This window comes from Chiroxiphia lanceolata, chromosome 1 (genome assembly GCF_009829145.1).
Source record: "Chiroxiphia lanceolata isolate bChiLan1 chromosome 1, bChiLan1.pri, whole genome shotgun sequence".
Classification (NCBI taxonomy): Eukaryota; Metazoa; Chordata; class Aves; order Passeriformes; family Pipridae; genus Chiroxiphia; species Chiroxiphia lanceolata.
Genome location: NC_045637.1, coordinates 61812503 through 61933822, shown reverse-complemented (window position 1 = coordinate 61933822; position 121320 = coordinate 61812503). Strand labels below are relative to the sequence as shown.

Genomic DNA, 121320 nt, shown 5'->3' with positions numbered 1-121320 from the left:
GGTGCCAAGGCAGGAAGCGGTTGCCCTGCGGGGTACAGGGGGAACAAGGAGGGAAGCTTCCAGGTGCTCACCTTCTCCCTGAGCCGAAGGAATGGTGATGGAGGCAGAAACACTGTCTCCTGCTCAGGAGATATGGCTGCTCCACTTCACACATCACAGGTGGGGAACCCATCCTAGTCAGCACCGAACAACATCTTCACTGCCTGGGTGTACTGCTTTTATAATCAGGCATTTTCTGTGTTTAGAAAAACAAACAAAAATACTGAAGTGTTCTCCTTTTAAGTTATTCTATGAATGAGATGCTCATCTTTTAGTGCACTTTATTTTTCTGGATTGCCAAAAATCTGCTGACGAGGAAAATTGCTGAGGGTTTATTTTGTGGCGAGAGGACACACAATGTAGAACACACCCTGGGATTTGCACAAGGTGACTGAGCAGCAGCTGCAGTAATTTGCAATTATTTTATTGTGTCATCTTTAACCATTTTTCCTGCTCTTTAAAGACTGACTTACTGTCAGGAGGAGTAAAGTGTTTTCCATGCAGCAGAGAACTTGCTGTCAGGCAGTGACCTCCTGGCAATGGCGCCACCATGCTCAGTTTCTGCCCTGAAAGGACATTTTGCAATGTAGCTTCAGCAAGAAATCACTCTCTTCCATTCACTGCCACAGATTTGTTTGATGATTGTGGGTAAATGTTTTCCTGGTCTGTGCCTGAGTTTTCTCAATTCTCAAATGTTCATGAGAAAGTTATGTGGTTGCTGAGTGTTTGCTGCTGAAACGGGATTTACCATGGCCACACAATTTTCAAATCAAGTGGAAATTATAATTGATGATCATTTCTGCCTTTAGAGTGTTGCTTAACTTCACTGAGATGGTTTTGTAAGGTTCAAAATGTCTTGTCAGAAAGTTACTGGGGATCTCCTCTGAGACAGGGATTTTCAACTTCAGGTTAACTTTCAGTTAGGGTTTCAGCATCTCTTTCTGTAAGGAAGTGTTTCTCTGAGGTCTCCTACACAGCTACTGAGGCTTATCTGGGCCAGGGACTTTATTTAGGTGATGCTACTTGACTTGTTCTCCAAACTCCTTCCTTCCCTGTTCCTTTTCTCCTTCTCCTTTCCTTCAGTGGAAAAATTTGGCACAGATGTACCCAGGTTTAGCTGGGGTACCCATGAGTCTGCCCCACTCTGCTTCTCTCCTTCTGTAGTCCCATCACTTATCTACAAATTAAAAATAGTCTGCTCGAGAGCTGTGTTTCCAGCCCATAACCAGATGAAGTGATTGCATAGCCAGTATGAACTGGTGTTTGGCTAACAGCGATTTCGTGGGATTTGTGTTTGCTCTGTTACTTGACCTTTTTTAAAGAAAAAATATGTCTTCTATGCCTAGATAAAAATATTAACTGTATACCAAAAAGTTGTACAGCTCTGTGTTCTCACCATGGGCATTTTGGGCATTCTTTTTTCTGTTCTTCCTCGTTAATTTTTTTGTTTGCATCCTTTCAAAGTATAGCAATTGAAAATTTGTCTTTGGAGCTCAATTCCTGCCACCAAAGTAAAAAAAAACCTCCCACTGTTTGATAGCAGGGGAGAGAATTTGTACCAGCAAAGATGTGCTCAGAAAGCAATAGCAATATATTTTTTTTCTCACATAGCTTGTAACTTCACTCCTTTTCGTAGGGCTGATCCCCCAGGTGTCAATTCCCAATTACTCTGGAGTGATTAAAGATACATGTAAGCCAACTCCTTCTGCTCTCCCTCATCCCTTCCCATCATATTGAAAGCCATAAGAGGAAAAGCTGTTTTTCCACCCACCTTCAGTCCATTGTTGATCACTAAGCTCTTTTGTACCCAGTGGTTGTGGATGCTGCTGTCAAGGTTGTGATGCTATAGCTTTCCACAAATTCCTCTGAAAGCAGCTGAGACGGATGGAGCTATCATGCCGGACTGCTCTGAGGAATGTCACTGAGACCTTGTTGAAAACCTCTGGCTGAGGGACTTGTTTGCTGGTTACATTTTGCAGTGTCTGCAAGTTCCAGGATGGGTTTGGGGCAAAAGCAGAGGGTGGGAGACTAGAACTGCTTCCTCATCCTGAAAAAAAACCAGGGGGGTAGCCCAAAACCAAAATGCTGACAAATGTGTGCATGGTGCACACTTGTCTTGGTGGGATTAGTGTTTACTCAAGTCTTGTTTCGATCTACAGTGTTTTGTGTCTGATGATTTTTTGGCTCGGGCATGGCTTGGTAGCAGAGGAAAGCCCCTAACTCCGGCAGCCCACATTGACTTTTGGTGCATCGAGCCATTAAAAGCAGGTCTTTTTGTGCAGCTTGGGATGCCAAGCTTTGATGCTTCCTAGCCTCCAGGGACAACTGAAAAAAGGGTATGTTCTACTCCTAGATCTTCCTGTTCCAGCCCTTTCCTCAGGACTAAGACACTCCACAAAAAAGCCATGCTAGTAGTATTTTGAGAAACAAAGTGCCATAATTAATTAAGGGGAACATTATGAACACGATCAGAAGTGAAACTATGCAAGCAAAGCAGAGAAAAGCTCCAGGCAAAAATTACTAATGCTGAGTTCTTGGGCCTGGGAGTGTGTTTCTTTCTGGGGCAGGTGACAGCAGAGCTATGGGGCCCAGGCAGAGAGGTGTGTGGAGCAGAGAAAGAGAGCCCAGAGCTGAGCATAGAAGGGCTGAGCCAGCAGTGAAGGCATTCAGGGCATTTTCTAGCCATGCTTTCAGCAATACATTCATATAGCCTTATGGCTCGGGACGCAGGTGTGTAACACCTCCAGTGCCTCCAAGTGCCACTGGGACTGACCACTGAATCACCATGAGTGCATCAGCCATCTCAAAGAGGATTGTCTTCTACCTGAGAGTGTTGTCATCTCTTGGCTATTTGGGCCATGCCCATCTGCCTTTTCCTCCCATCTCTGTGGTTTTGAACTACTGTGCAGGTCCTGGTGGTGCTCCGAGCAGCACCATTTTTTTTATCCTCTATTCCTTGTCCAGGCAAAGTCTTGGTACTGCTTGCAGGTACCTATAATCCTCCTTGCTGAAGAATACCAGTCCTATTATTGTGTGTCTGTCCCTGTGCAGTTCCTGAGTGCCATCCACCATGCTCACCTTTAGTAAGGGCTGGCTTTCTTTTCAAGTGGCTGGGGTTTGTGGGTTTTTGGTTTGGGGTCTCTTGTAGGAAGGGTGAGGTGAAAATGTAGGACTAGAAAGAAACCAAAATGACGTCTTCATTTATCCGCTTTTAAACCTGCGTGGAACCTCTGACCATTTCACCTGTTTGCTAAGGCCTGTACTTCTGTCACAGACAGAAACGAATCCCTGAGTGACAACATTTCTGAACCAGGAAACTTTGAACTCTGTACATAATATCTTCTAACACTTCATTTGAATTTGGGCAGCAGATAGTAGACAGGAAAACAAATACAGCTCTTTAAGGTAAAGCTCAGATTAAATCTTTCATTTTACACTCTGTGCAGATTTTATCTCCTAAATATTTGATGTTATCCCTCAAATGCCTACTTCCTGGCTCTTCGTTTTGCAAGTGATGAGAACAGATCTAGTCTAGCAACTCTGTATCTTCCGAACAGATCACAGTGTATACTTGTGCTGGCAGTCATTGTTTCCTTGATGGAGGAAATGAAAGGAATCAAGTTTTTCACTATCTTGGTGATAAGAGAAATTCAATACCTTCATTGCCTACGCAAGCAGAGAGTCTCTTTTTAATCACATAGTACTAAAAGCAAATGAGTTTACCTCTAGATTTCCTACCATGGATTCATAACACGGCCTACATTCATCACACAGAATAATGAATAAATAATGTATGAAAAATGCCTCCTAGCTATGAGTGGCATCGTTATTACAGGAACACATAGCATTTCAGACTCAAGAAATCTGAGGAAACTCACTGAAATGAGTTCTAAAATAGATACCATAAAAATTCACAGAAGGCTGGTATGAAATAGAGATGGCTTCTTCTCACCAGAAATATTGACAGGCTATTAGCAACTGGAAGAAACCAGAAAGAGCAGGAGTAAGAGCCAGAAGGTGCTGCAAAAGCACCTCACACCCAGTGCTGCCAGTGGGTTTGCTGGCTGATGGGTACGAGTTCGCCCAGTTTCCATAGGCACTTCAGTCCTTGCTGTGAGGCAGCAACCCAGCTGCTGGATAGCAGTCACACAGTAGTTAGGTCTTTATTACTACATTTTAATTACAGCATTCTCAGAAAAGGAGAACCTCCCCACCTCTAATATCCACACCCGCTGGATAAATCAGTGAGGGAACACCATGAAATGTCACATGAAATGTCCCTTTTTTTAACCTCAACAGTGGCACCAGGAGGTGGTGTGCCTGGCTTGTATTGCTATTTTGAGGTTGTGATCTGGTGCCTACATAGCCATTTTAGCTTTCTTGTGCCTCTCTTAGCCCCTTAGATGACAAGCAGGTCTGTCCCTTGAACTTACTGGTGGCAGCTGGTCCTGCGGCAGAGCCCAGGAAGGGTGGTGTAAGGAGCTGCTGCCTGTGCAAGGAAGGACTGCTGTGTGGGCTGCCCCTGTCAGCCTGCTGCTGAGCTGATGCCTTGGCAAGGCTTGCCAGGAATGACAGACAAAGTAACATAGTGGAAGTACTAAAAACCCCAGTCACAAAAGAAACTATATTAATGCACTGCATGGAGTTAGTAATTTGTCTGCTGCTGGGTTTTGAGCAGTAAAATGAATAAAGGCAATAAATAACCAGTGAAATTTAGTGTGTTTGTAAGTCATTCAATCAGAATCCTGTACACCTTTGTATGCAGGAAAGTACTCATAGTAAATAGCTTTGTAGCAGTTCCCTTGCTCACGAAGGTTTTGTGTGTCTTCAGCAAATCTCGTGTCTTTTGTTGGTTCTCTTAAACTAGCTGTGGCATGCAGACATCTTTCTGACACAAGCAGAGCTGCCTCACTGCCTTCTGCTCCCCAGAGTGCTGGTGAAAAGAGTTATTTGTCTCCAGCTAAGTTATTTGAGTCAGTTTTCCCAAGACACCGAATCCTTCACAAGCTTTTATTTGTATTTGGGTAATTAATCAAAGGAATTATTTAGCTGTTCCCAACACATACAAAGTATTAACAATATCATATGTCAACCATTCCTGCTTTAATACACTTTAAATACTCAATTTCCCAACTACCAGTTGACTGTATGTGAAAAGGAAGCAACACCATATATGAGCAGAGAGTTCACTTCCAGTGGAAACGAGTGTGATGATCCTCTGGGATGCTGCAATTCTGGCACTTTGAAAGACCTGGAAGACCATTCCTAGTTGCAAAATAAGAGGAAAGGACTGAAAAGGAATCTGATCCTTGGTGTATTTTGTACTTCTATTACTGACAAATAGCTCAGAAAATTGCATTGCTGCCAAATGGAGTCAGGGTGTCAATGCATGGGGATTGGGTCATGTTTTCTGAGCCTTTTTCACAACAGTCTTTGGATTGAATCCCTTCAGCTTTTCACTTACAGACTGTGAGATTCCAAAAGGCTTTTTATGTTGTTCTAGTTGAAATAAAATCTCCTCCTTGCTGAAAATTAATTATTGAGCATTCTGCCACTTTATAATATATTTATGTGCTCTTGGGAACCTCTCTCTGGTAGAGCACAGAAAGCATCATCTTAAACACAGCTCAAGCAAGACAAGTGCCCAGCTCTGCTTTGTGATGCCTTTCCTGCAAGTAGATCAGGAGGTACTGCAGTCCACAGGCAGTGGCTAGTGCCCACAGTGGGTATGTCCATTACTGGATCTTCTGAGCACTGGCTATGAAATGGAAGATAAAGAGAACCCTGATGTTCAGGATGGCTGCTACTTTTATGCAAAGTGCTTTGCTCAATGGGTTTTCCTCAAATTCAGGTTAAATGAGCACTGTGCAAGCCTGCAAGGATCTGTATTGCATTTTCTGCTGAGTTTCACAGCTGAGCTCATGCCCATGGCAAGTGTAGCTTCCAGGGGTGTGCCAGGCACCACAACTGGCATCTGCCATAGCCCACTTATTCTCCTGATCCCAAAGGGACAAATGTGCACAGTGAGGTATTTTAGTGACTTGTTTGCTTCTGGCTTGTGAGAGTTTTTTAAACAAATATAATTTTACTGTCACATATGTGTTAGGTAAGGCCAGCTAACAAAGAGCAGTCTGGGCTGGGGACTGGAAGCTCAACAGTTCTTGCAGTAGTCCTCTCCACCAGCATGAGCCAGCCACTGAGGGAGTGCATCTCTATCTCAGGTGGCTTTGCTCCTCTCATTGGGATGTGAAGCAAGAAACTGAGGGACGAGAACACACCCACAATCAGGTCTGACAAATGGAGGCTGTTCTGTGCAACACAGCTTTGCTCCACCTTCCCTGTTCTCAGAAAAGAGGGTTTGAGCAAACAGGGGTTCCTCACCCCTGCTTACTTGAGCTCACTAGTGCCAGGCAGAGTCATTTGGCTATGGGTGAAGGTGAGAAATGAAGAAATAGGAGAGCATGGACTGAAAGTTCAGTATATTGCTTCCCTGGTAGCTTTCTCTCTTTCTCTCTCAAAAAGCCATTAAGAAGGTAAAACCCCCAAACTCACAGGGTTGGGTCAGTCCTTCTGTTGCTGTTACGCCACTAACATATTTTGTGATCCTCCTACGCTGAGTTTCTATCTTCTTATACTTGACCTTGACCACTGGGGAAAAAAAAATATATCTGGCAGCTTCAAATTCAGAGATTCATTCCATAAGTTATTGTATCTTCTAAAATGCATTCTCCTCTAAAGTCTTAATTGCAGTCTTATTACCTGCCTCAAAAGTTTACTTTTGGCCTTGAAAACAGAAACAGCTGTATTCAGGCACACTTACAGGCACAGGGACACTTACAGGCACACTTCAGAGACCCACTGAGACCCACTTGGGCCTGCAAACACAGTGGTGGTGGATTACTTACCTAACTGCTAAAGTAACTGGAGACCAGAGAGGATTTCATTAAAACCTTGAAGATAAGACCATTTGCCTTGCTTTAATCAATCACAAGTCCCCAGACACGGTACAGGGACAAGTGGGCACACTGGGAAGTGGTGTTTGGATGAGCTGGTGTTCAGTAGTGTCCCAGCCTTTTGGAACAAGGAAAGAAGAAAAAGAGTCAGGCTATTAGTCAAACAAGGCACTCAAAGAGAAAATCTCAAAAAATGGGAAAAAAAATTAAGATTAAAACTTTATGGAAATTTCAGTTTCCTAAGCTCCTGTGTGAGGAGGCTTACAGGGGGTTCCTTCCCACCTCCAGCTTCCCTGCTGCCTGCAGTCACAGCCTCCCTGTACTGTGATGCCTCATTTTGTCTTCTCTGTTCATTGACTGCATGTTGGAACAGCAAACTTTTTGGGTGGAAATAACATTGCTTGAATGCTAAGAGGAAAAAAAAATCACGATTTGCTTTTAGAAAGAAAAACAGCAAAACCAAAGGGCTTAGATCCACTCAGTCCTTTATTCAAGATGCAAGCCCTGAATATCAGCTCAGGAGTGTAACCATATTTGGTTCATGGCCAGCTGCATAGGCCTGGCTTGGGGGGGCTTTGCCAGCTCACCCTGCATAAAGGAGGTATGAAGTGCTGGAGGAGATTCCCCCCACATTTTCCACAGCAGCCTCCATTTTTACAAACAGCTTCCCAGAGACTGCTGGCAACACCTGGAAACCCTAACATAAACTTGTCTGCCTAGCATCTTTCTTTAGTCTCTTCTAAGTCTTAAATTTACCAGAAAACTTGCCAGCAAGATTGAGAGACCAGATTGAGATTAATTTAAAATCTGGCTGATGAAAGAAGGCTCAGACGGAGCCAACGCTGCACTGAATATGTCACCAGCTGCCTTTCTTCTCTGCTCTCTGCTCCAAAAGACAGCCTATCTACTTCAAACAGGCAGCCTCCCTTTTCCACCTTTCTCAGATGTTTTTAAGCAACCTACTTTCACTGGAGAGCAGTGAAATGAAATGTGAGACCTTCTGGGCATCAGCTACCAGGAGAGTGCCAGTCACCAAAAGCAGGCGGTTTTGGACAGTTACCAAAGCTGCTGCAGAGGCAATTCTCCACGGGGAGGGGAAAGGTCCAGAAATTGTTCTCAAGCAGCTTTGTCCACACTGTGAAACCCTTGTGAAAAGGAAATGGTCTTCCTACGTGTCAGTTTTGACATTGCCATCCTGTTTCTTGCTTGTATTTCAGCATGCTAATTGCTTGGAAAGGTGGGGGGTAAAAGATCTTATACTTAGATCTTTGCGTAGGTGCTGTTGCTAAGATTTTATGACAGGAAAAAAGAAAAATCCTTTTTTCTTTTGACTTTGTATTTTATACCCATCCTGGCCAGACTATGAAGAGGAGCAGGAAGGAGGAGTACCATCCCCATTGCCCACTAACCTGGGATCCGGCAGGAGGAAAGGGTGCTGTGGCAGGGGGCAGACACCCAGTGAGAGGTGGAGAGAGGCTCTTCCCAGGGCTCTGCCTCAAACCATAGTGATGGCAAAGATGAGCTGCTATGCCCTGGGGAGGGTCCGCTGCTGCCCACCAAGCCAGCCCTTGCCTGGGCTCCTCCATCCCTGCCACCCTCCCTGGGCAGTATCATATCTCTCTGCACATCTCCAGGACTGGATGGACAACGTGAAGTCAAATTGAGATAAAATATACTTTACCACTCCCCCCCACCCCGAATTTTTTTCAGGGTTTTTTTGTAGCACTGTACAGAGAGCATGAAGTAGGGCATGCTGGTGTGTCTTTCACAATAGCTGCTTTGTCACTCATGGTAGATCACTACTTTGCTATCACCAATTTCTTGTAACTTCTGCAGTTTTGAAGCCTGTGTTAAGGCTGTTAGATCAACCATTACGCTGTTCTGTCCTAGAAGAGCCAGCCCTATCCTGCTTGGGATATGCTAGTTTGTTTCTAGTTTTCCTTTTGACCAGCTTATGTTATTTTCTACCAGCCATGAATATTATTTCTGAATTGCCTGTTGTGTAAAATACTAAAACTCATTAACACCAGACTGAGCCATTTTTTCTTAGAGAAACTAGCTCCATGGCCCACTGATGTTTAGGAGAGCTTCACACTAGCTTCAGTATGCCGTGTGTATCTGTGTGTGTTTGGTCTCTACATAAGAGTTAAACTTGCTAGAAAAAGAAAATTCAGGAGATGCAAACAGGAAGAAAAGTAATTGCATGAAGTGCCACATTTTGCAGAAACTCTTATTGCTATTTTTACTTTTCTGTGTTGTACCGCTCTCTCTGAAGTTGCTCTCTCAGCAAACAAGGCCAGGATGAAAGACAGGCTGATTAACAAAATCAAGGCTGCTGAAGTATCACTGATGCAGTGGGTGGTGATCTTTCCCTGAGCCAGCTAAGTATTAATGCGGCAATGCAGCAGGAGAGACCCAAAACCGTCTCTATGTACAGTCAGTGGAAGGATTTAGGTATGTTCTATGAGTAAAATTTGTTCAGGATACCATGGTCAACAGTAATCATTTAAAGGTGGAAAAGCTGCTCTCTCCATCTTAAACTACTTTATCTTTTGGGGGTAGAGATTGCAGATGCATCTAAATGTTTGCAGGGATTTCCTCATTCTAAGATACTCTACAAATACTGTCATTGTTTGCCCACCCAGTTGCCAGAATTTCTTCCTGAAAGACGGAAAGATGGATGTGACTTTTGACTACTTTCTTTTGAGGTGCCCTAAATCCAGATCCCTTCTATTGGGCACCTGTGCTTTGCAGGGAAAGGAGAAATGTTCCTCTTCAGTTAAAAGCAAACAAAATGACAAATGACAAATAGGTCTGCTATGGTCATTATACTGTTTCTGAGCTGCTAATCACTTCAACAAATTGCAAAAAGTGACACACTGTGCTAAAAAAAAAAAAGCTTAAAAATCCTCTTTTCTGTCCTGCTTCACAGGAGTAAAAATGAAGCAATCCCTTCAGGAGAGCTATTACCAGCCATGCACCCATCCAGCCCCCATGCATGCCCTGTACCACTTGCTCAAGGAGGAAGGCAAGCAGGGTGGGGATGCCTTGTGGTGAGATTTCCTTTACCACAGGTTCCGTTCTCAGCTATGCTTTTATTCTAGGGCTTCAAAAAATGGAGAAGTAAATCCTGCTGTTGCAATTATTCGGAGAACTCGATCCCAGAGTGGTACCAATGTACCAAGAGGTTGCAAATATGAAGTGGGGACATTTTTCAGAACAAGTTCTCAAAAAGTCACCTGAAATACAAAACAGAATAGGCTGATCTCAATTTAACCTTTTTTGTCCTTAACAAAACTGTTCTCCTCTGCTACCACATGCACAACAAGTAATATGAGAGCTTTTCCATCCTTTGGAACCTACTGTTTGTTTTTTCTAAGCCCAAGATGCTCCAGCTTTAAGACAACATTACTGACTGTGCCGTGGTCACCTGCAGTGCATGGGTTGGAACAAGTAACTGAGAAAGGATAAAAGCTTGAGTGCTGGCACTGCCACTAAGTTTAGGCTTAAATGATCAGATTCCTTGTGATGAGATGTCAGGGACAAATGGCCTGGGAGAGACCACCTAAGTCAGGACCAGCAAAGCTTTCACAGAAAACAGACTGGTCTAAAACTGAACTACCTCACTGGTGTCTCCAGCCTGGGGTGAAGCTGATGCCACACTGTCTTTGCTGTTACTAGTGTGAACTAAACTGAAGTGATGCCTTTCTATAAAACAGAGGAAGTTCAAGGTTTGGGGCTGTTCCAGCTCTTGAAGATATAAAGTCTGTGTTAATGAAACTTTCCCATTTGACCATTCAGATGCCACTCTGACAGTCACACTCTCATCACCTGAGACTTTAACTGCTGAGACCAAAGTCCCTTCACAGGGGTAAGTTCCAGTGAACCAAGGGATCCCCCATTTGACTCCTTACACACACCACACTCACACAGACAAGTTTCCCTTGCCTCTCAACCCTGGGTTTCCCATAGCAGAGTCCCAGATGTCTTTCTTCTTTAGGTAATTTAATTGCGGTGCGGTGACACACTAACAGCTCAAGCTGGCTAAGAGGGATCCCAAACAAAGGAATCCCTGGGCTTTTGTACTCTTACAGTCTATACACCTGCTCTTCAAGCACCTTTTGGCCCAATGGTGATTTGTGGTCTGGGGTCTTCTTACTGGGTTCTGCAGAGTCTTTGTGGGACTGGCCACCCCACAGCCAGCCAGTACCGCAGCTCTGGCTTGCCCTTTCTTAGGATTAAATGTCAATGCCTCTGACATTTTCCACCACCCAGGGCGCAATGTGCAGCTTGCACACCAAGCTACCTGCACTAAGTATATTCCCCAACATTTGGCAGAGAAAATCCTGCCAGAAATGACCTGTGGTTACCTTTCTGTAACACCATTTGGAAGCAAAGGCACTCCGTGAATTTCGTACTCCTGCCTGCAACATTATTTGCAGCAGCAATTCTTTATGTCCACCAGACCCTGCTAAGTGATGCTCTGCAAGAAAGCCACAGAATCTTGTTGAACAGTAATTTATAGCATTTTAGGAACTGATCAAAAGAATGCATTGTAGGTGAGGGGGAAATGCTGAGACTTGGCAGTGTCCTGGGAATGGAAGCAACTAAGTCAAACTGCCTTAGAGAAATGCGTGCATGCTCCTTTGGGAGCTGCCCAATTTGCCGGAATATGAGAGAATGTCTTCGAAAAATGCCTTGGGCAGAGGGAAAAAACCCACATTGTCTTTCAAAATATTTGGGATCAGTACTGTCAAGAGTCATCTCAGACCAACAGAAAAAAACACTGCTGATTGGAGGTGGAAGAAGCAGAGAAGACTAGGGGAGAAGGCCAACTCCTGAACTCCTTCCAGCAGCTGGAGAAGCTGGAAGCACGGTTTACACAGTGAAGATCACTAAAGTCCCCCAAACTGAATAGTCTACAAGCAGAATTATTAGTGTGAAGGAGTGGCATTTATCTACAGACATCATTTGTTTGACAGTGTGACCTGAGAGTCTAAAATAAATGACCCAGGGCTTTTACTCCATTTCTAATAGTCTACCTAAAGGGAAAAAAAGGGATTTCATATCTTTATGGAAATATTACTAAAATATTGTTGTGAATCATCTTGTGATATCCTTTGCCTGAGATGGAAGACATATAGATGAACAATGAGATGAGTTTCTTCCCTGTATTTCCTCCAACAGTTAAGAAAATTACTACTGGGGAAAAAATGCTTGATTAACAAGTGCTACTGTAGAGAAAATTGGAAAGGTCTTGTAACTTTGGCATAGGCATTAGAATGTTGTATACATCTATTTGATCAATCTTACAATTTGTTCACATTGATAAAAATATTATATAATTGATGTGTAACCTATAGTAAGACATAAGGTTTTGATCCTTAGCAGGATTGAGCATATTTGTTGGTTATGCTGGGGATAACATGAGATAGCTTCCATGTTATCATGGTATGCAGATTGCTTCTCTTTAACAATTTATGGTAACAATCTGAAATACTTCTGAGAGAAACCCATGGGATTTAATCATCCAAGGATGAAAAACCCATCATCTATTCTTTGCTGATGACAATGACCTCACTGGATCACAGAGGAATAGGTGTGAAAATAACTAGAAAGAAAGAATGAAGGCACAAGCAACCAGACATGAAGATTTCTTATAGAAGGAAAAAGATGGTAGGGATATTGAAATCAGTTGAAACTGCAAAAATATTCCCATCCCAGTCAAGAGCCGCTGGAATGTGCTGGACCCCTCAAGCAGTGGGAAAATTTAGCACTCAGCTGCGTGTCAGTGAGACATAAATCTAAAAAGTAGAAATCCAGCATTACTCAATAGCTGCTCCAGCAAAACAACATTGGAGTCTAACCTCAAGAGACCCCTACTCCCACTGCCCTCCCCTAAGGCAGAATCAACTATTCTTATATTATTCCCAATAGCTACTTGTCTACTCTGTTCTTCAAAAGATTTACATATGCTTTGTAAGTTAAAGCAGCACTCTAATTCACTCAGTGCTGACTCACCCAAGCACTCTTTCGCTACTTCATTGTCTTGACTGTTGCAAAGTGGGTTTTTCCTAACTTGCTTCTTCCTAGTTTCTGCTAGTTTGCTACCTAATCTGCTTCCTAATTTGCTTCCTCCATTCTACAGTCTAAATTCATGACACCTTGTGCACCACAAAGGTGGAGAAGAGGACTTGAGTACTGCTCTTACATATTCATCCTCTCCCTCAAATGAAGTAGTTCCAGTTTCTCCAATCTTTTCCTAATTTTCCTGTTTCCTAACCCTCAGAGCAGTTTGGTCACTCTCCTCAGGACTGTAACCGAACAGTCTCTATCCTCCTTGAACTGAGATGTCTGAAGGCCCTGTTCTCCCCTGGCAGAGGCCTTATTAACCTCAAACACAGTGCCTGAATTACTTTCTGTCTCTCCCTTTGATCACATCTGATGGCAAGCTGCCATCCAGCTGCCTCCAGCCTCCTTTCTGAAAATGTGATATTAAGCAGCCATTGCTCAGCCTGTCTTTGTGAGGATTATTCTTGCTAGAGCATAGAACTTCACATCTCACTCTCTTACATTTAATTGTTTCCAGACTGTTTCTCCAGTTTGTCACTATTAGCTTGAATTTTGATTCTGTCTTCCAGTGTATGTACACTCCTTGGAAGCCTGGCATCTACAATTGTAATGAGCGTGATCATATCCTTTGTAGGATATTAAATACTATCTAGGATATTAAAGTATATGTCGAATAATACCAGATCCAAGGCCAAGCCCTGCAAAATCATGTTTGACCATTTGGTTATCTTTTGATAACAAACCACTTGGGAACTACACAACTGAGCACAATTTTCAAAATTATATTCATTCTGTAGGAGTTTCATCCAGGATGGTTTGCTTCCTCCCTGCAAATTGAAATAATATTTTGCTATGAGAAGGTAACGATTTATTTTCATAGGCCAAGTATTACTGAAATGGAAAAAGGCTGTCTTAGGAGAGGCCAAAATCACCTTTGATAGGCTGGTGGGATGTGCTAAGTATTGTAGATTGCAGTGACACACCATAACGGACAAAGATACAGCTTACCTCTAGGGCATACAATGGATTCACTGCTCATAACTGTGGCAGGGAACATGAAAAGAGATCAGTAGGGCATCAACAACATGTGCTGTGGTTCCTGCAATGTGTGTGTGTGCTGGGGAATTGAGTACAATGCTGTGTGCAGAGCTCTCCCCAGGCCCCTAAACCAAGGTGTCCAAGATGGATGTGGACAAGAGCTGGGCTGGGGAAGCACCCTGTGGTTCTTTAGCCATCATGCCTTTTGAATAGCTCAGGTGTATCGAGCTACATCCCAAACTGGCACTGCAACCTGCCTGGCACAAGAGTGCAGTTTTCCCACAGGCCAGCTCCTACACTACTTCATCTCCACTGTCTAATGTAATACAGGGGTCCTCAGAAAATGCTGTCCTCTCTTTCCTTCTTTTTAGCTCTCCAAAATACATGGTGTGTATTTTATAGCCTTGTGAAGATTTGTGCACAGGGCTCCTAATGGCTGTGAAGCTGTGTGGAGTGAGTCATGTCTTCTACTGGCCTGGCCTGCTGACTCTCCTTCTGGACAGTAAAAGAGAGAATTTGTCCCAAGTTTTCTCTAGAACTGAATATCTCTATTAAAAAAAAAATCAACAACAAAACTGTTTAACTTTTTGGCAAAAGTTTCAAGAGTTGGAAAGAAAAAATTACACTAAGCTCAGTCAGAGACTGACACAGACTATCTAAACATAATCTAAGTCCCTGGAGTTTCTGTAACTTGCAAATGAGTTAACAACTAGAAGAGTTATTGTAATTCCATTCTCCAGGTTTCTGCGGAGCATGTTTTGCAGGAGGACTGAAACTGCAGCAATATCTAGAGCAAAACTTTTACAACTAGTCCAAATCCATGTGAACACTCACTTTCCCAAACTGATCAGCGTCAACCACCTTTTCCTAGGTTCTCTTTCATACTATCTCCACCTCAGGGTCATCTGCCCTTCCTTTACCTTTTTTTTTTTTTCCTTCTTGTTTTCCATGTAGATTATCCCCCCAAATGGAATCTCCACCATCAAAATAGCCCCAGAACAACGCAAGGGACTGACTACCCCCTCTGACACGCAACTTTCCGTATCTTGAGAATCCTTCTTGCACTGGAACAGAAGGAGATCTGAATAGGGCAAAACAGTTTCGGACATCTCCCTGATGCACCAGCACAGCAGGGCAGAAAATGGTCAGCTTGTCTCTCCTGCTGCTTGTGGAGATGATGGTAATTTAGGGTAGGGATGAATTAAAACAACCCCATCCAACATTTTGAAATGGCACAATTTTTTACACTTCTTTTTCATTAGGAATGCCCTGTATCTGAAGATAAAACATCAGAACACTTGACTTTTCTACTGGATCAGACATTCTAATAAAGTAAGTTGCAGGGGAAGAAGAGTAAGGTTAGAGTAATTTAAAGAAGCTGCTCTGAAAGTTATCTCCTCTTGCTTGATCCACCCTTGTTTTTAACATTTCCCCAGGCTACCCCACTTTTTGTTGACAGGTTATGAGAGGATGGGTGGTGGCTTTTTCCGAGAGCAGCATCAGATGTGGTTACATGAAAAATACGCACGTGAGAGCTCTGCAGTGGATGCAAAACTGATTAGGGGCTTTTTTTGCTCTGAAGTGGGGCTTCATTAGCCAACGGGCAAAAGGAAAAATTACTGTGTTTTAGAACAAAAAGCTCAATAAGAAAAAAAATACATTTTGATGCAAAAATATGGCTTTGTTTGTTTCACGGAACATTCTGAGTTGGAAGGAACACCCAAGGATCATCGAGTCCAACTCCTAAGTGAATGGCCTGTATGGGGATTAAACCCATGACCTTGATGGTATTAGCACCATGCTCTAACCAACTGAGCTAATGTCAGGGGCTTCTTCTGGAGACAGAGAAAAAAACCCCCAGAGATGCTACAAAACAAAGCAAGGAGGAAGGCACTTTGTTAGGCTGGATGGTTAAGATCAGTAAGCAGCAAAGGCATGGGCACACGGACTTCCAGGGCAAAATTATGCTGCCCCAAAGGCAAACATGGAGCAAGGAGAAGGGGGGCCTGGGTACCCATGTGAGGAGTGGTTTTGTCCATGTTAAATTATTGTCTTGAGGGAAAGAGCATCGTGCTCCCTGGGGGACAGGTTTCTGGAGGAACATCACATGCTGCGAGCAATGTAGGTAAGGCTGCCGTCAAGGGACGACGTGGCAAACAGGAACGAATCAAAGAGACTCCTCTTTGTGCATCTGCAATGGAGGCTGAGTCATTACCATTCATCACCAGCCTGACTGGTGTGTTCATTCTGGTGACAGTTGTTTTCGGGAGAGAGGACAGCTTTTGATGCCTTTTAATTCCTGAAAATAAAAGAAAAAGGGCTGTCAAGGTAACAGGCATCAGGAGAGGCTGACTGAAAACAGTGGGTAAGGAAATAACTTTAAGTCCCAGGGAAATGCAGCACAAAAGGGAGCTGCCACAATAACCAGGACAGTGTGGCTTGCTCCTTCACTTTTATGCAGGAAGCAGTAAATGGCTAAAACTTCCCATGCTCAGTTTGCAAATAAGCTTCAATCGCAGGACAGCACAAGAAAGTTAGCATTGCTGTTGCGGGGTATTTTCTCTGTGATTCTTCCTAATAGGCTGTCTGTCTGGTTTGAGTGCTCACATCTGTATTTGTAGCATCATTCATCTTGCAACTTATCCAAATCAAGCCCAAAAATCTTTCTCAGCAGACCAGGAGCCTCTTCTGGCTCACCCCAGTCCTCAGAGACTGACGTGCTCCACAGCACCCCAGAGCAGTTTAGCCCTTGATTTTACAGGGGCTCAAAATTTCTGCCAACCACCTCCTGCTGTTTCTAGGAAACCATACGGCAGTGGCTGCCCATTGCTGGGAGTGGCTTTTGCCGGGAAGCTTTAAGGCAAGATACACCCTGTGACTGTCTTTCCTTCAGCACTTCTCCTTTCCTTCACCCCCAGCATCCATTTCACGTGCTGGCCCCACAAGGCTTTGCAAGCTCAGCAGTTCCCAGCTCTGAACCTGGAAGGCAGCGTCTGGAGAGGTGCTGACCTCCTGTGCTGGCATCCCCTCCCTCTGGATTAATTCTTTTCCTCTGCAGCTTTCATGTCTCCATCTCTTCTCACGCCTCTCTCATTTTTTTCTGCTTCCCTTCATCAACCCATAATGCAGTTTCTCTCTTTTTATGACTGTCTCCATCTACTCAGCACCGTGGCAGGACGGCCTTACTGAGGCAGAGGGATACTCCCATGAGCACAATAGGGAGCAGCTCTAATTAGAGATGATCCTTACCTGAAGAAATCACTTCAAATAAGCAGAGCAGGAAAAAGAGTGAGGGGGGAAGTCTAGAAAGAAGAAGTGACTTCCCCAAGCCTGTCCAGTGGGACCAGAAACAAGACCTCTCCCTTACCTATTGGGCCAAACTGTCATCTTTACTCTGTGGGGAAATAGCCAAGGGTAATTTTAAAGCAAAGCAAAGACCACGGGGACCCTCCTAAAAACAGAGTTCCTCAAGAAGTCTTACTGATGAGGCAGAGAAACAACTGGGCAGTTAAACCATACTGCCCTACCAAACAGAAGCCCTAGGATGCTCTTGGCTTCTACCACATTCACCTAGGAAAATACAGCTTTCCTACCCTGGCAAGGCAGCAACTCCCAGGTTGTGCAGCCAAGGCACCTGATGTGACAGTGAGGGGGAGGCACAAGATCCATGGGTTGCAGCACCACTTTCCAGGGACCTTGCATCCAGAAGAAGGCTGTGCTTGAATTGGTAAGAGGATTTTCACTTTCCTGTGATGATCAAAGTGCTGCCACAGGATTTGCTAATGAACATGACCTGGGCTGAGGTTAGGTTAGGTGCTCCAAATGGACTTGTCCCATCTTTTCTCTTGTCTTCTCCATCAGGAGAAGTTCAACTTGTGCGCTGCCTTGCAGAAACCCACTGCTAGAGCTATGAAAAAACCCAATATAATAACTAGAGATGAGCTCATGATATCTGCTTGTGATTCATCATCCGGAAGCTGCAGTGAACATGACTGCTGTGCTGGGAGTCTCACTTCCAAGGGTGTGGCGACACATGCAATTACTAGACTGACTAATCACAGCTTAGTAGAGGTTTACTGTCATTACATTCTAACTTCTGGTAGCAGCAATATGAGGGGACTATTTGTGCTACGCTCCACAGCTATATGTGGACAGACATACACATGAAATATCCTTGAGTGGACTGATGGAGACAGCAGGGCTATGCAAGGCTCAGACATTACACCTGAAGGCCAAATGTATTTTTGTGAGAGTTTGGATTAAGTTTGTAGAGAAGGTCCTCTCATAAACTGAGAGACCTGACACAAAGGAGTCAACTTGATATATAAAGGTCAGGAAACACAGTAACTGAATGGACCAGTGTGATGACAAATTAGTAGTGACAGAGACACTCAAATTATATACCTATTATTGGCAGACAGTGAGTTTTACTTTGATGTTGTTCTGTTGTACACCTGATCAGGAAGGTCTCTTGGTTTGGTAATGCACCACAGACTGATAAGTCTAACTGCGAGAATCATGTCCCTGCTAAGGCATCTGCCCAAGGGACAATTGCCATCACCTTGGCTTTCCAGCTTGTCCAGATGTCCATTGCCCTGGGTCACCCCAGTGTGGGTGAGAACATGTTGTCACTGCTGCTGTGCTAAATAAAAAGTTAGTCCCCTGAACACATGGCACTGAGAAAGATGGGGGGTTTCCTGTTGTCACACTGTCCCTGGGGTGAAAACGAGTTGCTCTGCAGACCCAGCACGGTTAGTGGTTCCCTGGCTCTATCTCTACCACCAGAAAACATTCACATTCATATGCAAAACCCTTACACAGGCTGACAGGGCTTCACTGCTACAGCATTCAGCAACAGGGCAGGGTGCGTTTTAAGCCTGTCCTGCCTGTCACTGCTCTCAAAATCAACTTCTCTCTCAACAGTAAAGACACTCAACCTCAAAACTCATCTCTAAGGCTGGCTGTAAAAACAAGAGGCGTTGTTTGTATGAATGAGATTGTTTTCGTAAGTGCAGATGCGGAAGCTGTTACCACTAAAATGTTTAGGCAGCTGGTAAAAGGAAATAGTTGAGCTGCAGTGTAGGAACCAGTTCAAGCACTCAGCTCTGGCTACTCCCTGAGCTGTGTCCTTTCCACGATGCAGCACGCCCAAGATTTGACTGCACTCGGAGAAGAAGATGATGCCTTTGAGGAAGGTAAAGTCATCTTTTATTAAACTAATCCTTCTCCTACTCAGACTAGAGGCCGGTTTCTAGCCTGGGTGGTATTTCTTGAGTAAATCTGAAGTTGTCTACGGGCTCCAAGGTCACAGGGTGACCAGACTTTCTTTTTCTCCTGAGAGAATGGAGAACAAAGGGACTACAGATACAATAAAAATACTTTTCCTCAAAAAGGAAGTTACTGCAGAAGAAAGCTGGGGGGACACCCAGTGTGTTTTCTACAGTGGCTGCACTGTGCAAAGCAGCACGTTGGGCATTTGACACCACAGGTGCAGCTGTCATTAAAGTAGTAGGAGCTCTTTGCAGGGGCTAAAGGTGATTTGCTACTTAAATTATTTGAGCAGAATTAGTGTCCTCCTCTCCGACTGCCACAACCTGGGGTACTAAGCCAGTGTCATAATTTCTTATCCCTAAAACTGCTTCTACTGGTGCTCGATTCCTCACTGCTTGCATCCTGTGCCGCCATTTACATGTGTACTCAGTGCTACCAGGTCAAAATTGCAAGATGCAGGTAAGAGGACTCAAAGAAGGAGAAAGAATCTGGCCCACGGTGTCTAATTTCTGCCCCTGCTCACTGCTTTGCACTTGAGCAGGGGCCAGGAGGAGAACTTGCTCATGCAAATCTTCTCCCGGCCCCCAGCCCTCCACAGTTTCCAAGGGAGTTGAAGGCACAAAAAGCTGCCTGGATCCACTCCAAAGACTGTGAACCTTTAAACTCACTTTCAACACAGCTTCAGCAAGCCTCATTTAAACAAAGCTCAGCTGCGGTTGGTATGGAAAACTTAGCAGTGAATAGTGCCAAATCAAGTTATCTGAGCCCCAGTGAAAGGCACCAACTCTGAAAAGAAAGCAGTTTCAATGATGTACTGTCTGTACTCAAATACATTTCTCACGTCTATATGCCCCCACTCTTCACCCTGTGTCCCAGTCTGGGCTCAGAAGGGCAATGAATTTGCAAAAAGAAGAGGGCAGAGCATTTGCATTATGGAAAAAGTGCTGATAGTCCAGGGAACACCTGATGCCATTGGGCAAATCAGCTAGCACTGAAAGTACCCTGTTACATTCCCTGCATTCTGCACTCAACACAGGTGGATACTGCTTCCCAGGATAATCATCCACATGCTCTTACTTGATATGGACATTTTCAAGTGCTCTGAAGAGCCAGTGGGATTTAGGCTTCATTGCTGTTTCTGAAACCTTTAGCCTATGTTCTTAATTAGAAATGTAGGAAGGAAGGAGAGAAATGTGTTCAAGTTATTTGACACATATATTGTGTTATCTGAAGGGAATGATACACCATTTAAAAAATCCTTTCCAGCCTCTCAGCTAAGTTGTTTCTGGCAGGGCTGATCCTGCAATAGCTAGAGGCTGATCCTGCTTTTCAAAGGCAAGAACATTTTAAAAACCTCTCCATGACCCTGCTTGGAACAGAAGGTTGGAACAGATGACCTCCTGAGGTCCCTTCCCACCTGAGTTATCCTACGAGGCTATGAGTTGGTGACAGCCTCTTCAACTCACCTACATGTAACTGGGAAAAAATGTACCCCAGCTTCTCTCTCAGACAGAAGGTCTGTTGGCTCCCAAATCTGCCAGCCAGAGAGCCCAAACAACACAGGCACAGTGATGGCCTTCCCCTTCACCACCCTCTCCTTTTTTTTAAACAGGTTAGCAGGGAAACATTAACTTTTTGGCTCCTATTTCGGGAGCGCTGTTGACCCTGGACAACCCAGCTCTCTCCCCCGGGCTGGGTGGGATCCGAGCAGGGAGGAGCAATGCCTGTTTCACTCACAGGGCAGCCCTCGCCTGCTCATGCTGCAGAAACCCAGGCGCCAGCCAAAACTTAGTCACAGGTTTTCAGGCCAGATGGAGGCGTTTGTCAGATGTTGAACTCCCAGCTCAGTGCAGACCACAGCTCTTAGAGCATACGCTATTTTTTATTATTTTCCACATCCAGATTGGTTTGGAAAACGGTGATGGCAGATCTCTGTCCACCTTTTGAACTTGTCCCAATGCTTAGCTACTGTCACAGTTAAAGACAACTGCATCTTATTTCTTCTAGCACTGATTGGTCTAGTCTTTTGAAGTTAGTTTTCCTTCTTGTCTGGGGAGAGCTAAGATCGCACTGTTTTTTGTGAATATAAACATCTCATTTACTATCTACAGAATGTATTCAGACCACTCCTATCCTTTGCCGAGCAGACTGTTATCATGACAGTTTCCTTATAAAGTTTTAATCTTTTAAGCATTTTCATGTTCTTGAGATCAGTTCCTTGGTGGACACCAGCATGGAGCCTAGTGCTCCCAAACTGTTAGATCAGGGACAAATCCAGAATTTATGTGATCTGTTCACTCATACTTTATAAACATATATATCTCAGGATCAGTTCAAGGGTCTGCTTAAGTCTTTTCAGGTGCCAGCATCATGTGAGGGTCTGTTCTTCACCAGATTTTTCTCTATAATCTCCAAGTCTTTCAGAGTCAAATTTCTCAGGACATAGTCAATGCTATAACTATGGCTTATCTCCTTTACCCCCAGCTATGCCCATACTAGAGCCAGACGAATCATCTCACTTCCTTAAGTAGCCTGTTCTTGGAGTGATTTACCACTTCTCCAGACATCATGCCATCTACATATTCAGTCAATCACTGTTTAAAATTCCCTTTCAGGTCACTGAAGTGAAAAGAGTCAATCCCATAGGGAAGAACCAATCTCTGTATGTCCTCACTAGAAACTGGCATCCCTGATGGTTTCTCAGCCGTGTTACATCTATCAAGATCTCATGCAGTACCAAGTCTTATTTCTTACAGAAATCCAAATACACTATCAATGCAATTATTTTCTCGAAAATTTTAACTAGTGCAACTGATTGTATTCCATCTCCTTTAATTCTGCTTATATGACTCTTACATCAGGTACTCCATAAGAAGGCCAGGACCACTGCCAGGCTATCACATCATTAGTGACACAACATTAACTCATAGCTCTCTGGAATTCCTCTAGTGTTTCAAGTTTTTTGAGAAATCAACAAGAAGTTCCTTGAATAACTCTTCTCAAAACTACAGTTTAAAATTCTCCTTTGGGAAAGATAAAGGGGGAAATGTTTTCCCATTGATATAGACTGTAAGCTGGCACTGATATTTTCCCACATGCAAACCAAAACATTTGTTGAAAACTTCTGTATTTTCTTCAGCGTAATTGATAATTCCAACATTTTCATATACTTATGAGCCAGTAAGCATAATTTTTCCCTATTATACATTGAAATGGCAAGTCACAGGGCTGGGTGTGACCAAGTATTGTAGAACTATTTTCAGAAAAAATCAAGTTGACTCTTGCAACAGGTATTCAAGGCTTTGAAACATTTGTCCTCAAAGAAACTTTGTTAGCTAACTCTCTTGTTTTCTAATAACAGCCTTGCACTGACATTGTGCTCTCTCCTTCAAAGGGTCTGCAGAGGCTTTGCAAGTGACTGTGCTTAGGTTCAGTGAAGCACAACTCCCTCTCCTCTGCAACCAGGGCACAGCTGTAGTATGCAAAAGTTTTGAGAAGAAACTCTTTTAGCCTCTTGAAAGCACAGTCAGTGATAGGTGTTGTTTCTTTTAAGGCCTTACTCACTATGTTAATTCAAGACAAGTGTCTTCAGTTAGTCTTACATTTTTCTTAGGTCAAAACACCTACTCTGGGAAAAATGTTGTTTAAATTTTAGTGACTCTAAGTGCCTTTAGATTCTGAAGTTATATTTCATTAAAAAGAAATCCCTTTCTCTAGCAGGAGGTTTCCCCTCATCACTGTAGCCAAACAGGCATGGATTTTCCCTGGCTCTGTCTAAGATGAGGAGCCAGGAATGCTCCTGTGGCTCCCAGGCCCAGAGAGGGAGGGAGATTTGGGCACGAGTCAGCTCTCTTGGCAGATTCTGGTTTCCACAGGAGGAGAGCTGAGGACTCACACTGAGGCATGATGCCGTCACCCCAGCACAGCCTCTGACTGGGACTAGAGGCTTGGCACAGCAGGATCTCCTGGGTCAAGGAGCCACATTTATGCACAGAATTTGCAAACACTCAGCAAACACAGCAAGCATATGGGTCCAAGTATCTCGTTAGCAGTGATCAACATATTCAAACCGAGAATGAACAGGAAAAGTAGAAATTAGGCTATGTTTTATCACAGATCTTTTCATGCACCTGCTCTACACTGATCTCTCTTCACATCTCTACTTCTCACCTCCGTTATGTGCCCTCTGGTTGCAGCTGGGGTAACCATGACCGGCCTCGCAGACCATAGCTGATGCAAAATCCCATGCATGTTTTCAAGCTGTGGCAGAAAAACCCAAAACTGTCCTTTTCCTTGTGTTCAGTAAGAAGGCCCGTGCTCTAGTTCAGTAGACCTGAGCCCCACTTTAAATGATGTGCTGCACAGTCTCAGTCACAGGGCACTTTCCTTGCCCAGGACTGATGTGCTGTTATGGCATAGAGATACATTCCAGCACTGCTGTCCATCAAGGCTCCCAGCATAACAGTAACTGCATCAAACTTTTAAGGTGTGCTTTAAAAATGTGCCAGATGCCTTTACATCCTTGTAAAGCCTGCCTGCTCCTATAGGAGAGAAAGGAGTTCTAGCTCTGGGGTTTGGGATCAGCATTGAGGTTTAGCTGAAACGAAAGATAGCTGCTGTACATGGTTGTATGCACTGCCTGCACATAATGAGGTTAGAGGTATTGGAGAAAAATGAGGATAAAGCCTTGGATGTTGACTTAGAGTTGAGACATATTCTTTGTTCAGCAACAATTCAGGTTAAGCCACTTTTCCCCTAAAGCAATACAAGACACTATACTTCTCTTGGGCATACAACTGCAGTGACTTGTCAAAATGTCACGCAGGGACATCCATGTCACAGCTTGTCTGTGACCCATGGGACCAGGTTTCTTTCCATGCCTTATCTAGCTTTGCTTTCATGAGCCCCATCAGGCATGACCCCTCCCCACAGAGCACATCAAACTAGTGCAGCTATAAACGAATCATGTCTTCCAAGAATGTTCATGTGTGCATATCATTATGGGTATTCCAGCAGATGCCTACCTCAGAGATATACAGAGATACAGTTTTTCCTGTGTTTTCATCCCCAAAAGAGACTACTTTTTATCCAGCATACAAGTGCCTAATATCTCAGAAGGCTGTTGTAAGGATGAGCAACCTTGCAACGTATCAAGCATGGGAGCTTCTCCTTTCTGACTGCTGGGAGAAAGTGGATCAGTGTCCTGAAAACATTTACAGGTCCCACCAGCCCTACTTGTCCTTTCGGCTTATCTCACGTTCCTGAACATGGAGAACACGTGTGCTGTACTTGCTGCAGCTCAGAGGATAAGTCCCATCACCAAGGCAACAGTGTCTGCTTCATCCAGATAGATAGACTGTAGAGATATTTGGCCTATAAACTCAGATTGAAGCACCTTTCTCCAAGAGCATGATCAGACTTATTTAACACACAGTACAAGGCCATCAAGGAAAAGAAGGTGCTCATTTACAGAGCATTTTTTCTTATTCCTGTTTACACTGAATGCTCCGCTCACCTGCTCCTTGCAGCTGCTTCTTTTTGGTTGTGATCCATGAGTGGACACAGAGTTATGCGAACTGAGGAGAGAGCTTTTTTTGGTTGGAGGAGTCAGTGCAAGACACCCATCCCCACCCTAGGCACCCCCACACTGACCCACCCACAGTGCTCCGACCCGTCGGCACTTCCAGCTGTCCTGGGCAGCTGGAGGGCTATTTTTAACAGGGCATCCTGCTCCACATATGAAGCAGGAAATTTTGAGTCCATGAGGCCTGAAATAAAAAAAAAAAAAGATTGAAATGAGAGACACTTTCTGCTTTGTTCTCTCTCTATTTTTTAATTAAAGATCTTTGATCTTCTTGGTGTTTCCTTCTCTGTTTCTTGAAGACAATATTTTTGGTTCATATCTGTTGACAATATTTCTAGATCGCTAATAATAACAACAGTGAGGGGAAAAAACAGGTCAAATAAACAAGTGGCATTTAAGCAGCCCTCAGAGAAAAGAGGAAGGTATGTACAAGCCAGAGAGAAACCACTGATCAGGTGTGCTTGGGGCATCTTCTAAGCTTGCAAAACAAGTGTCTTACTAAAGTCTGAAGCAAAATTGCCTTCTTTTTCACCCATTTTTCCCCTCCTGTTTTTACATAGTGTATTTACAAAGCTCTGTGAAACACAAGCTTTTTGTCGCTCAGTCCCGTCATTAAATTCACAAAATAAATGTGGCTTGGCTAACATGAGCAGGTGGCGTAAACAACTTCACCCCTTTAATAATTCGAGGCACAGCTCAGCTGCCTGTGAAATGAGCTTCCGCCTGCCGGGATGCTAAAACCAAAGACTTGTGGTTGGTGTACCAAGGGTGTGACAGGCACTAACAACTGGGTCAGGAAGTGCAGAGTTAAAAGACAAGGAGTGAAAACAGTCTGAGAGCATATATTAGAGAGAAAGAGAGAGAAAAGAGCAGTCAAGCACTTGACAATGTCGCAGAGACACTAAAAAGTTAGTGGTGGGAAGATTTCCCAACAGTAGGGAAATATATATATTTCAGCGTTGCTTGTGAGGGTGAGGGGTGTTGTCAGGCCTCACAGAATTTTAAGCAGTATGTTCTTGATCTGGCATCCAAGAGTGGAGAAATAGTTTGAAGTAGGGGTTTATGCTGTGAAGAGTCACTGGTATTCCTGTGTCTTTGGCAACTGGAAAACAGGTGAAGAAAAACCACTATGTAAATCCTGAGCATAATAGGCTTAACTCTGCATAACTTCCAAAGGCTGACATTGGCTTACTCTGGTTTAATTGTGGGCAGTCTGGGAATTGGAAAGTTAAGAGACCCAGAGCTTGGAAATGATACCTAGAGTTCAAATGGTTGGTAAAAAGATAGAAAGATAAAAAGTGAGGTAGAAAGAAAGGAAGCCACAAAGAGTGAGAAAATAAAGGGGTATTTTGGGGAAACCCCTGGCCTTTACTGCCTATGTCACAGAATTGCATAAGCCTGCCTAAAATTAGTCACAACCCATCTTTCAGAGAGGAAAATACACTCAAAGTAGCCCATCCCAATAAATGCTTAATTTCATAATCCCAGGTGCAATGACCACCCTGGGAAGCAAAACCCAAAACTGCCCCCAAAACTCAAAGCTCTTTGAAGTGCCTATAGCACTGCACACGAGAGCTTGCAACAGCTCTCCTTTCATCACACCAGGCTGCTTCCCGGGCCAGCCCTGCCTTCCTGCCCACCCCGTGCCCAACCCCAGGGGAAGTCACACGCAATGATGAGCTTTTGTGCAATACCAGAGTGAAAAGCCCTCTGGTGTCCCCTGAGGAGTGTGCCTATGGTTCAGGTATGGCAGCAGCCAAGCAGCAATCCAGAGCTTTCCTGGAGAGGTGTCACAACCACCTGTGGCAGAGGAGAGAGGGATAGCCTTTCTTGGGGAGGTCAGTGGGATGGCTAAAAGCTCTGTGACTTTATTTTCATTGACATAGACATTAAGTTTTCGGGGACTCCTGCAGGACCTCAGGGAGATGAGCTTATAAAATCTCACATATTAGCCCTATGGCTCTCTGAAGTTTGTGATTAAGATGCCAGTGGCTAGCAAGGCTGACCAGTGTTCAGGCTCTACAGCATAAATGGAGCTTTGCTCACATCCTTCTCACTACATGGTAGCTCAGGGCAGTGGAAGGGCTCTGTTGTGAACGTGGATGTAACTTACTTGACACCGTGTTCATTTTAGCAGGGTGGTTGTGACTGTGTAGAAGTGCAGTTTGCCAATTGAGAGCTCCTGAAAGTTTTGAAGTCCCACTCACTGCATTTTCTCATGCAACCAGGAAGAAGAAAATGTAAGGACAGGGCCCAGGTAATGGCACAGAGCTAACAGAGATAGCACCGAGCAAATAAGACTTTTTTCTGCCTTGAACATCACCAGCAGACCAGAGGTCACTGTGGTTTCTTAATGCTGGTAATGTAAAGAGCAGAGCGAACATAGCCTGCTTCTTCTGGGGAACCTGTGAGTTCTGGAGTGTCATGTGCAGAATCTGTCCAATTTATAAATTGAATGATCCAGGAACTTAGGCTTACATGAGGAATGAAGGATTGGGCCTTCACACTGAACTAACATACTTGCTTTTCTTGAATGTCTTGGAGAAAAGAGAGATTTTATAGATGTAGATAGATTTGAAACTAGATAGCATTTCTGAGATCCTCCTACAAACACATGCAAGGAGTGCCACACTAGCACTTTTTTTTTTTTTTTGAGAGGGGTGGGAATGTTGAAAAGAATCCATATAAAAATATTCTCAAAGAAAAATGAAGCCACAGGAGGAGCAGAGCACTCCAGCACTGCTGAGCTCAGCTCTGGAGTTGGACGTCTGTAGCTTTTTTTTTAATTTCCCTGTTAAAAAGCAAGCAGCTCGGGAGGTCCTGATGTGCTCTGCCTCTTCTGGCACTCTGGGGAGCTTCCTGCCCACTCTATTCCTGATGCCTGTTGTGAGCCAAGGAAGAGTTAGCTTAATCAGCAACACCAGCCCCTGATTAGTGCCAAGTTTTTGTCATTAATCACTTCAAAAATCACTGCACCAAAAATAGTTCCCAGGGTCAGATGTTCAAAAACTGGCTAGCTTTCTCTGGTGTCATTTAACTTTAGCTGCAAAGCTAGACCACACCCCTAAAGAAACACTTCTTATTTGTTTTACATTACATATTGTTTGTAAATTCTTTTAATTCAAATCTACTCATAGCCCCAGTGACATGGTATGAAAAGCTGCTCTTCACCTTTTTTAGAGGAAAAGATTTCTCCAAGGGGTTAAACACCTCCAGGTGAAGGCAGGCTGAACCAACAAGCAACCTGTATTCCCTCAAGACATGAGTGGACGTACTGGTCTCAGGGTTTAGTCGTGAGCTTCTCCGTGTTGTGGACCACCCTCTCTCCTTTGGAATCTCAGTCCAAATACTTGGCAGATGCACTTGGGGCTCATTACATTACAGAGGCAGCATGTTCATTGCGCTCCCCCGAATGGCATTTTGTGTGTGCTGCACTTGTTTTATATTTGCTATATTTAAGCCACAGAAATATGTGCTGATGAGAAGAGGGAAGTGACAGTATCTTGGGGGCAGAAAGGGAATTAAAATCATTTCTCAGTGCTGCAATCCTCTGTGCAGAACCACGGACTAGGAGAAGGAAAGAGGAGCGTGGTCTCTGACTGCACCAAGGACCTCACTGGGTCACCCATGCTGCTGTGTATCTAGGAATGATTTCAGGGCAGGTCTGGTGTTACATTAGTGTAACTGAGGGTGGAAATTGCCTGGAGCTTGTGCCCCAGAGCCTCCTCCTGGGTGTCTATCGTGAAACTGCCATGTTAGGGACATACAGGAACACAGGTGCACAGCACTGCAGGATTCATGCACGGGACTTGATTTTTGTCTGGCATTATTTGTTCTTTTCCTCCACTCTCAGACGTTGCAGCCTTCTCCTACCTGACAACCATTTTCCCCAGACCATGCCCATCATCCCTGCAACTTCTCCCTTCTTAACCATGACCTGTGGAACAACTACTGGGCAGGAGGAAGGCAGTCCCTGTTTCTACACTGCTGCTGGAGGTCACAGCCAGGCAGGCCAAAGTCCTGAGTGCTCCTGACCTGCTTTTTCAGTCATGGATTGTTGTTGACATGTCCTGTAATGTCTTTTCCCTTATAATACAATCCTTCCAGGCCTGCTGTCTGCTTCATAGCATGGGGCTGACAAGTATGGGGCTGGAACAGCCATGTCTGAGACTACTAACCAGAATGTGCTTGGACATGTAAAAAGAAAGATTTTCTCCTCTTCTGTGCTTCAGAGCTTGCCCCAAATTTGCCTTGCAAGTACAGGTGAGGGTACAAGGAGAGTCTGGAGATTAACATGGGCTGGGGCCACATTTTAACTGCAGTCCTGATGTAACCAGCAGGTTTCAGCATTACTGCCTGGTAGCATGGGTAGAGATGGCTTCAGTTCCTAAGAACCCCAAACACAGGGGGGATCTCAGCCTGTTGTCATGTTGGAAGATGAAGGTTGTGGCAGGGAGCCAGGTCTGGGCACTTGAGAGCCAAGAAACAAGAAAGAGGCAAGAGATTACCTAGTGATTCAAGAAGATCCCAATGAGGAAGCTAGAAACATATTGACTTTCTGTCTACAAAGCCAAATCCATTCCTGGAGATGGCCTTCTTGATCATGTTGCTTATATTGGGACAGGCTGTCCTGAGCAGGTATCTCACATGCTGCAGACCCATGGAAAGCACTGGGTTCTACTCTCTGCTCTCCTCTGGGGGAGGTGGTTTTATGGCTATCCAGCAGCAGGACTTTAAGCCAGTCCATCACCAACCTTGTCTGACAGTCAGGCTCCCAAAAAGTAGGCTAACAGCGTCATACTTGTCTCTTCAGATCTCTGATCCCTCCTGTAGCTTTGATCATTGCATAGCATAGCTGACTTCCAGCTGTCCAGGAAAGCAAAAATTAGTTTCCAGCAGTTTTTTGTGTGCCTTAACTAGAAAACAAGGAATGCTCTTGAAAAACAAAAGAGGGAGAAAAAAATAAGGCTAGAGCTGCTGTACTAGACAAGCCATCCACACACTTGGTGTGCACTTAAGAGCGGCTCAGCCAGCTCTGGTTGCTAAGCAGTCTGAGAAACTGGAATGTGCTTCTCCCTCCAACCCTGCATGAACATTGGCACCCAAAATCTGCCCAGAAGAGGCATTGGGGATAATTTTGAAACAGGTTCTGGGGAAAAAAAATGCAACTGGCGGCTCATTTGTCCTGCTCCCTCAAGTTACATATGTGAGGGCAGGTAGGGGGTATGCTTGTGCATACTCCTTTGGAACTTCAAATGATGTGGGTGTGAAGTGTTTTTCATCTGAAGGCAGCTATCTCAGACCACCACAAATTCAGCAAGGTTGGACAAAGAAGGATTACTTGTGGGAAGGGTTATCTCATGTAGTATATCAAAAGATAAAGGTGACTCCCCTTTCTGTCCCCAGCCCTCTTTGTCTGCATCCATAGCTGTTCCTCAGTATACCAAGTGTGTCCTGACCACCATGCTACAGGACACAACCACTGCACTATTCATTGGTCATTCCCAAAAAGCATCTGGCCAGAACTCCCAGAAGACTGAATTTGTTGCTGAATTTGTTCCTGAATCATTGCAGAGGATCAGTGCTGGTAACTTTTTCCCACAAAGTATCCTGGAGCAGCAGGTGGAAATCTTTGCAAAAGCAACATCATGAGAAATTAGGAACTTGAGGGTGGAGCAGCAACACTGTGATGGGAAGTAAAAGGGGGGAAATGGTTGCACAGTGGTTAGAGGATGTCAGAAGTGAAAAACAACTGGGTATCAAACTCTTTTAGAAGGAGAGCAAGTGTTACAGGATGACAATGAATGCAAGCTAAATGTACTGGGCAAGCTCGGCTGACAAAGAAGGAATAAAAACTGGCACAGGGTCAATACAGAGAGCAGTAGGGGCAAGGTGTAGTAGAATTGTGGCAACACTTCAGTATGTTTAGTTGGAAAAAGTAATGGTGAACATGGTTATGATCAGCAATGATCAGCAACTTAAAGTTCACATCTTGTCCAGATTTCTCATGGCAGGCGTCAGACTCTTGTCTCTTACCTCTCCCCTAAAAGCTTTTCCAAGTGATGGCTCCAGTACCTGCCATGTTCCCCAACCTCAAATATGATCATTCACCTCTGGTTTTTGACCAAGGTCCCCAGGTGAGAGCAGTCAGGTTTGCACCCTGTGTTCCCACAGAAGGCTTGCCTGGGGACGATACCTGCTGGAGATGTCCTATGGGATGTCCGTCAGCATTATGAAGATGCCTTGTGCATCCCTTATGAGTGTGGGAGATACACAGAAACACAGCATAAAGGAGTTACAACAGAAAAATATATAAATTGTCTTCCTTAAAACCTTGATCAGGCCTGATCTACCTCAAACAACCAAAACACAAAGTTGTGGTCTGCCCCCCCATCCCCCCACTTCCTTTGGCCTCTTGATCGTCCAAACATGCTAATGAGAGACCTCCATGTGAATTCCTGTCTGCATGGTCTGCTGAGCATTGCCACCCACCACCAGCCCTTGCTTTCAGGTGAATGAAGTCACGCAGGACTGAGCTAAGTCTTTGTATCTGCATAATGGACATACATCCCCACAGCAAGCAGGAAAATTGCAACCATGTTGCACATTTTCGAGTGGGTCCGCACAGAGTCCTCCCACAGAGTATTTTATGGGGGAAAGAGAGTTTCCCGCAGACCTCTGTCCAGACTACTGGGTCCTGCTCCCCTTTCCAACTTTGTCTAGACACATCTGCAACAGATCTGAAAGCCTCCTGTTCTGTTGATTCACGGTATTCAGTGGGCTGGAGCCTGTGCCCCGTCGATGGGAAAAGTGAAGTACTTCTTGTTACATCCACCCCCCAGAGCGACGTGTAACTGATGCATATCAGCCAGAAAATCCTGCTCAGCCCCTTCAAGAAGCCTTCTGCGTGCCTGGGAGGGGCAGAGCATTTAGATGTCCCCTGACTATAATCTCTGATAATCCTGATTTACTATTCGACCTGGAAGCAAAGGCTAATAGAAAGCAAAGTGCTATGGCAAAGATCAATAGGTAATTTAGTAGCTCTGGCTTAGTTGTCTCAAGTATAATGTGGGGTTACTATCGCTGAGAATTAGTGTTTGTGAAGGTGCACTGGAGCTGGCAGGGAGATGGAAATGCAGCCTAATTGGCAATTATTGCTTTGCAAAGGTCACTGTTTTCTGGAAACAAAGCTAGAATCAGCTGTTGTCACTTAGAAATTTCACTGGGGACACTCATGATGACCTATTTTTAACATAACAGAAGATCACACTGCAATAGTGAATAATTTATAGGAGTAGTAGCATGATCACAGCCACAATACAATGGCAGCTTCAGTTCCTGCTTGATGATGGAGGGAGACAGAGCTCTCTGGCAATTTCCACTGAATTAGCAAAACAAGACACACGTGGAATGACTGACCCGAGCCTTTCAAAAGCATGTATGTCAGGATGAATATATGTCCAGAAGGCCTAAGTGGGGCAAAGATTTTATCTAGAGCATCCTTAAACCTACTCAGTCTCCCAACTGTTTCAACAAGCTACAGCACTGGGAGCAGGGAAGTGGGAATGTGTACAGGGTTTGGGGTGACGGAGAGGAGGAGATTAGCTTTCTGTGTTTGCCATGCAAAACTGTATTGAGAAAACAAGAGAAACAGCTCATACGTATTTGCATAGGATAGAGGATATTTCCTTGAAAGAAGATGCTGCAAAATGAATGAGGTATTTGCATCTGCAACCTTAAGTTCAAAGAACCTTCTGCGAGATAAGACAAAAGGGCCAGAGGGAATTAGTAACAATTGCCCTGAACTGTAGAAGCCTCAAGGTTAATGTAAGATGCTGCAATTTGTCTATGGCACAGAAAATCTTTAACAAATTAACCAGGCTTCCACAGTGAGAGCTGCCACCCCCTAAAAGGCTGAAATGGACTCAGGCGCATATTAAGTATGCATGATGAGACATTTATAGCTTTCAGCATTGCCACAAATATTTCCTCTCCTCTTCCCCTGGCATTCCATAGCCCAAAGCGCACAGCTGCTTTTTCCAGAAAGCAACTTCTCTGCCTTAGCCTCAGAGTTCACATCCAAAGTGACATATATGAAATGGGTGAATAGTTGATTCAGTCAGAGACATAGAAAGGTCACCCTTAAAATTTTGCCTTGGAGCTACAGCAATGGCACTGCGTTGGCAGAAGCCCCTACACTTTTTCTAGTGGAGAAGTGGGTGCCTCTGGAAATGCCACAGCCGTGATTGCTGTACAACACATTTGAACTCAGAAACCGTGGAAACAGCCTGTAGGCCCCAGGGGTCTGCACACCAGTGTGAAGAGCGTCCTTTTCTGCTTTTACTGAATCTGGAGTAATTTTCTTTCATTTCTGCTTTTTAAGGCTACAGGGTGCTGTTTATTTTCAGCATACAATATAAATAACTCATCTTCATTGTTACTGCTGAAAATCATTCAAGATGATAGGTCAGATTGGATTTTTTATTCAGGGACAGCCTTGGTTTGTTGTTTTGTTTTTGTTTTTTTTTTTCCCCATGCACAATGCTCTGTGAAAACCTAACTCTTTCTTGTAATTTCCTTAACTTCTCCATGCAGTATCATTCTCTGTGTGACAGGTCTGGGTACTCCATGAAAAACCTTTGCATTTGAAAGGGTAAGTCTGCCTATCCTGACCCAAATGGGGAAAGATACAGGCATGTAGGGAGGGCATCACTGCCTCCTCAAGCCACCTTCCAAATTGTGTCTGTTTACCAACCCATAGATCTGCCAGGGATTCCCTCTGTCCTCCAACCCCAAAAAAAAACCAAAACAAGAAAGACACTTTCAGCTATTCGAGAAGCACAAGGAAGAGCTTGTTGAAGGACCCTATAACAACCTTAAATGTTGGCAGAGGAACAGCAAATAGTATACAAAATACAACATGGGTGTTTGGTATTCTGTTGGTTGATGTAAAGTCTAGCGTGTAAAAAAGTTGCAAAAGAGAAATTAAGAAGTCCTAAGGACCGCAGTAAATACAGAATACTTACACCTATGGAGAGATGTATTTATAGTAAAAAGGACTATACATTTTGGAAGGACGACTAAATTTGAAGAAAATACCCCACAGTCTCTGGGGGAATGTGGTATTCCTGCCTCTTTTTTTCCTCGGGGTAACAGAGGAAAGATGTTCAAAGGAAGAAATGCCAGATCCATTCATTGCAACGTTTTTTCATTTATAGTCGCCTTTAACTGCTGTGTTCAGCCCGCCCAATATCCAGATTTAGAGCTCTCACACACACCCTGCTGAAGGCAACGGAGGATACAGTGAGTGGCCCACGGGCCACGAGGAAGGCAAGCGGCGGCAGCCCGTTCCCTGTACCATTCCACGGGGGAGAGGTATTTTGTGGATGTCCCACCTTTGGGACAAACCGCCCGAGAGGCCAGGCGCATGGAATGGAAAAACGGAAGAGCCCCACCACCACCGCCGCCGCTCCCAAAAAGGTGCGGAGCCACCAGCAGCGCCAGCTCCGCCACATCCCGCCGGGGCGAGCCCACAGCCGGCTCCGCACCCTCCGCCCCTCCCGCGGGGGCGGGCCGCGGCCGCGCAGCGCCGAGCAGCAGCAGCAGCACCGCCTCCGCCTCCTCCTCCTCCTTCTCCTCCCTCTCGCAGCTCCGCAAGGAAAAGCCGGCAGCGGCTGCACTGGCTGCCAAAGCGGCTGTGCGCGGCGACTGACGGCGGGCTGTCCTCCCCTCCTCCTCGGTTTTATTATTTTAAAACTTTAAGTTTTTGGGGGTATTTTTTTTTCTTTTAGAAATTATTATTCGCTGTTATTAATTTTGCGGCTGCGGACGCTGCCGCCCGGGATGGGGCACCGCGGTGCCCGAGGAGCGCTGGACGGCGGGCGAGCGGCGTCCCGAAGCGGGCTGTGAGCACCGCCGGCAGCAACAGGTACCCGGCAGGGCTCCGACACGGGTGGAGGTCGAGAAACCCGCGTGGGGAGGAGGGGGCGCTGCTTGTGCCGAGCATGGACGTGGCCGAGCGGAGCCCGAGGGCTGCGGGGCTGAAGAGCCGCTGTCACAGGAGCGGCTCCCGACCCCTCTCATCCGCCGGTGGCGGGGAGTCAGGCGGCGGCAGGGTTTTGAGGAGGACAGAGGGGCTTCTGGAGGGCTTCCCGTGCGTGGTTTTAGGCTGTGAATGTGAAGAAAACGTTGGTTGTGGGTGCTCGCTGAGGGACACGAAACTGGTTTCATGTTTTCTCACAGCGCGTGGAAGTGCTTAGCCCTGTTTCCATAAAAAAAAAATCTCAGCATTTCCTTAGGTCTTGTCTTTCTATTTCCAGTGAGGTTTTATGGTATTACTGGTTGGAGGAGAGCTTAGAACCTCTTAAGTTCCCCTTTCTGTCTCTGGCTCATTCCCAAGGACTGATGCAAACACATTACACACTGGCATTGCTCTTCAGTTTACCTTTGAATGCCCTGGTTACAAAAGGTCATCCTAATCCTGTGACTGGTCTTTCTATTGCTGTGTTAACCGGGAATTTTGCTGTCTCTCATTCAAAGTTTCAAAAAGCTTTCTGGAAACTGTGTGCTTGTGGCCATTCTGCCTCTGCACCCTTTCATCCATCTCCCCGGGAAGAGCTGAATGTATTACTAGTGTAGTTTCAGCATTCATTAGTCTGGCCGTGCATTCGGCCACGCTCATCTTAATTACCGTGTTTGAGCTGCTGTCATGCAGCTGGAGCCCGGGGCAGGGAACACGCTCTCCAACAGAAACATTATCTTCATCTTCTCCAGTGGCTAATTAGGTTTCACAAACATCCTTCTCCTGCATAAACAAAAGTAGGAACATACCCAAACAGGGAGCTTGAGGAAGGAGACATGAAAGGTATCTTTCCCGGAAGATTTCTGTGCTGGCTGCCCAGCTGTCTTCGAGGTCTTCACACACTGGGAAGAGATACAGTGGGATCGGGTTTATAGTGACCAGACTCAGGAAGGCATCCATTGGGATAGGTTAGGAGCTCTGCTTTATGAACATAATGGGCAAATGTGGCAGATTGTTCCGCATTTAAGTGTGGGTGGGTATATCTGTTACACAGTGGGAGCCTAAAGGCAACAAAGTTTATCTTTTTTACCGTAAATTCAACATTTCTCAGCTAGTAACTAAAAGCTCTAGTACACTCACTTAAGATGGTGTCTGTGCTGCTTGCAAGTACAGATAAGCACTTGTGCAGTGTGGACTTTTACAATCACAGCATCCATAACCTGATGCTGGTTTAACTTTTCGCATCCAAACAGCACTTGACACCTTGACAAGGTGTGAGCTTTGGGGGTTTTGTTTGTTTGTTTTTAAGAAGAAGCATATTGAATTTATTTCCAGGATCCTGCCTAAGAAACAGAGCACTTAGCTTTTTCATGTCTCTGTTCCTCTCTAGAGTGACAGTACAGTTGTATCTTAGAGGTTTTTCTCTATTCTGTTCCATTACTTCAGCAGAATTAATATTTCTTAAATGCTTGGGAATGTGTAAGGGGAGAAGTGTGTGGTTTGTGAAGAAGCATCTATAAGTGAGAAAGGTGCTTTGCTTCCCTTGAGCTCTCAAGGCACATGACAGTTTATTCACTTGTATCACAGAACAAACACTCGAGGTAAGACTGTTGGGAAGAATGGCCTCAAAACTCACAGCAGCATGTTTACAGGCTGAGCAGGGTTACCTTTTGCTCTTTGATATTTTTAAGCCTGAACAGGCAGAAAGATAACTTCCAGACAAAGCATACTGCTGAAAAAGGTCCGATTCTGGGGGAAGCTGCTTTGCTTCCCCACTGGGAAGAAGTGGGAGTGGGAACTAAAGGCAGCATTGGCTTTTTCCAAAAAAGGGATGACTGGTCTGACTTTTTTTTTTTCCTCATGCTGTACATGTGGCACTGACAAGCTGCTCCCAGACAACCACTTTACTGGGGTAGTTTTCATCAGGCAAGTTAAGCTGCAAGCAGCAGGGACATAGACAGCTTGTGTCTGTGGCCATTCAGCCAGCACAGAGCATCAGCTGAAAGCAGACGGGCAAGGAAGTGAGGAGAGTGAGTGATGCCCGAATGCACGCTCCTGGCACGGGCTTGTTAGAGAGGACCAGGGCATGAATTAGTATCAAATAGGGGCCTGTCACATCACTTTCAAGCTGTGTGGTTCCTGGACCACTCTATTAACAAAATGGGGAAAAAAATTGTTATTGTCTCACCTGGCAGGAGCTTGGAGGTCGTTTTTCTGTTCACTCAGCTTTCAGTACTCGTTGCTTTTCTGGCAGGGAGGTTGTTAAAAGAAGTTTCTTAGTAAGAGATTCTCAACATTAATCAGCAAGAACACACACTGACAATTTTTTTTGCCCGCCAGTTTTGCACAGTTCGTGCCACTGATTCCAAGATGTACTTACCCTTTTAAAAGGCAGAGAGAAAGAACTGGGCCCACTGAATTTAAGGTAAAATGTAAAGTCTTTTGACAGCTGAAGTGATTTTGCTCTGGAGGACTTTACAAACCATGGTGGCTGCATTTTGGAAGTGTAACAGTGTCAATGAGAATTTAAGTTGCCAACATCTTTGTTTCCTGTGCTGTCCTCCAGACAGTTTAGTTATATCAGAGCAAAGACAAGAGGGCAGTCTGTGAGCAGAGGAGCCAGGCAGCTGGAGGAGGAATGGCAAGATGGGCTTTGCCAACTCCCTGTGAGAGAGCTGGAAGGAGAGCGGCAGCCAACCCTGGATGCAATAAACTGGATCATATTATATCTCTCTGCCTAATGTCAGGAATGGCTTAGCTAAGGCTGGGCAGCCAGCTCACTTTGAGCCCCACGACCGTCTTTCCCTACATACCCCAAATCAAAGCAGAAACTCTACCTTTTCCTGGCCACAGCTGTTCTGCAGCTTTATTTCTGCTCCTCAGTGCAAATGCTGCTCATGCCCTTGCTTATCTGCACCCAAGTGGGCTGTGTGGCTAGCCAAGGGCTGGCTTAATCCTGTCCTGTCCCATTTCAAAAAGCTGGTGCTCTGGCTCTTGCTCCAGGCAGGTATTTCAAGGGCAAAGAAAGAAGTGGGTACCCGGTAATCCTCTGTGGGAGCTGCCTTTATCCCTGTTTGGCAACCTAGGGACAGCTGCTGTACCAAAACCTGGTCTGCTTCCTGGGACACCTTGAACTCGTTTTACAGCAAGTGGGCAGCAATTTTATTTCAACTTTCATAGAATCGTAGAATGGTTTAGGTTGGAAGGGACCTTTGAAGGTCATCTAGTCCAATACTCCTGCAAGAAGCTGGAACATCTTCAACTAGATCAGGTTGCTCAGAGATCTGTCTAGCCTGACCTTAAATGTTTCTAGGGATGGGACATCTACCAACTCTCTGGGCAACTTGTACCAGTGTTTCACCACCCTCAGTGTAAAAAAATTTCTTACATCTATCCTGAATCTACTTCCCCTATCACTACAGGTCTGCATCCAGGGGATATGGATTCAATTCCCTGAGTTTTTGCTCTCAGCTCTAGCTTTGAAGTGCCTTTGCTACTGGGTCTGGTGCTGTTGGGAAGAAAGAGGATCCCCCCCCACCCCCCAATCATATTCAGGTTAATTAGGGAGCTGCAGTGAGGCTCCAGGAACTGGATGTATCCCAGCCATGATCAAAAAGCTGGTCCCAGTACACACTGCCCCACAGGATCTGGAAGGTGTGAAGAAAGGCAGGTTCATCAGTGGTCTTGAATTGCTTTTTGTCAGCCACAAATACAGACCTTGCCTTGGTCTTTGCGTCCAGACTATGCACCCAGTGACCTTAAGAAGCAGTGAGTCCCCTAAGCATGACACAAGAGTAACTGGCTTTTTTTCCTAAAGTTATCTTTTTCTTATGTCTTTTTATGTTACAAGGGTATCCTGTAATTTTTACTTCCCAACCAGCACAAAAGAAATGACAGATTAGCACAGAAGTATGTGAGCATCTTTCTTCTTTTCAATGGGAGGAGCAAATTGAAGCTGACAGTTCCCTGGAACCAATGCAACACATGAAGTAGTGACAATAATACATTTTATCTTCCAGCCCTTTTAAAGCATCAGAAGCTCTCTGGTCCCTGATGCCTCCAGTAAGCTGACCTTGGCTAGCAGAGCCAGCTACCTCATTACTGCTGTCCCACTGCTTACAGCCTGCCCTCTCTCCTGGCCCTCCAACAGCCCTATTAGCTGCAGCAGCTATAGCTTCTGGGGTTGTGTGGCCTGCTGGTAACCCTTCAGTGACACCAGAACTGTTTCAAATAATCCCTTCTGCATTAAACTTTTGGGTTTTTTAACTAAAAAAAAAACATTTAACTGCAACACCCAGAGATTTGTCAGAGATGATTTTGTCCTGAAAAGTTCACCAACAGGAAAACTTCGCAGCAGAGAAAATCTATCTGATCATCACTTAGGTTCTGTTTTAGCTTGTGCCTTCACCTCTACAGAACACTAGGCTAGACTGACCCTATCTTTTACTATTTAGACCTTTCTTCTTGAGCTGACAAAAGGAAGGAACTAATTTACAGTGAAATCTCTCAGAGACAGGCAAATAAGCCCCTGTAAATAGCTGCAGAAGGTTCATGTTTCCACAGACAGGCAAGGTTGAACACCACAGCTTCCTTTCTTTTTCCCCAATTTCACATCTTGCTGTCTGAGCAGACAAAACAGATTGATTTTTTTTTTTCCTCAATGAGGTGTCTTTCTTTTTGTCAAATTTATGCTAGAAGACTGAAGCTAAACAGAAAAAAAAAAAATCTTGCTTGTAGCAAATGTACTCCTTGAAGATGCCTCAGAAGTTCTGGGAAGCAGGACTTTTGCTTGAGGTTGAGGTGGTGGCACTGGTCTGTGGTACTGCAGGTAGGTAGGGCGGACAGTGTAGCTCTATATTCAAAGCCTGATGGGCATTTTCTAGTTGTATAACATTAGGAAAAAGGCCTCTTCCATAATTAAGCAACTTGACATACTCTGTTGGTGTTTAACTTTAAAATGTTTGGGTTTAAAACTTTAATTGTGGTACAGAAGTAGGGTCGTATGTTACAGCTTTGTGTAATAACACCCCTGCAAGTAGCCTTTGGCAAGGAGTCCCCTTGGGTACAGACACACCTTTTTCTCCACTCATCCCTGCAGGCATCGCTGGATCATGGTATCGACAGCTATCCTTGTGCACTTTCCCGACCATACAGGCACATCAGTGGGTGATGATGCTGTTGAAAAGATGCCAATGCTCAATTAAGTGTATAATGTGTCGTCCTGCATGACTGACTGCCCTTTCCTTGTTGTTCAGTCCATCCGCAAAATAGTGTTAACTCAAAGGAGGACTTGGGTTTTCACACAGATTTGATTGTGGGATAGGAAGCAATTGGCTCTGAGGCGCTCTTTGATCCATGGGGCTTTTTTCCCCTGAATTCAGTGTGACATTTACAGGCCGCATCTACTTAGATATACACAAAATCCTATGAATAAGAATAGATGTCTGCTAAAGTAAACAGAAATGAATGATTAGGTTATTAGATGTTCACATTAATAAAGCCAAGAGCTGGAAATGCTCACTAAGTCATCTGTGCTTCACAAAATCAAACCAAAGTTATATTAAAAATGCTAAGACTCAGCTGAGGGTAGAGAATAATCAGCTTAAAATTCTGCCTGCATATACTAAGATTTGCTTTCTTTGAAATCAGAGGGAGACATTGGCATCATCTCCCCAGATGGCAGCTGGACCACAAAGCCTCGTTTCCATCATGCAGGTGCTGAATTGGAAGTGCTTGCAATACATTTGATTTCCATGCTCTATGCTGAAAACATAAGCTCCCTGAAGGGATGGCTCTTGATCTGCAGTTATCCAGCAAGAGGTTGCTTTCCCTCCTATTGTTTCCTAGCTCTACCCTTAAAAAGAAAATCTTCCTTACTGGTAGAGAAGGTGGCAGCAGTGGATCCAGTGTAATAGCTCCTATGTTAAACTGAACACTGTATGCAGGATTTCTCCAGCCACTGTATTTCTTGCAGACATGTCATGCTGCCACCAGGTGAGGAAGATAATTGGCAAAACAACAAAATAGTCTCCCATCCTCATGACAATCCATGATATCCTCCTTTTCCTGTAACCTGAACGTTGGTCCATTAGTGACTTGGAAAATGCAGAAATCTCAACAGAGAAGGAAACGAGAAAGGAAGGGCAATGGAGGCCAAGGGTCTCTCCTATAAGCTTGTCCTTAGCCTGCGATGGCCCTGATAAGTCTTTCTTTTAAATGGCAGACTGTGGATTAATAGGGATGTACCAAGATGTGCTGCCTTAATTTGTGCAATGAAAAATTACCCAAGATAATTACCTTGTAGTTCAGTGACAATTAATGCTGTCAGATCTGTTCAATTCATGCTCTGTTTGTTGGTAATGTCTCTGTGTCTAGAAGACTCAAATGGTGACTAATCCTGTAGCAAGGCTGGAGCATATGACATTTTAAACTCAAGATTTCTTTTTTTTAATGTCTGCTACAGATTAAATTTACCAGATTAACCTGACTAGATCTACGTGCCATAGATTTAAAAGTTTCATCAGTTTTTCATTGCCTTTGGCTGTGACAGTAAACAACAGGCATTTGGGAATGTTCTTGAGAAGTAATGGCAACAGGCAAAGACCAGCCTGTGTCCGTGGCATTAAAATCCCCTGTCCTTCAAAAGAGGAAAGCACACCAAGACTGCTTTGGGAATGGTCCTTGGTCCATGCTGCTTCCCAAAATATGCACAGTAGTTGTGTGAGAGAGCGTGAACTGGCCCAAGACAAATCTGTGCCAGTGACTGCTCAGTGTAACCTCCTTTGTCCCAAGGAGCAGAAAGCTCTTGCAGAGTCAGAAGAGAATAGTTTTTCTGTACTGAGAAACTTAGAGTCATAGAACGGTTTGGGTCAGAAGGAACCTTTAGAGGCCATCCCGTTCCAACCCCGCCCCTGTCATGGGTGGGGACACCTTCCAATAGACCAGGTTGCTCAAAGGCCAATCCAAGTCAACCTTCAGTGTTTCCAGTAATGGGGCACCTACAGCCTCTCTGTTGTAGATGTTCCAGTGTTTCAATACCCTCATTGTAAAAACTTTCTTCCTTGTATCTAGTCTAAATTTATCCTCTTTTAAAAACACTGCCTCTTGTCCTGTCACTACAGGCCCCGCTAAGAAGTTTGACCCCATCTTTCTTACAAGCCCCCTTCAAGTACAGAAAGGCTACAATCAAGTCTCCCTGTAGCCTTCTCTTCTTCAGCTGAACAATCCCAACTCTCTGAGCCTGATTTGTAGGAGAAGTACTCCATCCCTCTGATCATCTTTGTGGTTCTCCTCAGGACTTGTTCCAATAGATTCAGGACTTGTTCCAATAAGTTCATGTCTTTCCTGTGCTGAAGGCTCCTAGACACAGGCACAATACTTGATGTGGGGTCTCACCAGAGTGGAGTAGAGGAGCAGAACCGTGTCCCTTGACCTGTTGGCCACACTGCTTTTGATGCAGCCCAGGGTACAGTTGGCTTTCTGGGCTGCAAGTGCACATTGTCAAGTCATCTTGAGAGGTTCTGAAATGAAATGTGATTTCAGAAAGTGGTGGCAAGGAGAGCAATTCTCCCTAAATTCTAGATATTTTTTTCAAGTGGTTCCTGTAAACACTTGTGTGTCTGTAAAGCTGTCCTGCTTCTTTTGTGCTAGTAGGCTGCAACTGCTTGGTGTAAGAAAACAGTGGGAGATAGGGCTGGAATAGCTGTGTCTTTTAAACATCTGCACGTAGCAATCACCTTTTTGGTTTTGCTGAGCTGCCCCATTGGTCATCAAATCTCTTCTTCAGTACCAATGTCATTAACAAAGCTTTTTCAAGAGAGACTATCTCCCTAGCATAGATTTCCCTTATCCCTTTATCCTCTTTCAGATGCTTCTTACAGATCCTTTAATGATTCTGGCCTGAGAAGATGGTGTTTTGGGGGAAGTTTAGGTGGTTTGGTGGTATTAGATATGTACTCTTGTCTCCTGTACCTTCAAGAGTTTTTAAAGCTTAAAATGCTGTAGCCAAAAGAATAATAACCTCTGCCATAACTTTAAATAAATTTGCTAAAAGTCATATATGTAAGAAGAGTCAAGTTTTGAATTTAAATGAACTGAAGCCAAGAAAGAAGAGAGTTGCGTCAGAGCACACAGCCTCTCTGGGTTGAGCATGGACAGTGTTCAACCAGCTACTTGATGTACTAGAAGAGAGCTTCAGACGTATGCTATAGCCAAATATAAATTCAGTAACTCAGGACTTTTATGGCAATGTTCTTGAAATGGTCACACTTGTATGATGTAAAAAAGATTAAATGAATCTGTTTCTGCAATGCTTGTCCAGCTTTTGAGGTCTTCTGTCCTAAGACATGTAACGGTGTATCTTCAACAATGTTTTGTGAGCATTGTGCCATTATGACACACCTTGAAATAGAATGATCACATAAACATCCAGGGAGTTTTAAGTCACTCTAATCCCACATACTTAAGTAGGAGCAGCAAAGCATTTTTATCTCATTAGCGACTGAAAGGATTTGACAACAATGATGTTTTACTTTCCTTTCAGGGATGAAAAGCCTGTCTTACTTGTTTAATTTAGCTCACTCATGCTTATATTAGAGCGCACCTGGAGTGGATACCAAGTACAGCTACAGTTTCTCTGCCTTGGCTGAAGCAAAACAAATAATCTCTATAGCAGCCCCCTGGTTACCCAATTCATCCTGCATGCATTTACTTTGATGCATTTACTTTGCTGCAGATGCAAAGAGATGGTATCCTTAGCTTGCTGTCCTTGCCCATGCTGCTACAATCTGCGTTAAATGAGGTTGTAAGCAGCAAAAATATTGGTGCGAAGTAATTAAAGAAAGAAGCACTCTTAAGGATGATTTTCTGTTAAATGCTGCTGGGTCATTACTTTTCTCTCCTGCCATTGGGAAGATTTTATGTTCATTCCTTACACAGTCTGAGAAAGTGAAGCCACTCTGCTGCTTATGCTTGACATGCAAATTTAGGTCACTGCTCAGAATCATCATGGGTTTTGCCAAAGGACTCCCACAGGAGTTGCATCTGTTGGCATCAGGGCTGACTTACCCGCTTGTGCTCAGATGTTACTCACGAGCTTGCCCAAACATTATCATTGGTCAGTAAAGTACAAGGGAGACCACCAGCAGCACTCATGGGTTCCTAGTCATCTCCTAATGTTAAAGCTTGCAAAACTGGGCAATAGGTTGGCCGCTCTTTGTGACATGAGAAATTAAAATTCCACCCAATGTATGTGGTCGACCAGGCAGTGTTTAGTGGCATATGTCAAAAGAGGTAGAGAAGTAGCCACGCTATTGCTAGATGGACATGTTTCCACAGCCTGTTTTGCATCCTGCTAGTGTTTATACTGCTCACAAGATTGCTCCTTGTAGGTTATCTCCTAATATAGGGGTAGATAACAGAGCTGCACACCTTCCACCTTTACTACTGTGTAGCACTGCCGAAATGAGAGCATGATTAATTGTGTGCACAGGTCACTCGTGCTGAACTGCTTGTTAGAGATTTTGTGCAAGGTGGATTTAAAGCATGAGAAGATCATTGTCAGTTGGGTTTCAGAAGTGCTTTTTCTTTAGATTATTTGCCAGCACTTGAATGACAGTGGGACTTTGTTTTTAATTAAATCTTACACTGACATAAAGAGTTATCGATGATGAGTAGAATTAGAGATGACTTCTAACCAAAGATAATTCCACATACTGGGGTGGGTTTGAAATGAATGAATGTCAAATCTAATTAGATGGTCAGATTCTGATCCCTCAGCCACACTCATATGTACTGTTATAGACCAAAGTTTGCTTATTAACACTAATTCCAGCTGAATATGATTGCTCTGTGTCTCCAGTGCTCCGGTGTCTCCAGTACAGGAGCAGCATTAGTGAGGGTTCTACATGGGTTCCTGTGCACACTCGCCCCAGCCATCTGCATGAAACAAATCTTGAAACTGAAAAAAAAAAAAGGAGGTCAGCTGCCATGAACCCATCTGTCGTGTGCAGGAGCCATTTAGAATCAAATTTATTTTCCTTGGGTTTATTACAGCAAAATAACTCATTTGCATTTCCTTAGGTTTCCGGCACATGCCCTACCAAGGGGAAGGAGCGGTGTAGGTCTTTCTCTGAGGAGAGCTTAAGCGGAGGAAAAGGCAGTTTGTGGCTCCCCTGGCAACAAAAGTGGGGAAACGGGGCATGTACTGAGAGTTCTGGTAAAGGAGTAGCTGTAAAAAGGGGAGGAAAAAAGCTAACCATGGTATGAGACAAAAAGGGTGCTGCTTTCACCTTAGCTGCTGCCAGTCCTTATTTCTGCGTTCTAGTGAGGTGATGAGAATTGGAGCCAGAGGCATGTTTTGCAGTAAAAATAAAAGAGGAAGTTAAAAGTCCCCACACTGACTTTGGCACCTAGACTAGTGTGAAAGATGACTTACTGAATTTATGGAGCTATATTGTACTGGGAGCATAAGGTATCAGGCTCTGTAGATTTACAGCCTTGTATACTTTACCATTTTGTCTTGACCTGTATTGTTAGATTTTTTTCTTACTGTTGCTATTGGTTTTTGGTTTATGTACATCATCTAGTTTGGGTAGGAGGAGCAGAAGAAACAACACAAGCTATTCCAGATGGTAGACAACTTGTGTTTCTGCTCAGGATGTCTAGTGATGAGCTAGCAAATACTGTAGCATTTGAGTTGAAAATGTCCTTACCTGCAACATTTAAAATGTTCTTATGGAAATGAGATCATAAAGTACAAGTCTTGCTATTAGTATCAAGTTTCGGGAAAAATATTCTTTGAAACAAAAGCTAAAATTTGAAATACTAACATTTTCTAGCTAACATTTTCATTTATTAGAAACAGGTAATAGCACCTTGTGCTCACTGGCAGAGATTTCTGCATAAGAAACTAAAGCTCACAGCTTTGTGCTCAAGAAGAGCTTTAAAAGATGCATGAGTTGCATAAACATTTCTTTGTGAATTGTAAAAACTGAATCCACCCAAACTGAAGGTGTTAAAATATGGCTAATAAAACAATCACTGCAGGTGTCACTGGTGGAGATAAAGTCATCAGTGAAAAATGCACGCAAGCCTTCAGAGAGACCCTGCTGGATAGCCAGTGCCGAGACTTGGATGTCCATGATGGGGGACGAGACCTGCCTCAGCAAAGACAGAATGAGCTGCAGTGGGCTAAACTAAGATTCTTGTTGCTGCAAGAGGTAGGGCAGAAGTTTGCCTCCTTGTGCTGGGGCAGGAATACATGGCTGCCAATGGCTTTGATGCCCACCCAAGCATGTCCCAGGTGCTCCCACATCTCCCATTTGAAGGAGAGGGATCGGCTGTAGCTCCTCTGTGCAATACTGCTCTCCTCAGCCGTGCTGGTAAGCCCACGTGGCTCTTTCTGTACACTAAAATTAACATCTGAAGCTCACAGATCTGCTGGCCTTTCACCGGCTGATATAGACTTGGGAAGTGTTCTTGTCAGTATAGCCATATGCTACTATTTAGGAATATCTCTTAGCCTTGGACTTTGATGGAACAAATGCACATGATTTTATTCTGGTAACCAAGAATAGTTCTTCAGATGGAGCTCACGTGTTTGTACAACTCTGGCAAATGCTACCCTGCACAAAGAAGAAGCAGCCCAATCACTAGGAGAATAAAAAATGCCATGAAAGTTGTAATTTGTGTAATCAAATGACCAACAGAAAACACCTTTCTACAGGTGCTTCCAGGAGATCCCATCCCACGGAAATGTTCCTGACACATACAGAAATTATGAGCTCAGTCACTAATGCCTAAAAGCTTTTGTCCTGAAAGTGCAAAAACTCTTGTGCAAGAATTAAATTTCTTGTGAAAGTATTTATAACACTCCTGAGTGCCCTTACCCGCATATTGTCAAATTTTTATATTAAAAAACCTCCAAGAATGTCTACATTCTCATCCAAGATGCATACCTCTGTACCTTCTAGGAGCCTAGGGAACATGGAAACCATAAATTCCAGGTGGTTATTTGGGCTACTGGCCATGCTGGCCTCATATTGCCAAGGTGATTCAACCGAATCAGAAGGAAGGAGCTGGAAAATAAATAATAAAAATGATTAGACTACAAAAGCAAGCGACACCAGCTGAAGGTGCACTGAGCTGGCACAATTTTAGACTTGAATTGTGTTCTTTGGGTTTATGAGTGCAAAGCAGAAAGAATTGGTTGTCTGGGAGGAGGACATGACTTCTAGGGTATAATTGGTTTCTTCCCTTATTTAGGTTATTCTTTAGGAAATGCATGCTCCTAAATGTCATCTTATTGCATTTAAGAGTTATTACCTTTGTAGGCTGGCCAGTCAGCCCAATAAGCAGAAGCTAGACCTTGACATAAATGATGATATCTTCTTTTGTTAGTCAAGAAGATATCAGCTCATTTGTCAGACATACCCTGGGTTTGCAGATGAGAAATGTTCCTAGCATGCAAAACACCATCAGTTGACTTCTGCAGCCGTGTACTCACATTAATTAGCAGACCCTCTCAGTTTCCCTTAACCTAAATACTTATCACCCATTTTTTACAGACAGAAGAATCAACATACCATCTAACTGTAGGGATTACAGCTTCTTGGATACAGAATGGACCTTGAACCATGAAAATAGGAAAAAATTATTATCAAGGATCCTTTCAGTCATTGAGACCTACTCCATATTCTCATTTAATCAGGGATTATGTATAATCCCCAAGTGTCCTCGAAGCTTTTATTCCTTGAACCCTCAGCTGCAGACAGCTCCCTAACAACCTACAGCAAGCCCTAGACCCATAACTGTAGCTGGGGGGAGGGAGGGAGGGAGGAGGAAGAATCAAGAGCATCATCACCACTGGTATATTGCAGCTTTACATGGTTGCTAGTGCCTGTCTAGCAAAACCAACTTCCTCTCATTCATGTGGCGCACAAAAAATATCTTTGCTAGATTGGTCTTGGGAAAAAAGCAAATAGAAAGGACTGGACAGGAAGTCACTCTAGATTTAGTAAATGTGTTTCTGAAGGAATTTTCCTTCTCTCACCTTATTTCAAAGTCCACATTGTTTATCAAATATTTCAGCATTGTGGGAGGTAGAGTTCTGTGCTGAGGGTGATGAAGAGAGGGCAGCTCTGTGGAAGTGATGGGCCTGATGGTCCCATCCCCTCTAATTACCTCAGGCTCAGCTGTTTCCCTGCTTCCAGGCTGAAAGGAGAGCTGAGAGAGGGGACTTTTATTTCCTCAGGGACAGAGACATCATCAATTATCTGCCATTCCCTGCTGCAAGCTGTCAGTGAATAGGGCAGAAGAGAACTGATAGGATTTCACCTTATCCCTTGACTCACTGATGGGCTCATCATTCAACTGCCATGCACTTAGCACAAGCAGTCCTAATTACATTAATTATACTTTTACACAGGGCATGCTTATATTAGCAATAAGGAGACTGGTGTCTTTTTAAAATGTAGCATCACTGGTTCATTAGCTACATAGATTTAAAAGTGTAAGAATACTTATTGCATCCACTGCTGAAGTGGATCTCAAATCTCAAAAGCATTTAATACCATTTTAGATGTGCAACATGCTTTATATTGAGAGCAAAATTTATACTGTATCTAGAAAACAGTAGCATTATATCATGTAACTGCTAAATGTAGACTTAGAAACTTGATCTCTGCCTTGGCATACCACCAAAATCCCTTAGTAGTGTTCAGCTATGGGGATACCAGTCAAGTCAGTTCAGCTGTGGGTAAGTCCTCGTGGGCTGAGCATTACTGAAATTATACTAGCAACTACATCCATGCATGTAATCAGGATAAAACTATTATTAAATTCAGAGGTAGGTTTATTTAGTCAATAGCACAGAGCCCTGTGAATGGTTTAAGAGGCAGGAAAATAAATCTCCCTCAACAAAGTATATCACAACAATGTGACCAATACTCATCACTCAAAGCGTATTTGCTGAATGTAGGTATCATAAATAACTCATCAATGCTGTGCCCACATGCAGCCATTGTCTATGTGAATCTGGGCTGAGGGGCTGCTGCTGCATGGCAGAGTCAGTGCAATTTTGTGAGGTTGGTTGGAAATATCTGAAATGTCAGCAATATCAGTTTAAATCTTAAGAACAGATTGGTTTTGTACAATAGAGTTAATATCTAACCTGACCAATGGAAAATAACTGAACAGAACTGGGTGATTTCATCAGTTCTGACTCTGTTACCTCCTTTTATATCAGTTTTGTTCTGTACAGAAATTAAACATACATTATTCACCAAGATTATGTATAATATATAGGGAGAGGCCACAAGCCTATCTGGGCTCTTAGTTCTGACCATTTTATGCAAAAGCAAAGCAAAAGTAGCTCCAGGCAGGTCTTTAATTTGCATTTGAATTGCACTTCCTGAACATTTCTTTCTGGTATTTTGAGGAAAGTCTTAGCTACTAAAGCCTTGCAAAGCCATTTGAGTGCTTGAGCAAAATAAAGAAAATAAATAAGTGCATTCCTTTTCAAAAATTATTTATTTTTTAAGTTTTCCCAAAGGAAAAGAAAACTAAAACAGTTCAGTTGTGTATGCACACAGTCACACATGGACACTAAGATTTTGTTCAGAATGAAATACATACATCTTCTGTTCACTTTAATACAGAAAAGACTCATCCTGCACAAGATGTTAGAATTTTGACAACAGTTTTGAATCTAAAGTAATTATGTTTTATAGTTAATGCAGTCATGATTAGCACCCAACTTCAAGTTTTGTTTTATTCCTCTTATTTTTTAAGGAATGGATGATGTTCATGCAGTTAAATCTCCTCTGACTGTCAGTGTTGTTTAGCTTCTACCCTCATAGGTCTCCAGATGCTGTCAGGGTGCGTGTGTGTTAATCATCCTGTCAAGCCATGCAAGTGCTGAACACTTGCAAGGGATTTTCTGCTCCTTGGTTCTCTGGACCTGACTTTTAATGCAAATCCTTGTGTGTAAGTGGGAACATACAGATTGCAGCCTGACTATCTTAAGGTTATTTGCAAAACCAAAGGGAAATTGCTGCACAGACCCTCAGAGGACTGCGATCATGTTATTTCTGCTGTGTCTCTCAGGAGCTGGTTCTCAGTGGAGTTCGAGCTGTTAGGCATGAACTGGCACAGGGAGACCCTATGCCATCTACAGGGACATGAGGTTTGACCCTGGAAGCTGAAAAATGCCTTCTGGCAAGTGCTGTGCCAGATATCAACAAGCCTGAGCAGAGCTCAGTCCTGCAGAGGTGTGCTGAGAACCTTACAGAGCTAGGGCTGAGTGTAGGGCCAGATGTGGGCTCTCATTGACCAGACACAAGTATCTCCAGCTGTGGCTGCAGCATGTTTATCCCTGTGTGAGTCAGCCAAAGCACATCCTCACTGCGGTTTCTTCTGAACTTCTGAGGAGCAGCTGCTCCTGAGCTTTTCTGCCCCCCACTCTCTCCCTGGTCTCTCCTGCCTGTGAATTTCTGCCCAGTACATGTGCCTGTGGTCCTGGTCTGCCTGAGAGGGACTTCTCTGTCCCAAGGGTTTATCTCTGCTGTGATTAGACTGAGCACTGAGCTGGATGGGCTGTATCCAAGCTAGGCCGGTGACACGAATGGTGTAGTACTGTTATCTGCTGACCATAGTGGAGGAGAAAACTGCCCTTGACTGCACTTCCAGGTGATATCTCTGAGGCTGTCCGGGGTGGCAGCCCTCACTTCCGAAACAGAAGGATATGTGCTAGTTTAGCTGTGCAATAGAGAAAACACCTCAATAGCAGTAGCACTGGCAATGCTGAGACTGGAAGAAGTGTTCCTGGCAGAGCTCTTGCAGAAATATTCCTGACAAAGGCAATGCAGTCTCCTCCACAGAGAAGCAGTAGCTCTCCATGGCACATATTGCCACCTCAAAGAGTATTTGCCCAGCTCAACGCTGCATATTAAATATAACTCATCTGTGCACAATGTTTTCCCATGTATTTGCTTTCTGCAGTGAGTGTTTGCCATGCAAGCGCCACGTAGCTCTGGTGCTTATCTTTAATAAATATGTTCCGTTGTGAAGGCTTACATTGCAAATTTGTGGCCTTCACAAGTGGCTTCTTTTTCGGACACTCCTCTGTGAGGATGAGAGGGTGGTTTAGACTCACTGTCACCTCGTCAGCCCTGTAGGTCACAGTTTCACAGAGCATCAGCTCTGTCTAACCCCTGCCACACTCTACTGCTTTGGTACCAGCTGTTGGAGTGAAATGAACTGGGGCCATGGGGCAGGCTGGGTCCAGCTTTTAAAATAGATGGAAAAAAACTATAAAAAGCCCCCTTTTTCATTTTCTGTCAGGTTATTTTTAAGCTGTCCTAGTTTCTCAGTCCATTTCACTGCATAATGGCGTCAGCAGCCGTGCTGACATCCCAGGAAGGATGGAGACGGTGAGAAGATGGGTCATGTGGGATGGGGGAGCCAGTGTCTAGCAGCACCCGCTGACCAGTGTCCTCTTCTCCACCATCTCCCTTCCCCTCCTGTTTCCTACCCTGCTGCCTAGCCTCTGCTGGCCATGGTACTCCTCACACTGATCAGTGAGGCCATTCCTCTTGCCAGAGAAGCACAAAAACAAGTCAGCAGAAAAATCAACTTAATCGTCTACTGAGGGCAGAGACAAAAAAACCCAGTGCATTAAGGAGGAAAGGAAGAGGGAGGCATCCCCCTTCCCCTTGTGGTAGCTGATGGAGCTGCTGTGAGCCATAGCACTTTGCTATTTATTTGTGAGTGGATTGAAATCACCTTGCTTTGGTGCAGATGCCAAGCTGGGCATTGGAAATGAGCACATACGCAGTGCTTCCTCTCTGCTGAGGCTCCACTGGACACATGAAATGCAGAGCATACAGTGCCTGGAGCTTATTTACTCATCTCTCTTCCTAGTAGAGAGCATCCCTCTCTCATCACAGCACATCATGGCTGTGCATACAGCCACTGCATCTTCCTTCTCAGCAGCCAAATGGGAACAGCCATGGGGAAGACAAGCAAGGATCAAAAGGTAGCTGCAGGATTTGACTCATGCTGAATGAACCCTGGTTTTTTTATTATTATAAATTATCACACTTTGCAGTGATGTTGAGTGCCCCCTAAGAGCACTTCATGCTCCCAAAATAATTTCCAGGACATCCTGATGTAGCAAATGGAGACACTGGGGCTGGGGGTGAAGCATGCCAGGCATGGCAGAAATCAAGGGGTGGCATTTGGGTTATCACACTGAAGTTGTTTCTAGTGCCACATCCAGACCCTCTTTGTGTCTCTGGCACATTTTCAGTAGACACTGTGCTGTAAGTCAAAATTAAAATAGGACCAATTTGGTTTTGAGCAGGGATGATTTGGCGATTCAAAAAGATTCATGCCCTGGCTCGCAGAACTTCATGGGGTTCAGTTACCCCTTACCTTCACGGATGGACACCAGGCTATCCCACACTCACTGCCTATCTCTTACTCTCCATTGTTACTGACATGCTTTCTGTTGTTTTTCAGGAATATCTTCCAGGCTCCCTGAAATCATGTCAATAGGATCACATTCATTCTCCCCAGGAGGTCCTAATGGGATTATTAGAAGCCAGTCCTTTGCTGGCTTCAGTGGGCTTCAGGAAAGACGGTCCAGGCAAGTGCTCTTGTTCTCTAAGGGGAATTTCGAAATCAGACCCTAAGGGAGCCCTGAGGTTTAGGGGTTGAAGGTGGAAAAGAGGTGAGAGAGGACTTCTTTCTCTCTGACTTGCCAAATAAAGTGTCCTAGGCTTAAACGTCTCTATATATTGTTTGTATAACTAAGCTATTACCCTCTGCCTGAACTACCAAGCGCCTGTTTGCCTCTCCACCATTAATGCAGGGCTTCCTCACATGCCTCAGAGCTGTGAGAGAATTTTAGAGAATCATTTTAACTTAACTAACTTAGGCAGTGATCTTTTCAACATGTGAAATGTGCAGGAACATGAAACACTGCCCACTGCCCCCAGTTTAAGACCACTGCTACCTAAAAGACAGTTTTCTCCTTGCTGCATTGCTATGAATTCAAAACAATGCCATTTCCCTCAGCTTGGCTGTGGAGCCTTTACATGCACCACCCTTTAGTTAGACAGGACTTATGGCTTTGAGTCAGGCACCTGCCAAGTCATTCAATCCCTGATGCCCTCAGAGGCTACTTTACAATTAATTTTAACTTGTGTAGTCTCTCAGTGCCAGACCACCACTTAGCAACTGAGGAGGAATGGCGGGCAAAGGGTTGCCTCCCATTGAGGGCCCAAGTAGTCATGGTTGTTAAATGCTGACCTACCACCTAGTAAAGTCACCAAAGAGGCACCTACATGCAACACAAGTGTCCTCCCTTTGCCATACAGAGCTACCTATGGTCCATACTGAAGATCAGTGGTGTGATACTATCCTCCAGAAGCGCTCTTAACCAAGTCCCAGTCTTTCTTAGGAGTCCACAGGCTTTACACCTGAGATTATCTGGGCTCCCCTTTCTTTTTAGCAGCTGGTTGTAGCTCAGCCCTCTCATGGCTTTGCCTAAGCAATGTGAGTTAGGACAGGCGTGGTATAAGACAGAGAAATATCTGATGAGCCTCAGACTCAGCCTGGCATTTCCAGATGAGCATTTGTGTCTTGGAAAGGCAATGGGCACATTAAAAGCTGACAACGCATGTCCCAGGCTACTCAGACTCTTAAACGGTAAACGAATGCAGTCCTTTAACTGGCAGGCACAGAAGCAGATTCCTTTCTGCTGGCAGATATAATATCAGAAGATTTCTTCAAGTTATGCTACTTTGAAATTTCTATGATTTATAGGGATTTCTTCCTCTTTGATGTTCATTTTGCAGGTGTAATTCCTTTATTGAAAATTCCTCTGCACTCAAGAAGCCCCAAGCAAAGGTGAAGAAAATGCATAATTTGGGCCATAAGAACAGCACCACACCCAAAGAGCCCCAGCCTAAAAGGATGGAAGAGGTCTACCAAGCCTTGAAGAGTGGCCTGGGGTAAGAACTTTTACCCTGCTTGTTGATTGAAGCTTTCTGTGGCATTTTAGAGTCTGGAAAAGCATATCACAAGAACAGGAATACTTCCTCATGGGAGAGGAACATACACCTCTTGAAGCCTGGATTGTAACACTTAGGATCTGAAATATTTGTATGGGAAGCAGGAATACAGGAGGCAGAATCCCATTTCCATTCACATTTCATGTAAAGCTCCCAAAGTCTGCGATTTCAACATTAGATTTTTTTTTGCCCTCTGAATTTCCTAGCATCCTATCAAAGGCTTATATCACCTTTGGGATAACATCCCAGATGATAACAGGGCTTTTATTAGCCAGATACAAGGGCAGTGACTGGAAGGCACCAGCCCATAAACTAAGCAACAGATTAGCTTACTTGAAACTGGTTGTTCAGTGTAAAGAAAACACCGAGCTCTTATACACAGTTAAATAAGTGGCTCCTATTTATTCCCAAAAAGGCAGCAGGGAGCTGCTTTTAAGACAGATCAATGTAAATGAGTTTTTGTCTGTAAACACATCCAGTGAGGAAAACCATTTGTTGGGAAGATTTTCTTTTAGGATGGTCATCAGCCAGCTTGGTATGTGCTGCAGAGCTCATACCTCCTTCTCTGGTTTGTGTTTGCAGTGAGTATCTGGAAGTTCACCAGACAGAGCTGGATAAGTTGACTACTCAGTTAAAAGACATGAAAAGAAACTCACGCCTGGTACGTGTCATGCTTTGTCATCGTGTAGATGCACAGTGACCTTCTTGAGGTGCTGGAGCAGCCAGGGGATGGGAGTGGGATATAGGGAATTTGTACTGGTTCTCTTCTAGCCATGGTCTTGTTTGTGATTTCTATTGACTGGCAAACATTACTTTTTTGTGATGTTGCAAAATTAATAACAGTTTCATGTTTTCTGTTGCAGGGAGTCCTGTATGATTTAGATAAGGTATGTTACTCCCTTTGACACTCATTTTGCAAGGAAGCATTAGTAACCATACGGTGTACACAGCTGGCATGGGAAACCTCTCTCAGGCAGATCTACCAGCCATACCAACCAACACGGTTGAGGGAGAAGTTACCTGGTTATTTGCACTTTCAAAGGAAGAAGTCCTACTCCCCTTCTCTTCCCAGGGGCTCTGGTATTGCCCAGTATCTCCACCAGCCAGCTGTGCTGGCATCAAATGTACCCCATCGACCTTTTTTCTGAGGACTGCTGGGTCAAACTAGCTCTGAAATGGGCACAGGGAAAGAGGCAGATCCTAGCCAGGGAAGGAAGGAAATGAAGGAGTAAGACTTCCTATTTCTGTCATCTGATAGACTTTAAATCCCTTGCCTTGTGCAACCTTGCCCAGCCAGCTCCAGGTGGATGGGGGCTGGCAAGGCCACACTGTGGGGCCTGGGGGTTGGGTCAGGCCCCAGTTCATTCCTGCTTCTGCCATTTCTGAGGAGGGAAAAATTGAAAATATTTTTTCCCTGTAGGAAAATTTGGGTGAGAGAAAAGGAAAACTTTCAAAAATATTTCCTGAACAAGTCTGACTTTTTTTTTTTTTTTTTCAGTCAAAATGCCAAGCTTGGGTTTATGGTCAAAACCAGTTTGCTAAGGATGAGAATGGATTTTGAAATGCAGAACCTGATCAATTGTAATACAGGTTTTCAGAGTATTGAAAATATTATTTTTTAGGCTAAAAAAAAAAGCTCTGATTTTTTAAACTTTTTTTTTTTAATAATTAGAAAAACCTAGAGAAATCCCACCAAACTAAAACTCTTTTTTTGTTTAAAAATATATGTTAGGTATAGAAGTCAGGGAGCTCCATTGTCTGCGGCAGCTTAACATCAGTAAGGTGGGACAACTGATTCCAGATTCGTGGTCTGGTGCGTTTTAAAGGAGGAATTTCTCAGATCCATGGGGACTAGCAGATCTAGCCTGTCAGTGTCTTACTGATTTATTTAAATGTGCCTCACCCTCAGCCTTTTTCTTTCTTTCAGCAAATCAAAGCAGTCGAAAGATACATGAGAAGGCTGGAGTTCCACATTAGCAAGGTAATGAGCTCTCCTATCATCTTGCTTCTGCGTCTGTTCCTATGTTATTTGGAAAACAAACCCTTGGCTTCCTGCTACCCCTCTGCACTGAGGAGGCTGTCTTGACAAAACCTCTCCCAGATTTGGTATTTTTTCCATGATAGGCTGGTGGTTGGAGCCAAAGAAAGGGTTTCCACATGGTTTGTAAACCCCAAGGTCCAGCCATGCCCTGAGACACTCCTGCATGCTTTTAGCTACAGAGAGAACACAGGGTTGGAGACTTGCTGGGAAAAATCTATCTCACTGCATGCATATAGGTAGAAAGAGAGTTGCATCTGAAAGTAATTTAATTCAGCAGTTATCTCTAGCACACACGGCAGCTAGTTTGGATTTATTCCTGGATTCACTGCTAATGCTTTTGCTGCATGGTTTGGGGCCCACATCCATTTGAATATATCGGTGAGAATATTCGGTAGAGGTACTCATGATTTACACTAATACGTTTTAAAGCTGGACAAAATCCATGGCATGTATTCTCTTATTATAGACATATCTGCTAGCAATTAGTTACTTTTCTGAGCCTGACAAAGGAATGAATTATTTTTGACAGATGAAATATCTTTTGAGAGTCATTTGAAAAGCGTTTGCACAACTTGAAGTGCTCCAATTATGACAACCTATCCAAACCTTTTCACTTCAGTCTTCTCTTACTCTTGGAGCCGAAAATAAAAATATAAATCATAAGGTGATAGACTAAAATTTTGTTCCCCAAGCCACCTACTCTCTTGCTGGCAACATGAATGGCAAAAATTAGTACTTGAAGAACGTTTCCATTCAAGTCCTTCCCACTCCAGCCCCTGCTCACAGCTAATGGTTTCTCAGCTTATAATAAGACTGAAAAGCTCCAAACACAAGAGGTAATGCTGGTCAGTATTACTCAAGCTTGCTGAGTACATTAGTTCACTTTCTGTAACCCACAGCAACAGAGACAAAAGGAACCGAGCTGTGTGGTATTAAAGCTTATAGGCTTGGGCAGATGAAGAAATGTCTTTTTTTCTAATGATAGAGATGATCTTTTTTAGCAGTATGTTTTCAAGGCCACAGGGATGCCTTCTGTCCTCTACCTGCTGCTGCTCTGTAGACAAAGCAAAGTGAGGAGAATGGGATGCACAGCAGCAGATCCCACATATCTGGGGAGCAGATGAGCCTGTCCTAGCCATGCTCATATGGGTGGGAGCAGGATATCAATCCCAGGCTAATGCTCCACTCTGATGGCGGAAGTAAATACCAAGTGATAGCTATTTATAGTAGCTGTTTTTAGCTTGCTGACTTGCAAGAGAAATAAGAGTGGATATGACTGCAGAAAGCTTTTTTTATAACTTCGAAATGGCAAAATACTATGTGTGCCTTCATTACCTTCTGCTGAACTCTTTCACTTTGCAAAGCATTCCCTGTTTTGGTTAGGGCGCCCTTAAGTCAGAGGCTTCAGCTACTGGGTATCCAAGATTGCCTTGTAAAAATCAACCTAAGGCTTTGAAGCCATTGGGAAGACAAGTCCTGTTCCAAACAAATCAGCAACAACACTTTTGTTAGTGGTTAAGCAGGCTTGGAAAATGGGATTTGGAACATGTCTGGATTGTCACATCAGGTCCATCTCTAATGCAGCAACACAAAGTCATAGACTGATGAAGCCAAGGTGCTGGATTTCACAGGGAGAAATGCTGCTATGAAAATCCACTACTGAACAGAAGCATCACGGGGCACAGGGTGATCTCTTGATGTCAGAGATAACAAGGGAAAAAAGTTATTTTGGGTAAAAAAGTATCATCTTGTTTTAGCAGGGACATTAGAAGCGGAAAAAAGAGACAGCTTCTTCCATTCCTGTCCTTCTCCTCACCCTGATATTTGAGAAGCTTGCTTGCACTCCTGCTGTCCCATACAATTGTACAGGAAGCACAACTGTACTCTACCAGAGTGGGAGATGGGGAGTAGCAATAGTTAAAGGCATGCAGGGCAAGCAGGCGAATTGCTGGCAACATCTACTGTTGCTGTATTGAGACTTTTGCAGTGGAAGTTATTTTTATCTTGTGTTTCTTTCACATAGACTGAAACAGTATTACACCTTCATTTCCTCAGCCCCTCCGTTGGATCTAATGGTTTGGCTGAATTTCCTTTTAATGCAAATTACTTCATTGCATTGGCTTTATTTTGCTGGGTTTTATGCTTCTTTTTTTTTTTTAATGCACTTTCCTTGTTCCTGCTAGGTGGATGAGCTTTATGAAGCCTATTGTATCCAAAAGCGTCTCTGTGATGGCGCCAGCAAAATGAAGCAAGCCTTTGCGATGTCTCCTGCCAGCAAAGCAGCTCGAGAGAGTTTAGCAGAAATCAACAGGAGCTACAAGGAGTACACAGAGGTACATCCTCATCAGTTTATTCTTTTTACTCTCACAGTGTTTGAAAGCCATGGGAACTTCATCACTGATTTCAGGGAAGAGTTTCATTCACGTAGAAGAATTAAAAGCAAAGCAAGTGAAGAAGAATAATTACTATTCGTTTGTCTTCAGGTGAATACATGATGACTTACAAAGACAGGTTACATGGACCTGAAGAGTTGCTTGAAATAACAGTTTATGCTCTATGAGCGCTGGGTTATACCCGGGAACTGCAGCACAAGAACAAAAGCGTAAATCTGCGCCAAACCCACTTGTAGTCCAACTAGCTCCTTCCCACCCGCAGACTGAGGGATGGACTGAAACCCATGTGTATACAGACGTGTGCTGCATCCTACCTGTTTTACTTGCTGTGATCAAGATTTCTTTTATTAAACAGGCGGGAGATTAACAACAGGACAATAGTCTAATAGTGTTGCAAACATCCCATGCTGTCAATGCTGTCACTCTGTGACAACCTTCCAAAATCTGAAGGAAAAACTGGAAAGGGTCTGATATCCGTCTCCCATAGTCTTTTTTCTTAATGTAGTCCATAGTTCTTGAGAGATTAAATCATACTGGGAGCCAGTTTGGCACAGAGCTGCTGCTGGCACATGTCCTAGGTGGAGAGGACCAGGACAATGCCCAGGTTATGCTCCAAGGGCCACAGCTTCCCTCTGCCAACAGGAGGATTAGTATGCAGCAGAAGAAGAGCACGGGATTGTATTCAGTGTCAGTGCAAGCAGGCATAGCTCAGCTGCCATTTTTAGGGTCAGACCTAGCTAAACAGCAAAGATAGCTCTGAGATTGACTTTATTGCAGAATATCTTTCATTTGTATAACAGAATCTATCCTTCCAAATAGACCTTAAAAAAGGAAAAAAAAAAAAAGGCCCAAAGAGAGTTTGTCTGACCTCACTGTTCTCCTATCCAACACAGAACATGTGTACCATAGAAGCAGAGCTGGAAAGTCTATTGGGCGAATTTTGCATCAAGATGAAAGGTAAATGCCTTTTCAACTTCCCCTTCTTTCCCCATAAGCTGTAGCAGTTGCTGCATATTTGTGAGAGTATCAACACATGCTGTGTGACATGTATTTATGACAGGTGTGGTTTCCCCTGCACACATCCATTGCTGAGACTTCAAACCCCCAACTTATGCCCTTGTCCACTGGAAAGGATCACAGAAACAGGAACACCAAAACTTACAAAGAGACTTTCTGATATGGTGCTGCTTGTTTTCTAGGCTAATTGCCTCCCACTCCTCCCAACAGCCAAAGCAATTCAGTTTCAAAGGCCGATGTACTTTTTGCCTCTATTTCAGTAATCCTTTAAGAAGATGACTGGGAAATTCCATGAAATTCCATGGAGGTGGAGTTCAGAATACTTTCTTAATTTGACATCAGCTGTTTCTAAGTCCTTTACTTTTGCTAATTGTGACTAATATTATTTTAGACCAAGTGTAAAAAATCCAAAAAGCTGGGGGTAGTTTGCCTGAGTAACTCAATGGTGGCATTTACCTTTCCATTTTATTCCTTGTCTTTATGACAGGAGATTTTATGGGTTTGAATACAATGGAATCAGTTTTACCTGAAGCCTCAGTGGATCATCGGGTATTGCTAATGCTGTTATCCCTTTAAGACTCAAGGTCTTAAAGAAGAGATTGTGGGGAGATATCTTTTTTGGATCTTCAATCACTGGCATGAAAATAGTTCTGTAAAACAAAACCAGCATCTAAATATTCATGAACTCTTAATTCTTCTCTTGAAATCTTACCATTTAAAACATCCATAGTACTGCTGATGGAGCTTTTAGAGCTCACAAATGTCATACAGGGTTTTGATTCTGCCTGCCTTGTCACAGTTGTGTCCCATGGTTGCACTGCATAAGATTAAGATTAATCTTAGATTAAGTTAAAATAGCTACTCTGTGCTCTTATGTTAGAGAAGACAAATGCAGCAGCTGTTGGAGTTTCTCCTAGCTCCATCCCTCAGCTTTTAAAGCCTCCACTCTTCAGTGCTGAAAAGGCAGTCAAAGATGCATAGATGTAAACTTACAAGATGGACACACAAAAACTGAGCCAGATATATCTGTAAAGAAACCCAAAGCAGAACCACAGCATGGGCATGCTGAAGGAACACAATGTCATGGAATGTATAAAGGGAATTGCATCAGGTCAGGTCCCTTGGAGCATTTCTTTATTTTCTATAAATGCAACGCACAGTCCCTGATAGCAGGACGTTGCAGAAAGTGCCACAGTGTCATAAATGGCTGGGCTGAAGAGGTCTTGCCCAAGTCCTCCAGCAAAACTCAAGGGCTCTCTAGAAGGCAGGTACTGCACTCATGTGGGGGAGCAGAGCACAAACCACAAACAGCAGCTGCTTCTGAACACAGTTTGCACAGCATAAAGAAGCCCAAATTAGAAAACAACAAAGAGAAATGGCATATCATTAAGTATTCTCTAATTAGGGCATCTCAGATTTCTATCTAGATAGTTTTCCCTAGGAATAGGAATTCAGTAGGACAATCGACCCATTCCTATTGTTAAGGCTCACAACGGCTCTTGCACAAAACCGTGCAGATCACGCAGCAAGTTTCCCCCTTAAGTTATACTGCAGCATATCCAGCTAACTTTAGGATCTAATTTAAAATCAAAGCATTCCTCTTCCCAAAGCTTATCTGTTCCTAGCCATTCCAGTGAAAGTTATTTTTATTTTGTGCCCTCTGTCACTTACACTGAAAACAAGCCAACCTACACAGTGCTGTCAGGAAGCAGGGGAGCTGCACTGTGTTTTATGACTGATATTCAAAGAAAAAAAAAAAGCTTAATAATTTCTCAAAATTAAGATAATAAACTTGCCAGCAGGCTTGGATTACTGCTCAGGATTAATTGGTTATTGAAATTAAACAGGGAAACCCAATGTGGAAATTCCTGTATGGAATCAGGTGTCCTGTTGTGATGTACAGGAAAGCACACCTGTACATGTGAGAAGTGCCCCTATACCTGTTTGAAGTGCCGGGACAGCAGAAGGTGGAATCTCCATCCTGTTTCACACAGGAAGAGCAGTATGCTGGTGGGGGGCTCTGTAACAGGGAGCCCAGCACCAGCAACCCCAGTCCCTGAGTCCAGCATCCTGCACACCAGCAGAGCTGTACTTGCTGCATGAACGGCAGGTGGCCCTGTCACCTTTCCACAGCCACATACTGACCCTGTCCCCTAATTGCTTATGCTGACACACCGGAGAGCTATCTCCCATTCTGTCTGCATTTACAAACCCAGTGCTTTTACAAAGGTATGATATTTGAAAGTGTATGATAGAGCCATTGGTTCCTAATATTTGTTTACTCCCCATAAGCCATTCTGTCACCAACAAGCTGTTATCTGTGAAAGTACTTATCCCCTGTTGTCAAGTCAGCACTAAGCCCCCTCTTCATCAGGCTGAAAGTATTTGGCCAGCCTGGTTGGGCCAGTCAACTTTTCAAGACCTCGACTCCAGAGAACATTCATAAGGAGTTTTAAGCTGTGTTTCCTCACCCTCCCACCCCATCCACTGGGCAAAGAAAGGACCTTTTATTTTCCTGAGATACTTTTGGAGATGGGTCCCAGCAGAGATCAAATTCACTTATAAAAGCATGCCTAGGGAGAGAGAAGCAGTAGTGGAGTGCTAGTAATCTTAAATTATTTATAAACAGTAAATAAATTAGGAAGGAATTGGTAATATGAGCTCCATGCGGGGGCCTCTCTGTTCTGCTACACAGTAAGATGAGCGAAGAAAACTGTTTTCTGGTCAAAGAAATGGAAGAGGTGGATAAGCAGATCACAGGGACAGTCCATGACTGAATGCAGGGATCTAGTTGCTTCTACAGTCCAGCTAGCAGGACTAATTCATCAAAAAGTAAAGACAATACTAGGGTTCCTCGTACTTGCCTTGATTTTAACACACCCATGTATGTTCACTCATGGCATTTTAGGATAAATGCAGCCCAAAAGCCCCAGCAGGTTTGTTTTCATTCCTTTCTCTACCACAGGCTTTGTACCTGTCCTCAAGGTGGTTTCTTTGGGCACTGCAACACTCGAGCATAGTTCAGGTTCACCCAGGCAAAGCTGGGTAAATTTTTATACCAAAACAAGTGCAATAGCTACCTACTGAGGGGATTTGTGAGAAAGGAAAGGTTCCCTCTCTGAGGAAAACAACCAGTTGAATCCTGCAGAAGAGCAGGTCAGCAGGCCAGGAGAGGAATGGTAACTTCCCTAGGATTTCAGCGTGGTCCCTCAGAAAACTTTCATTTCATATGCATGGTGCCAATATAGAAATAGAATCATCATGTCTTACATTAAAAAACCACCCCAAAATACCAAAAGCAAACATATATCACAAGTGCTTTGCTGTGCTCTTTGTCCCCCTATGCAGAAAAATGGGATAAATCTCATATTACAGATGTCAGTCATGATATGTGATGCACTTACTATTGAAAGCTATTATGAGAATGATAATGTTATGGAAATGCCAAGCAGGAGGAGCCCCTCTCACTTACTGTGTCTCTATGAAGATGCACTAAAAAAGGAATCTGTATTAAAGTGTGTAACTTGGTCGGATTAGTGTTAAGCAGCAAGCACTACATTGTGATCCACAGCTCGCCTACACTCATGATAGTAGGAGCTTTGAGCTGAGTTTCTGAAAGTACATGACATCAGGAATCTGTTCTTTTTCTATAATTACTATATAAAAGGAAACTGAGTTCTTGAAGGAAAAAAAGCTGGAAAGTATAAATCTTCCATACACAAGAAACCACAGCCCAATGAATTTTATACTAAATAAAAAAGAAAATAGAAGGCAGCACTAAGAGGGGGGATATAAGCAACAGCTGGGGGTTGCAGGGGGCAGTTGTTCTCTTCTGTCCAAGTATGGCAGTGGTGGCCCTGGGCACTCCACTGCACCCCATTCCTGGGTACAGCTGTGCTTGGCAGCCCAGGCCCTCCCACAGCCCCTCCCTGTCTTTCCTTCTCAGGTCTGGCTGGCTTCGCTCGGCTCTGCCCAGGAGATCAATACGAGGTATGTCTGCTTTGGTTTATCACGTACTTAATAGCGAAAGAATCAAAAGGAAGGCAGATTTATGCTGCTTTTTACATTGTGATGAATAAAACCTTTTCACATCAGCACACCAACTAACAGCTGTTATTTTTCATGTATGTGCTCTGAAAAAACCTTGCAGTTCTCTGTGTGTCTGTTTTTGTCAGGGCATCTGTCTGAAGACCTGGAAATTATATTCAGAGCACTGGGTGATGGCTATTCAAAGAACTACGAGCTTTTTTTTTTTTTTTAACTTTTAAAAATCATATTTCTGACAAACGTTTCTAATTCCTCAGGAAGAAAGCCTAAGCCCCATCTCATGCATGTAGAAAAAACTCAAAACATTCTTGCAAGCATTCTTCTGTGGATGCTTAGGCTCTACTTCATCATAAAGCAGAGTAGCAGAAAGACACTGAATAACCATTTCCTGAGATCCAGATGTTACCTGCTGTAAGGCTGTGTCACGATCTGTGGTCACTGCAATGTTTCAGTAGAGAACATCAGGAGCAGGTTAGTTAGAAATGGATTAAAATATAAGCCTCCCACTCTGTCCAGAACAGAACTAGCTCTGAAGGAATTTACAGTGGCTTGATAATGGATCCCCCAAACCAGTACTTCCCAGCTGTCTTGATCATAGATTCATTTCTTGGCACTCTCGTTCCCTGTGATGAATGTCTCCTGCTGCTCTTACGCCTGCAAAAGCATGTGCTTCCTCTGTGGGACTGGTTAATTGGAGCAGGTCTCTCCCAACCAGCCCTTCAGCCCAAAGTGGCTTGCTGCTCTTATGTTACTGTGCTGTGGGTGTCATTCATTTCCATCACCAGCCAGCCAAAAAATTGCAGGTGGGGAGGCATCTGATGGGAAATGGCCAAAAGCTCATCTGCCTTCTCTCCTGCCTGGGAAGACAGGTGATCTAGCCAGTTGTAGATATTAGGAAAGACCATGGGAGCTTTCATCCTGCCCTCACAAATCTCCCTTCCCCTGTCACTTTCTCTATAAATAGAGTTAAATGTCTTGCAGCTTTGTTATGAGTCATCTAGTTACATGAAGGGGAAAGCTTGAGTGAGGGGTACACTACCAAAGGGAGCAACTAGGAGAACTGAGAGACAGACTTTCTCCTCTGACCCGACGGGAAGCAGAACGGCAGCACCTGTGCCACTAACTCTTCCAACTTTTTTCAGACTCTCTTTCCTCAGTTTTGTTTCTATTTGTGCTTTGTGAGAGCAGATTTCTCAAGAAAATAAGAGGATTTTTCTGTTTTAGATTTTCATGCGTTACGGTCGCCAGCGATGGAAACTGAAAGGGAAAATAGAAGTGAATGGCAAGCAAAGCTGGGATGGAGAAGAAATGGTTTTCCTCCCTCTCATTGTCGGACTGATCTCCATTAAGGTATGTATGCTGACTTCTTTGCCTGCAAGCAAGGCAGCAGTCAAGAACCTGTCTTTTCATGCACCTTCAGCAAAAACAAAGAAGCAGATCATTTAACTCTTTAGAAATGAGCCATCATTAGTATTTCTGACACACCTACTAAAGTGAAGTGCTACAGTATTGTTCAGTTTCGATACTAGTCAAATCAGTTTGTCAGTGCCATGGTAGAGATTCTCCTCCCAAACTGGAGTTTGGGAGCAGTTCTGCCACTGCTGCATCCCTTTGTTGCCTCTGGCCTCCCAACACACTTTTCTCCTAGCTGAAAGTCCATATGCTTTCCTTCCAACAAGCCTCTAACCTAGAGATACCCATTCTCTGACCCCTGTCTAGAAATTGCTGCTAAAACCTATTCCAGCTGACCCTGGTTAGGCAACTTAAACAGAGGAGTGCCTTGAAAGTCTTATGGGAAATGGCCTACTTAGACACTGCAAAGACTTTATGAAAAAAAATGCACATGATTACAAAACTCACAGCAAAATAATTCCAAATGTGTGAGACTGTAGGTTTTCATAGAAAGGCAAGTTGTGACACAAGGTGAGTCACTCTCTCCAGTTTAACAACATGGGTGGAAAGTTAGGAGAGAACCTGTTCTGATAGTGCACAAGAGTCCCAGTATTAATAAGGTTAATGTGTATATTCTCTCCCCTTTTTGGACTTTCTCCAAACACTTTCACATAAAAGGCTCAAGAACTGACTTTAAAGCAAACAGCCAAAAACTGGTTTGTGTAGGAGGTGCATATGTAACTGTGCTCTGAATTTTTAGGCAAGTGTATCTTTAATTATGAATAGTGCTGTACTCTTACTATAACAACATATATGGATGTAGCTCCTCACCACTGAATCTGTGGAAGTCTTCACAAAAGGCCGGCGTTGGTGTAAACAATTACATGACTTCAGAGTTACAAGAGATGAATACCAGGAAGAGAGCTCCCTTGGGAATTATTAAGAGGGCAAATTATATCAGGAGATTCCCAGTCAGGAAAATTGTCAGCTTCTGAGAGACTATATGCTCTCCTTGTTCTCATTCTTCCCTCAGGCTCTGCTTATGGTTACTGCAAAAGATCAAATACAAGATTGGATAACCCCTTAGTCTGAGCCAGTATGGTTGTTCTCTTCTGACGCTCATAAAGAAACATAAAGAAAACTATAGAATCATGATCATATTCAACTATGAATTTATTAAAAGAAAAAAAAACAAACCCCAACTTTTCCCTTAAGTCATGCAACAGACATAATCATATTTTAGAAGCCTTTTAGCAAGGAGTCCAGGCCAGAAAATCAAAACTATTGCCTTGTGATTAAGGATTCCAATGCCATGTATGATCTTACATGTCCTGGTTTTGTCTCTTGCAGGTCACAGAAGTTAAAGGACTTGCTACTCATATCCTTGTGGGAAGTGTAACCTGTGAGACAAAAGACCTCTTTGCAGCTCGGCCTCAGGTGGTTGCAGTAGACATTAATGACCTTGGCACAGTAAAGCTGAACCTTGAAATCACCTGGTAGTAAGTAGAACTGGTTGCTCAATCAATCAGTCAATCAATCAGCTGTAAAACCTCAACCGAAAAGAAAATGTCCATTCATGTGTGCTGTTCTCTCCATTTTGCTCCCTCCTGAGGCAGACTAGGAAGGAATTGTGGCCCAAGTTTGGTGTATGAGAAATAGTTCATGGTCAGCCACAGGTTGCCTGTGTTACCTGTGGCAAAGGGGGTTGTGTGTAGTTTCAGCTGTTAAATTAGGCATGGTAAGTACTGTCGATACGAGGCATGGGAAACAAATAGTGACAAGAGATCTCAGAATTGCCTAAAGCTTATACTTCTTCCCCAAATTTAAAAAGGGGGCATAACTGTGTGTTCATATATTCATTGATCTTTTTTAATATTAGTCTAAAAATCGGTGTTGGATTGATGGATTTATGCTAGCATAGTGAAGTTCAGAAGTTGGCCCATCTTTAAAAGCTGGCTTCTAAGGGCTTTATACAACACAAGGGTGGTGGGAAACCTCCTAGCAATCTCTGTCCATATTGGTGAGTTGATGGCATTAGGATCCAAACCCAATTCTCACTGCATTTTAATGAAATAGGTAAATGTCACTGAAGAAGTGCTGATGCATTTAACTTTTACAATCATGTATGCTGTTTCTTGTAATGCAATAAACATGAAGTCAGCAATAACAGCTCCTGCTTTCCTTTATAATGCAACAGTTCTATTAATAGTAGAGCACCTTTCTCATTAGTATGTGTGACACTTGGCAACTCAAATCCAAGAATACTTTTCATGTGAGAAGAATAACATCAGACTACACACATAAATGATTTCTGAGTGAATGCTTTTATCAGAACTGAGAACCACACTTCTGAGACTGCTGTCTAATTAACAACATTTTCTTTTAAACACTTCTGTTAAAAAAACTTGCTATACCTCTGGGTTTTGATGTGCTAATAAGCCACCTTTTCAAAAAGCCTTTCTATGGACCTGAAAGACCTTCTCGCTCAGCCTAACAACCTTTTTTTTTCTTCTGCTTGTGTGTCCATAGCCCCTTTGATGTTGAAGATTTGACCCCATCCACAGGAAATGTGAGCAAGGCATCTGCTCTCCAGAGGAGAATGTCCATGTACAGCCAAGGCACTCCTGAAACACCAACCTTCAAGGACCACTCATTCTTTGTAAGCTCTGTTCAGCTTCATGTTTATGTAATGAGAAGCCCTAGAGCAGTTCAAACACTGCAAACACTTCATTGCTTTACATGTCTAAGCTTTTCTTCCCTGGTTCCAGCAGGTTACCCTTACAAATGCTTATAAATCAAGTGCATTCCTAGCTGCTAATCCTAAAAGAGGGTGACTGTGATCCTAGCATCTTTGAAACTATGTGGCCAATTATTACATATCTCTTCTTCTTGCCTGACTGCTATAATACTTGATTAATCTTTATAAAAAATGTTTTCATTTTGTAACAGTAGTTAAACAACCATTATAGCACAAGTATTTTTAAGTATCCTGTGATAAAATTTGCCCCTATACCAAAGATATTCACAGGGTACTCCTACATTTTGCATGAATCTAATTCTGAATGCCTAATCAGGCCATCTGTACAGAGATTAATTTTACAAGTGCTGCATCCCATGCTTGTAACTTAGTACACTGCTACAAAGCATTCATTTAACTTGCCCTTCCTCACACCCTCTTTGCTTTAACTGTTGAAGAAATGGCTGCATCCTCTGCAAGACAGGCCAAAGTTGACAATCTTAGATGCTCTGCAGGACACTTTCTTTGACAAGCTTCGTCGCAGTCGCTCTTTTAGTGACCTGCCATCGCTCAGGCTAAGCCCAAAAGCAGGGCTAGAGCTATATGTGAGTCCTGGTTTTTGTTTGGTGAAGGATTTTTTCAGTCTTTATGTGGCATCTCCATTCCCACGCATGCTTCGTGTGTTGCTCTCCGTTGCAACTCACTCATTTTGCTGACTGATTAGAGGGGAGGACATAACTGTCAGCCCATGCAGCTCACATTCAATCAAATTCCTCTTGGTTTCTACAGAGATAATGATCAGAAGTCAACTATCTGTGGGCAGAGAGCAGGGTAGGAATACAAGCCAACAGTGTTCTTAAAAATTACCTGCTATACATTTGCCTATTAACATAACTTTCAGATGCTAAAAACATACCCATGTCAAGGGAAAGAAGAAATAAATCTTTGAATGTAATTATGTTTAGGGAAAAAAAAGCTGCTAATAGTACTGGAAAAAAAAGATGCAAGTTTTGGACATTTTAACCTTATGCAGCTTAACAACATGTGAATGCCTACAGTTCTTTCCAGCAAATTGTCAGCAAAATAGTAGTTGCTTTCCATCTATGCTGTGAATTTCCATGAGTTAGCCACATAACAAAGGAAGCTCTGTAGGTCAGATAGGCAGATGATTTTTCCCCATAGGTCAGTCAAAGATGGACATATATATATATATATATGCTGTGATCGTTCTGTAATCTGTATAGGCTGGTTTTGCTTCTTAAATGATCAATGTCCTGCTCAATACACTACCACACAATTTTGCTACTTCATTTCAGAAGAAACTCACATTGGATGTGACTCCTGTATAACTCTGGTTCAAGGATTCTTACAGAGATCCATGCCACAGGCAGAGCATACTTTCAACAGAAAAGAAATTGCACAGTAATATCACCGTTAAAACACCATGACACTAGATAAACTTTTGGAGCAAACTGTTACAGTTTAGGGATTGCCACTTTAGAGTCAGAAAATAGAACAGAAATCTATGATGGATAGAAAAATGCAGACAAGATGGCTTAAGTACAACCCTATTAAAAAGAGCCATGCTTCAGGAACCAGAGCAGTGCACTAGAAATGCTGTCTGAGGAAATCCAGTAGCGTGAGTGGAATTCATGTCTCTCTTCTGGAGCTTGTCTCCTAGAGCTCTCTGCTTAGAAAGATGCTAAGTCCAGGTTTTCCAGCAGTTTTCCTGCTGAAATGAGGAACCATGCCAGATGAAAGCAGAAGTTGAATTTGAAACGTTTTTCCTATCTCTCAAGTCTTGAATGCTTATTTAATCTTTTTGTTTGCCTTTTTCTTTCAAGGGCACATACTTAATTTTTTCTTCTTTCCAATGCTGCATGAAAAACATTTTCTCTCTGTTACCTTTTTAGTCGAATTTGCCAGATGATGTCTTTGAAAATGGAACAGTGACCACCGAGAAGCGGCCTCTTTCCTTCACTTTTGGTGACCTGCCTTATGAAGACTCCGTGCCCCCTGCCAACTCAGTGGAGTCCTCTTCTGCACATGTCAGCTCCAGCCCTGACATCAGTGCGATGCCCACCCAGCACCAAGCTCTGGAGTCCTCCAAGAGCTCAAGCCTAGACTGTAGCAGCAGTGACTCCCGCAGAGACTCTGTCGCTGAGCCAAAGGACCTGCCGTCCCAGGGAGAGGTAGCAGTGGCTGAGAACAAGACCACGCCAAGGGCAGCTCCTGAAGTTTGCCAAAAAACCTCTGATGCTGGAAGCGATCATGTCTTTATAGAAACAAGTGTCCCGGTGTCTCTCCTGCAGGACACGGATGAAGTTTCAGAGCTCAAGCCTGTGGAGCTGGATACCTATGAGGGCAACATCACGAAGCAGCTGGTTAAAAGGCTTACATCAGCAGAGACACCCCTGACTCCAGAGAGGCTGACATGTGAGGGATCAATTAGTGGGGAATCAGAAGGATATAAGTCTTATCTTGATGGAAGCATTGAAGAAGCCTTGCAAGGGCTTCTCTTAGCTCTTGAGCCACATAAAGAGCAGTATAAAGAGTTTCAGGACCTGGACCAAGAAGTGATGCATCTAGATGACATCCTAAAAGTGAGTACATTTTCAGAAAATACTACCCTAAAGAAAATCTGAGCAGTAGAGTCTCCTCCTCTGACTTGCCAACATCAAAGTAGGCTTTTTGGAGAATAGTAAAATTCCCCCAGTAGCAGTAGGCTTGCTCCTACTTAGAACATCCTTTCACAATATTGCATTTTTAAACTTTTGTTGGCAATGATGTGCTTATCATAGCCTTGTATCCTCAAGCAATGGATCTTTTATCAAAACCTGGGGGAAAGAGAAAAAGGTGCTGTGGCAGAGGTATAATTAAATTATACCCTTCTCTGAAGAAACCACTTGTGAACCCATTGCTTGTGCCATACTGGAGATCAAATATAGCCAGGCACCTGCCTTTGAAATCTGTGAGTCACAGCCTCAGTGGGTGCACATTAGCATATTACCCCTGAACTCCACGGAGCTGTGCAAAACTATACCAGCTGAGGATCAGGCCTTGTAGCCATAGAAGCTGAATTTTCTAAATTGCCAAAGGGATTTATAAGAACAAGTCTTACTGAAGCTTGCCATCCCCACATCACCTACGCTTCTTCCAAGCCTTTTCCTTTTTCCCCCATCCATTTTTATAGTGAGAGATATCCTGTCGTTACACCAAGATGGACAAAAATGCTGAAAATCAGAAGAAAAGGGATTTGCATGTGTGTTGTTGATATGTTTACAATGGATCACTGTGACTCATATCTCCCCTATAAATAACTCATGATGCATTACTGTGCAAAGAGTATTATATGGGAAATAATCATTTCAAATGCTTCATATTCATATGCAACTTGCCCTGAGAGTCATTTAAGCCCCATCATTCAAAAAACATGGCTGAGGAGGAAGGAAGGAAACATTTATTCTTCTCCATTACCTTTTTACAAAGAAACTCTGTAACCTCCTTATTTCCATTGATATTCAAAGCCACATGATACTTTCCCAAGTTGAGTGCTTTTTTTGACAGCCTGCAGCCCCTGTTTCATGCATTATTTATTTCCCAAGGAGATTCAAGCAGACAAAGGTACCATTACTATCACTTTCTAACTTCATGGCTGCTCTGCAGCCTATACAAAGAGGTCAACTATCCAAACAGCAGAGGGACAATGGAGACTGTTTCTTTAGACTCCTTCGATCAGAAATTACAAACTACAAACGGATGGATATGGGATAGGGGGCAGAGAGGATGGATGTATGGAGACAGGATTCATGCACACTTGGGATGGACGCCTGTTCCAGATCTGTTAAAGTGTGTTTGCCGCCTATTGTTCAGCTTGCAGACTGACATTCAGCATCACCAGCAGCCGTGCTGGGCTCCCCATGAAAAAAGGTTGAGCTGTGGCAGAAGAAATCTCTCTTGGCCATCTAGAGAAAAGGAGAAGCCCACATGTTGCTGTTTGCTTTTGCTTGAAGAAGCTGCACTACCAGCCCTAAAGGAAATGGTAGCTAAACCCATCAGCGCTGTGCAGGAAGTGGGATACAGCAGCCACCCATGTCACAGATGTGTTGGGAGGTGTGTTTGATCAGCTAATGACTGTACAGTCAGTTTAAGGAGTCAAGTATCGTAAGTGCAAATGTATGACCATCATTGAATTTGTATTGTGTGCAAATGAATTGGAAATAGAGCTCCAACTCTCTTCAGCTCCACGTGGTGCTGAATCTGAACTCGGAGGCCAATGCATTTCTTTCTACAAGCTGAAACAAAGTCATGGCTCCTGCCTGGGACTAGAGGATGCAGCTTATATAATGGCACTGTTGGCTCATGGCTGCTTCTGATCGAATAATCACATTGTGTGAAAGATGTTGAAGTCATTGAACCAACCAATGGAGATGACCCCTCAAGCTACATCTGATCCTGCAGGGTGACCCTGAAAGCAACTCTGTGGACATATCTGGATGAATTGCCACATGGGGCCAGGGCCTTTGGTATTTCCTACAGCAACTGCAAGGTTTCCTTTGCATTTCTTCCCAGCAGCAAGGTGGGATGGTTTCCCCCTCTCTAGCACTGTAATTTCTGAATTACAATATTGCCTTTCTCTGTCACCTAGGAATCTGATACCTGATTGGCTTTTCCTTGATTAGCCATTTGGCTTCAAAGGCCACAAAAGTCCTCTCATTCCATTAATAAATCTGCCGATATGGTACCAAATTAATTCCTGGCTAAGGTTTGTTGGAGTTTCATCTGGAATAAATCAGATAGTGCCATTGGATATGTATAAACTGGCTTCTGTAGCTAGGACAGCAATTATGGAATATACCTTCCCCTTTCAACTTCCATTGCAATTGCCACCTTTCCTTTTGAAGAACACCGAAAGCTGCAAAACTTGGATTCAAGACATACTTCACACTTCTACGAAACACACTGAATTTTGCCTTTGAGGGTTTTCCTTTGGGGTAGAGAGTGGGTAGGATGGGGAGGGGAGAAGGAACGGAAGGGTTTTCCCAGTTCTCAGGCTTTAATTGTATATGCTATGAATATGAAGGCTTGAAATGAAACACTCAATAAAATGAAGTTTTAAAAATAAAATTAAGAATATGAAAGTTTTAAGCTTTATAATTTTTTTTCTTATCTTTCAGTAGTAGCTAATATCTGGGGTTTTCATTGGTTCGTTCTGCCTTTGCAGTGCAAGCCAGCAGTAAGCCGAAGCAGGTCCTCCAGTTTAAGTCTAACAGTTGAAAGTGCTTTAGAAAGCTTTGATTTCCTGAACACCTCTGACTTTGATGATGAGGATGGTGGTGGTGTGGAGGTTTGTAATGGTGGAGGAGGTGCAGACTCAGTATTTTCAGATACTGAGATTGAGAAGAATAGGTAAGTTTGTAGTAACTGCCAGCTGTGCTTACGCCAAACTGATACCCTAGCTCTTTGTCACTAACAGGGGATCCTGGTGCACAATTTATTCAAGGAAGACTGACTAATCCTTGATGAGTTTATAGGTCAGAGGGTTCCCTGTGGCTGCTGCATACAAAATCTTTAGCTTCCAGGGCCATTTCTTTTTCTGTTCAAATATATGCAATTTGTCCTTCAAAGGAAAAGGGTAAATTAAATTAAGCTGACATCAATACTGGCAGAGCCTCTTCCTTGACATAGGTTTGGACCTGGCCTTCCTTGGATGTTATTACTAATTCCTTTGTGGTTTTCCCCCCCCCCCTTTTTCTTTTCTCTCTAGCCGAATGAGTCTTTGCAGTGGATTAAGCTTGTCAGTAACAATAACACAGGGCCAGATTTAAGCAGCATGATGTAGGTTTCCTTTGGAATGTAAGAGTGATGACTGGTACTCTGTTCATGGCCCTGCGTGTTACCTGCCCTTCTTGCATCACTTTTGGTCTTTCTGAGGAAAAAAAAAAAAAGCAAAAAGCAAAAAAAAAGAACAAAAAAGCTGTGGTGTTTGTGCCGTGGCCTGCCATTGTTGTGTGACTTTAAGATGCTGTGCTTCAATCATTAGATCCTAAAAGCATGTTTGCATACTTTGAGCTGACACGATGCCCCGGAGGCATGTAAGCGGCACTAGAGCTGGAAAAAAGAAAAGAACATGATTCCCTCACACCCTGCACTTTCCAACCAGGGAGCAATACTACTCTCAGCTTGCTTAAAGCAATTTTGAGTGCAACAAGCAACTACCATGCAGTTCCCCTCATCTCATGTTCTCTTTCCAGAATAAGACTTGGTGGGAAGAAAAATTTGGGAAATTGTGTTGCTTGCTAAACTGGCACTCTGAGCTTAGTCCAGTCTGTCCTGATTAAAGGATCTAGCTTTAACCAGTTAGAATAGAAATGAGAATTTCTTTTTTCCCTCTCTGGCTCATCCCCAGACAGTACAGATTCCCACTTCCATTTTTAGATGTGTAAGTGTGTGACTCAGTGTAAAGATTGCAAGTGCTGAAACTTCTGAACTTGGAGCCAAATACACTTGCCATCTTGCGACTGACCTCAGGCTTTGCATTTAAACATAGGGAGGACCATTTGTACAGCAAGACAATCTTGGAAATAATGATTTAAAACACAGTGAGACTAACTCTACACTCTTACAGAAACAATTGGCAAAGTAAGCTGTACACATTATGTCTAAAACAGCATAAGACATCATGCCTCTTACTTCAGCAGTGGTTTTCCTTCCTTCTGCAATGAGCCTTAAATCTGGCAGCAGGAGAGCACGGAAAGCATAGAGCTGTTCTTAGCAGCTCAGTGCTTGGGGTGGCACAAATTGTCATGGTGCTTAATCCACAGTGACTGAGCAGGTGATTCATTAACAGATGGGAGAAAGCTGTCACCACCAAGGGACAGTAACCACAGGTTAACAAGGCTTGCTTGGGCATCACATGACTCAATGTAAACCAGTCAGGGGACAGGTCTGTCCCCTTGGTGGGTTTATCCCTCCTGCGCCCAACCAGGGCAGCACTGCTCCTTTGCGATATGAAGGTGTTCATCACCAGGCTTCTGCCTGCTTTCAGCTCTTCTGCCGTGCTCTTTGCTCATCACCCTGTGTGTGTGTGTGTGTGTGTGTGTGTGTGTGTGTGTCTGCTGTGGCAGCAGTCGACCCTGCACTGACCTCCTCCTTCCTCCCTCCTCAGTTACAGGACAGAGCACCCAGAAGCCAGAGGCCACCTGAGCGAAGCTCTCACTGAGGATACGGGTGTGGGCACCAGCGTGGCCGGCAGCCCTCTGCCCCTGACCACAGGGAACGACAGCCTCGATATAACCATAGTTAAGCACTTGCAGTATTGCACGCAGCTCATTCAGGTACCAGGCCTGCCTCATTTGGGGCATATATTTTAAAATGATCCCTGCCTGCAACATGGGTATGAGCAGGCTGGCAAGGTCAGCACCGCACCTGGGAGGCAGCAGGAGCTCAGGGCTGGGACAGATGCCATACTGTGATAGGATGGTGACCACCCCCAGCCAAAAGAGCATCTATCTTTTCCATCCTGGCCCATTTTTGAGCGCATCTGACATGTGAACTGTGGGGCACTTTGCAGAAACTGCCCAGGAGGACTGAGGGGCAGTGCAGCAGATGACAGGGGCATCCCATGGTCTGGGTTACAAATGCCTGCTGGCTTCGCTGAGAGGTCCTCAGTGAGGTTGGTCTCCAGTTAAGGCAGCCCATGTCTTCAGAGGTAAAACAGAAGCCCCTGCCCCCACTGTTTAACTGAGTCTCAGCTGAGGCTGCAATGTTCAAGAGCAGAAATTAATTTCTACATGTGAGGCAGAAAGATTGTCTGCAACAGACATGGTGAGGGCAGCATGTGGCAGTCCCTCTGGGACATCAGACTTGTCAGTTCATGCTCACAACTTACTGGAGGTGAGTTTTTGTAGTTTTCTTTTCAGAGCCCATGCACAGCAAATGTAACTTTAAACCTCCAGTAAGAGAGGGCATCAGGGTTTTCCTGATGAATCAAAACATGCTACAACATCTGCTTTACAATTATTCACTCTTCCATCTTAGATATAATTCACTTTATTTTCCCAAAGGCCCATTGAAGCAATACAGAGTAAGTCTGATTCCAGCACTCTTAGTGTTGTTCTGGACACTCTACTGACTCACAAGTATGAAAAAAAGGGAGGGTTTTGGTTTAAATGCAAGAGTACACTTAAGTATGCATCTGAGGGAGTCAAGCTTGAACTATGTCCACACACAGAGCAGATTTGATATGAACAATATTTACAAGAACTGCTGAAGAAAATGCAGATGTCAGCACTAGGGAGTATTAGCAAGGAGAAAGTACAATAACAAAGGCACCTGAGTAGCTAATCAGAGCTGAAATGTACTGGAAAAAGAGCAACCTGTGGTCTTCTATGGCCTATGTTATGCAAAATTCAGACTAATATTCTTTTGTGGTTTTAAGGCTTTTGATGATGGATTTCTTTAGCATTGCAGAGTGGGTAAATCAGAAATGACTTATGCAAATGGGTACTTGGATACTCAGGTGTCTGGGTCTGGATGTAGATGTTAAAGCTATAAGCAACAATGCGTATCAACTAGGACCATAAAATATTCCAGAGACAAAAAACTTTGAAAGTTAAGGAGATGTCGTGGTTCCAGGCAATGGATTTGCTATTTCACATCAGGTGTTTTGGAGTTTTCTGTTTTCTTCTGAGGCTGGGGGTTTTTTTTGGTTCAATGACTTATTTTCCTCTTTTCCCATTTTTCTTCACCAGCAAATTGTGTTCTCTAGTAAAACACCGTTTGTGACAAGAGACCTCCTGGATAAGCTATCCAGGCAGATCCTCGTGATGGAGAATATTGCGGAGATCAGCACTGAGAACTTGGGAAACATCACCTCTCTTACTGATGGTAAGAGACAGTTTAGGGGATTTCCTTCTGAAAAGAATTTGGGCATACATACCTGCTGAAATAGTCGCTGTGCAGAGCTCACCATCGCTGCAGAGCTGCCACTCTAGGAAGGGCAGACTCAGGGTTACCAGTAGATGTAGCAGTCACCACAACCAGGCAGGTGCCATCTACATGTGTCTTCAACACTGGTATCTGGAAATAAGCAGGTGAGAAGAGAAAGGACTTCTTATCCTGCTTGATGTGCAGAGGATGGATAGATGTCATTGGTGGGGTGGGGATGTTGCTACCTCTGAAAAGCCAAATTCCTCCACCTTTCTTTCCTAAGGAAAGGCAGGATCTGCATTACACTATCGGAGGCGACTCCTTGAAAATTTTCATTTTTACTCAGCTCTATGTTGAATTATTTAGTTATTTTTCTTGTTGCATCTATTTTAATATTTGGAAGAGTCTGACAAACACATAGTTACTCACCCTCGTGAGCACTTTGGCAGGGTAGGTAAATACAACATGGTGTATTTACTTTATCAGAAAACTGAGACGAAGTTGAGTGATTTACACAAGGCCACAGAGTAGTGTTAGAACAGGGATCAATCTTGTGCAGACCGTTTGCAGTATTCCCCTAGTATTTTGTGGTATTTAAAAAGATGGGACATCAGTGCCAAGAACTGGATCAGGAACAACTTTTCTCATGTACCATGGGAAAGAGAAAAAACGTGTTACAAACCTGAGGTGGGCACACAGTCATGCTCTGTGAAGGTAATGGCACGGGCTGACCAAGCAAACAGTAGCTGTCCATCAGTGGGCTAGGGTGAGATTTCCTCCACTCTTACCATCTTTTCTCTTCTGGAAGTCAATGCTTTCGGCATGGCTTTGTTTTATCATTCATTTTGTCTTCTCCTCCAGCAATTCCAGAGTTCCACAAGAAACTGTCACTGCTGGCTTTCTGGATGAAGTGTACTGGCCCTTCAGGAGTGTATCACACATCTGCAGACAAGATGATGAAGCAGTTGGATATCAATTTTGCCACCACTGTGAATGAGGAGTGTCCAGGACTTGCAGAAACAGGTACTAATTGCTGCAAAAAATTGTATCACTCATCAAAAAGGGGAACAGTTGTGTACTGGACTTTATTCAATCTCCATTGTTTTGTTTTCCAACCCCTTGGAGGTCTGTTTGGGCACAGATCCAAGATCTCATTTGAAAACTGGTGCTACAACTCTTGAAACAGTTTTGGCCCAAAATAATCAGATCATAATAGGAGAAAAAGGCAGAAACAGAAAAGTAAATACTGTTTAAGGTTTATGACTTAGTCAGAAAGTAAGTCTATTCACAAATACAGGTTTGTAGGTGATTCAGTGAAGTAGGAATCCTCACATTTAAATTTTTTGTATATACATAATGTCCATGCCCCATTACAGTGCACTAGGATGAAATTAATCCACATTCAAGTGAGTTTGTCTGAGCACAGGTTTCTGGAGTGGGAGGTACTACATCTCAAACTCCAGCTATACTGACTAGCTCTCCTTTGGACAGAATGGGGATATAGGCTCACCTGCTCAGGTGTGGGCACCTACATTGCAGATGCCTACCCAGGGCAGTGTTCTCGTTCCTGCTCCATGCTCCAGCTCTCACAGACAGTGCCTCAGACTTGCTTTCTGTATGCCATATGCTCACGTAGGAACCAAAAAAACAGCGAAGCCAAATCCTATCTCTGTGCACATCTCCCTACCTCAGTGGCATTGCAGAGATGTAACTGGCAGTGCATGTGGATAGGTATTTAGTGATTCAGGATATTGTTTGGGTAGAAATGATGTTGTATGGGTTGGATAGAAAGCTGCACTAGCCATCCATAAACTGCAGAGGTTCATCCTTACAAAGATATCCTCTGGTTATGAAACCTAGACAGGGAGAAGGTCTGTCTAGCTACTCACCTAACCACAGCTGTGGTTAGAAACATTGGGAAGTATCTGGATTTGCAGATACAGTTCTTTCTTTCTGGCTTTGAAGTGTACTGTGGCATTTTGCCATCAGCTTTTGCTCCTACTAACCTGACCCTTTGTCCATGGCTGCCTGCAGTCTTCAGGATCCTGGTGTCTCAGATCCTGGACCGGACAGAACCTGTCCTCTACTCCAGCATGTCCTCCGAGATCATTACCGTCTTTCAGTATTACAACTATTTTGCCTGCCACAGTGTTCATGACCTTGGAAGCTATTTACTACAGCTTGCAAAAGAAGGTAGGGTATATAAATTCTGCTGGCTAATTGGGAAGTAGATCTGTGTACTTCTGAGCTCGGCACAAAGCAGTTCAGCTCTGAGACGGATTTTACAAAAGGAGGAAAAGGCACACAGGCACCAAGAAGTGCCCTGGCTACTAAGTGTGAATGCACCTGAATGGTTGTATGTGTCAAGGGAAAGGAGCTGATGCAGATAGACCCTCAGTCATTTCTATTTCCATATTCAAATGGGAAAAAAACTATGTTGAAAGCATTGATTTTTAGGAAATGGTTGATGGTGGTGGTCTGGGAAGTTTTCTGTGCCCACAGCTTGAGTGATGTTTTGGTCTTTCACCATCTGTTATGGAGACACCTTCTGAAGTGCTGAGCAATTCTCAGGAGCCAGGGGATCATAGCACCTCAGTGTTTTGCAGGCTCTGCCACCAAGAGCTAAAGAGAGAAGCAGACACCCCACAAAGTATGCTACAGTGCAGCCCCTAGCAAGCCAAGTTTTCTTTTCTACTTAAGAGGGAGTTTGAGGAACCTTGCCTAGTTTTCCTTTTTATTTGGACATACTGTGGAGCTTTTGCTCAAAAATATGGAAGGAACAAGGTATTTCAGCCCATCTCTGAAACACATTAGCCCTGGCTCCTGGTGGCAGACATCAATATGCCTAGGAAAAGCTCTCGCAAACATGCTCTGGAAGTCAATATACACTGGCAAGGATATTAAGTTTCACTTGTTACAGGGAGAATTTACATCTTCCAGCAGAAAGTAGTGAAGATTTGACAGGCAGACTCTTAGCTCTGGGTAGATGTAAGTGCTACACTGTCCCACAGAGCTCATCTACTCATCTTCTCCTCCTCTGATCATCTGAGAAACCAGCCCAACTTAAAGCCCAGACAATTCCCTATGCAGACACACTGCAATGTTACAGTTGATCAGATGGAGATTTTTTTCATGTCTTTTGTGTGTATAGTGTAAATTGAGGATTGCTAGTGAGAAAAGGAGCAATCAAAAATACTGAGAGGATAAAGTAACAAGGACCTTTCTCTTGCACTTCTAGCATCTGTGGTTCAGGTGCTGCAGTCAGTGAAAGATGGAAAACTGCAGCAAAATGTGTCCAAAATAAACTCCAATAACCTTCCACCACAGCAGGAAGTTTTGAGAGCTTTGGCTTTACTTCTCAATGAAAATAAAAATGAAGTCAGTGAGGCTGTGGCATCACTTCTGACAGCAACTGCAGAAAACAGGCATTTCAGGGAGAAGGTAAGTGGCAGAAAATCTCCTGTTGCATGAGAGACCTGTATCATCATGACTTTTTTCCTACCTGTGTGTCTCAAACATCTGTGCTTATAAAATAACCGCTCCAAACTTGATTTAAACTGATCCAGAGGGATATCCTCTCTAATTTTTCTGCAAATATGCAGATCTGTTTCTGTCTTTATACCAGTCTGCTTCTGCCTGTCATTGCACTAAACAGGTACTAACCAAAACCGCAAATACTTACTGAGTGCTGTGCTCTCCTCACTTCAGCATTTCTGCTGCCCTGTCTCAGACTTGGCTTCAGTCCAAGGCTTCAAGGTAACAGTTTCCAGCATCATCAACATGCAAAGACATAGGTCTCAGATTTTTATTTTTTCTGCCAAAGGAGGCTGCCATCTGTGAGACTTACCACCATTTCTGGAGGGGCTGGATTGCCTTGGGCAAACGCAGCTCAGCTGTGAGATCTAAGATTTGAGTCTATCACAGATACCAAAAATAACAAGCAGGGCCAGGTTAAACACAGAAATTACATAGAAGGGGGGAGTAAGAAGAAATTAAGGGTTGGCTTCTACCCCTTCTATCCTTCTTGTTCTCTATCAGGAAAGAGCGAAAGAAAAGGCAGTTGGAAGAGAAAGAGTAGAAGGAGTAGAAGAGTAGAAGAGGAAGACCAGAAGGAAGGCAGGAGGAGAAAAAGGAGCTCACTTTTTACTTCTGCTTTGCTCTGTCAATCTAGTCCCCTCTTTGCCTGCCCTCCCTCTTCATCTTCCATTTTTGCAGCCTCTTAGTATCTCATACCAGCCTTCTCCATCCCCAGCTTCATGGAGGCAGCATCTCAGGGAAAGTGTAACCACCTCCTGAAAAAGCCATGGGTAGCTGATACCTGGTTCACTGCCTGCAGGAAGGACCACAGCATGCCTTCTATGAGGGTATTGTGCAGCTTTATGCTGCAGATGAGTTCACTGCACAGCCGACTGCCACTGAGATCTGCTGCTCAGCAGTAGCTACTAATTTCTGGGGCTAAGCAGTACTCTGGTCTAGCAGCTCATGTTAAACTTGTAATCATTATTTTAAGGCTCCCTGGGGTACATCCAGACCTATTCATTACCATCCCTATGTTAGAGAGACCATCTCAACAGTCATCTCTTGAGATTTTTAGACTCCTAGGCCCATGTAAAGCTCTTTGGAGATGTATGGTGAAAGGCCTTCAAGAGTGACAGATTGAGCATCTCACTTTAACATGAACTTTTCCTCACCAAAAGCTGGCCTGAGACTACTAAGCTATGACTACTGGCCTGGCCTGAATCTGCTGGAGGGGATTATCTCGCCCTGTTAACTGTAGCAGGGACTGTCCCCCTCCATCCCACATACTCACTGTCAGGGAGGCAGGCTGCAATTACTTGCCTTTTAGTAGGGTAAGCATACCTCCATGCTCCATCCTTCTGCTCCACAGAGGCACAGACATTCTCATTGGTATTCTCCTTTATCTGCTTTCAGGCCTTGATTTATTACTGTGAAGCACTAACCCAGCCCAACCTCCAACTGCAGAAAGCGGCTTGCTTGGCTCTAAGATACCTCAAGGTAAGAGACAAGGAATTCACTGTGCCACTTGGCCTTACTTTAAAGAAAGGACATTTGACAGGTACAAAATAGAAATTGCAATAACAGCAGCAGTAGTGTTTCTGGTTTGCATTGCTGCGCTCCATCTTTCTCAGATACCATCCTGTTTGGGAATGGTTTAGAAGCTTCGTTGCACAAACACCTGGGCTCTGTGACAATGGCCAAATTTATCTTTCACATACCATCTTTTCCTCCCTCTCATATTGACTTCAGGAGACTTAGTTCCACATCACAGAGAAAAAAATATTCATCCATAGAATACTGACTGAGAAGGACAAAAAACGTCCTTTGCCAGGATAAAATTATAATGCATGTGGATTGCAATAGCAGAAGAGAGAGACAGGTCACAGCTTGTTTTATGACAAAAAACTGGTACATCTGGGCACTACAGCTTCAGCTAGCATCTGGTACTATCTTTGCACTCCAGCCTAAAATGCACTTCTGTTTTGGCTGTATAGAGCCATGGGAAACAGCAGCCACCTACGCCTGACTGGTACAGGACACTGGGGCAAAAAAATGGGTTCCATGAGACAGACCCACTGTGGACTGAGTATCTCTCCCTCTAATCTGTCCCCTGGAGAAGACAGCTCCAAAATATAACTTCATCCCAGTCACAACTGATGCCATCCAATACATAATCCGGTATTGTTTAAATATATGAAAAAATTTTTAAATGAGATGCTGGCAGGCATCCCTGAGAGACAGTGGTGAGGGACATTACACGTCTGCTGCATGCAAGTTGCAGTGGGGTTTTTGATCACTCAGGAAAAGTCAAGAATAGAAATCAGTGGTGGGAACTGGAGCTAGACATTTTTTAACTTGAGCAGTGTGGCTCCGATGCGTCTTGAAGAGTGAGAATGGCAACTGCTGTGGAAAAAAAAGCAGGGGAAGTATCATTTGCCCTTTCTTTCACTCATCTCTCTTCTTGTTGTATTAAATAGCCTGCCAGAGACACTATGACAGCTGCTCTCCCTGAAGACCTGACATTTTTGTAGCAGAGAACAGGATTATTCCCTGCTTTCTACCCAAAATAGCAAAGGCAAGGCAAAAGTGTGGAAATGTTGGTGAGCGCAGGTGTTGATGAGGAGCCTGCACTGAAGTGACTGGGCTGGCCAGCCAACATGTCCCTGTAGACAGCTAGGATGGCAAAAGCAGCCTTCTCAGACCTACCAGGTTTGACATGTTCTATGTGAAACTCATTCCCTAGATCCCTGTCTCCTGTTTGTCTCCTTGCTACATCCTTGCCTTGGCGGTTTTATGGCCTTGGCCTAAAGCCCATCACCCATCCCACAGTCAGAAGCTGCAGAACAGAGCTGATCAGCCAAGATTATGTATGTAGTACATAGGGAAGGAAAATTAGAAAGGCTCCACACTGACAGCAGAAAATATGCCTTCTCCACATGCTTCCCCTCATGGAAACTCCATTACTTGTGTCTCCACCAAGGCCCCCTTCCCGTGGAGTAGGAAGGGCAATGCAGAGGATGGTTATTATTTCCATGCAAGGCTGTGAAAAAAGCCTGGAGTGTACTGGGTGGTGCTAATGTGGTTCTTTTTGCACTTTCCAGGCTACTGAGAGCATTAAAATGCTGGTCACGCTCTGCCAGTCTGACAATGAAGAGATCAGAAAAGTGGCGTCTGAAACCCTGCTCTCCCTTGGTGAGTTGCCTGGTTTGGAGCAGTATTTAATTTCATTTTTTAACAGAGCAACATGTAAGACACCTGAGTTATGCAAATATGATAGTCTAAAATGAAACAAAACTTTACACAGAGACTCAAAGAGGTTAGAAAATATAAATTCTTAAAAATCGTTCATTTTGAAAACAAAGCAAAAAGACAGAAATTGAATTGTGTGAGTCTGGAGGCGGGAGGAAGACTAGAAAAGGAAGACTAGCAAAGGAGAAGTTGAGAAACAGAAAAAAATTGATAATGAATTTGAAAACATAACAGCCTTGAGGAGTCAAGACCAGCACACTGCCTGCTGTGTCTTACACACCCTTCTTTTGGGATACCCTCCTATCACCCCTGTAGTGCCATAGTCATACTCTTATGTGCCATTAGCACTGTGAATTGTTCATTTAATCTAAATTATTTTTATGTTTGTTTGGACAGTCTGCAAGTCCTCCTTCACATAGTATCTCAAGCACCTTGCGCTGACCCTCATTTGTCTTTGAGACTACAGAACACCCTGTTCATTAACCTGTACTTTAGCTGTATTAGCAGTATGTGACTGCAAGTGTGGCTGCACAGTTTCAGGGCACCACTACTGCGGTGGCACAGAAAAATTGTATTTTTCTGACCTTTAGGCTAGGCATGAATTTCTATTCCACGAGGGGTGCGTCCACGTGTGATTTTAGTTATGCAAACTCAAATATACTCTCTTTCATTCACCAGTTCAGCAGGAATTCACTCTGCTGTTGGACATGTTATTGCTCAGGTTATAAAACAACTGGCCCAGGGACACTTCTTTTGAAATCTCTGAGAGATTGTTCTGTCATTCTTTTAGACAACATACAGACACCATTTTGGTTCCTAATGGCTAATTCAACAAGACTCAATGCTACCTTCATGAAGATGCATATAGATGACAGTACCTAAAAGAAAAGGATTTGAGAGATACAAACATTTAGCAAATATACTGTTTCCTCTTTTTCAGCAGTATATAAGTAAAGATAAGGATAGACTCACTTCATTAAAGTGCCAGGAAGTGAGAAGTGGATAAACTTTTGTTACAATCCAGTAAATAATGTTACTAGAAATGCCTCTGCCTGAACTAAGGTGCAAATGAGACCATATGCCAAAGCCAATAGTATGGATTTTATTTAATAGCAGATGTGAGGCAGAGAGAGATAGAAAGAAATAGAAAAAAGGAAGGGGGGGGGGGGAAAGAGAATGAGAGATTAAAATAGAAAATATATCACCACTCTGTGAACCAGGTGGCTTCTTGTGGGTCTACTTCTAGTCTTCTTAGTGGTGAGGGTCCTGTAAAGCATAGTGTCCAATGGATTAATATACGTTCAGGAGATGCCCAGGTACCTCCCCTGGTGGGGGGAAGCTTTGCACTCTCTTGCGACAGGCTCTGGATTTGTTGCCTCACTTGGATCACCTGCAGTCCTCTGGTGGTAGAAGGCCCCAGGAATGAGTCTGGGGGGCGCTTTGAGGGTCTTTGATGGTTTATGACCCTTCTCAGCTGCCTCTCATGTCAATGTCCTGTGTGTATGTGGTCTTTCTGGTGGTGGGGTGGGTGGTTTACTCTGTTTAGTGTGGAGAGATTTTGCCATCACACCCCCAAAACCCTTCTCCTCCACCACCTGATGAGCCTTGTTTACTTCTCTTCAGACCTGAGATAATTAGACAATAGTCTTATCTCAAATTCCCTGTCACAGTCCAAGTTCCAGTCAGGAGGAATATTCAGAGGGTGGGGATGGCGGGGGTAGGCTTCTTGCAGTTTGACAAAAAGACTTTTTATAATTTTGGCAATGTTTAAAACATTAACATTTCAGTCCCTCACAGCTTTGAATTGTCCAAGGCAGAAGTGGATAAATATCATCTGCCTCAAGTATATCATAACTGAGTTGACACAAGGTCATTCAGGAAGACAAGTGTACAGATACTGTCTTCTAATCATACAAGCCATGTGTTCTGCTGTTTTGCTTTAGACAACCAAGCAAATTACATGAGAAAATAAAAAAATTGAACAATCAGGGCATGTTTAATTTTCCAAGTAATTTCTGAAGTTGCTTTCCACAAGATAAATTTTAAGAAGGGCAAGAAGTTACTGGCAAATCACTACTTTCTAACAGCAGAAAACTCAGTATGTAAAATGCTGTAGGGCAATGAAGCAATACATTATTATGCTTTAACATTTTGCATTCAGGTGAAGATGGGAGACTGGCATATGAACAGCTGGACAAATTTCCCAGGGAATTTGTTAAAGTTGGAAGCCGCCGTGGAACTGAAGCTGCCACAGCTTTTTAGATGGAAAAGAACCTGCTTATATTCAACAGGCATTAAAGTAGGATGGAGCTGCACTTCAGTGTGGGGAGCAGGAGGAAAACTTTGAAGTATTCTAAAAGTGTTCCCAAAAGTAGCAATTTACAGACTTCTTAAGGAAAAGCAAAATCTAAAATCCAGCTTAAGGGTTCCTATTGGCTCCTCATCGCAGCTCATGATGGAACAGTTGGATGCTGAGGAAAAATACCTTCTTGACTGATTCATAACAAATAATATAATTGCAGTTATTCAGCCTCAACAAACTTCTGCGAGGTTTTTAGAATTTGGCATCTTCATATATTTTCCTATTATATTTACTTCCTTGAAGTTGTTGTGAAAACCTGAGACATGCGATACCGCATCTAACAAGGACAATCAAGAGGCCACCTGAGCAGGACTGCAAAGCAGCTTCCCCTTCAAGAGTGTTCCCTGCAACACTCCAGTGGCAGGAAATGCTGCTTAGCTTTCTCAGTTGCCTCTCAGTAATGAAATAGAGAGCAAGTTTCTTCAAGTTTTGCCTCCACAAACAGCATGATGTAAACCCTGGGAGGTGTCACTTTAGTGACTCATTCTAAATGCCTCCACTGGTCTTTTATTCCCTTTCTCTTGCCCTCCAGCAACAAACCATCATTAATCCAGAGATTTGTGAGGGGGAACCAAACAATCATGTAGGTTTCTAAAAATTAAATGAAAAGGTAAAGTGCATTTATTTATTCTGAGGAGTGAATACAGCTAATTGCACAAGTTCCCCAAGCCATTTTGTCCCGTAAGTTGCAGGCAGGATTGGATTTCATATACTCTAATTAGTGGGTCATAGTTGCTATAGAGTGATTTCAATATAAAGAACTAGAACAAACTAAAGTGGACCTGGGAGGCAGTAAGAAACAGAGGGAGAAGTGAATGCATCTCTCCTCCCTGCACTGCAAGGATAAAAGGCAGTGAGTGTTTCAAACTGTTGATTACAAGCCTTAAGTTAACAGAGGAGGTGAATAGAATTTAACAGAAGAGTGTTCCTGTACTGTGTTCATTATGCATGAAATGCTATTTAGATGTCAATTGAAGTATCCAAATTTGCATAGATGACATAGAAATATTGCAAACAATTCACATCAAAAGGAAACCTTGTGAGCCAAACACATTGGCAGGCAGGGGTCATTTTTGTTTTGGTTTGTTTACTGTGAATGTTACAAAAATGTACATATCTGTATATTTATAAATATATATATTCTTCCTTTAATTAAAGAAGTACATTTTGTACAGTGCAAAATGCTTACTTGTTTACTGAACGATATAAACTCTTTTTGCAGAAGGTGAAATAGCCATGTTATGGTTTTTATATCACACTTATCCCACCAGTTGAATCCCTTCAACATGTCTTTTTGTATCAACTTCTGCTTTTTTTTTTTTAAAATTTTTTTTCTTTTAGTTTTGTGGCATTTGTACTCACCATATTTCCTATCACATTTAAGTTATAATAAAGATTATTTTTTAATTACTAAGCACATCAGTCCATATGTATAGTCACTCTTTCCATAAGCAGCCTCTCCACTGTCACACTCATAGTTTAAGTTCAGAGCATTCAAGATACTTATCAAAAAAGGCTCCACAGGGTCTAGCAGAAAATATACTGAAGAGGTTTGTTACCAAACTTCTGCTGCTTACTCTTCCCTTTTGTGAAGACAGACTCTCCTCTGACAGAAGACATTCCTTTTCCTCTTACAAACATCGAGGTTTACAGCACACACCTCAGGGAATGCAGAACTGCGTATGGAGCACAGAGCCAAAGCTGCAGAGAGCACGGGGCAGCTCACATATAGAGGTAGCAGGCTGAAAGGAGTTTATATCTCATTTCATTGTGGTTTAAAGCCACCCTTGGGGAAGATCATTAGCCTAAAGCTGATATCCTACACCATTATGACTATTAAAAACCATGGATATAGCTCATAAGAACGAGATAGGAAGGAGAAAATCCTGCTCTCAATAAAGTCAGTAAGGGGTTCCACAGGAATTTTAGTAGGACAAGGTTAAACCTGGGATACAGATGCATAGAGGCTAAATTTCACTTTGAGCATTAATACTGTTTTAGAAAACTAAATAAAACTATCATCTTGTAACATGATTCATTACAACCTTTAGAAAGTTAATAGGCCTTAAAACTTCCGAAACCTGAAGGCAAATAAAAGGGAACAAACCATGTATTTGTCTAATAACATGTATGTTTTTATGCTCACAGAGCTGACAATGCTGCCTTTTCCTAGCACATTAATGCAAGAGCTCTCCTTTGTGGAGTAGGAAAAAATCAGATGTACAGAGGTGATTGTCACAAGATGGATGCTTACCTACTAGCAAAGAAGGAACCAGCAGGCAGTAATTACCAAACCTTTTTCTTAGGGCTGCAGTAGGTTGACTCAAACAAACTTAAAGGTTTGGGCCACCCCAGAAAAGTATGTTAGGAAAACGTTCCTGTACCAAAGTAGCTCAGTGCAGGTGGAAGAGATGGGGAGCTCACCAGAAGCACAATTGGGAAAGGGGCTTACCTGGTGGTGGCTTATCCTCACCTGATGCTTTTCATGAACTATAGTGGTTTTCACCACCCCTGCCATGTTCTCACTGTCTCTCTGCATTTTGCCCAGTATATAGAAACCCATAGTACCTCTATACTGCTCTAGCTACAGCAGCAGCATAAGTTAGGCTGCACAGTTTCCCACTGATTTTGGCAAGATTCCTCCTGTGTCCGCTATACCTTCAGAAGAGGTATCCTCTATAGCTTTACCCTACCCTGCAGCCCATTATGTACAGATTAATGCTGACTTTAAGCACTGAAAATTAGGAGTCAGTAGAACTGCCAGACTGTGTAGGGCTCCCTGCTTTGCTGATTTGCAATGGAATTATCCTGAGGATAGGATCTGCAGCCCCCCACTTCAAATGGCTGTGGTGCCCCTGGGGGTATGATAGGGGTACCCTCACAGCCAGGGGTTTGACCTTGAACATGGCCCAGTCACATTTCATTACAGGCAGTTGCTGGCAGATCGACAAACAGCAGCAAACCAAGGTTCCTCAGAATACCATTGTCATTTGCTGAACTACTTTGTGATAAGAATGGAAAGAGAAATAACACACAATAAACATTCTCTGCTGAAGAAAATGCTGATGGTAACAATAGTCTTAATAACAGTGGGGGCACAGGAAACACATGGCCTTGGCAGATTTGCACATCTTCTGCTCAAATCCAGTTCTGAGACCAACCTGAGATGGCCTTTCAGGAAAAGTAAATGAATATGCATCATGCTTCCCTGGGAAAAAAAAAAAAAAAAAAAAAAGATGACCAACTTCATTACTTATGCAGAGGCTGCAACACACAGCAATGCTGCAGGCACTCACATAAGCAATCCAGTGCCAAACACCAACTGAGTTTCAGCTGCTCAGCCAAGCAGTTATGGTCTAATTCACTTCTCCACGCAATGTCTTCACTACAATAGGTGTTTACAATAAAATTGTTATTTTTGCAGAATCAATTATGAATTCTTCCTCACATAAACCATCCACACACCCCATGGTTTGCTTGCCCCTACTAGTCCCTGCACAGCTGTTCCTTCTTGAAACATCTGACACCTGCAAACAGCCCATCTCCCCACACTTTACTCTTCCATGTCTGAAACTATCCTGTTTGGACTTGCACATTTTATAGGAGAAGTTCTAGGACATAGTAGATGCAGCTTTAGGATACTTCAATGGAAGAGAAGATTGTGTCCGTATCCTCTGCAATGAAAAGGAGTCAGCATGCTGATTAAACACTGGTGTACAAAAGCATTATGACTTCTCAGAAAGAATCACATTCTGGAGTTAGGTTCTAGAACTGATAACTTTATTGTGCTAGATAGAACATTCTCTGTAATTCAGCTGGATATGAAATTTGTCTTTAGTGATGTTGATTTTCAGCTGTTACATAGCTATGTTGCAGTGGTGAGTTTCCCTATAAACAAAAATAAAATGTCAAATAGTTGTAAGAGAACTAATCACACAAATCTCTGTATAATTTTTACACAGTTGACATGCCTTTCACACATGAATACAAAATTCCTAGACTTAAAATGTAACAATGCTACTGCTTACATGTTTAAAAAGCACTCTGGCATTTTCAGAACAATAAACAAAACTTGACCCTTTTAGAACATTTTTAAACAGCAATTAATGAACTATCATAAAACTTCTGACACCACTTTCATACATGACTATAACTGATATGATAGGCATAGACAGTGTTTCATCAAGGTTTGTGACAAAGACAAAGCACATATATGGGGTTTATTACTATGGCACAGTTTGGCTCTCCTGCTTAGCCTTCTCCTGCAGCATGGTTTTTCTCAGGAGTTTATACAGCAAACTATTCTCTCTGCTAACAAGTTACATTTAATAAAACCCTAGTAGTCTTGGTTTGAAGCACTAGGATGTATTACTGAATGGTACATGCCTTTTTGATGTAAGAACTTATTCTATTGCAGGTAGACCAAATGCTGCAATAAATCCATAAGCCTACTTGAAGAACTCGCATGATTTATTCCTTACAACAGAAGTAAGGTTCCAGCTTCTCAAGGGACTGTCTTGTTTGTTACTTAAATAAAATCAATCCAGAAAAAGCACAAGATTTAAACCTAATAAGCGTTCTTCTTGAGCAACCTGAAGATAAGACAGATACACATACTGCACACAAATTCTGGATTAGATGTTTTCTGGCAGTTCTGTGTTCCAACAAAAGCACCTGTATTATAGCAATTCACAGAGCAAGAGGTGAGACAGTGGAAGAGTTGCACTTGCTGTCTCAGTTGTATTGGTCTGCCTGGCCTGTTAGTTATGCCACAGCGCTTCCTCCCCTTCTACAGTCTCTGCAAATGCAATATCCCTGATGTTTAAAAATAAAGCCACCTCTGAAAAAAATTACACTTAACTGTGAACAACCTAAACTAAATTGAACTGCATAAAAATTATATCAAGATAAAATTTATGTTTCCTTATTTACTATTGTTGAACTACTTTGTCAAGGAGGTTGCTTAGAATCTGAGACAGGAGAGGTCTAAGTCACTTTACATGAATTATCCATTTCTCTTGAAGAGATAACCCAGGGTTCTCTACAAAGCAATTACCAAGCATTCAGTTGTTTTCCTTAAAGAAAACATAAATGCAAATTAAAGGACACACCTTTATCACCTTTTCTGATCTGTGATGGAAAGGAATATGTCTAAGCACCCTCTAGAGCACAAACTGGAAGGTGCAATCTTTCATTTACCAAGTTCCTAAGAAAACATGATGCCTTATTTCTTCTAGTTACCATACTTGAGGTGAAATGGAAGCCAGAAAGGAATATTACTTCCTACAATGGTTCTGACATTCCCTGGATGTCACAACTGAAAACAGTTGCAAAACATCTATTAAGTTACAATCAGCCACAGGGAGCAAGACAGAAGGAACCTAAAGGTGCCAATCTGATAGCTCCAAAGACCCATTCATACATAATACCCTGAAGCAACCATCTTTGGCAAGGCCAGATAGATCCACGAACCAGGATCCCTCTCTGCCTCCTGAAAGCCACTCAACTTTAAGCCCTTCTCAAGCTATGGCAATGGCCACCGTATCCTTAGAAGACCTTGTTACAGAACAACTGCAATTGGAAAACCTGTATCCAACTTACTCTCCAGCCACACCCCATACAGGTGCCAGATAAGGTGCTCAAGATTTAAAGACTGCTTTTTATTCATGTAAATTCTTCAGAACCTAACTACCTTGGTAATAAGGTGTCTCATCTCTGGGTAAATATCAGGCATTGACTTTGCTTCCAGCATAGCTCTCAAGCTTAGGCTGCTTTGTCTCTACCTAATTTTCAGCACAGCTGCTACTGTGATCAAGAACACTTCACCTTCTCTTTATAAGCCAATGAATGTATTAGTAAAAGAGATGGTCTAATACTTTCTACAACTTGCAAAAGGCTCCCTTAAAAGGCAGAGGAAATTATTTAAGACACCTGAAAAGCATAAATCTAAACTTGAAATTTTGACTCAGTACTCATTCCTGTCTTTCTGAAGCCTCACCAAAAAAGCATACAAGTTTTTGTTTCACCCCCCCATCCACCAAAAGTCACTCTGTTTTCCAGAATTCTGCAAAACTAAAGAGTTAAAAACTACCCAGGCACTCCCTAAAAAACTTGAAAGTTTCCGTCTACAGGCCATTCCCCACTCAATTAAGAGGCTGTTTTGGTAAGGTAAAGATTTATTTATCAATGTTCATGAATTATGTCAGACCAACTGATAAGGTATTTACACAACAGTTGAAATTCACAGTATGTGCATTTCATACAAGTAACTATGTGCAGCCTGTAGTAAGTTTTCCATGCAGCATCCAGATACTCCCACTGCCACATAACGCCAGTTAAAAATACCAACATCTGTAACACTTCCACAAGAGTGTCTATACCTGAGAAGGTTTAGTATATCCTTTTAAGAGGAAGTCTGCAACTAAAAACCACATACATAAGCCTATTTAAAGGCTGTCATTCCAGTTGCAAATGGTTTGCTTCCTTTGAAGCAAGATCTGATCTATTTTCCCCTAAGCCAGATGATACTTGTGGCAGCCCTTCCTCATCTCCACAGTTATGCTCTTCATTTTTTCGTCTGGATTCCTCCAGAGTCAGGTTCTCCAGTGTCTCAAGATTCTCAGGTCCTTGCCCAGTTAACCTCTACAAAGAAACAGAGGACAGTGAACTTAATACTTTTCCTCCTTAATAACCAGTGAAATAAGACTCTGCATATTGAATTAAGCAAGCTAATCACTTTCATTTGGAGGTTATTGATATAATTAAAAACACTCGTCACTTACAAAAATTCTTAATACAATTTCAACTCAAATTACTGCCTCTAACTTGCAGATCACATTTGCTTTGTTGACTGTTAAGTTTTTCTTAGGTTCTTCAGTAGGATGGGTTACCTTAGGTAACCTAAAATATGGGAAGCTGCTTCCCAAGTTAAATATTTACTATAGTACCATATAGGTTTAATTTCAGAAAAAATTACTGTACAACCAATTAACTCCATAATTTTTAATCAGGGATAATGAAGCTACATTAAGTCTAGATGAACTATAAGATTCAGCAGTTTGTAGCACTTCAAACTAAAAGTTCCTCACCCAACCTGATCTAAGGAAGATAAACTGGACTTTTACAGGCTGTTTTTGAAGCTCAGAAGTGAACTTAGCTGTTGAAGAACTGTACAGAAATTTCTAATTACATTAGTTCAAGTCTTCAAGTAATGTAATTTCAGCCCATAGGTTTATCACTAACAAGCAGTACTCCCTGAATAGAAAAAAAATTCAAGTGTAGCAAATAAGCAGTCTTTCAAGGCTGATCTAAATAATTGCATTAATTGCAAATTAATTTGACGAAGTTTACTTCTTGATTAATCAAGTTGCTTTCAATAATATTTCATTGTTTCCACCTCCCCAGTCTAGTCATCACAGAATCAAAATATTTGCCTAGCTTTACATCCCAGTTGAGAGCTGCAACCCTGCAAAAATAAGCTAGCTGATAGCCATGGAACCTTGATGTTCAAGTTATCTATGTATTTATTACAGCTTCAGAGGCTGTTACAGAAAATCCATTCCTGATAGAGGAGCCATGGAATTAGTGACACAACTACCTATCCCCAAGGAATTCTCAGAGGAAACTTGAGATTTACAAGTTTAGGAACCTTTATGCATAGCCTTTTTTGGGCCATAAAACTGGCAATGCCTCAGTGAAACCTTCACTTTAAAGAGTATAGTGCTCCTTTCTCCCTCTCACTGCTCTACTTTGTGATCCTGTTTCAAGTTCAGTTCCTTAAAAGATACAGTACATACAGGCACTTCATTTAGCCAGCAGTCTCACTCAACCTACTAAGTATATTTTCTATATATATATAAGCATATTTAAGTCATCTCAAAAAAGTGAAGATGAACCCTTCCTTCCCTTGTCACCATCTCCAATATGCAAATACTGTTAAAACTAGGTTGGATCCCCCCTTCAGAAAGCATTAATCTTAGTACTTTGCCATTACTCCTGTAGGTTCTAAACTGGGAAAAACTCATCCCCTAGAAGGAGCTTTATGCCTCTAGAATTAGAGCAATCCTGCAAGAAACAGGTCAGGCAGCAATTTAAAATGAAGAGTCACATGAGCACACAGAACAGGAGTCATGATTCCTTATAAAAACCTTTGGTGGTCTTTCACTTTTTCATTCTACAACATTAACTGAAAATTGCTTTAAGTACCTCAATCACACTGGTCATGTAATGCACATGTTCAGCAAGGGACATGAGTTCTTCATTTTCTTCTTTTAGGCGGGCAATTTCACCATCCTTCTGTTCGATTTCTTTGTGCAACTGGTTCAAATAACAAAATGTTAGAAGAGGAAGACAATAGCCAGTAGTGAAGTAGTTATCTTTCAGAAGCTACCTTTTCATTTTCTTGAAGCACTTCATACAGAGCCTTCCTCCTTTCTTCAGCCACTTCTTTCCAATACTGAGGTGAAGGACTTCCTGAAGTAAGAGGCTACAGTAAGTCTGTGCTAAGACTGAAATTCTTGAGAACACCTGACAATATCTAACATACACAAGTATCCTATGAGCTGTGATACTAAGAACTCACTCCATATAGCATTTTCAGATCTTAGCTGTAAAACTACAACTAATTACATAACCTTACAGGAAACAGATGCTGCACTGCATTAATGGCTATACAGACAGCGCCTTCACAAAGCTGCCTCAAGCATGGCAGCAGGCTCTGCAAGATTTCCAAATGTTGGTCTTACTGTGTACTTTGTGGGAGACAGAAGTCTTATTCCCAAGTCGCTGTCCATGCTGGGCATAATGGTTCTGAGAAACTGCACACACAGCACACTGTGCCAGAACAGGCCTTCATTTCAACTTAATTATTAGTCACTTGAAAGCTTATAGCCCAGCCAAGGTAACAAACTACAAGACTTCTTAACACTGCTGCACACAATGGTTCTCAGCTACTGGTTGCCATAAACTCAAATATTAGATATCTATACTTTATTATACTACAGAGGATAAGTATCATCAATTCCTGCTAGGCACTACAAAAAGCCAAAAAGCTCTTACCTAAATGACAAAGAAACTGTTTCAATTGTACTCCAACAGCAGCATAGCACTTAAAGTGCAAGAAAACATTTCAGAAGTTACTACATACCTTTCATCATGAGATCTACAGCTTGAATGACACCATCCTCATTTTCTTGCTCCTTGTCCACAGACACCTCAGCATTACGAGCCTTTGAGGCAAACTTGTTATTCCAGAGTTTCCTTTTGACTGAAGATTTCTTCTGTACAAAACACAGGCAGGTTTAGCTTAAGAGCAACATTTCAGCTTTTATAGAAATACAAACTTCTAAGTCTGCTCAATCATGACTGCAAATAAGTCTCTACGAGTCCTGCTTTCTTCACATTATAGGTCTAGTTTACCAACATGCTCCTTGATATCGATAGATTTAACAAAACAAATGCCTCAGAATTTTCCCAAAGTACTGGGAAGTTGCTAGGTTTTAATATAATTTATTACTAAAATAACAGAAAGCTTAAGCTGTGCCACACTAGTTAGCAGATTACATTTTTTCAGATATTTTTCAGCTAAAAGCTCAAAAACATTTCACTGTGGGTCAAAATAATTACACATCTACAGATTATCTTTTAGTTCATACCTCATTATATCTGCCAACCAGGCTACCTGCTGCTGAAGGCTGAAGCATTTTAAGAGTCCGTCTTGGGGAAGCAGTACATGTGGTATCTGTGAGGTATTTCTAAAAAGACAAATATGGTTCAGACAGTTGCCATTCCTCTTTACATAAACTGAAAATTAGGAATTACTCATGCTTCCATTATGATAACCCATGGGTATTCTTTTCAAGACAAAGATATGACACTCTGGTCTATGTTAATGCTTTTGTAAATAAGGGGATCTAGTTATTTGTAGCAGAGAGAGATCTTAATCTCATGAAGCAATGCTCAGTCCCTGCCTCTTAGAAAACACCCTTCATAATAGAACTTAAAACAGGTCTTACAGCAGAAATATTCTAACTATATTTGAAGGCCAGTTACAGTGTTGAACTTCAGCTAAAACTCTGAAACTTGCATTTGAGAGCAGCAGCATTAGGTTTTTGGGGACAGAGACAAAAGTGACTGCAATTGCATGTTTAGGTGGTAAAGTTACACACATCACTACAGGCAGTAGCTGATTTTGTTACCCAAGAACACACCATCAAGTGGTGCTCACTTAAATAGCTGTGTTATTTTGATTATCCATTAAAATGGATCAAAAGTTTCCCTGCTTCGATCCAGACAGGCTGTTGCTTTGTCTAAACAGTATGATTATCACCCCTCCTATCATGCATAAATACTTCTTTCCTGCATTAAGGCTTTCTGATTGGGTTGGTTACACTGCCACCATGGGATAGCAAACAATGGCAGACAACCAAGCAAGAATAGCCAGAACACAATGCCACACCAGCGTGAGAAAGTTACGATTCACACCGCACTTCGTATGACACAAGTTCGCCTTTCCCACGGTAGTTTCTGCCACCAATTATCCTACTGTTCAACTCAAGGACAAACATTAACTGCTGTGGGAACAAGAATCACACTGTGTGTCAGACACCACTCGCTGCTATTGAAGGTTAGTTAAGTACACTCTGCCAAGAAGTTATTGACCAATACTGGAGTTAACCCATTGAAAGTGCAAAAAGCCACACCAAAGAATTTATACAGTAGAGACGCTATGGGACAAGACTGCTGTGTGTGTAAGTCAGACTTATCAACTGGCAATTTCCACTGATACCAGAGGTTTTCATTACAATCAATATGCCTCCTGACATGAGGTCTACTAGCCTCTATTACACATTGTATTTGTGCAATTCTGATTAGGGCCTACGTTAAAAGGTTTACACAAGAATAGGTACAAACTTTAGTAACTTATCACTCAACCCTCAAAAACTTAAATCTTGTAAGCATTTCCACCAATTCCAAGGTAACCACAATTCAGGAGGGTGACTTTAGAAACCAATCTGCCTGCTTGAATACTTCAGCTAAAGCATGCTCAAGTCAGGAGAGATTTAACTCTTTGTGAGTTCATCTCTATAAAGGACAGACTACAGAACCCACTCTACAACCCCTCACCAGCCAGACAGATTCAGTAGGCAAAGGCACATAGCCAGCACCAAGTAAACCCTGGAAAAATCACATGGAGAGACAGCAAGCTCAGTGTCAAAGTAAAAAGGACTTGCTGAGCAACAGGAAAAAAAGTAGTCATAAGCACATATGCCCAAGAAGGACAGCATGTTCCCAAGCCACACAGACGGCCAGGAAGCTACTCAAGCCAACTAAACATAAGTCAGGTGGAAGCACATTGCAACAGATTCCTTTGTATTTCTTCAGTGGATATAAAGCTTGCATCAGACAGCAGGTACTAGCTTCAAGGCCTTAAAGCCCATACCTGCAGAGATCCTGATGATTTTTCTGCAGTCAGTTTCTGTTTCATTTTGGAATGCATAGGATCAACTGCAAAAGAACAAAAAAAGGTAAAAAAATAATATAACATTCGGCTGCAACCGAAGTTCGGGGGACACTAGTTACAGAACATTACAATTTCGGTTTATGAGCTTTTATGGCAGCATTAAGTAGTCAGTCGTGGTGACGAGGCTCTTCTAGAACCTCTGGAGCCTCTCCTGGAGTTCCCCACCGAGATACGAGCTGGGAAGGCAGCGCCCCGCGTCGCTGTTACTGGCGCTGCCACATGACGCCTCACGGACGGGTCTTCCCGCAGGGTTGGTGGGGGCAGGCCCAGCCGCACACCCAAAACGACTGGGAGGAGGGGGGACACGGGGGACACACGAGACATCCCTGCCCCACCCCCCCCCGTCCCGTCCCGCTGCCGCCAGCGGGGCGCGCACCACCCCTCCCTCCGCGCGCGCCGCCGCGGCCAATGGGAGCAGCCAGGCAGGAGCGCGCCAACACCCAAATGCGGCCGTGAAAGCCCGAGCGCCCGCTCCCCCCGCCCCCGCGGTTCAAGCAAGACGGAGAGCCCTGTCCCTCGCTCCCACTCGTCTCCCGATCCCAGCGCCCACCACCGCCGTTTCCCTCCCTCCCTCCCTCCATCCCGCTCACCGGCGGCCGCTCCCACACGGATGTCCCCGCGCGCGCCCCCACCACTAGCGCTCTTCGCGCGCCCGGCCCTCTCCTATAAGGAGCGCCGCGGTCACGTGAGCCGCCGGCCGCTTGCCGAGCCAATCACGGGCCACACTCCCGCCGCTCCGCCGGTGGAGCCCCGCCCCGCGGGCCGCGGTGGGGGCTGAGGGCGGTGAGGGCCGTGAGGGGTCTTTTGGATTTTCGTTGGGTTGTTTGCTCTTTGATTGTTTTTTTTTTTAATAAAGAAGTTGTACCAAAGCAAATTTAATCACCTCTCCGCTTTATTGTCATCACAATCTAAACACAGCACAATCTGCAAAACCGGGGAAGAAAATTAAAGAATGTTAAGCCGCCATTATTACACAGTAATAATTTTATACATGATATAGGCTACAGCTTTTATTAATTATGCCTGAGGTATGCCGTTAACTTTGTTAGAGGCCACTTGACACTTATGTTCCTGCAAGTATTTGCACATTTATCTTTTATTTATGTTAATAGTATCTTTCGCTAACTCCTGAGTAAACATTTGTAAAGTTAGGACTTTCCTTGTGATCAAGGCCTCGTAGAGCAGCTATCAACATTTTTCCCAAGCAATATGATGGAGCTACTAGAAATTAGGATAATTTCAGAGGGAAGTATTTATTTAGCATGCCACACTGTTAATCTTCTGTTTGGAAATAAACTGTGTGGCACTTATCAAAATGTATTAAGCATGATGAAAGATGAAAAGCAGAACATAAAAAATTATGCATTAGGAAATCTTTAAACAAGAATAAGGAAATAAAGCTGATCTCCCTTTCATAAACTTGTGTAGTCTCCCATTGACCCATTTAAATTTGCATTGTCCACAATATCCTTTGGCAAGTACTTCTAGAGCTCAAATAACCAGGGTCTGAAGAACACCTTCCTTTTTTTTTTCTCTTTGAACCTGATTCCTGTATTGGCCCTTAATGTCCCCTGTCCTTGGACTGGAAGAGACAACAAACAATCTGTCCTTATCTAGGCCAAAATTACACAGCCTGCCCTCCAGTTCTCTCTCCCAGGTCTACTTACATATCCCTTATATGAAAGCTGTTCCATCTTCCTGCTCTTTTGTGAACTGTATGACATTTGATTTGCCTTTTTAAACACTGCTGAACACTGGGCCGCACTCTTGTGGAAAAATCTGCCATAACTCTGAGATCCTGTTCTTGAGTGATGGTCAGTTCAAAGTCTGTCATTTGATATGTGAAATTAAGATTCTTTTTCTTATGCTTTGATATATTCTTTGTTTATCTACATTGAATTTCATTGCTTTATTCATGTGCTACCCAATTCCATAATGCCCTTCTGCAGTTTTTGTCAGGTTCGTTCCTACTATCTTGAATACAATAGTGTCACCAGCAAGCTGTCACCTCAGTTAGCTTTGTCTTCTGTCAAGAAAATGAAAATAACACATACAGAATGTCTATCTAAATTAATATTTTTCTGTTACAGTACTAAAAAAAAGCTCATGCTCCTAAGTTAGTGAAATTCTTGTGGATTCTGGAAGAAAATTTGAAATTTCCATATTTCAAAACACTAGCAGATATGCTAAACTCTAGTTAAATATATGCATAAAATCTTACCAGCATTAAATCTCCTTTCAGAAAAATCTGGATACAGGTAATGTGTACATAAACACAACATAAAAACATTCCTGTTTTTAAATTTTATGTATTTTTATACAGAAATATAAAAATGCAATAAAAACATCATATGAAACTTTTAAATTAGATGCAAGCATAGATTTATATGCACTGCGTGTATTTTATAGGTGTGATACAACTTTTCTAAATACTATGTTTTCAAGTGAAACTTTCTCAAATAATACCTTTTCAAGATTCAGATTTAATTCACAGAAAGTTTTCCAGTGGATTTACACTTCAGAAATGGAATAACTGTTTTTAGAAATGTTGGTAATAGGAAAGGGCCAAGGTAATGGGATATGGTTCTGATGTGACAGTTCTGATTGTTTTTCCTTTTAATTTGTTTCTTGCTGGAGGCCTACAGTCTGGAGGTTTATTACAAAGCTGTCACTCCTTCAATTTATCCTTCTGAAGAACATGGCCTCTTATGAACCACCGTGTCTCTGAGTTCAGTTTCTTCAGTTCGAAAGGGTTGTAAAGAACCCTGTCACCGTCTCAAAAAGAACACTGAGAGTTTATTATTAGCAGCCTATTCATAGTCTTAATTGTGAGAAACCAGTATAATTATATAAAAATCTCACCAAAAAAAGTTACTTTATTGTAATAATTCCCATTTTGGTGGCCCAAGATTAAATTTAAATAGGGATTAGGGCATTTTTACATGCAAAAATCTGTCAGCCCAATGCTAGTAGAATATATTTTTCTTCAGATTGAATGCAATATAATGCATTTCAGCTTGTTTGTTTCATAAAAAATAAAACTCTCTATCGTGAATACTTATGACTATTTGCACTTCAAGTGAGCCTAAGCAAACACCCCGAGGTTTCCCACAGAGCTCAGCCAATTTGTTAGATTATTCATGGTAGCAGAGAATGTGTACTTTTTAAAGCTTTTATACTCCATTGCTACTGATAAATGTTATCAGTTTTTATAGCAAATGACAACTGGAAAAAAAACCTTCTTGGATGACTTCACATGCCTGGGAACATAGGAATAGGTGGGAAGGCATTATCCGGTCTCCAGGTCCTGTCTTGCTTAGATACCAGTGTGTGGAAACTTCCTAAGCATTGCACAGAGGGAGTCTGGACTTGGCTATGTGAATCAAGTGCTGACAAAACTGTATTTCTTCTTGACAGTCACACTGTGACTTTTGCCAAGGCCTTTTTTGTACTCTGCAGATAATGATCTCTCTCTGGGGTGCTTAAGGACTCTTTATTTCTACCTTCTACATTAAGGACAGCTAAACGACATCGTAACTTTTTTTGTGTGTGTATGTTAAATTATTACATAAATATCATGTAAGCAATGACTATAACTGTTTGAGATACAGAAAACCACCATGGAGAGGGCCAGGAGAGCCAGTGCAGTGCTGAGCCTCTGACAGACGTGAACATCTCTTCTCAGTCCTGCTCTGGATGCAAGCCCTGCAACAAGCTCTGGGGAATGTCCGAAGACAGCTTTGGGCTCTCTGAATCAATAATAAAGGCCTGTGGCTCTCACTGTCCCTCACTGCTGTTTCTCTTGGCCTTTCTGTTCAATATTTATTTAAGGGATGAAAGGGCTCCCAGCCATCCACCGGGTGACAGTAGATGGCAGCGTGGCATCATGCTTCCCCTCCCTTAGCCTCTTGTTTCTGGGGTGTTTCATCGTATAGAAGTGTGTTACCGACAAGAAATTAAAGATTTACCTTCTTTTCCCTAGGTTAATCAGTATGGATGGCTGCATGCTAATGAAACTCTGCATAAAGAAACTATTATATACACAGCACAATCTAGGTACAATTCAAAATGCAAGCCTGTTTTCAATGATGGCGTGCTATTAATTATCTCCAGAGAGTATAAAATTTACCTGTATTAGAATGAAAGATTGTCCTGCGAATGCTGATCCTTAGTGCTCTGGAGGTGAAAGGTTAAAAGAAATATCTACATCTCACCTAGTGATTTTTTTCCCTAGTTAATAACCTTGTGAGTCACTAAGACATCCCTTAAACACTGTTAGGTCCTAACCTTCTCAGCAATGGATTTACCTTGAAAAAAACATCATTTTTTAAGATTTAAAAATTAAAAATTCTCTATAAAGGCTAGGATTTAATAATCTAAAACCACTGCCAAATCTGTTGACTACAAGTAAATAGAATATTATTTACAGACTGAACAAACAAAACAAGTTGTTTCAAATTTTACCCTTACTCTTGCAAGCGCCTGCTGACAAACACAAAACCTACTTCGGAACATGACTATTTTTGTTTTTTATAGAACAAACCAGTCTAAAAAAGACAAATACATTTGCACACCACTAACTGAGAACATAAGTTAAAGGTGACACAGCACAGTGAAAAGAGCCAATAGACTTTCAGATACCAAAATACTTTGTCCAATGGAAGTTGAATCACAGGTTTATGTACAAAGCACAGGCAGGGATCCTTGTTTTTAATGTATATTTCAGACATTTTTAAAATAAATGCAAAGTTTTAGAGACAGGACATGCATTTGTTACACAAAAAAAATGGCCAAGCCATTAAAGAAATCATAACTACCATACTCAAAAGTGGCAACTGATTTGATATCTTGTTTGTGGAAGTTATCATCTCAGCAAAGGCACTGAGAACCTTCAGTTAATTTTAGTTATAATCCTAAATGTCAGGAAAGTGCAAGATGGACAAGCAGAAAATGAGAACACAGATAGTCAAGCATATTTAAGTGTGCAAGTATATACGTAAACACATAATTATTAAGATGTAACAAATCCAGCAAGATAGTAGATAAACTTTAATCAAAGTTTAGGATCAATACCTCATGTGTCCAAGAACGTGTGTCCCATTTCACGACCACAGCACCCCGCAACTATAAGGTGGGACATAGTGAAGTGGTGAATGAAGCTTAATATTCACTGCAACAGCTGTGCAGTGGTGTGCTAGTTTTGGCTGGGATAGAGTTAATTTTCTTCTATCCATGGCTGTCCACCACAACAGTTGGTGGACAGTGGTGGACAACCCAAACCATTCTATGATTCTGTGATTCTCGTTGGACATATAGTTGTTCAGAACATGATGTAAGGAATGTTGTACGCATTAAACACTGACATTTCTTTACACAAAAGCATTCCTGTTAAGCCTTAGAAACAAATATTTTCTCTGAAGGCAGAAAAGAGTTAGCTATTATATTCTAAAGTATATGAAAGAGTTTTAATTACCGCCTAATTTGTCTTGTTTAAATTTACAAAGAATACTAATTTATTTTTGTCTTATGCATAAATATTTGGCACTGAATTAATCAGAGTACTGTTTTTGAAGCAAGTAGCTTCAGGGCTGTTACTCCTTATAACATACACAGCCAGTACAATATGCGTGGAAAGTATAAACAGAAAGATAACAGAATCCATCTCATCTCTTCCTACCTATGTCTGTAACATCCATACCAATTTGCTACAATCTCTTACAAACTAATTATTAACCAGAAATCATTAATCTTGAAGTAACTAATTATTAAGCCAGAAATTAAGAGCAGAGGCATTAGAGTACAATCTTGCCTAAATACTTATGAGTAAACATTTAATTCTGAAAACAGGAATTAGATTCTGAATTACACACATTTAAAAAAAAAAACAAAACCAAACCAAAAAGATGTTTCTATAAAGTTACCACTCCTTTTTAATTTAGAGAAAAAAAGCCACACGCTATTATGTAACCAAGTATTTTATTACACTGAAAACAGCAAGGAAATGATAAAATGGTGACTAGAAAATGAAAGTTTTTCAGAGCAGAAAAGGAAAAATACACCAGCAATGACGTATTCTAAACTTGCAGTGCTTCTCAAAACATGACTCACTTTCTATCCCAAGGAATGTATTTTTGTGACAAGGTCTTTCCTACCTTCACACGGGATGTTGCTCATGCTGCTTGATTTTGTATTTCTCCAGGATGACAGCTGGAGAGTATCACCCCCCGCTGCTGAGACCCAAGTCCTTAAAGGTCTGTATGCATCTGACTCCTCAAAGACTACAGGACTGCAGCTACTTGGTGTGGTACCGTCCTCGCTCTGGGGGCAAGCCTCAAGCACACCAGCTGATTTGTCTGTGCTGTGCTAACCAAGCAGAAGCTGACCCGCTCTACTGACTGTTTTGCTCAGCCTGGATTTAACATGCACAAGAAACACTATTTTTACTGTGCTAATGGGATTGAAGCCTAAAAAAAAAGAACTATTACATATTTTGCATCTACTGCCACAACCTACTTGTCAGGTTTGTTTTGTATACCATGCACATTCCTCTCTTCTTAGCAATAGATCTTGTATTATTTTAAATTAGATTTGGAGAGAGGCAGTCTGTCATTAGATAAAGTGTTATAATTGCAAAATACACACCAGCTTTCAGGCCCACAAGCTTGTCTTATAAATGCTACAACATTGCATAACCAGTAAGAAGCATAACATTAATATACAATTATTTAGTCAAGAGAATTATGGATCAATAGCATATAAATATTTATTTTGCTAAGCCTTAACTCTCCATTCAGTATGAGATGTTACTTAATATGTTTAAATAAGATTATGATATTTTCCTACCATATGAGCTTCATCATTGTGTGTGATGGAGGAAAAGAAGCACTACATAAAAGTAGGACAAGACTCAGCTATTACTCGTTGCTTTAATGGCAAATATTTCTGCACATACATGTATAATAAACATACTTGGGTTGGTTGAAGTTTCATTTATGTAAACATTGTCAGGATACCTTTAACAGCCAATGAGCAAAAAAAAAAAATCTTTACTGAGCTCGGTAAGAGAGGTAGTTGACTATATATAAGGAGGAGAAGCAATCTTTACAGAAGGAACCTGCAGTGATTTCCACTCCTCATCCCCTTCTGAAAGGTTGTGGAAGGATTTGAGCAGCCTGAGTTTGCAGAAGACAGCTGGTGGCTGCTTAACACGTAATACTTTGCACTTGATCTCCTGTTTCCTCTACATATATATATATGCATATATATATATATATATTCTATGTATATATATTCCTCTCCTCATAGCTCTTCTAGAAAGTCCTCCAGAAGAAAAACTGTTCTCCTGCCAGCACTACATTTGACAAAATTTTTTGGATGCACTCTTCAACCTGGGGCTGGGCAGCTGCCCGATCCCTTGTGACTGCATCCCTGCACTCAAAAGGGCAGCTGGAGTTACTGGGCTGGAAGAAAACTCCTTCCTTTCTCCTCCGCAGGCAGGCAAGGTGCCAGTTCCCTCTGAGGGCTTTCTGTGCTGGGGCAATCCCCACGTCAAGCAGCACTGCTGCGCCGAGCCTTCTTTGCATCCGCTGTGCAGGCACAAAGAGGGTCACAGGCCAAGTGTGAGTCACGGCTTAAAATAGCAGTGGGCATAAGACTGCAGCACAAAATGTCGGGGCAGCATGGAAAACAAAACTGGAAAAAACTGGCTGGAAAAGCAGTTATCTAAACGCAGCTCTTGTTAAGGACAGACTGATGTTATAGTTAAAAACCTCTGGCATTTTGAAATAGTCCAAACAGTGCAGAGCTAATGTAATCCTCCTATTTAGCTGCCCTGCTTTTTTACCTCCAAATAAAGGATTATTTTCAATAGGTATTGCCATTAGGAGTGAAAAGCAATCTGTAAGTAGGTAAAAATGATCTGTTTCTACTCTGTTCTTGTTCAAACAGAGGAATGTTGTGGGTAATGCCCGTGCCAGGGAAGACAAGATAGAGTGTTCACATCAGAGGGCCTGACTAATGCCAGGGGAAAGACAATAAGGTCCAAGGACCGAAACACAGTTGCTGCCTACAAGACGGGCAAGAGAAAGGTGTCACAGGGGAAGTGTGTAAAGGAAAGGTGTGCTATAGGGAAATAACTAATAAGAAGGTCAGGAGAGAACAAGGGGAACCAGCAGAGACAAGTAAGAGCAGAGAGTGGGGGAACAAAGACTGAAATCTGTTGGAGTTACTGAAGAGTGCCATCATCAATGCTGCATGGGCTTTGAAACACAATCAAATGAGAGAGAACAGTGCTCGCACTTGTCTTCTGCCTGTAATCTTTGTAATATCGTTGCTATTCCAGTGACTCACAGGCACCAGCTTCCAGGGAAAGGTGGGGGAGATGCCTTTACCCACCTTGGCAGCCTGTGCCTCACTGTAGCCACATACCAGCAAGTCACCACCCCTTTGGCTCCCTGGCGCCTCCAGTCTGGGTAATGTTGGACAGCGAGGCTTTCCCTGGCACGCCTGAAGGAAGGCATGAAGGGTGGGCCAGCAGGCACTCAGGCCCAGTGCTGAGATGGCAGTTCTCCCTACTTGCCCTGGGTCTTCCGACAGGGAAAACATAGGTCACAGCAATTTGTGTCCTTGCTTCACTTCCATTGCTTCCATTCCAGGCTGTCCTTGTAGTGCAGAAATAAAAATGCTTAATTCTCTCAAAGGACTGGGTTTGCGTCTATGGAACAGCAATTACTTATTTATAAACCCTAGCCAGCTTCCTTGGGAAGCCCTGCATCCACCACAGAGAAACATGGGCCGTCACACACGGGCTGGGCTGTGCGTGGGCAAGATCAGTCCTGGGGATGAGCCCATTGCCATTTCAGTTTCGAATACTTCAGCTTCGTTGGACTTTTATATTTGTTTTACTTACAGTTTTACTTTGCATGCGTGCGGCGGATTAAACGACACGAGATGTGCCACTACAAGACTTATTTACCCATAATATCACCACGCTTAAGGCTGAAACAAGTTTAGGTATTTCCTTAAGGTGACGGAATTTGGGACAGGGGGAATTTCGGTAACAGTCATTTGCCGGAGATGAAGGAAGAGGAGCTCCCTCAAGCCGATACCACCTCGGGGCGGGGGGGGTAAGGCGGTGTTCCTTCCCTCCCTCTTTGCCTCCCTGCCCTGCCCTGGCCTCCCCCTCCGACAACGGCGTTGAGCAGCCCCATCCGGGTACTTGTCCCGCGGGCAGTTACACGAGGCGTGACGGGGGAAGAGGGAAAAGCATGGAAGTACGACCCAGATTGCTGGTGTGGTGACGGCTCGGAGATGCTCAAAGCCGCTGTTGTACTCTCTTCTCTGCCTCTTCCGACAAGGCTTGTTGGTTGCTACGGAGGCTAAACCCTCCCGCCGAGAGCATAAGATCGCGCCTCCCCCCTCTCCCCTCCCGGAGACGCAGGCGCTTGGTACGCGCCGGCAGAGCGGTCAGGGCGGCGCCTGTGTGACTAAGGCGCTGCCATTTTGAGGGGTCGGTGGTGGCCGCGCAGCTTCGCTTGGCGTTCGCTGTGTGCCGAGGCGCAGGCGCTTCCGCAGCCTCTCGTCCGTTCCTACCGTCGCCTCCGAGGACGCCTGGGCGAAGAGCTGCTTTCCTCAGCCCTTCCATCTTCCTCCCGGCCGTACCCGTACTCCTCCACCGCCGCTCCGGGATTTCTACGCCTACCGCCCTCCTCCGTAGGAGCCGCTAGCGCAGGGACCGCGTCCTCCTCCTCGTTCCGCCGCCACCTTCGCCTCTTCCTCTTCTCCTCTTCCGCTCTCCGCCACCATTTCCCCACTCCCCGGCCCCGGGGCGCTGAGCTAGACTATGGGGACCAGGTCGGGGCCGAGCGGCGGCAGAGCGGGCGGCCCGGTCACCGTGTCCCCTGCGGCAGGGATGGGGGGGCTCCGCGGCTTCGTGGCTTTATCTTGACATGGCTCCTCTCCGTGCTGCCAGCAGCGCCGCCGCCTCCTCCTCCTCCACTGCTCCTCCTGCGCCCGCCGGCTGCGGGTAGAGAGCGGCCACGGCCCCGGGCTCTCATCGGAGCCTCTCAGTCTCTTGCTTAACTGGGGGGGGGAAGTTTCGGGAGGGGTTCCTTTTGTTTTGTTTTTGTTTTCCTTTCTTTCTTTTCCTTTCTCTCCAGACAGAGAAGGGAGGGGACTGCTTTTTCCCCCCCTCCTCTTCTTAACCTGGTCCGACGAATTTGCTAACCTAAAAACTTTTTAACCCCAACTAATCAAACACCTGTGGTGGGGGAAAAAAATGTCTGGAGAGAGGAAGAAAATAACCTGATAATTGGGGATTTGCCTTTTTTTTTTTTTTTTTTTTTTTTAAGAGGGGGGTGGGTATTTTAGAGGTTTAAAATTGCAACGCAGATTTGCAGTTGAACAAACCTCGGAAAAAAATTTTACACTGAAAAGCAGGAGCAGAAAAACACTCCATGTTTTCCGAGTCGTGGCCATGAAGTGAGAGGGGAGAGACGCGGTGCTGCTGTGGGTGTCCCGCCGCCCCGGGCGCTGCCGCCCTGTTTGCAGAGAGGGGCCGAAGGGAAAGCCAAGAGCGCCGGCCATGCACAGCCTCGGCTGACTGTGCTCGCAGCAGCAGAGAGAGAGAGAAAAGGATCCCCGGGGGATCAGCAGCCCAGGGAGTGTATGAGGTGTCGGGGGATGTAGGGCTCCCCCAGTGTTAGGGAGCCTGGGTTTGGGGCACCGATTCGGGTTTTAGTCTCTAGGTGAGATAATACTGTCCTTTGAACCCCTATCCGCCCCTTGTCAATGGCTATCATGATCCCTCTCCTCTTTGGCAGCAGTAGCCTCAGGGCAATGATGAGCAGGATGAAGTTAGAAATGACTCCGCTGTCTTTTCTCTTTGCTCCCCTGCGAACCAGCGCTGTGTTGTCTGTAGTTGATTTTGTTGTTGTTGGCAGAGAAATGTCATACTTCCCGGGTTGTGCACTCTTCCTTTGCACCCTTTTCTCTGCTCTCCACCAAGTGTAATAATTCTAAAGAAAAAGGCGGGCAACATAGCAATAGTGGAAGGCTGAGAATAATAATCAGTAGAGTCATGAATCTGGCTGGGGTAAAACGCAATTTGTGATTTCAGCTTCGGGTTTTTTTTTTTGTAAGCAGAGCAAAAGTACCCCCCATGGATTGGGCTTGTGCCAGTTGCTTTTTATTGTTCACATAAATTGTGATAAGATTTGTTTGGGGCTTTTTTTTTTTTTGTGGGTTTTTTTTTTTTTTTGTTCTTACCCCATTATTCCTGCGGCTAAACTGTTCAAATTTTTGTCTTTAAAATTCTTCGGGTTTTTTTCTTGATTTATTGTAAAACCTCTTGTCCAGCCATGGCTGGACAACTACTCACTTTGTTTCCTGACCCCTCCAATACGACATTTTCTTAAAATATTGCCTGAGGTGCGGTTTTGGGTTTCATTAGCGTTTGATCTATTCAGTCGTATTAGCAGGAATCAAACGACTTGTTTCTGTTGTACTTGAGTCTTACGAAAAGGTGCCCATAGTTTAGCGACAGTTTCCAAAGGCTTTAGTACCACCTGTATTACAAAATGGGGGACCCAAACTCCCGGAAGAAACAAGCTCTGAACAGACTTCGTGCTCAGCTTAGAAAGAAAAAAGAATCTTTAGCTGACCAGTTTGACTTCAAGATGTACGTTGCCTTTGTGTTCAAAGACAAGGTAACTTGGTTTTAATGTGTCTCTCCGTGTTGTCTGTTGCGTGTTAAGTGTGCTGTGCAAAGTCTTGCTGTCTGATTGCATCAAATGTTTTATCTTGGACAGATTCCATTGACTTTTTAACATTTATTTTTTTAATTGCTAATTGCTGTAATATTTACTTAGCTCGTGTTTGCCATTTTGGCTCCTTGTATGCTGTAGTTTTGTAACGCAGAGGGTGCCAGTGCATCATTACGGGGTTACTTGGTAACTTCTGTATTGGGTAGATATTTTTCAAAGTTAACACTGTAACTTGTTAACTCTAATTGGTCCCTAACTTTTACAATTGTTCGCTGTGAGGAGCTGAGTTGTGAAGGGAGACCTGGCTGGGGCGATTGCCGAGTTACTGCTTTTATCTGGTGAAAGCAGAAGGGAAGACCTGGCAGTTGAAGGGAGGAGTCGCAAAATGGGATGTGGAAATGGCCCAAGTGCGCACGCACATGTGAAACTGCTGCTACCATTTTGAAAGGGAGTGGGGAGGGCGCAGAGGAAATTTCCATTTGCTTGGCTGCCTCTACCGCTGTGCATCCAGGTGGGGAGCCGGGTGATATTTCTAAAGCCAGCTACAGGCCTAAAATTGTAGGAGAGTTTCCATCCACAGACGGTGAAGAAAAGTAGGTGCTTCTAGGAAGTGAATGTGCTGAAAAAATGACGAGGAAGTGAAGATAAAAGGAAATGGCAACAGAGTACATAATACACAAACTGCACGTAGATGAGGACTGAAGTTGTTTAATCCTCTCAAATGTATAATTTTTTTGCATTCACTACAATAATGATATATTTTTAATGAAGACTATTTCCTGCAAAGCTTTGAAAATCTTTAAAATTCATGAGATCAATTTGCTTTTCTTTGTCAGTCCTAGTACAAGCAGAGGTGGATGTGTTTGGATATAATTTCTGGGTGCTGACTCACAGTAATACAGATACGAATGTTTAAACCGTGCCAGCAGATTTTCTTAGATGACACAAGTTTAACGCTTTTAGTTGAAGCATTCATACAACTGTTGGGTTGCTTTATAGAAATTTGTTGCAAGTTTCTTTCCTTATAGCATAGTGAACTTGAAGATGTCCATCCCATACCAGGTTGCTTAAAGTAGGAGTTTAGCTCAGGTTAGCTTGGTCAGCAAATAGTTGCCTGCTGTGTATGTTCTGATGAGGGGGGAGTGGAGCATTATTTGGTAAAATATACTTTGTCTGTTATGTAGCTCTTAAGTAGCTCAAGATTTCTCATGAGCTGTAAGAAAGCTGTTAGAAACAGAAGTACAACTTCAGGTGATTTTATGTACAGCAAAAACTTATTTCACGTTCTCATAATGTTTTGGCCTTGCTTGAGAGATACTGCAATATTTATAGTGAGTGCAAAAGTTACTTAGCAAATTAAAATAGACCTCCTTTGAGAGGATTATAGTTTATAGTTAACTTCAGATGGGCTCTCAATCACCTGCTGTCACCAAATGTGATATTGAAAGATTTCACTTTTCATAAAAGGTCAACTATAAAAAATTGAAAAGGGGGGAAAAAAAGGTGTTGATTGGCAAAGAGAACCTTGCAGAGGGCTCTTGGTCAGCCCAAAGCCATGTACTCTACTTGATAAAGCAGAAATTCTGTTAATGTTTAGATATAGCTGTAATGTTTGCAAGATTAGTATGCAAATCTTTGGAGACTACAAAAATGTGTTCAACTTTTATAAAAAGTTGTTAGTCTGATTCATTTATAAATTTTTGCATGTAAGTTTTAGTGTGGTTTTTGTCAAAGTGCTAACTTGTGTGATGTGGACTTTATACATTTATACAGAAAATCACAAATCCCAAAACAAAGTGTTACCTCTAGTTGCCTAGAAAGGATTGTAGTCTTTATGTAATCTGTGATTTTTTTTATTGTTTTTTTTAGAAGAAAAAGTCAGCACTTTTTGAAGTGTCTGAAGTGATACCAGTCATGACCAATAATTATGAAGAAAATATCCTGAAAGGTGTGCGGGATTCCAGCTATTCTTTGGAAAGTTCCTTAGAGCTTCTGCAGAAGGATGTAGTACAGCTCCATGCACCCCGCTACCAGTCTATGCGCAGGGTAGGTCTTCTTTTTACTCTTGCTGAATCTTAGTCTTTCAACACTTGTGCTTTTCTTTGTGAATCTTAAGGCTAGTCCTTCCTTTTTTTTATTTTCTCACCACATTTGCAGCGTGAGGGTTCTGCAGCGATGTGTTTATGGGGTCTCGTTTGAAGGGTAACAAGAGCATATGTGTTTTAAAAACTGTTTAAATATATAGTGCTTAAGCTTTACCTTTCATTTGTCTCATTCAGAGGTTTGCCTTGGGAATTGTATCTTCTTGTCCTGTTTGTCCTTTAGTAGGCATGTGTTTATAAGTCTTACAGTGACTCCTGTTGTACAACTAAGTGGTTTTGCTTTATGAATAATGAAGGTAGACAGTCTTTGCTAATGTTTTCTTAAATTTGTAATTTACATTAACTGGCTACTGATACTAAAATTCAGTGGAAGGCAAGGAAGACTTTAGTTGTGCTTTGAGTAATACAAATGGAAAATTACACAAACATTCTAATAAGTACCACCTCTAAATTTTGTGTGCCTGTATAGATAATTTGCTTATCTGTGTCTTTGATTAATGAAGGGAATATAAACACAGAACTTTACCATTCACAGGATGTGATCGGCTGTACCCAGGAGATGGACTTCATTCTATGGCCTCGCAATGATATTGAGAAGATAGTCTGTCTCCTGTTTTCTCGGTGGAAGGGATCTGATGAACCCTTTAGGCCTGTTCAGGTATTTGGTTTTGGTTTTTAACTTCAATAAGTAACTCACTCTTGGAGGGGAGGATAAGTGCTCACCTTAACCAATAAGCTGATGAGGTATGTGACTTCTGTGGGTATTAGAAAGTATGCTATTTTTATTAATAAAGAAGTCAGTGTTTTGAATGCCAAATTCTGCGTCCTGTCTTTATGCACTGTTATATTAGTCCTTCCAAAATTTAAGCTTCCGAAGGATCTTTGCAAATGTATGTAGAAATGCACACAGTGTGTTTGTATTTGTAGAAGTGGATTAGCCTCTTAGTACAAATGAATCTTTGTGTAAATATGATGGTGTCATTAAGGTTCTGTGAGCATCCCAAGTTGCTGTATTTGGTTGAACGAAAGAGGGTCTGAGATGGATGGAACCTTTGCATTATAATTTTCCCTAGAAATTGATGCACAGGGATGCTCTGCCACAACAACAAGGTAAATTGGGTGTTATATCTGCAGTTAAAGTTGTACCTTTGAATTGTTAATATGTCATTGCAATGACTAATGTCAGTGTTGGCAGAATGAAACTAGGGAATTCTTTAAATGGTGCCAAGACTCGAGTATGTCATTGCTGTGGTCCCCAATTTCTGCTTTTCACAGATCAGAAAAGGAGAGAAACTAAAGTGGTTGTTAAGCCCCAGTTTGAAGGAAATTAATAGGTTGCACAAGCTTTATCTTAAATATTTTATTCCCCTCCCTCACACCATGTAGGCCAAGTTTGAATTTCATCATGGTGACTATGAAAAACAGTTTCTGCATGTTCTGAGCCGAAAGGACAAGACTGGAATTGTTGTCAACAACCCTAACCAGTCAGTGTTTCTCTTCATTGACAGACAGCACTTGCAGGTAAGCTTCTTTTGTCTTCATCTTAACAAGTGTGTTTTAATCAGAAAAAGCTTCTTCTACTTGGGAACATCAATGATTTTGTTGGAAAATACTCAAGTAGAAAAATGGATCACGCATTCATGATTGCGTTTTGGCAGTTTCAGAGGAAAGTTACGCTATAAATAGGATTCATACATGCAAAAGCTAACTATGAGCCGCAGATGCATTCACATAGAATTAACGTTCTAAAATAGACCTAGAAGTGTTCTGGAAAAATTAAAACATTGTTTTGATTTGGGTGATAATACAGAAATTATTCAAGTGAAGAATGAACAGAATAGCGAAAACATTTTATTCATTAGAGGTTGCAGACTAATTTTAAGTTCAGGCTGTTTATATGTATGAAACAGTGAATTTTAAATGTCTATGGGGTCTGCCTGTTAGTCCTGAGTTAACTTTTAGGTTTAATAGCTTTTCTTTGGGTTTTCTTTGCCTCTAGACTCCAAAAAACAAAGCTACAATCTTCAAGTTATGCAGCATCTGCCTGTACCTGCCACAGGAGCAGCTCACTCACTGGACGGTTGGTACCATAGAGGATCACCTCTGTCCTTACATGCCAGAGTAAGATACTGGCCAGCAAAATGGGGAAGATCACAGAGTGCAGCAGTGGATTTTCACTTTCCTCACCACTTTATTCTTTCAGAATTTAGAAGAAAACGGACTCATGTTCAGAACACTATACATTGTGAAACTTGATCATCCTGGATTTTTTTAATCATTTGTATCTCAGAACTTTGCAATTTTTTTTTAGATGTTTTCTGCATGGACCTTGTGAAAGAAAGGATGCTCTGCACACTTCTGCACTGCATCAGCATCTTGCTAAAATGTGAAATGAAGGGACTCTACATTGAAACAAATGTATCCGAAAGCACAAGGTGATCATTTGTGGTGGTGTTCCCATTTGTGCTGGTCATGCCCCCTAACATCTATAATGTTAACCATCAGTATTTGGAGGGTGAGAAGTGAATGTAACGGGTATAAAAGCCTTATAGCTTTGCTATTAATGATTGTATCGAAGAGCACTATCACTCGTTTTAATGAACGAAAAAGTGGCTATTACAGTAGGACGTAAATGTGGGAAAGAAATCTTTCTTTAAAAAAAATGCATCTCATTCAATGTGTAGGCATTTTTTGCCTCTTTTATTTTGCTTGGCCATGTCTAAGTTTACTGGCACTTTTGTTTTGGATCTCTTTCCCCAAGTTGCTGTATAACTGTATGAAGGTATTCTTTTGAGTTGGATGCATTTATACAGATGAGGCAGACCTGGAGTCTGAAGTTGCTAAAGCAGCTCAAAAAAAGGTAAAATAATAGCTGCAGAAACAATGTTGGTAGAGGATTATTTTTTCTTGAGAGTTGAGACTTGTAAACTTGCAGGTGAACTGTGCAGGAAATACTGGTTTCTAAAACATTTCTTATGGAAAACCCATTGAGGTTTTGGTTTTTTTTTTCTTTTGGAATAGACATTATAAACCAATGTAAAATAGTGTTTGGAGTGTCAAAAGTTGGTTCTGGCAGAACATTTTAAGATTGTGCAATTATAAAAGGAAGACTACTGTATAGTTTTGATGACAAAGAAGGCTCTGCTTAAGGGTTGAGTACTTTACTGGAATAAAACTGCATAAGCCTGCTCCCTTTGGATAAAACTAGTGCTTACCTGTTTAAAACTTGTATTTAGCTTTTGTTTGGAATTGGAAAAAAATTGGAATTTAAATAAATTAGGTGAAAGATGACTGGTTTTATTTATGAAAATCCTATGAATTGAATTTCGGTAGTGTCTTACGTCTTAAGTGTCCCCCATTGCAAACACTGAAAATGTACAGAATGTAAATGTTTATGAAGGTTAGCAAAGATCAGTGGCAAAGGTGTTCTGTGTGGGTTCTATGTTTTGAAAGTACCTGCCAGAAATAATGGAATTACTGGCATACTATTGTATTAGTACATGGGTATTTTTACTTCCTCAGTTATAAGTTCCTGCAAGTTAATCTGAAGCACCCCAGAAGAACACCACATGGAAACTCCAACTTCACTTTCATAGATGCCATACATTACAAAGAAATATCTTGAAAATGCTGCTCTACAGAATGCTAAGACTTTCTAAAATATTTAGTAACCACCACACCTCTTAAAATCACTGAAAATTTCCCAGCTTTAAGTGCCTCTTCTTTGAATGATGTGTAAGATATAATACCAAGGGTCCACATGAAGCTTGAGATAGGAAACAAATTCCAGGCCCCTGAAACTTTAACATTCAAGACCTTACAAAACCTAAATGCCACCCTTTGTTCTTAATTTGTCATTTTGGACATCATCTCACAGCAATGAGAATAGGGCCACAGTTACCTTGGTTAGCAAAGCAAATGATGTAGTTCTTGCTTTAGGAATTTTGGTTTTCTTCATTCTGATTTCTCTTAGAAGAAACCTCAAGGTGTGTGCCTGAGTGGCTGCATACAGTGTTTTTCAAGTGTCAGCAGCGGTGTGATCCTTAAGTTTAATTTTCTATATTACAGGAACCAACCCATGCAGTTTAATCGCTTTAGTTTTGTATGGGGTGCGTAAGACAGGCTGCTTGTTTGTTCCTTGTGACAGTGATCCCAGAGTTCAACAATACCGTGGTTTCTTGGGAGAGCACAGTTGGAATTAGGCGAAACAAAAAATTGGAATACTAATTTTGCTAAATGTCCATTCTACCCAGCTAACAAACATTATAACTTTGCTGTGCTATCAGATTGAGTTGATAGCCATCTGTATTGTCTAAGTAGTGGGGGAAAAAAGGTAAAGGGGACCAACGGGCTTCAGAGCATGAGAATCTTGGGGAGTGTATGTGAGTTTGTTCTTGTGTTGACAGCTTTGAAGGGTATCTCTCCTCTTAAACAGAATGGCTTTCGAGGGAAGAGATTAAACTCTTGTTCCACTCTTCCTCAGTGGAGCTTTCAGTTTGATCTTAGAATATTCTTCTGATAAGTTACTTCAGCAAAATGCCCTTCAGAAGTGAATGGAAGCAGTTCATAATATCTAGCTTTTGGTTTCAGGCCCTCTTTATATCAGCTTAGTGGCTTTCTGGTAGGCTTTCTTCAAAGTGTAGGTTTTGTCTCAAAACTAATGTTTCCAAAGCACAGGTTGTCATGGTGTGCACCTAATTTGGTGTTCGGTGGAGCTGTTTGTAAATACAGAAAGGGCTTTTGTATAAGAATAATAGTTACTACCTGCTGTCAACTGCTTGTGTGGCTACTTTGGATATGCTACTACCAATAATTGAAATACATTCAATATTGCACCTGATACGGAGTTTTAAGAGGCTGTTTTCTTGAGGATTTGTGCTGAGAATTTGGTAAGTGCCAGTGGGGCACGGATAAATTAAATAGATAGAAGCCTGTTAGATTTCTTACATCTCAATGAATTGTCTGGTAAAGGGAGGCTTGCTTCAGGTGCTTCCTGCATGATGAGGAGAAGCTTCTTAAATGTCATAATCAGTACATGTTTCTCACTTTTCAAGCTTCTTCAGCTACGCAAGAGTTACCAAAATATGGTAAGGCAGAACTGCTGTACAAGCATTGCCAAAATGTAATAGGCCTGTAACTAGTTTGCAGTCGATGCCCGTTGTCACGTCTGTCTCAAACAAAACAAATTCCTTCTCAAAAACTATTTTGTTACACTAAAATTGATCTGTTAAGTGATAGATCAGATAGTAGAAATACATTGAGATTATTCAGCCTTTCTCTTTAATTTTTTTTTTCATCACAAAATGTTAAGCCTATTAGAAACAAAACTGGTGGGGTGGAAAAATGGTAATTTTACAAATTTTAATTTTTTAGGCGCTTAAAAAATTGACACTTCTGAAAGACCTACGTGATTTGTACTTAGAAAATACAAAACAGAGAATCACTCTTCACTGGGGGTAGGTGGCTATGGTCGTTGTGAATTACCATATCTTTATTTGGCACACTAAGATGCACTGTATTAATTTTGAAATAACTTTAAAACCCGACAAGAGTGCCATAAACTCTTGCTCCTTGCACACAGTCCCAGCTTGTGAACTCTGCAAGGATCCTTCCCTGCCCACTCCTGTTCCACTACAGAGAGAAACCTGCTTTTTCTTGCACTTGTCGTGTACTGAGTCATTAGATTACTTGCAGTTATTGAATGCCAAGTTGTGTTAAATCTAGATCTCTGGGGGTTGAACAGTGAGAAGAGTCACTGAAAGGTTTTTTGTCTCTTAATGCAGAGATTAGTCTAATGGACTGTTGGAGGCTTCATTTAAGATTACATTAAGGTTCCCGCCATTGAGCATGATAGTTGTTAAAGTCAAGAGTTACTAGAGCATATTTACATCCACTAAGCAGATGGACACGCAGTGTGAGTTTACTTAATTGCTATTTACTTTTATCAGCCGGATTTTTCATTTTTGCATTTTATTGCAGAAGCAAATTCACAAGCTATGTAAGCCTACAAATTCTGGAACAGCTCTTAGGAGTGAAGTAACATGATAAAACTATTAAAACCCTTTACATAAGGGGAAAAAAAGGAGTGTGGATGTTTGAAGAATGGTACTAGTCTGAGTGGTGTTTATTCTAGAATTCATTCTGGGAATTTTTTCATTTTGGTAATCTTTGCTTATAAACTACTCTTTCCCAAACCATAAGGCCAGTGTTGTAATTTATCCCTTAATATCATTAGCACCCAGAAATGACATTTCTGTGTACAAGTTTTGCCTTCATTTGCACCTATACTACTTTATGGCCTGCTGTTGTTGTGAGTGCAAGGCTTCAGCTTGTAGGTCTTGTCTGTACCTGCTCGGCTGTTGCACTTCAGAGGTTGAGACAAGAGCAAACCTCTACACCACAACTGGAAGTTCCCTTAGCTTTCCCTGCTGTCATGCACCAGAGGTGGGTGCTTTTGTATTACTTTGGTATTTAAGTCTTCCTTGATGTGGTGGTCTTGGAGTAGAGATGAACTGTGCTGTGAGGAATACCATGGAGGAGGCCGCAGTTCTGTCTGCAGCAGTAGGTGCTGTTTCCTGATTTGTGCACCACAGCTGGGAGGGAGCTCATGAGCCTGACTGGGCAGTGCAGATGCTGTGGAGGGCTGTGTCAGCTCTACAGGTTAACTGAAGCTAAGTGTAATTTCTCTTCTGCATGGCTGACTGAAATGCCTCTCAGGGCTGAAGATATCTGTGACCTACTTCTGCTTGGAAAGGATTTACATATGGAAAGGTCCCTTAATTTGAGCACAATTACAGTATGCTAGAGCACCCATTCAGCAAACTGCTTTTCTGGACTCCTGAAATCTATTTATTCAAACAGCTACTGCTTTTAAGCAAAAGAGATCAAAGATCTAGAAATTTACTACAGTGGTACAGCCACAGGTACCGTCTTGGTGAACAAAAGTAGGGTTTCTATTGCTGGGTGGGGTTTGTTTGTTTTCCTGAAGGGATAACAAATGTGTCTTTTTTGATGAAAGCTTGCTTGTAATTTAACTCTGTTTTAGGTGAGGACTGTATATGCTGCTGTGTCCACAACCAGAGCAGCTTGAGACTGGGATCTGGTGGTAGCAGTCATTCAGTGAATGCATTTACAGAATCACAAAGGTCGTAACTGTCATCATGTTGTCCCTGAACTCAAGTAGCAAAATAGGAATCTAAGTGTTTTTTTCTTCATTCCCATGGACAATGAGGTAAGGGAGAGGTTTGGGGGTTTCTTTCTACTGGCTAAATGGCCTCTGTAGATAGAGAATTCTAAAATGGTCAGTGATATAATGCAGTTGGAAATTCTTCTGTATCCTGTGGCAGTGGCTCAGAGCCAGTCAATGAAGCTGAACAGATTTGAACTGCTGTTCAGAGTAGTTATTTAACTGCCTAATTCTCCTCACATCCCTGCCCTCCCTGCCCCATCCCCTTTAGGTGGTAATGTTTGTCAATTTGAGAATTGTAAACCAACCAGCTGGCTCATCATTAAATTGGCAGATTACCCAGCAGCTCAGCCGTGAGACCCCTGTGATGGAGTGGCTTGACCTGAAGGAGTAACAAGGAGTCCTGATAGTTTAATGCCTATTTCAGCAGTGATGCCCTTCCTTACCCATTCCTCCCCTCAGTTAATCACTGACAAATTGAGTCTTCCTGAGAGCTGGAATCCGTAATGACTAAACCCCTCCTCACTGCACCTTAATCTGTTGTAGGTATTTGCCCTGATACGTATTTGGACTCCTGGTTTTAAATGCCAGAGGGAAGAAGTCTTTTCTGATTCCTCACTTTCTTAAGGCATCTGTAATGCACAGCTGTACATGGTGCAAGCCCCTGGGTGTCAGTCTGAAATGCATTCGTGCAAAAGTCATGGTGTGAAACCAGCATCCAACACTTGGCTGGCCAACGTATTGTATGAGGTGGGAAGCTGAAGTTATTTTCACTGAGAAAGACAAACTGTTCCACAACATATGGCATACCACTATGTGGCCCTCCATGAGGACAGACGTCTAGACATCAAGTATGGTGTAGGTGTTTGGTATGTTTTAAAAAAAAAAAAAAAAAAAACAACGACCCAAAACACAACAAAATACAATATGGGAGGGCTGGTCTCGAAGCTCTAAAATACGGAACTTGCAGTTGTCTGTCAGTTACTGGATATGTAATCTGGTACACTACTAAGACTCACAAGATGATCTCATGAAGTCACTGTATTTTCTTGCCTGTAAGAGAATTGTGCCTAAATCTGCAGTGATGGAACCAGGTCAACCCCACAGGAGATCTGTTTGTTCTGATGCCAGGTGGAGCCAAGTACCATTTGTCCTTATTATGGTAATTTTTTTCCATTGCTTTCTTCAAGACTCAGCTAAGGCAAGATACAGAATTTTCAGTGTGTATGTTGGAGTGAAATGAGCAGAGAACACATCCAAGTATTAGGTCTGATGTTTGACAGTTTACTGTCAAAGCAAGGCAGGCTCAATGGTGACAACTCCTTCTAAGGTCATCTCTGTGCCTAAGTTGTGAAATAAATTACAAGGTCAACATGCTGCTGGTAGAGGCATAACAGACAATGTTGTCTTAAAATAATCAGTTTAATTAACTTCTTCTAAAATAACTGGCCTGCATATTAATGATGTCCCTCATTAATTAGGCAGCACTAAAATACTATGTTGAATAGTCTGTTGTAAGGGAGAAGAGAAATTCACTTGTTTTTTCAGGGTTTTTTTCCCATTTTCCTCTTGGACTGAAACAGTCCTTGCCAGGCTCGACTGGGAACAGGAGAGTACTGTTGTTTGTGTGTTGAGGTTTGCCACTCTCAATTTGCCTGGACGCTTTTCAGTTGTAATTATGTAGATATGATGAATGCTAAGTGATAGAATGAGACCACTTAACTATGGTAAGTTCCTGAGGCAGCCAGTGTTGATTGAGGGAAGTCATGTGAAGTTGCGGTGGGACAGTTAGACAAGGACAGAATCGCCCAAGCACACAGAGCTGAGAGCATTCTCAATCTTTTGGCACATATTGAATTCGGCACCTCCTTTGTTCTCACCCTCTGCCTTTTATTTCAGGTAACAGTCAAAATCAGTCTTGTGTTCCAGTGAATTGGGGGGCAGTTATAGCAATTGAGGGAGCAGTTTTAATGTTCACTTTCATTTCCTTACACTCTACATGAGTAGCCTACAGCAGAAAACTGGTAAACTTGAGAATGAGAAAAAAGATGACTGCAGATGCCAGAACATGTTTATAGGAAGATAAGCAGATCAGCAATTGCCAAATTCACTAGGTGTGTCCACTTGCTGTGATGAATTCTCTCTGACTGCTCATCCTAGTAATTGTAGAGGAACTGGAGATGCTTGAGACTCGTAACAGAGCTCCAGGCAGAGGGAGTGGTAAAGTGAGAATTTAATACAGTGAAGTATCTAGTTCTGCTGAGTGAAGATTTAAAATAAAAAAGGTTGCTCCTGTAGGAAGCATCTTTGCAGGACTACTTTAGCAAAGCATTATGCTCCTTTAAAGAGGATTCGGGGGTGATTCTGAGCATGAGTAACTGCAAGTGCTGAGGAAAAAACAATTGATGAATGTACTGCTGAAGAGAAGATGCTGCTATTAAAAGTTCAACTAGCCACAGGCATGTAAGCAATGTTTGCTTCTGAGACAGCGTCAGAGAAAAAGCTTCTGTTGGAAATGTATATACCATGAACAACTGTTCTGTTTTTCCTGAGCAGGAAAAATACATGCTGATAGCCTGAGCCCACTGTAGCTATTTTTTTTAGAGAACTTCCACTGGAGGGTTAGTTATCAGCTATATCACTTGTTTAAAAGTAATTTTGGAAAGATTGGTGACACATTAGTAAACTTGTTCAACTTTATACTGAAAATCAGTCTGCATGAACAGGTCACCTAACTCATTGGAAATTATTTCTTTAGGTTGAGGAACTCACAGAAAAAAAAAACCCCAATTGCACATTTCATCAAAAAAGTCAAATGGCTAAAGACAATGAGTCAAATTCCACAACATGTGCTCTTTACTAGGGTTAGATTAGCTTTTCAAATCTCCCACTAGGGAAGAAAAATGTGCCCTGCATATGTAGCATTGCTGTCTTTATTGCAGTTTGATAGCCTTGCCATGTATAGTTTGTCATCAGTTAGAAGAAAACAGTTAAGGCTGTCCAGAAC

The 121320-nt window shown here is 42.7% G+C and overlaps 3 protein-coding genes across 5 annotated transcripts; 2 read left to right on the top strand and 1 right to left on the bottom strand.

Moving 5' to 3' along the window:
• The first annotated feature begins 19119 nt into the window (after positions 1-19119).
• RIPOR2 (RHO family interacting cell polarization regulator 2) lies at positions 19120-87159 on the top strand. The gene is made up of 22 exons (XM_032676284.1): positions 19120-19297; positions 52499-52625; positions 53839-53994; positions 54637-54715; positions 54918-54941; positions 55982-56035; positions 58279-58428; positions 59382-59445; positions 63452-63495; positions 64777-64902; positions 66295-66443; positions 67474-67603; positions 69595-70284; positions 72906-73090; positions 74850-75018; positions 76435-76570; positions 77474-77635; positions 78647-78805; positions 79851-80053; positions 81545-81628; positions 83233-83323; positions 85542-87159. Exons 1-22 carry the CDS (start codon positions 19240-19242, stop codon positions 85640-85642), a joined length of 3141 nt encoding a protein of 1046 aa, XP_032532175.1. The 5' UTR covers positions 19120-19239; the 3' UTR covers positions 85643-87159.
• Positions 87160-89500: 2341 nt separating this feature from the next.
• Positions 89501-97954, bottom strand: GMNN (geminin DNA replication inhibitor). Of its 3 annotated transcripts, none has more exons than XM_032676305.1 (7): positions 97854-97954; positions 97183-97247; positions 95396-95494; positions 94888-95020; positions 94132-94214; positions 93948-94058; positions 89501-92384 (listed from the first exon to the last, which is right to left on the bottom strand). In XM_032676305.1, the coding sequence occupies exons 2-7, from the start codon at positions 97237-97239 to the stop codon at positions 92199-92201; spliced, it is 669 nt and encodes a 222-aa protein (XP_032532196.1). In that variant the 5' UTR covers positions 97240-97247; positions 97854-97954; the 3' UTR covers positions 89501-92198. The 3 variants fall into 3 exon arrangements, with proteins under 3 accessions (XP_032532196.1, XP_032532202.1, XP_032532189.1); XM_032676311.1 differs by lacking the exon at positions 97854-97954 and adding an exon at positions 97814-97836; XM_032676298.1 differs by lacking the exon at positions 97854-97954 and having other exon boundaries at positions 94888-95017.
• Positions 97955-106751: 8797 nt separating this feature from the next.
• On the top strand, positions 106752-114418 carry C1H6orf62 (chromosome 1 C6orf62 homolog). Its single transcript, XM_032676323.1, has 5 exons — positions 106752-108968; positions 110895-111071; positions 111663-111785; positions 112514-112648; positions 113127-114418. The coding sequence occupies exons 1-5, from the start codon at positions 108840-108842 to the stop codon at positions 113250-113252; spliced, it is 690 nt and encodes a 229-aa protein (XP_032532214.1). The 5' UTR covers positions 106752-108839; the 3' UTR covers positions 113253-114418.
• The last annotated feature ends 6902 nt before the right edge of the window (positions 114419-121320 follow it).

Bases quoted from the DNA above. Each gene is read 5' to 3' on its own strand.
- RIPOR2 (XM_032676284.1), top strand. From the start codon at position 19,240: ATGCAGCACGCCCAAGATTTGACTGCACTCGGAGAAGAAGATGATGCC. The intron at 70,285-72,905 runs GTGAGTACATTT...CTGCCTTTGCAG, and splicing joins ATCTAGATGACATCCTAAAA to TGCAAGCCAGCAGTAAGCCG. The intron at 75,019-76,434 runs GTACCAGGCCTG...TTTCTTCACCAG, and splicing joins ATTGCACGCAGCTCATTCAG to CAAATTGTGTTCTCTAGTAA.
- C1H6orf62 (XM_032676323.1), top strand. From the start codon at position 108,840: ATGGGGGACCCAAACTCCCGGAAGAAACAAGCTCTGAACAGACTTCGT. The intron at 111,072-111,662 runs GTAGGTCTTCTT...TACCATTCACAG, and splicing joins GCTACCAGTCTATGCGCAGG to GATGTGATCGGCTGTACCCA. The intron at 112,649-113,126 runs GTAAGCTTCTTT...CTTTGCCTCTAG, and splicing joins TTGACAGACAGCACTTGCAG to ACTCCAAAAAACAAAGCTAC.
- GMNN (XM_032676305.1), bottom strand. From the start codon at position 97,239: ATGCATTCCAAAATGAAACAGAAACTGACTGCAGAAAAATCATCAGGA. The intron at 95,495-97,182 runs GTATGGGCTTTA...TTGTCTTTTTAG, and splicing joins AATCATCAGGATCTCTGCAG to AAATACCTCACAGATACCAC. The intron at 95,021-95,395 runs GTATGAACTAAA...TGTTTTGTACAG, and splicing joins TGGTTGGCAGATATAATGAG to AAGAAATCTTCAGTCAAAAG.